The sequence below is a fragment of the Platichthys flesus genome, chromosome 3 (genome assembly GCF_949316205.1).
Source record: "Platichthys flesus chromosome 3, fPlaFle2.1, whole genome shotgun sequence".
Lineage (NCBI taxonomy): Eukaryota > Metazoa > Chordata > Actinopteri > Pleuronectiformes > Pleuronectidae > Platichthys > Platichthys flesus.
Genome location: NC_084947.1, coordinates 4,277,430 through 4,397,429, shown reverse-complemented (window position 1 = coordinate 4,397,429; position 120,000 = coordinate 4,277,430). Strand labels below are relative to the sequence as shown.

The 120,000-nt window shown below is 43.5% G+C and overlaps 1 protein-coding gene and 1 pseudogene across 1 annotated transcript; both read right to left on the bottom strand.

The window, feature by feature from the left end:
* The window catches only part of LOC133938032 (tripartite motif-containing protein 16-like), a 2,475-nt pseudogene extending 665 nt beyond the window's left edge, over positions 1–1,810 (bottom strand).
* A 50,404-nt stretch (positions 1,811–52,214) lies between these two features.
* On the bottom strand, positions 52,215–94,346 carry rtn4r (reticulon 4 receptor). Its single transcript, XM_062380090.1, has 2 exons — positions 93,822–94,346; positions 52,215–54,299 (listed from the first exon to the last, which is right to left on the bottom strand). Exons 1-2 carry the CDS (start codon positions 93,841–93,843, stop codon positions 52,918–52,920), a joined length of 1,404 nt encoding a protein of 467 aa, XP_062236074.1. The 5' UTR covers positions 93,844–94,346; the 3' UTR covers positions 52,215–52,917.
* Positions 94,347–120,000: the final 25,654 nt, after the last annotated feature.

Genomic DNA, 120,000 nt, shown 5'->3' with positions numbered 1-120,000 from the left:
GTGCGGAGCAGAAACGTCACCACGACGAACTTTGATCAACAAACATGGAGACAAAAGAAGTTAAAGATTTACACACAGTATCTAAATCATTGCTTTTAATGACTCAAGTCTATTTCAGTTTACAGAACTCAGCTGTGGTTCCAGAACAATTAAGCATAACTCCAGCATAGAGAGGCTGAGTGAATGTGGTCTGGACTCTGTGGAGCAGAGTCATGGTGTCAGAGACTCTGTAGAAGGACAGAACACCTGCACTGTGATCCAGGTACACTCCTACTCTGGAGGACACAGGCCCTGACACTGGAGTCTTGATTCTGTTATAACGAAAGTTATAACTGTTTCCTTCACAAGATAACGACCAAGATTTATCATTGAGTCCAAAACCACATTCAAGTAAGCCTCCTGCTCTGCTGATATTCTTGTATGTGACTGCTACATAAACTGCTCCTCTCACCTCCACCTCCACCTCCCAGTAACAATGCCAGTCAGACTCTCTCTACTCAGGACCTGAAAAAAATCAGTGAATCTGTCTGGATGATCAGAATAAGACTGTGCGTTACCTGTCCATGTTACTTTTCTGTTTCCATCAGATAACAACAGATATTTGTGTGCTGTGTTTGGATCCAGTGTGATTTCCTGTGAATATCTTAAGAAGTCAGCTCTGGTCTGTGGTTCTGGTTGTGGCAGTAAAACATCAACTTGAGACACAATCTGTAAAATCTCTGTCTCTGTCTCATTCAGAATGTCCTGTAGTCGACCTCTGACCTTTGACACAGCTGCTGTCACGTCCTCAAAGTCCCTCAGAGGACAGATCCTGATGCTGGATGAGTGTGTAGATTCACTGAGTGGTGACAGTGAGGGGTAGTTGTGTAGAAACTGGTTGTGGTCCTCTGTGTCTGAGAGCTGCTTCAGTTCATGGTCTTTCCTCTTCAGCTCAGTGATCTCCTGCTCCAGTCTCTCCTGAAGCTCTCTGACTCGACTCACTTCAGTTTGCTGCTGGGATCTGATCTGTTGCTTCACATCAGAGCTTCTTTTCTCCAGCAGACGGATCATCTCAGTGAAGATCTCCTCACTGTCCTTCACTGCTTTATCAGCAGAGCCATTGACGGCCTTCTCCTCCTGTTGAAGCAGCTTCACGTCTTTCTCTGTGTCCTGGACTCTCTGCTGGATGGTTTGTCTCCTCAGCCCGAGCTCTCTCTGCCTCTCAGTCCTTTCTGCTGCAGCTGACACTGTGTCGTGGTTTTTATGTTCCTCCACAGAGCAGAGATAACAGATACACTGCTGATCAGTGCGGCAGAACATCTTCATCACCTCGTCGTGACGAGAGCAGATGTTCTCCTGGAGCTTCTCCGAGGGCTCCACTAGCTTGTGCTTCTTCAATGGAGCTGACTGAAGATGAGGCTGGAGGTGGTTTTCACAATAAGAGGCCAAACAAACCAAACAGGACTTGAGAGCTTTCAGTTTTCTCCCAGTGCAGACATCACAGGCCACATCTCCAGGTCCAGCATAGCAGTGATCAGCAGGAGCAGCTAGGAGTCCAGTCTTCTTCAGCTCCTCCACTAAATCAGCTAACATGGTGCTTTTCACCAGGACAGGCCTCGGTGTGAAGGTCTGTCTACACTGAGGGCAGCTGTAGCTTCCTCTCTCCTCCCCTTTGTCCCAGTGGGTGTTAATACAGCTCTTACAGTAGCTGTGTCCACAGCCAGTAGTCACCGGATCCTTCAGTAGATCCAGACAGATCGAACAGCAGAATCTTTCTCTGTCCAGTTGATTTTCTTGTTGCGCCATTTCAGCTGCTGCCAGAGACTGCAGAACAGATTCACTTCCTCTGAATAGAACAGATCTCTGCTCCTCCCCCTCTCATTCACTCCCTGCAGTGACTCAGCTCCCACAGCTCACAGCTTGTTGTTCACTGGTTCTTACACTGACACACCTGTGAAGGGAGGAGACACAGACATATCCTGACTGGGAGGAGCTGGTTGTGAGTTTTTATCTGTGTTATCACATCTCAAGTGAATAGTTGCACTGGGAACTGTCACATTCAGCTCACAACAGCACAGGTTGTAAGATTCACATTCTTCAAAGTTTCCAGAAAAGTTAACAAATCTTTTCAACGGAATAAAAACCAACTTACAAAGGGCTTCACAAATTAAAAACACAAGTAAAAATACATTAAAGCACACGTAAGAAAACTTTGCTAATTTCTCTGCGATGAAGCTGTTTTAGTTCAGAAAAGCTGCAAAGACAGAGACTGAACATGAAAACTGAGGTTTGTGGAGTTTCAGGAAGGAACCGCCTCAGACATTCTCTCACAGGAGTTTCACTTTGTCTCCTTACAATCCTCACAATTTCAGTAGGGCCTACCACTGTCTCCTGCTGTTCAGTGCTTGGGCCCTAAAAAACATGACAGGGATTTTTAGAATTTATTACGTTTTCTTACGTGTGTTTTCTTTTCCCAATAATGACAGCAATTTTTATATGATTGATGGGAATAGAAGCCATCAAGCTATCACGAATCATGATGAATTATCTGTGCATGATTTAAGCTTCAATGAAAAGGAAAAGTTATAAAACACATTTGCTTAATTTGTGAAAGCACTGTATCCTCGAGCAAATTAATCAGTCCTTTGAAACTGACAGCATCTGTCAAAGCAGCGAGCCTCATCATCATCACATCAGGAGGAAGATGTGGAAGAAAACAAAAGGCAAAAAACAAGACAGAAACTTCTCTGTGTGCTCCGTCAGTCCAGGGTAATACTTTTTGGACAGTCACAGCTAATCCATTAAAAGGCAACCATCCCCTCAACCTCTCAGGAAGACCAATTCCCCCAGAAAGCCTTTGGGGGTGAAATGTGACGCAGTCTCAACACGGCTCCTCTGAGGGTCATCAGGGACCTGTACCCCCCCACCCCCCTTCCTTTCGTGAGAGGCTATTTGTCCCGGAGGGAGGCAGCCGTTACACCACAGCCAGGCCACGGGGGCCATTCAAGTGCAATCAGAACAAACAGACTCAGGATAAGCACTTAGATGGGAGTGCATCGGCCGGGACTATGAGCAGAAAGCAAGAAAGTCTGCAGACAGGACGGGGGTGTGGAGCTGGATTAGGGCCACGAGGCAAAAAAAAAGATGTCTAAAAATAAGGTTCAGATTTTGAGAGAATGACTTTGTGTGAGGGAAAGTTGCAGTTGATTGTTAGGTGCAGCCTGAATGTTATTATAGAGTCTTATTGCCAGCATTTTTATATTGACTTTCATTTGTATGAAAGGTGCTATATAAATACAGTTAGATTGATGAAGTATGATAAATGTGCTTTAAACTTTCATTCTTTATTTAACGTTACTCACAGAAATGTAACAGATAAAGAGATAATTAGTGCAGATTAACTCACATCAACACTGGTTATGAAGACTCCTGCTCATGTTTTACAATAACATGATATGTGTGGGTCATGCAAAGCGTCCACTCAGGCCCTACATGAGCCATGCTCCTGCAGGAGGTGGCTGAGTTATGCCAGTTCCACGGATTGAGCATCTTCCCCCCCGCACACAGTTTTTTGGTAAAGGCTGCAGTCTTTTGCCGTGACCCACTTCTGCAGAGGCTGATCAGCAGTGCACAGATGTGTAGTCGCCCCCCCCCCCCCCCCCCCCGCAGGCCAGGGAACCTCAGAAGAAGATTTGTTTTTCATTAGAAGCCTGAGCAAACAGGACAGTGGGAAAATAGCAGACCGGCTAAGATATATGGAGCCCATAGAGCCGGGGCCCCGTCGTTAGCCACTTGTAAATTATTGCCTTGTTTTGAGTTTGTTTCTTGTCCAGTGTTCACACACAAGAATTACAAACTAATATTAAACTGAATTATATCCCCCCCCTCCCTTCATGTCCCCTCATTGTAGGCAGTAAGCACCTTGAGCTATGGAAGCTGCTGAATAGGGCCTCTGCAGTTTGGAGACACACAAGCTTCTACGATATCTCCTGGACAGTAGTCCTGCTGTTCATTAGAAGAAGTCAGATAAGAGCAAGTTTCTATTGCAACAATTGAATGGATTTAAATTAAACGATTTGCAAGGTTTAGGTAAACGCATCTTTACCTGTGTTATCTGATGCCCAGGAACAAAGAGCTTTATTTATATAGACAGATACAGACCCCATGTTCCCAGGGCATCTCCGTTTTGTTCCCTATATGTTCTAATACCAAAGGCTGCATATGAAACATGTCACAATTTCCCTATGGTTCATAGTACACCTTTTTTTAAGTCAAAAACTTTGTGGTGTTTAGCCAGACTTGACTTGATTTTGTTGATGCATTCTTTTAAAGTAAAATGGCTCTTCTCAAAAAGAGGAAACGTGGAGACAGAGGCACTTTGGCATCATTTGTAGAAACTACTCTCCTGCCAAAAACGAATTCACAAAGAGAAACTAAACTAAATGGCACCAAATCAGACAGCAGTCACTTTTCCTTACAATAATTTTATTTTGATGAAAATACTTTTTCTGAAAACAACCATTTGAAAGGAACAGTGTGAGAGACATTTACTTCTCCCAATGTTCGGTATTAAATTAAGAATATCTTACTAATTTCCATGGGTCCATGACATGTTAGTGTCTTTGGAATGATTGAGTTCCCAGATAGCTGACGGATGTGGTACTTCTGGTGGCCTGGGCAAGTGAGCCTAAAGTGGCCCACTTGCAAAACATCAAATGTGGCCCAAATAGCCCAAAACAAAGGGTTCAGGAATGAGGACTGTAATTTAATTCAAATTGAAGTAGATACTGACTGTATTTTAAAATACAGAAGTTAAACCAATGGAAGATTTACTTCACATAGAGTCACGTTTGATAGACACGGCCCATATAAGTATATATTTCTTTCATTTTAAAGGTTTACGTATTCGTAAGGAACCATCGGGCTCGGAGATGAGTTCAAAACACTGGAAAACATCGAGACGTGGACTGACACACTTTTAGATTTGGTCCTTTCATCGGATCAGTTGAAAATAATAGAAATATTCTTAATTTCTTTCTGTTGAGAATAAATTTCACCCTCTCCACTTTCTACTTCTTGTCTCTTCTTCTTTTTGCACAAATGAACATGATGAAAGTTTTCTCCATCCGCCGGCTCACCAGCCACGGTTGGTTTCTCTGAAACTAATGTTATGTGACATTCTCGTCTCTGAAGTGGCTCAGGTTAATCCTCTTATTAGCATAGAGTTCATTGCATGGCAGCTGTGAATGTGTTCGCTTCTGTGGCCTGTGTGTTCAAACTGTGTGTTAGTGAAGTAATGTGACAGTAAACCAGTCCCTTTTTTTTATTTTCTTTTATTTTTCTAGTTTTTCTAGGGCTCATAAAGTCTTTTAAAGAATCTTTAGAGAACGCTGTTCATCCCTGATCAGATTGTGTTAGACAGCTGGACGCTGCTGGCTGCTTTACACTGTTTGGCTAATTATTGACCGTGTTGGGCCAAGGTTAAAATTAAAGCTGTGTTTTTTAGGGTTTCAGTCGCTGCCCACTAAAAACAGATGACAGAGGGCGAGGAAGAGCGAGCTGAGGGAGGACGTCTTTGTGAGGCTGAATTTTAAAAAACTGCAGCCACAGACCATCTCCTTGAATGAAGACTGAAGTGTTTATGACTCACGACTTTCAGTAAAATTCTACGTACGATTGTTTGTTAGGTCGTTAAAATGGATTATGTGTAGCAAAGCCCATATTGTCATCTCAGTGTAGCCTGAGATGTGGATCGTAAAGCGTGCGAACGGAAAAACTATAATCAAATTGACAGAGTGTGCCGACTTCAAGCTACAGCACAAGACAGTGATTTCCCCGCATGCTTTTATTCTGGCATTCTGAATTCATGCAGCCCTTCACTGCTGCAGGATCTTTATTTTTTTTTCGTGGAATGGTTATACTTTAGAGACAGACTATTACACTGTAATATAAAACTCATGCAACTACTTTCGGGTTTGCCCCTTGCAAAGGAAATACGGAGCAGCAAATGGATCCGAGATAATTCCTTTAGGGATGAGGCACAGAGCGTGGAGCGTGCAGTCAAATATTTTAAAGATGTAAGATCTGGACAGGTTTCAGAATACATTTGTCCTCCTCCATCTGCACTGGACATCTTACTGCTCCGATCTTTAAGCCCAAACCCGAGAGTGGAATAAGTATAAGAAAGTGGTGCTAAAAGTAAAAGTCCTGTTCCCTAAAAGACATTTTACTCCAGTGGAAGTAAAATGTGCTTTGACAGAGAGACGGAATAAAAGTTAAATGTACTGAACACAGTTTGACAACACTATTGAGTTAAGGCGTATTTTTTGTGCAACCATATGCCTTGGAATATATATATATATATATATATATATATATATATATATATATGGTATTCTCAGGTGAGACGTCTGGCACTTTGCAGCTTGTGCACAAAACTCCACAGCAGCTGCAACTGACAAACACAGACAGAATTGATTTTTAGGAAATGCATCGCAGTATTTATAGTGGTTACCTCCAAACAGTGACCTACAGCAATATTATGGCTGTTTCCAGTCGATCCCTCGAGGTCGACACACACCTGCAGGTGAGTCGAGGTGAACTTCTGTGCTTCTTATAGGTTATAGTTTCCAATTATCCATTGATTTATTCTATTATTACCCAATAACCTTTATGTCTTTACCATCTTCCCTGGTGCTGTGTGCATTAAGCCTAGTGTTAAGACTGGGTGGTGCGGTTATTTTGCTGAAAAAAATGAAAATAAAACAATAATAAGGATTATTACACTTTGTTTGCACTGTGGTTTTAACAATGTTCAGAGAAATTAGAGGATTACAATAAAACAAAGCAGATATAAATACAAATAACTATAGAAAACACACCATATGCACATTACAATACATCAAATATTAACATGTACAATCCTTTTACTCTATGATGACTTTAGATTCAGTAAAGTAAATTACATTGATGCTGTTAATGATCATATATATCTGAAAATACAAATATTCTAATTGTAGTTTCCCTTCACAGCACTATCATGTATCTTGTTGGATCATACCTCACGAGTACATCCTCCCATTAACCCATCTATTCCTAACACCTGAGTTATGCATATTATTCTGTAGGTGATCTGAGATCTGCAGTAAGCTGACATTATCCCCACAGAGTGAATCTGGTGTTAGATTATCATTAAAAGGAGGATCAGCCGCAGAGGAGAGCGATGGAGGGAGGGTTTCCCTTGTTAACTTATCATTATGCACTGTTGTGGAGCAAAGTCGCAGTCAGCTAATTCTGCTGCAGAACCAGGATCTCAGACGTGTTGTCGTGACTCAGATGGAAAAAAAGTGTTGAAAACCTGCTCCGGCGCTGTGGAGATGTGGGAAGCCGAGCACACCAGCCCTTGCCGGAGCAGTATATTGATCATCTCTCTGCAAAGTGTTGACACACGGTGGAACTCCACCGAGCGAGTTCACCTGCTCTGCACCAAACCGAATCATCGGAGGCGCTTCATGTTTACTGCCCCTCGGCAGCAAAACAATGAGACGGGGAAGAAGGGAGGCAAAAAGAACCCAGCTGCGTTTGAACAAGAAATGGGGAGACGGTGCATGTTTGGGAATATCACCAGGATTTATTTTAAATGAAGCACAATGGCTTAATCTCCCTTCACTCCCACCCTGTGAAACCGACATGTCTAGCCCTTTAGATTTTCTTCCCCATGCAAGTGCAGATGAAAGCAGGGCAGGAATCGTGCAGCTTCCAACATTCTCACTTGCAAATTCAGGGATGACAGGGTTCCTCCGCCAGCCTCAATTATGAATGACAGCCTTTTATCTCTTGCCTGCTAATTAGGTGAGAAGATGCTATGTGCTCCCTCCATGTTCCCTTCCCTCTCTCCTTCTCCTGGATACCTGGATCCGTGCTGCGTTGCTCGTGGAACAGATAAGGAGGGGGGGAAATAGGTTACAGAGATTCATCACGGAGTTCAAAAGAGTTAAAGTTGCACAATGGAGGAAACATGGTGGGAAAACCGTGAGCCGACTGTATATCAAAGAGGGGAACACGGCACGGCCCCTATGGATAGTTGGCAGATGATGGAACTTCCAAAGGAATGCATTTTAATAATTTGGCGTTATAGTGAATATATAAATATGGAACAAAGAGCTCCAGTGCCCTTGATTCTTCCTTCTCTTTGTCTTCTTGTGGACGTTGAACCACATGGACGTCCAGCGTCACAGTGGCTGATTTGGAACCAGTGTCCGTAAAGTCACTCTCAGTGTATAATATGGAGGCGTTGCATTTATACATGTCAAAAAGGGGGGACCAGTCGGAGGGATTAGGTCACAGCAACGATCGGGGGGGGAATGGATCTGGGGTCAATCCGACTGGATCCAATTAGCCGCCTCCGACGCCAGGCCGTGACAAACCCCCCCCCCCCCCCCCCCGCGACTCTGCAGCAACGTCTTACTCCCTGAGCCGGGGTCTGCGCTCGCCCAGGGACTGAAGGGATAGAGGACTCAGGGAATAATAGAAGAAAAAACAAGTCACGACTCCAGGAGAACACCCACCAGATAGTCATTAGAAGGAGAAGCTCTGCCTCCCCGCCCCCCCCTCCCCCTCGGCTCGCCAGCCCCCTCGCGTGCGCCTCTGATTGGACGAGATGAGAGGAAGAGTCTCTTTTTTCTTCCTGGGCTCTTGGACACTGACAGCAATTTTTCCCACTTTGCAGAATATACAGTGAGCGGTATTGACAGCACGTTTGATAGCATTCAATTAAAGTTTTTTTGAAACGCGCCCGAGGTGACAGCATTTCCTGTTTCAAAGGAATGCTATAAGACTGTTTTTTGGTTCTGTAGAAGAATCACTTCCTCTTTTTCTTTTTCTTTTTTAAAGCGATGTCAATTATTCAGTCTCACGTTTTTAAAAACTGCCTATTTGATGTAGGTCATTAAAAAAAAGGAAAAACAACCTGAATGTTTAATGAGTCTTCTCACCGTCGGCAAAGGGTTTAGCAGATTACATGAGTCAGAGTTAATCCAACTGTCGATTCTAAACAAGCTCACCTCAGGATGAGACGTGTCCGATTGCATCCAGACTCTCCTCATGGCGTCATCACACATGTACACACAATGACGCAGATTCCCTTCTAATGAAGACAGTAAGCGGCGTCCCAGCTCTAAACACAAACAGCTCATTTCAAATGCATGACATCGAACCCTCGGAGAGCAGGAAGGTGATCAGGAAACGCAGTGGTTTCAATATGGCATGTTCATTATTGAGTAAAAAAATAACAAAACACATTATTATTTTCACGGATAAAAGTAATTGCTCACGCAGAACACCGCTCTCAGGGACTAAACTCTTTTTAGTTGTCACGATAGTAAACAAGTGGTGGAAATGGGGCTGAGGGGGATCAGTGGTTCTTTGAAGTGTTCTCTCTTTGTTTGAAAAAGGCACAGTAGTCGATCTATTCCCGCCCCCCCCCACCCACCCCCTCAACCAGGGAAAAAGGCAGCAGCTTAGACAGGAAGCTCCTTGGCCTTGGCACCGCATTTCAGGGACCTTGGATAGTAGAATTCAAGCAGGAAGCACTGGGTGGAGGACTGAATCGTATTCAGGTCCCTGAACAAGTGGCTTCTAGGCCGACTCCTGCACAGCTGTGTGAGCCACTGAGCCGGCCCCAGCTGGGCTGAGCAGGCAGCACAGCGGAGGTTATACAAAGGGCAGGAGGAGAGCAGCGGAGGCCGGGGTCCAGATCCAGGGTTTCACACGGGGACATGCATGTGCTACAAAGCAAAGAGCATTAATCGTTGAATTCTCGATAAGGGTAACTGTCTAACACCTCTTGGATCTGCTGCGTCTGACGGGCGTCTGTTACGTAAGGTTTCTGTTACACAACGACTCTTTCCTGGAGTGTAAGAAGGTCTGTACTCAACACAACACCAGGACACTATAGTTTAAAGCCGAGCATCTTCCAGTCCTACAATGACAAGGACATAGATTCAGTCAACAGAAAGCATAGCCTGTATTAAGGTGCTTTTACTTTGAAACAGGAAGAGGAAGTGGTGCAAATGTTTGGGACATATGACATTGAAACTGTGGTGACAGCAAATTTTCATTCTTTATTTTTCTGTGAGCCACAGGCTGAGGAAACAGCTGTAACCTGAAAACGTGGGCAGCAAAACGGAAAGCAAGATGTTTCAGGTAAACTTGGTTTTAAACTTTGCACGGTGGACAGAAGTGGAAATGCGTACGTCCATCTTTATACACAGAGTTCGTTCTGCACATGAAGCCTCTACATGAAAACGGTAAATCACATGTATAGCCTGTACATTTCGTTATTCCAACATTAGTCATGCGTAGATAAGGTCACGTACGATGCAGATAAGGTCATGCACGAATCTGACCTCCCCCCACTTTCAACACACTACACAGGAAGTGTCACATTCAGTCTTTGCTAATAGGGATTTGCCATTCAGAGCCACTGCTGTCATTTTTACACAACATGGACGAAATGACACAGAGGCGTCAAGGTTTTTCCACTCTGGAGAATCAGATCAGGTAGTGGTCTCTGTACAAAGAGTTTCTTTATCTAAGAAGGTTCCAGTTATGGTGGATTGATCTAAATGCTAAAGACACATCAGTTGATAAGATAACAAGCGTTTGAATGGGCTTCTTTCAGGGTGTCCATACTTGTAACGTGTCTTGCTTCGAGAGGAAAACCTTTGGAAACAGAATATTTTGCCTTTGGGTTCAGCAAAGGAAGTGTCCGCACAAAGCAGTCCGGTGAATCCTCGACTGGCAGGTAAACATCACGGCCAGGGATGTTTGTGTAGCACTGCAGCGAGCACTTTAAGCACTGGAGATGGTCGCACCTACACCAACAAACAACAAAACACAAGTTTAACGTAACACACCTGGTTAAAATCTATCTGATGATAAAAGAGAAAACTTGATATTCTGGGTTCCCAGAGGGCGGAAGGAACATTTAGGATTCAACGGATGACTTCTCATCATGTTGTCCAACTTATCAGCCGACAGCAGACTTCCTTATACATGTCAGAGTGCTGAGAGAAGTAATTTGCAACTCACACTCACTTAGAGCAGCTCACAATTAGCCCTCAATGTCTGGATCTGAAAACGTTAATGACGTGCGATGAGAAAACGCTGCTGAGGCTCTGAACCAGATGCTAATCAGCTGTAGGAGTCAAACACACTTTAGATCAGGTGAGCGGAAGACGGAGGTGAAGGTTAATGAAGTAATTATGTTCTGGGTGTCAGGATGGGCCCTGTTATGAACTTATGATTTTCTTTGTGGTAATTTCCTGGAAACTGACAGGTCTTGTTTTGGGATTTTTTAACCTTAAATTTGCATTTCATTACTTGTTTCTTGTTATTTGTTTTTTTATATAAATTTGTACTTTTAATTCCTGTTTTACTTTGAATTTGCAAACCTTGTGTGTCCATCACTACTACAGCCCCCTGCAAGTGAAGCCAAAGCATCTTGATCGCCCTCCGGTGGATCGCTGCATCCTCCATGTTAGTGGACAGGACATGGACAAAACCAAAAAGTCAACATTCATGTCAAATACAATTTTCTCCAAGATCATTCCCAGGAGTTTAAGTTTCCGTTCCTTAGATTTGCCTCCTGAGTTTAGATGTTTGGATCATTCACGTGTCCCTCCTGCCATGTCAGTCTGAATTTTATGTTCCTCGATTTAATAAACATCCAAGCAACAGCATCAAACTTTGCTTCCTGTATCCAAGACTCTCCTCGTTGCACATTAGACACATGATCATTATTCGTGTAAGACAGTTGCTCTCTGAGGCCACGGTCAAAACACAGCAGTGGATTGAGATGTGTCTGCTTTACTGGTAAACGGTCTGTATTTTCTGTAGAGCTTTTCTAGCCTAGATGACCACTCAGAGCACTTCACAGCACAGAGTTTCCATCCATCCACGCACTCACACACACACACACAAGCTAACACACACACATTAACAGGAGAGGCGGTGGTCTAGTGGCAGAAAATTGGACAATGGGCAGAGAAGGTCTCTGGTTCGACTCCTTGGAGAGACAACAAAAGACGAACCTGGATTGATCTGTCCCAAAATCCAAGAGTCTCCCTACCCTGTCTAGTGCCCCTGAGCAAGGCACCTTGCTCCCCAATCGCCGTACATGGTCGCTCACTGCTCTGTGTGTCCTGCACCAAATGGGTTAAAAGCAGAGGTTAAATTTCCCTACCTGCATGATTGTGCCTTTGCATGTCTGTGAATGTGTTTGGGACTAAGAAATGCATCTTAATCTTAATCTTAATAAAGTGCTTCTGTGTGCAGCACGTTCTTTATCATACAGTTCATCACTCGCACACTGTCGGCACATTTGTGAATCGGTATCTTCAGTAACTTTGCCCAGGGACACTCAAAGCATGTGGGATGTGGGAGACGGATATCTGACATTTGGGTGTAAAGTGTAACAGATCAGTTTCAGGTTTGTAATACAACTATTGGATTGTTGGATTATAACAAACCAGTATCATGTTATTAGGTCCAGGATGATACTGGTTGGTCATTATAGTTGGTGCTACAATCCACAGAGAATTATATTTGCTCTGGTGCTCGCCTCCACCAAGGAGAATATGTTTTCACCCCGGTCTGTGTGTTTGTAAGCAGGATTACACAGAAACAACTGAGCGGATTAACCATTAACTTTAGTGGAAGGATGTGGTTTGGGTCAGGGAAGAAAACATTACATTTTTTGTGCAGAGCGGAAAGATCTGGGAATATTTGTTTATTTTCTTTAACATTTTACAGTTTTCCGACGGAACAATATCTGGACACTGATGAAAAACATCAGGCACGTTTACGGGACTGATATCAGTGAGTGAGTGAAATCTGATGCAGCTTGAATTGAATGGGACTGTTGGGCAGAGGAACTGAATTCTATTGAAGCTGTTTTATTTAACTGGCGCCATGGACGCCACAGGGAGAGTTATCCATCCAGCTAATTTGCATCTTCGGTCCCTGAGCAGGAAAATATATTTCTATCAATCATGTTTAAAATGATATATAATTTAAGAGTTATTTAACATTTGAGTATATATCAAACACTGATTGTGAGGCAGACAATTTCATCTCTGTGAAAAACAAACGTTAACATCCCTAAGTTTGTAATTAACACCGTCACTGTGGGTAACGAACACCGACAGTAACAGATTTAACATCACTGAGAAAATGAGCTGGACTCATGCTGTGCTAAGTTTAAGTCAGTGGAGCAGCTTCAACAAACAAACCATTGGATGTGAAGCTACAGTGGAGTCGTTTGCCATAATCCCACATTTAATGATACGAGCTCCAGACAGAAGCTTCGGTACGAACATGAAAAGATTGAAGGGAAAAGCACAGAGAGTCTGAAGTGAGTTGTAACCAGCTGCCAGGACAGCAGAACTTCTCCCCTTAACAAGGTTTCTTATTCTAATTAGATTTATATAGATATTTAAACATGTATATCTAAGTGGATATGTAGAGGTGGAGTTCAAGCCAGAGGTTGTCTGTGTGAAGTAGTTTTAAATCTTCAATATTCTCTGTCACATTCGTTGAATTGCAGTGTTTCTACATCAGAATCGCAAGCTGTGATATTTTCCAGTACAGATTACGTCCACATCTGGGCAACGGACCAATGTAAAAAATGAAACTTTAATTTGAGATGTTGGTGCTGGAGGGGGGGGGGGGGGGGGTCATCACTGACGGACTCCATTTTCTGTGTCCAGCCAGAGGATTGCAGAGCCTTCGGAGGAGGAGGAGGAGATTGGAATAGTGTTCTCATCATCCCCGAGCCACTGGGTCATGGTTTAAACACTAATCCTGAAGGATGAGCGAGGTAGAAACATCCACCACAGCATGCTCCGAAGATTGCACCCCCCTTCTGCCCCCCCCCCCCCCTCCGTCTGATCGCATGCTCCCAAAAGGAAAAAGGAAGAGCACGACTCACGGAAGGCAAAAGAGGGAAAAGGGCAGCGGCAGCTCTCAGGCACCTCGGCTCTGACATTCTCCGCTCTGACAAACATGTGACTGAGGTCGGGCAACACATTAAGTTCTGGACCCCGTTTCTCCATAATGCTTCATCACGGCGACTAATAACGCACACCCGTTGATTATATACATGACCAGAGGGCGTCGGCTTGACATTCAGCGAGCGTGTGACTGTTAGAAATGAGGCCGAAGCAGGTGTCAACAGGAAGTGAAACAACGACAGCAGCCACCAGGAGCTCCGCCTGCCCGGAGGCATCAGTGCCAGTCTAATTATTGTTTCTCCCTCACGGAGATAATTCATTCAAATTACAGAGGGGGAAACATTCAGCTTGTCTGGCCGGGCAGAACAAACATGTACAGTGCTGCTCTGATTCAAAGAAAGAGAAACCCTGCTGTTGACTAAAACCTTTCTTCTGTAGCGGCGCAGCCATTATTACCGGACTGAGCTGTAATTAATGGTTCAATTACAGAACCACCGCTGTCTTGGTGTTTAATTGCAGAAGAATCAATTAAGGTCCATTTCCCCTCTCAATGAAACCAAGGAGATCCTCGATAAAACCCTGGCCAATCTGAGATTCGGTTACTGGAGCATTAAAAACCTCAAGAACCTTTTAAAGAAGAAGTGAAACAAAAACAACTTTGTGAAGCAATTATACAGAGAAACCACGGAGCTCAAAACTAACTCAATATCGTATTCCTGACATGATTAAATATCTAAATCTGTTTAAAGATTATTGGGGATTCAAAGTGAGTCCATTTTAAGGTTGAAAGAGAAATAACAAACACAGTTTTAGATTATTTTACTGCATTAACTTGATTTCACATTTAAATATCAATACCCTCATTTTCTCATTATGTGGCGGAGGGTTGAGTTCTGCTGCATTAAACATCTGTTGTGATGCAAATATTCCCTTTTTATTAACGGACTCTTCCTATTAAAATGAACTAGAAACGTCCAATTCAGGGTCAATTAACTGGAAAATGTAATTCAACACAAACACAGGTTTGTTCTTTGAGATATGTGATTAAAGCTCAGTCATGTCTTTTCAATATATTCAGTTATAATGGATATGAGAATATTTACATGTGCTCGCTTTCTGCATGATTTCAACCTCTGTTCACTTCTACCTGTTGAGATGATAAAATGTCAATTTAAATTCATTTTTGATTTAATTATTTAAAGCTTGAAATGATGATGCTGCTCATGAATTCTTTATCCATGTATAATCAACTCAGAGAATTTATGTAACAGTATTTACCATAATATTTATACTTCTCCCTTAATTTGTGTTTCATCACCTAAAACTAAGAATTAAAGTTTTTTCATATTTTCATATCGTATATGTTGGTCTTCAAACCTTCGAGTTTACCTTTTTATTTTTTTTTAACCAGAACTTAAAATATTTGGAGAAGCAGTGGGTGGAGCCTGAGCTTGAGGACACCGCACGCCCACCTCCACCTGCAACCTGCTCCCATTGGACGGAACTAGCTGTCAATCACATGGTATCCTATTATATTCGACTCTAAGTAGAACCATAACTAGCTAAAGGAACATCATGGCGTTTTGGAGAGGACTTCAAACCTTCTACTCAGGATAATGTTTACTGACGTTCATGAAGAGAAAAGTTACGCCATTTTGTTCCGACTTCTATAGAAACAGACTTTTTTTGCAACCTGTGGCGTTGCCCTCTGCTGGTCATTTGAGAAAATACATAAGGCACTTCGGTAGTAGCTTCACTTTCAGAACCCAGAGTTTACGTCAGGCTCCACACACATGGTCCTTTTCCATGGGACCACAGTGTTTCTACAGTTGCGCTGAGTGGACAAACACAAGCTGGCTCCAGAGGGGGTTGTATTGATACCACATGAAAGTCATTGTAAGTTCTCCTGCCTGTTTGGAGATGGAGAGGTGAGGGAAGGTTGAAGCCACTAAATCTCACCCATTGGTCCTTTAAGTGCATGTCCTTGTATTTTGGTGTTGCTGTATCTATAGGACCCGAATGCACACTTCGGGAAACAGCGAGTATGGGCCTGGAATTGATTCCATTCTCCGCTGCTGTCTGCAAATAAAAGAAAAAGGGCAGTTACATCACACAGCAGCGAGCTTAACATAGCTGATGCATTGTGGGAAATATCCCCAGTTCTGATACACCTTGGACCTGTGAGATAGGGGTGACACCGCCGTCCGTCCCCAGAGGACCAATTATTGTCTGTTTGCCCCAATGTCTCACCATGAAACACAGGTGAGACAGAAAATATGGTTCCTACCATTGATAGCCATGCAGTTGCGTCAGCCTGAAGCCTACACCACTGAAGGGAAAAATGTCTTTGTAGCTGGTAAACAGATGAAATACAGTCGGTGTAACGGATGAAGCTGATGGTGTTATTTGTTTTTCTTACAGTTTAGAAATCCCACAAAAAGAATGAATCTCATGATGACTGAGACTAAGATTCAGACGATATGAGCCTCGGAAACCACGGGAATCAAAGTACCTTCACTTTCATCGTGTTCGAAATAACAAAGAGTGAAATCAACCTCTGGGTTCTTGGCCCATGAAAGCTGAATACATTCTGTTTACTCCACATGGACGAACTCCTAATTTCCTTCAAGCAGGTGTGTGCAGCCGTTCGGGGTGGAACGCTGTGGAGATCCTCTGGAGTCGAAGCCGTCTGGCACCTGGCAACCTCGCCGGCTTGAAGGTCAGGGCCCCTCAAAGGCAGCGGATACCTCTGACTGCAGCTCTTTTTGCTCATCATCCATTTTGGCAAATGACAAAGACCGGGCTGATCAATCAAGTGCCGTCAAAAGGCCAAATGGGGTAAAAAAAAAAAAAAGAGAAGGAAAGAAGGCTAAGCAGACGCCCTGATCCTGAGTATCGACTGCTTGGATTAGCAGGATCACCCTCCAGGCTGTGTGTGTGTGATTTGGCCATAACTCCGATATGATGATTAGTGTCAGTTCTTTTACTCTCTGCCAAACGGTCATGTGATCGATATGATTTCTCCATCTGTTCTGCATTGTGTTTGCAGAGAATACTGCAATAGGAGTGTGGTCTCAGACTTATATATATATATATATATACTGTATTTTTCAGTGATTTCCTCTGGCTCACAGATCCACAGCAGGGGCGCGTCATACGTTCGATACCAGCTCATCTCCTGGAGCTCCAATTTGAAATCAAATCGTGTTGCATGTGTCTGTTTGTGCATCGACCCTGTGGAGGCACGAGGATATCGATTCAGTGAACACATCGTGTGATTTTCTGATCACAGGATGATGATGAAGCTCAATGAGGCGGTGGCGGCATGTGAATGAAGTGCATTTACTCAAGTTTTATAACATTTCTCTGTTTCTGTTACTTTATAAGGTAATTGTATATTTCTGCCACACTATAGTTATTTGACAGTTTCATTACACTTTCAAATAGGAATTTCCAAAAATCTGATTGATTAATAAGGTAGAATGAGTTTTTTAACCTCTAGTGGAAATGAAGGTATTTGTATCTCGTGCTCTTCAAGGACCTTCAGCCTGGGTTGAGACGATGAGGTTCACGTGCTCAGCATTTTATTGGAGCTGAATCCAGTTCTGCATCTTCTCATTGATCTGAATTTCAATAGTATAATTATGATGATGAGGTCAAAATATTGATATGATATAGATGAGTTCCACTTCTACAGAGAAGTGACCTACGATTGATCTTGTGTTGTTGTTTTTTTTCTGGTTATTCACATTGCACATTTTCTGGATAAATGTCAACAGCTTATATTATTTGTTGCTGGTCGCGTTTTTAATTTTCCCACATTATTTTCCTCTTTGCTAATAAAAAAAAAAGGGAGGAAATATGAAAGCTAAAAAGTTTGTTAGCATTGGAGGTCACTAGCAGAGCCCAATCCCATTATGTGGGAGAATGTGGGTGATGCACAAATACACTCATTTCCATTGTAGAGTCCAATAATGCAAATGTAGAGTTCACACAGGCCACAGAACATGAAGAGAAGAGCTCAGTTTAATACTTTTCCACTTAAAAATACTAATATGACAAATCGAGCAGGGAAAGCAAATGATTTGAGGAAAAAAATACATTCACTGTCCTTAGGGCCTCGAGAATCAATATAATCCACTGGGAATCTTTAACGCTCCATTTCAGCACCATTCCATTATATATAGTATCAACTAGATAGATAGATAGATAGATAGATAGATAGATAGATAGATAGATAGATAGATAGATAGATAGATAGATAGATAGATAGATAGATAGATAGATAGAGAGATAGAGAGATAGATAAATAGATAGATAGATAGATAGATAGATAGATAGATAGATAGATAGATAGATAGATAGATAGATAGATAGATAGATAGATAGATAGATAGATAGATAGATAGATAGATAGTTAGAGAGAGAGATAGATGGAAAGATAAGTACATAGACACGTTATGATCTTGAGGTGCAATTTAGGATGATAAACAAAGGCTTGTATAGATGTGAAGTGGAAATTCACAGCTATAGGAGAATAGCAACATGTGCAAAGTCACAAACTGATATTACCCGCATTGCTCTGAGAAGTACTTTTTATTTCTTGTTTGTTCTCAATGTTCCTACAATTAATCCCAATGATAATTTCATGACAGTGTTCAACATCGAGCGATTTGATAATCTGGATATCAAAATAGTTGGAGACGAGTGCAAACAGGATTCCTGCAGCAGTTAGTCGCACACTTTGCAAATCTCCGAGATCAAACCTGGCGCCCGTCTCCTCCGGACCTTCAGCCGCGTCGTGTAAGAGCTTTGTGATCAACACCGTCAAGAATTCTCCTTGAAACTGAACAATTCTGTTTTAGTGAATAGATGTTTCACCAAATTACATCATGGATCAGACGACAACACGTCAAATGTTCTCGGAAAAGTTGCGGCGTTCGTTCTGAAGCCGCTTTATACAGCTGGTGGATTTTTCCAATTACACCTCAGTGTCAGGCCGCGGAATTGTAAATGCATATAGTTCCCAGTCATCCATTTTGTTTCTCCGAGGTTTAATGAAGTAATGAATCAACATAGGACTTCATTATTTCTCTGCCTACAGTAATTCCAGCAAGTAGCACATAGTCTGAGCTTTTGGCGAGTGCAGGTTTAAATTACCGGAGCTCACAGGCCGTAACTGTTCCTCTGAGGGATGTGACATAAACAAAACCAAATAAATATAAAAACGACAAACCTATTTACAGACAGTGGTTTGCTACACGTCAAATAAAAAGTGTTAATGTGCACAGCAACAAGTTAGAAAAAGGACATTTAATTAAACAAGAGTAGATGACAATATTTATATCATATTTAATACATGCTGCTCTTTCTGTTCTGGTATGAGGTCGCTTGCCTCGGCAGCGCCTGGGGAATTCGACGTGCAGTCTCTTTGGGTAACTTAAACCATGCATGAAATATTGAGTGTTGTACCCAGATATATACAGTACAAGAAATGCCTAAATGGGCTTCCGCGCATGCATGTATTGATGGGAAACATAAAAGCTACATATATAATATGCATGATGCCAAAAAAGGCAGTTGCAGAGCTATAAACATGGTGAGCATGTGTCAGACCTGTGCTGGTTCTCACATATAGACGTGCATTTCACTAAAAAGTCTGAATCTATCTCCTCTCGTCCTGTTTTTGAAGTATTATAAATACATACATTCAATTAGATTTGAGCACAAGCCTTGAAGGGTTAGAGTGCGTCATTATTAATCCAAGTTTAGCCTGGGTGCCTGGATATTTCCTGAGAATGATTCTGTGTTGAAATCGATCAAAATGTTGGATAACAACTGGACATTTGTGTAATGTTGGATAACACAACTCCAGCAGCTGACGTGCCATTTCCATCCATCACCTGGACAGCATCACACTAACCCCCCCGCGCAGCTCGGAGGATTCTTGGCATTCAAATCAATGTTTATCTCCGTGTCTCCTCTTTCTGATCCTCCCCAACTCGCTCCGATACAGTTTGGGGTCGGTACGCTGGCGCTGCTCGACGGGCTCTGCCCTATCAGGTGCAGCGAGGGATCGAATGCCGGCGCTGTCAGACGGCTAGTCTCCCCCCCCCCTCGTCTCTTATTAGCCCCTTCTTTTGACTCACATCGCAGTCTTACCTTTAATCTACACTCTGAAATCAGGGTTATTACACAAATCTACTTCCAAAGACTTAATCACGGATAAAAAAAAGCTCCTATTACATTAGTTCCTACTTATTATCAGATGAATACAATGGGATATTAGAGGCTTTAGCCCTTTTCATGACTGATCAAAAGCACTTTAGGCTGAACGCTTTACATCTGATACCTTTGAACAAATGTGTCCAATTTCACACGGATTAAAGTTATTAATTTTGACGGCTGCAGAGGAATATCTTACTTAGTCGCTTCTTAAGATTCTGCCACAGTGCCCAGCATCTGCTTTAGCATGGGCTGTGATAAGATATGATGAAGGGGCCTTTCCCAGTGGGGAGTCGGGCTGGGTGGAAGTCATACGCTGCAGTCGGAATAAATAAAGCTTCGTCAATCATCGGCAAGATGACACGTTGTAAAATGCCTCATTAATGGCTTAATGAATCACAAAAGGTGTTGCCACCTCCACCGCCCGGCTGTAGCTATATATGTGCATGTCACTTTTATCGATCCGGCCTGCACGTGTTGATATATGGTCTCAATTTAATTGCACTCAGCGAGGGGTTTTTATGGGTGTTTGCCAGCAAGGACATTTATATAGGGTTGCTTGAGCTCACCTCCCGTCATGTTTTCCATCATCTGGATTTTCCCGGGACAGAACTGGGCCTCTCCCTCACCAGTGATTAAAAATAATCACTGGTGAGGGAGAAAGTTGGAAAGAAATGAAAAGGCCAGTGAATTTTTTATTAATAAATCCTGCAACAATCGCTCCACGGCTGCAATAGGTAGCGGAGAGTACACCTGCAGAGCCGGAATACTGATGCGACCGCTCAGGAGTTTGGGGCCGACAAGTCCCAGACGAAAATCACTCTGATTAGGAGCATGATAAAAAGTCTGTCCTTCTGAAAGGGATAATCTGTATTTTTTTTTGTTTACCCCGGGAGTTTGGTGTAATGTAGAAGGATCAATACTTCATTCCGCGGGGAGAATAGCAAGAAATTGACGTAACAATGAAAGAGCATGTGGAACAGCCGTCCGGAGCAAACAAGGATGAGAAATAGCATCTGAAAGGTGCTGTCGCTAAACGTTACCTCACAAGGTCGTTCAGAGATACACACAGGAAACGTGATATCTGTGGGCTAAATGACAGAAAAGGTTAATTTCTCTACAGCCATCACTTCTCTGTCTGTCTCTGTCAGAAGTTTAACTGATAACAGCTGTTGAACTACATGTGTATTCAATTATTCTTTAGATCACAAGCTGCTCATTACGTTCGGTTATCAATAATCTAAAAACACAGAGATTAGCCCCCGTAAAACATTATGAACATTGTACCAACTTTCATGGCTTTGTAATTAGTCCAGAGGAGACTCAATTTTTTTTTATGTGTCAGATTTTAAAAATGATGACAGCCGGGGTTTATGTTCATCTTTGCTCCACTGGGAGACTGATGCAGTAAATTGATGTTGTGAAGGAATTATGGAGATTTAACTTTCAGGAATTTATTGTAAAAACCAACTAAGCAGGAGTTTCTATAGGTTCAGGTTTGTTTCCAATTTTCTTTGTATGAAGTTTTCAGGTTGGCACAAATGTTGCATTGAAACTTGGGCATACAGCTTTTCTGAAATGACAAAATCGCAATACTAAATGTAAATTTCCCAAATTAAAGATAAGTAACTAAGTATATGCTTTAATAAAATAATAATTAAATTAACAAAAGTGCAAAACATGTTATTGTTGTTGACACTAACTGTAATAATCGTTTGAATGTTGCCTCTTTGAGTGATATCAGTGAAATACTGGACAACATTGATTGAAGTCTAGCGGCCGGTGATGTTTGATTGATGTTCTTGTGAAGCAGGATCCATATTGCCTTCTCAACATAAATTTACGTCTTAAGTGATTATATAGTTTGATTTCTTTAACTCATTCTATTCTCGGTCTGCCTTCAGAACATCTCACCATCTTTACAACATGCAGTTCTTCTTCTGGCCCCAGACGCTCGACGTGACGACATGCAACATGCAACCGGGTTTCCAAGAGTTCCATCCACACGTGTGTGTGGGCGTGGATTTTGATTGACAACTTGGCAGGAAGTCATAACGATTGCCAGTCGGATGTTGTGAGTGATGAGTGGAGGAAGACAACCCAGGCTTCTTTCAATTCACGTGCGTTTTTTATCAGCTCCGTATTTTGGAATCATTTTCATCCGATTCCATATTTTTCAGTTATTTTATTTACCCTTGAGGCTACTTCCCTTCCAAAAGGTTGTGTACGAGATCAAAGAACATAGTACACAGAAGATGCACACCAGAGACATCATTTTTTCAGGATCGTATACTTTTCAGAATGTTTTGAATCCAGCTTTGAACATTGCTGTGTTTTAGGAGACATAAATCCAAAATGACAAATCCAACACTGGATGTGTTCTGTGATTATTTCATCCATTTCTGTGTGTTTTAAAAGAAAGTTACTGTTGTTTTTAGTTTGGTGGTTAGATGCCAACTGGCAATCCCACAATGCATTGAGCTGAGGCTGTCAACCAATCAGAGGCTGTGTTTCTGACTGTGTGTAGTCTGATTTCAAACAGATACTGCAATTGATTACCACAAGATTGAACACATCCTGGCATCTATGGAATAGTACTTGTAGTAGAAGTGTGATGTGGAATACTTTTTGATGTGTGTTGGTGAGAATATTAAATATGTTTTCTCCTGATTACCAAAACCTAAAGGAGCAATTTTCCAAAAGCCAGAAACCTTGTTCGTTATTGTTCTCTCTGTTGTTTGAGTGAATGTGAATGAGATTAAATATTCAGTTTTCTGTTATATGGTCATATAACTATATATTCATGGGGCATCACTGCAGTATACATGTTCTGACAGACCTGGCTGTTCAGGCTGATTGTGTATTACAAGGTTGACGTAACACAAGGACACCGGGAGAAACCAAAAATTGTTAAAACGATAAACGGCAGCTTTGTGTTGTGAAGGTTGAACGATGAATGTAAAGAAGCAGAAAAGGATGAGACGTGGTTTTGCATTTCATTACATCACAACCGCTTTAATCAAATCTGCTTTAAATTAGTCAAATCATTTGAGGATTCACTCAATTTTCTCATTTCACATCCATTTTTATAATCAGTTATTTCCACCCACTCATATGTGAGCAGATGGATCAAAAAACAGAAAACAACAGTCACTTCATTATAAAACAAAAGGAGCCGTCTCTCACCGGAGACCAACACTGTGTCTGTGTTCAGAGACTCCCATTAGAACAGTTAGATGCAGTATCTCATGATCTCACTGGTGCCAGTCCACAGGGAAATCCTGCTTCTGATCACATGGAGCTTTAGTTGCTGCCAACCAAAACATATCTATCGTCCATTTCACTGACTTCACCTAAAGTTAGTGTGCTTTCCCTTCCGTCATGTGGCCTAGATGAAACCATTGAAGCTGTAGAGATAATTGCATGAATTCACTTATGCACTCAAAGTAGCATGTGTCAGACTTGAAGAATGCAAATTGAGACACAGCACGAGATTTAAAAGTGCAGACATTAATATGTAACTCTGGCTTAAGAGAAGAGTTCTTTTTTTATATGCATACCCATTAGTAGTGTTGAGACATCACCACTTCACTTTTAAAAACCCTTTTCCAAACCGGGGCACCATTTGTCAGGCCTGCCTCTGAACCGTCACGCTGAACTAATGTACGTTTTAATTGCAGGCGGCTCATCCACTGTTTAACTTGCTGCAGCTGTGCATGTGTTTGGTTGGCGGCCAGATCACCCAACCGCTAAATCCTTCGGTAATCAGGCCTCGCTCGAGAAACGAGGTGGAGCTCGCACCGTGAGTGGGTTTCATCCGGTGCTGTACATTCAATCCCTGGTAGCCGAGCACATGCGGGGACACTTTAAATAGATCACAACATTATATCCAGTTTCAAGCATCCTCTCCTCGCGTCTCGGCCCATCTCTGCTTCCTCCAGGGACGAGTAGGAGGCCGCCTCTGCCCGACACGGAGCCAACACATGAAGCACTCTCCTTAATGTTGGTCCAACATTTCATAACATGTTGTGGAAGCAGAAGATGACAAATACTGACCGGGCGATAGAAAAAAAAAGGCACGAGCTCGGGCTCATGCGGCTTCCATCGCACGGGGAGGTGAAAACTTTGGCTCTTTTATGGTGTGGCTTTTTAAAAACAACATCCCCTCCTGTGTCGTCGGGTAATAGTGAGTAAACAAAGCCATACTGTTGTGTAATTGCACATGAATGGTGGGGTACAGTGAGCTTCATTAAAAAATGTCCCCGAGCTGTCACTGGTTTAACTGCCGTATCAAAGCAAAACGATCTGTGGCCAACTCCGAAGTTGTGAACAAACATCGGCAGCTGAATAATGAGCATCTCTTCCAGCTGCAGAGTAAATTAAGATGGACGACATGACAGCTCCCCAAAAGTGAATTGATTGCCCCCTGGTGGTTGGCTGCAATATAGTTCATGAATCCATGTTAGTGGAAGAGACCAAATTTAACAAGTCAACATGTCTGTCTGTCATTTTAGGTTGTTATCACACTAATATATGTGTGTTGGTATTTTTCTGGTAACTTTGATGCCAGTGTTTTGTTTCTGGGATATCCTGGGCTTGATTTCTGGATAGGGGCAGGAAGTGTTGACTCGTCCTCAGTATAAATATGTACAGTCTCTGCTTCCAACACACAACCATCAAAAGGTTTCTCTATCGATTGATTTCAACATCTTTATCTGCATCTACAAATATGACTTCATTTATAAAAAAATCCACGTATTTAAGCCATGTGACTTGTCTTGATACCTTGAAGGGGATTATTGGTATTACAGCATAAGGCCAAATGAAGACTAACATCAAACTGTGTGACTCAAGGTGACGCACTTGCTATTATATCCCTCGTCATCACTGTATAGCAGAGTCTCAAGATATTCCACAGCCGTTTTATAAACATAGTACATGCATCACTCGTGGGCAGTAAAAGATTAAAGGTGACCAGGCTTTTTGCCGTCAAGGCTCCATGGCTGATCGATGATCTGAGGCTTGCACGTGAATATTTGATCATTTAAACGTTTTATTTCAGTATTATTCCATTCCAGTTATAACCATGTAAAACAGATTGTAACTATGTTTTGCTAAGTGCTATAAAAAATAAAGTTAATTATCATGTATTAGCAATAAGGAGAATTGTTGTTGTTGTTTTTTTTTTGTCCACAAAGTTCAACTGGTCGACTTTTGAAAAGAATATTAATCTCAGGGAAGGAAGAGAGGCTTTTCCAGGCCTAACATTGTAAACCTGCTTCATAAATGGAACATAAATCAGAAGTTCCTGTTTGTTATTACAAACATCTTCCATTGTAAACACATCACAGCAGTTTGGTAACATATGTTTTACAGTAATTCTCTCTCCAGCCTATAAAATATGAAGACTTTTCAAAGGCTCATAAATTGCATAGGATGCCCCTAACATCTTGGAGTCGTGTCAAAGATGAGGTCGGCACTCATTGTGCACAAACATAAACATGCCTCACTAATTATACGGGCATATGCTTTGTGATTAGAACAGCTGCTTAGCTACAGTCGCAGGTCTGGCATCTACCTTCTCCTCTAATTTGATGAAAATTCAATTTAAAAAACGCAGGAGGAGAGGATCCACAGCGGCAGGAACCGGAATCCAGTTCAGCCTCGATTCAATCAGCTTCCAATCAGTGGCACTCGAGGTCGTAAATGTGCCAAGTGTGCACGTGCAGCCCTGAAATGCTAACAAGGTGCCGGAGCTGTTGTGTCTGTCACTGAAATATGCACATGTTGACATTTGATGCAATGAAAGTCGACTTTGCTTTGCAATCATCCAATTAATTTACACAAGAAAACAAAAGGTTCTCGAGCGGTCTGCTCATCAATCACTACTTTTCAAATAGAGCGATTAGGAAGCACAAGACCCCCCCCCCAGTCTGAGTTTGAAGAGTCTGACAAAACTTTCAAAATAAGTCCCGAACGTGTTCATGCCGAGCTAAATAAAACAGTGCACTTTTCAGAATACTTGTCACATCTCTGGAGCGTGTCGGGGGAATGATGTGTGACTCTGCTTGTCACATGTTTCTCCGACTTTATGAGGAGCGACGACAATGTGACAACACAACTCCTCAATCCCTCGGAGCATATTGAAGACACCCCAAAGTTGAACCTTTATATATAGAACCAAAGGCGAATGGCACATAGCCTCACAATGAACTGGGAGACGAGTCGCACTTTGCATGACGATGAAGCCAGAGACGTCGGCCTGGTATCAACTAAATAAAACAGAGGGTCACAACGTTAAAGATTAATCAATCACACTCTTCACTTTTTACTAGAGACTTATAAAGTCCCTTGCAATGCCCTATCTTGCCTGCAACACCTGTTTATGAGAGGTCCAAGTGCAGACTGGTCAGTTTCTTGACATCGAATCAAGGAGCTTTCCAGAAAGTCAAGTTATAATGTTGCCAGCAAGTGGTTTTCATAGAACACATCGAAATAATTTGAAATCTTGAAATGTACAATCTCAAAATTAAAGATGACTTAAAGAGTTTTTTGTGATTTTGGAACAACGTTTATGGAAATTCTCCAGGTTTCCCATAATTTACCATGATGTTACTTTGTGATATTATAAAATAAGATCAACCTAACTACCAACTGATATATAATTCCAAGTCTGACATATTGCTTGATAGACTCCAATCACCAAAACAACATGGTGGTGAAAACTCAACGCTATGGGGAAGCTTTCTGTTGAAGCTCCTAGAAGGCGGATGAAAAATGACTCCAGCAAACTACAGAACATTTCTGGAGAACAATCTGTATTGTCAGCAGGAGGAGTGAGAATTGGAGGAAGTTTTATTATCCAGCCAGCCAACAACCAGAATCATAACATCAGTGCTTCAAAAAACAGTGACAGTAATTCAGAAATGTTGGCAGAAGACTTTTTCCAGCCATGGCCTCTGGACAACTCAATTGAGAAAATACGAGGGGGAGAGAAAAAACCCAGACGGTGCAAGTTGCCAAAAGTTCTTCCAGTGAAAATATACTTAAAGAGGAGTGGATACTGAAGGAATCAATTTATACTTGCTTTTACGCCTCCTCCCTCAATTTATTTCACTTTGGCATAAACATTATCTTTATCTGTATCAGTGTGAAAAGCACCTGACGGAACCTGCTGTGAATTCCATGTTGTTAAAGAATAAACCAGCGGGTCCAGCAGAGATCAGGATTATTTACAGGCACCGCGGACCAATAAACAGAAGCATCACAGTTTTATACGGCGTGTAGAATTTATATGGGATGTAGAATCTGAAGAGTTGTCTCAAGAACGATCGGCCCCTGTAACACGTTTTCACTGTTTAAAACAGAGCTACTGACAGTACGTTGTACATCTGGGTCCATATATTGTTATTTTACGGTGTATTTTTACTGCGGTTAACTGGCCATGATACAATAATACAATGCTAATGAAGTTTTACCCCCCCAAAATATCTAATCCACTAATATAAAACGCTTCAGTCCCTTCATAGCCATGGAGTTGCAACACATTTGTTTAGATGAAACTGAAGAAGAGAACATTCATAAAAACAAGAGATATCAGCAAAAGTGAGAACATTTAAAAAAGGAAGATAATGTGTTAAATGTGATAATGAAGTTATTGAGATCAAATCATGATTAAAAGTATCAGCTGGAGGACAGACTCCTCCGAGGCCCAACAGGAGGAACTGGGAGCTTCAGACGTATTATCCAGGATGAACCTCTCACAGCTCCTCTGGTCCCTCTCACGTTAAAGCCAACCTCAGTCGACGACTTGTGTGATGTCTACGAGGGATTGAACATGAAAACTGAAATTAACAACGGGCACAAGGACTCAAAGAGATTCTACAGGAGATGGAATAAACTAGTCTAAATACTGACCCCCCACCCCCTTCAGGTCTGAGAGCATCATCAGGCTCCACTTACAGACCATGTGACTTCAGAGGCTTTAAAAGGCAACTCACAATCAGCATTGACCAATCAGAGGAAAGGAAGTGAGGAGCACATGACCTCATCAGCTACAGGTGAGATAAAAAGGCCCTGAACGACTTCTTAGACTCTTTCACTTTGCACACATATTAAACACAAGGAGAGTGTTTAGGGCCTTCAAGTCAAAATTCTTTTTAAACTGAACTTAGGGCAGTTGCTGTGAGTTTAAAACCAAACAAGCACATTTATTCAAGTTTCATCATCTTCCCTATAAGTATAATTTGCAAATGTTGTGTCTCTTTGTGTTAGGGTGCGAAAACAAACCTTTTAGCTGATTTAACATGCGTCTGCAGTTGAGCTTCTGTTCTACGAGTCTGATCTTGAATCAGTGTGTGACCACTGTGAAGATGCTGAAAATGACAGGGATCTCCGCCTCTACATGAAGTGGCCCTTGTGACATTTTCCTTAAAAAAGAAGACCACAAGTTTACTGGAACAACAAATAAAAACCAATTCCATGTCATATTAAGCTGAGACAATTGTTCATGGGCATGAAGATAGTGAGTCACAATCTGACAGGGGCAGAGATGCACATAATTACTATAATGACGCCTCAAGCTGACGACCATATCATCATCAATAGATCCACCACTTTAGAGCAAGGACCTGCATGAAGTCTCAATCCACACTGCAATGTGTTAAACGCTGGGAGAATTAAAGTTTCATGTACATAGTACTGTGGTAAACACACCCCAAAATAACTTATTACATTCATGAAAGTTAAATGTAGCTGAGAAAAAAGCCTGAATTGTGTCTTTCTTTCTGTTTTGCACTTTTGGTTGTTAGTCAACATGTCTGCTGTGTGGTTGTCATCACGAGGTCTCAAGTGGGTTCATCAAAGCTTTGAGCTAAACAACGCTGGCTGCTGGTTTTATGGAAGGAGAGTTTGGAGGCATGGAAAACCTGAAATGAAAAGATAAAATGAGATCTGATTGTTGGACTGATCATTTCATGGTACTTACCATCATTTGAGCCATTTTAAACATAACATAGTGATTATGCAAGATTGTCATAGGGATTAGGATTCAAACTATAGATTTATGGTCTTAAATTCCTTAAATAAATGAGGACATGTGTTAGGCAAGGTACAGTAGTGATTATGTCAAAATCATATTAAAAGACAAAGTTAGGTCAATGTCAGTTTGCCACTGAGTTATTTGCATTAAACTCAGAATCAAATCAAGAGAATACAGAAGATTACTCCTTAGTTTAGAGCACGACCCAAAACACAGGAGTCAAAAGAAAACAATTCCAGAGGCCAGAAGGTATATTTACACATCACAATAGGAGGAAACAATAGAGTTAAAAAACAGCATTGAAAACTTCTTCCATCACAGACAGGTTTCAAAATATAGATGCATAGATTGAAGAGATAACTCATAGACTTCTCACGGCCTCCTGACATCAACAGTTCTTGTTGTGGCATAAGAGACTCGACTGTATCGTAAATGAAAAGACTTTGTAATGCTTATCTCTGTTAAATTAGAATGACAAAAGATCACAATTTGCATTAGAAAGGAATTTCAATAGCGTGCACTCACTCTCCGGGTGCAGGACAATTTGCTGTGTAGGTATTTATACAGTTCATCTTGCAACAACCTCATTCTGTCACAGGGAACCGATCGGCTGGCTTAAACTTCTCTGCCTCCGTCCTCTCTGCTGTGACACTTATTTCTTTTTTACGCTGTGCTTCTCATTGCACTTTCCCTCCTTGTAACACGTTGGATTAAAGGCTGCTTTTTCAAATCCTGTGAAACCGCCGTTAATATAATGTCAAATTGATCTGTCAGCCAAAGTCCCCCCCCCCGAATCTGAGACACTTTCCTCAACCCAAAGGCAGGATTAATAATAATAACGCCATTTGTGTAGCACTTTTCAATATAAGTAACACTATTTACTGCAAACGTTATAAAAGTAAGAGTAAAAACTAATAAATGGAGATATAACAGGAAACTGATTCTGCTCGTCCAATCTCTACATTTTTGGATTTGGCTAGCAACGCCTTACCAGACGACTCGTGCTGGTCCTGGCTCACGGGGGGGGACAAAGGGTCTGAAATACAGGGAGGAGCCAGTCCATGCCTTAATCTTTAAGGTTCAGTGTGTAGAATTTAGTGACATCTAGTGGTGAAGTTACATGTTGCAGCTGAACACCCCACGCCTCACCCTCACGTTCCAAACATGACAGAGAACCAGTGGAAACCATCAATTGTCATTAAACTCAAAAGGTTTAGTTTGTCCAGTTTGGGCCACTGTAAAAAACATGGCGGCCTCCATAGAGAAGACCCACGTTGATGTTAATATAAAGTATTTAAATATAAAGGGCTCATTCTGGGATAAAGAAAACAATAATTTGTACAATTTAGGTGAAACACACTAGTGAAAACATCACTTATTTTATTTTATAATCATTTTCTGCAAAACGATCCCTTTCACCTAATCCTTACACACTGGACCTTTAAACTGGTGGTTTCTAAAAAACATTTTTTAATATATATTAAGGTTTTTCTGGCCAAAGCTGATCACTGGTCCCAACCATCCAACCCCTGGGCCGCTTCGGACCCTGAACTCAATCTGACCCTGTTCATCTGGAACCCAGCAGTTGAGCTGTAAACCTCCTCCACACATTTCAGAGTAAGTGCCACTGTGCCTTTTTAAAATGTATAACTCTGGCAACATCAGTGGATTTTAAATCTTTCTTCCTCTGGCTGTGACTGCACAACGTTTATCTTGTGTGGAGTAACGCACAGATGAAGCGTGTTTATCATTTTGATGTGGTGACTTGACAGAGAGGGGTATTGTGGTCTAAAGCCCGTGGCATGAATCTGACATGAATATGACTGTCAGAGGTAACACAACAATGTGTGTAGGCTCGACAAAGACGTGAATCAACCAGCGCCCTTTGAGTGTATCCCACAAGCTCTCTCACACCCTGGGATGCCAGGTATCTCTCCCCCCGTACAAAGGCCAGAGGAAGAGGGAGCGCCACAGAGTGGAGGGGTGATGGATTCTAAAGCATGTCTTGGCACATTTATTCACACGGGGAGCGTTGGCTAACGATCTGTGGCATATGGACAACTTCTCTTAGAGCATTGATCATTTCCTAATCAGAATAATGCCCCTCGAGGTTGGACGGCGTTCAACTGCTCGCAGAGATGTCAAGGGTAAGCAGCTCTAATCTGCGAAAACAGCTCCAGACCGATCAGTGGATATGAGTTCTCCTACTCTTCCTCACTTTCTTTTTTGTTGCAGTTTTTATTGACCAATAATTGTCAATAAAAGCAAATTATACTGGAAATTGATGCATGTCTAATTCTAAATTGCACTCAGACCTTCATAATCTCACCGAGGACAATTTACACTCGGCTATCTGCACGCATCAGCGGTTCCCTTCTACACAAAGCAAGCACATGAGAACACCTTCCTGTGACATTTCTTGCTGACATTCACATTATATACGGTGTGCACACGAAGAACTATGGGTAAAAAATGATCAATTAAAAAGGGACAAAACCATCATTTACCTCAATTATTGCAGAACTTTGTCAGTTTCCCTTCAAGGCAAAACACTGTCGCCTCATAAATCACAGATACAAAAGATTCCCTTATTCTCACGGGAGCGCCGCACTCTTAGAACAGGAAATGGATCTTCGGTGATATAAAGACGTGCCTGCGGCAGAGAGTGCACACAGCCACTGTACACCTCTCGTGAAGAAGAAAATGAAAGTTACATTTGTATTGATAATATATTTAATAGCCCCATGTCAGTGGAACGGATTATATATCAACAAAGAGAGCTCTGCATATTGCTAATGGTACAGATAAACAATGATATTATCTATTTTTTGATTTAAGTCCATAAGACTGGACACTTCTTTATAGAAAATTATAGAAAATATATGATACACCCTTTTATTGAAAATGTTCTAATCCCCCTGAGGCTATGGTTGGTTTTAAAGTCTCATTTGTCACCTAAATGTAAGGCCTAACATTAGCACGGTAGCCAAAACGGTAAATATACCATTTCACTGATGCAAAGGTTGCACTGGGGGGGTGGGACTCCTTTCCTCGGCTAAATCACTTCATTAGCTGGATAGTAAATAAAAGAGAAATCTTACATCAGGTTGCGCTCGGCTCTGTTGCAGATAAAGTAAGCAGCTTATCTGTCTGAGAATTACAGGGATTTGGTAGTTTTAGGTTGTTTTTTTTATTTGGCTGCGTCATTTGAAAACTTCGCTGTGCCGCTGGAGGAGTGATGAGCAGACATTCGAAAGTGCTCTTGTTGTGGTTGCAAAGCAGAAATGACTTTATTAGTGAGCCGGTCGTTGTGGTGGTGGTGGTGGTGGTGGTGGTGATAATGGGATTGGATTTCCAAAGGTCTCCTTCGAGTACTTAAGTGGTTTGATTCCACCCAGCTACCGGCTCCCAAACCTCCGTCCCCCCCCTGGATCAATATTAGTCTCATTCAACATGTTAAAGCCCCTGTTAAAGGATTTAGAGTGTCATGAAACAGGTAAGTCCTGGCAGCTCCTCGTGTGCTGGCCTATAATGAATCCTGGGAATACAGCAGAAGGGCAAGGTATTTACCCAGGGTGCCAGGTAGCGGCCGTCCATCCTGCGAACGGCTCTGCTGCCACACTGAAGCCCCGGTAATGAGCTGACAGGTGCAATGTTTACACGTCGATCGCCCCTCAAGTTTGAAGGGGCTGACTCTCGGTTTACTCTCTCTCCACGTTAATGATGCCGGCAGCGATGGCTCACCTTTCTATAGATTGTCACCGATTCTTGGAAGGAACCTTGCGCTTGTGGTCGCCTCTCTGCATGTTGTGTTTGATTCGGACAGAAAGAGCTTCCAAATGATGCTTTGTCCTGTGGTTTTGTTTGTAAAGAACAAAGTTGAAACCCATCTGTCCTGTTTGTGTTAATCTCAATGTGTCTGCAACAAACTGGGACTGAGATCTTGTGGCTATAGACCGTTTATTCTTATGTGAATGGTTTGAGGGTCTGTTCTTGCCCCACCTCTTTATTCTTTAACCACAAGGTGCTACATGTACATGCAGTACAAGATCCCTGCCTGTAAAAGTAAAAACAACATTTATCAATGATTCTCTGCAGATGAATGAGACCAAACGCTTGGTTTTGTCATTGAATCTTGTTTTTTATTTCTTAGGAAGAGAAAAGGACCTTCAATGGATATTCACATTCGGGCAACATGGAGGAGGGAGCCGAACATTTACCTTGAACAGAGTAGACATTAGGCCTGAGGAAGATAACTGCCTCTCAAAACCCGTCATTATCCATTTTGTTGCCTGTTCTGAGGTTGGCTCAGCCTATGGTTAACCCGCAGGTAGAAATCACCCGAACAAGCTGCCTTTCCACCGGCTCCGCACCCGCCAGCCACTGCTTGTTTCTGAGCCACAAAATGGTTCTGGGCCTGTCCGTGGCTGGTGAGAGGGCTAATGCTCCTCATTAGCAAGGTGACCTTTCCGGAAATTGCCGTGGTGCACTCCTCTCCACCCTCTGATTACCTCCGTGGCTGTGGCTAAAATCAAATACCCCGGTCGTTCTCACAAGTCAGGGAAACGCATTTCGTCGATGCCTCTCCTGACAGGATAACTGGAATGAAGGGGGGGGGGGGGGGGGGGGGGGGACTTGGGAATGGTCTGGGCGCTGTGATTGTGTGTTTTTGAAATAAACCCTGATAATAGTTGTATAGTGTGGGCAGGAGAATAAAGGACAGTTTGCCAGTATCTCAGGTTTATTCTGACTCTGACAGAAAATAATAATGTCCTGTCTCCTTTTCTCTGCATTTTAGAGTTAAGCTTGTTTCACCTTGGAAAAAATCCCGGTCGTGATTTGGCACAATATTCAAACAACTTGAAAAATTGACACAAGAGTCAGAATTATCACCATTTCTGATTATCATTACCATGTCAATTATTTTAACTTCACTCATGAAGTATCTTCAAACTTTCTTTTTATATTTTGATGCAGATCTGGATCCAGATGAAATGTGTTCTTCTATAATAATTTCCAGTTATTTAAAAAGTACATTATCGTAGAGCCTGAGTGGAAATATATCCTTCATAAAAAAATAAAAACGAAATAAAATGGTTATTTTCTAGTTATTTATTAATAGGTTCATCCCTTTATTTCTATCACTAAGTCTCTTTCTCTGTACATTTCAATGTGATGAAACTTGCCTGTCCATGGAGGATTTCAATCTATAAGGAGGGATCTTTATATATTCTTCACCTGCAGCTGTTGTTTACCTCTTTTCAAACAGCAGACACACAAAGACATGACAAAGGAGACGACACTAACATCCACGTTCGGCGTCATCTTTACAGGAACGTCTAAACTCTCGTGGATCCACTCATCAGTGGCCGGAGCTTCCATCCGGATTGAGATCTGTACTGAATCCTCGACTGCAGAGAGTAGCTGAGGTGAAATGAAGTCACGTTGTCATTGGCTGAGCAGAAAGTGCTCAGGAGTGCAGCACTGCTGGATTTCACTGTGTGGCGTTTGAAGAAGAGACTCTACAGGCGAAGACATTATTCTTTCATGGACGAGTCAACTTTGAGATTTTGTTGTATCTTGCTTACATAACGTGTCTTGTTTCAGACGAGTGCCTGAAATACACAGATTTTCTTTATTTAACTTTGTCAATTTCAATTGCAATATCTCTTCAAGGCAGTTAGCTAATGAGTTTTTTTTTTCAATGAGCCAAATGGCTTCACTTCAATAGGACTTCCATACATCAAACGTTCCAAATCCATATAATGAAGTGTGTTTACAGGAGATGTTCATATGTTATTTAATGGTCTAATACTTGTTTTATTCTTTAAAACATGGTGGAGAATGAATTCGAGATTTTTGACTTTGGAGTTTTTGTGATCATTGCTTCAAAGTATCATTTTTTTGTCTCTATTTTGTCAACAATAGTAGTTGTACTAGTAATAGTAGTAGTAATGGTGGTATCTTCAACTGATAGTGATTAATAAGATCAAAACCTGTATTAAACTTTAATCTGGTAATCTATCTTGTAAATGTGACCAGTGCACTAGTTGATTTCCTTATTCGTGATATATTTATATTTAATTCCTTGAAAATAAAAAATGTAACTTCATGCATTCTGATTATACAGGATGAAGTAATTACATTTATTCTCTCAACATACAGGAAAAGCTGCGACATTTCTATTTCCTGAACACACCTAGGAAATAGAAATGGAGGAAAAGTTTCAGCCGTGAACCAGTGAGCGAGAGGAGACGCTGCTGCTGAACAGGATGGAGACACTCCTTTTGAAGCAGCATAAAATAAGGTTTCATAACAATATGCTGCGGGAGACGCTTGCTGCAGTACCTGGCAGCTTCTCACGACTGTTTCCATAATCACACAAGCCTCCCTGTTCCAGGTGGCATTTCTGGCAACTCCCAGTGCATTCCTGGACGAGCCAAAGCAAAACGAGTTTAAGCACGATGGTAATCTTCACATTCTGCACTGACAACGCTTTTCACCGCACAAAAACAGTCACTCTGTGAGCGCGTGTAGCACAAAGAAGCGTGAAGCCATTGTCCCGGAGTAATTTTCCAATATGATAGCTCCCCTAATGACTTTTATCTGCATCCAGCCACAAGGAGATATCAGTATTCTGCTTGTCATCACTGGGAGTTTTTCTTCAAGACGCCATTTGGTGCGGTCGGTAAACACTGCCTCACCACACAACAGAAATCAGGATTCAGATCCTAAATGATGCAAAGAGGGGAGACGTGTGACGTGGTGGTTTTAAAAGCAGCAGAGATGATGTGATGATGAAACCACATTACACTGCCACTTTTTGCCATTTAGAGGTTGAATCATTTTTATGGAGAAACGTGACATAATTGTTAAATCCTCTGCAGTAAGATTTGTGTTTTGGGATATTTTATAGTCTATCCACTCCTGCAATGTTTTCACCTACATTAAAGCCATTTGGTGCCTTTCAGCTTACATTTTATATATGTTTCATGGATATTCATGGCTCTTTGCTAAATCAGTTTAATAACCTATTAATCCCCTTTTAATTAATGAGTGAAATTGACAATAAACAAAAAAACATCCTGGTGAATGTGTCCAAGGTCAGATGAGATTGAACCCCGCACCCCCCGGCTGCTGAAATGTTCAGCGTTCTAGATGATGAATGGATGGATGGAAATGAAGGTGAATGTGTTTGCAATTCAAAATATGCTTGTTTGGAGGCCAGCGACGTTTGTCCTCTCAGCCTGATGTTCAGAATATTATACTCACAAACAGACTTTAGCTTACGTCTAGGGACAAAAAGTAGATGCAGGCTTTTATGCTGTTGTAGTTGTCGTTAAATCGTACTAGAATTTGAATTTCCTCCCTGGTGTATTTCATTTAAGGAGGTGTGAAAGCAGTAATTGTACGTGCGTGCAGACCAAAACAACTGCATCGAGACCTGTAAAGGAGGTATTTTTTAGGCCCTAAAAGTACTCTGGAGTAGTTGGTCCATGATGTGAACATGATCCGGCCCAACTGCCAGTCCTACACCAGCAGTACTACCAGCATTCTGGACCCTGCCAGACTGTAGTAGTGGTGGTATTACTGCTAGTAGCAGAAGCTAGTGGACAGATTCCCTTTGACTATATGGGAAATTAAGCTCCTTCTTCCTCTTGCTCCTGCCCCAGATACTTCGGAACAAAAGTGCACATTCTTCATGATGCATTTAAGGTCACTTGGATTTTTCTTTAATGTGCAAAGAACCAAACCCCAAGTTTACAAACTCATCAGCTGATTCAGGTCAGAGCCGACAAACCAAATGGGAAAACATCCTTATTTGTTAAGATTTCTTTTGTCTCCTTTGGGTCAAACTGTGTCTGCATTTGTGCTGACATAAGGGTTTTCATATTCTGCTTCCAGCTGAAACAGCGAATCTCATCCCCTGAGTGGCAACTCATCGCTCTTTAATGTGTTCTACACCAGGAGAGGTTCTTAAGGTGAATGCCTCCATAGATGACCTTCCGAGGCTGATGAATTCCTCCTGAAAACCCCCTGTGGTGTTGTGACAGTGCTTCAAGCAATAATATCAAAAACTCATGTTCTGCCAGGTGCAAGTTAAGCTGCCATCCATTTGGTTTTCATAAAAACGCCTCTCTGTCCTCGGTTTAATGGGAATCTGGAGCAATAACATGATGCTCTCTCTGTCTGAAGATGTGTATTTCCTTCCTGTTCAATGTGAGTGGTATATAAGGGGCCACAGTCATTTAAACTCAGTCAATCATAAGCAGTGAGACACAAAATAGGAAAACTTTAACCCAAACTTTACATGAAACCTATGAGATGCAGCAAACACATCAGCTCATCAGGACTATACTTTTGCACGGTTGCAGATGAAAAGGAATTTTCCAGAGTGTGATATAAACACTGTTGGATGCTTCTGCAGGTAAATATGCTGCAGCAGGTAATTCATGAGGGAAACTTATCCCATCTCGAATGGCATGCATGGTGTTGATGTTGTGCATGGATCCACATGGTTTGTTTCCATCAGTGTACTGAGGTGGTAGATGTAGCTTGGCAAAGTGTGATGGAAGTCCCACTGTGCCCCTCGTCCCAGGGGTTGAGATCTGTCTGATGCTATTAATAATGACATTTTGTTCTCAAGCCCATTAATCAGCAGCTGCAGAAAATAGATGTACTTCAGTGAAGCACAGGGAGGAGGAGAGGACTCGCTTGTTTTTCACAACACACTCATAGATTCGATATAGAGCTGGCAGAGGAACTGAATAGAAGAGGAGTCCCACGCAACCATTGTAGGATGTTATAGCCAGAATAAGAAAATGTCCAAGGTAAGGAAATGCTCAAAAGGTTTGTAGGTGTAGGAAATGTTGTGGACGTCCATAAAGTTTTTGACTATTAATACAGAAGTGCAGCAAGTGAATGATAAAGATTGAACTCTGTCACACATCCATCACATTCCTATTGGTCTTTTGCTTCTTAACTGCATTTCTCTTTGCCAAAAAAGTCCTATTATAAGCAGTCATCATGGATTTACCAGGAACAACAGTGTCCCAATGCTTTTCACAATATTCCACCGATCTGGTGAACACACAGCAACGTGCTGACAGAGGCAGGGAACCAGAGGATGAGTAGATATGGATGAAAACGATGCACACTTCAAATTATATCTATAAGACGTGACGCAGCATCATCATCATAGATCCACACGTTTACAGAGAAACACTGAATCTTACTGTGTTTTAAAGGTTAAGTGGGTACGATAGATAATCCTATAATATTCATAATGTTTGTCTCTCTGCTAAATTAATTACCTGGAAGTAAAAACACAGTATTTAGTTTTTCCTTAGATTTAGACCTTCATAGACGTCCGATACTCCGAGTTCCCCATGTTGCACAGCCATGTGTCTACAGTAGCCCTGAACGGACAAACCAAACACATTTTTGCTGGACACTTAAATCAGCCACTACAGCTTCTCGTATTTGGAAGAGGAGGGTGAGGGGAAGGGTCAGTAGCTCTGCTTGATGCCACTATATCCTCTTCAGTAGTTTTTTAAAGTGATGCATCCACAGTTTAGGGAGAACTCAGTTCTCTCTCCTACTGCTAAAACATATTACTGATTTGTATTAAGCAACATTAAACCCAGCATTTTTGTAGCTTATCAATATTGGTCACAACGATTAGGTCACGTTTAGGTCTCGACTTAAACTCTGAAGCTCCTGAAGTTAAAACTTTACGGTTGGTTAGCCACAGAATTTCTAATTATTTTACCATCTGCTCACATGTAAAGATGCCTTTCGTTTACATTATCTTTTTCCGTGATGCAAAAATAAATTAATATAATCAAAAGTAAAAAAACAAGATTATTGAGTTGCTCGCCTGCAGCAGCTGTGGCTGCAGCTGTTTCTATGGTTACCACAAGTGGAGCTCTGTGGTAATCTTTTCATGGGAGGCAGTGAACACACACACTCTGGTCAGCATCACAGACACACAAAGTTTGCTCTAACCACTTTGCAATTTGCCAAGAGACACACACCTCGCTCGATATCCACGTTAGGTGATAGGAGAAAGTTCAACTTCCTCAAAGTCTTTACTTTTTTATTCATGGCCCAGCTCTAGATCTTTATTTGGGAACCACATTTAAAATTACAACAAACTCACAACATCAATATGATTTATCTCCTCCCACACGCGTCTCTGACAGGGAGTGCACCGACCTAGCAAATTATCCATAGTCGTCAGTAAATGCAACAGTGTATTAAAAAATGTGTGTGAAAGTATCGGAGTGCAGGAAAATCCAAAAGCATTATTTATTCCTAATTTTAAAGTCTTTGATCAACAAACCCATTCACAGAGTCTCCTTCAACTTACAGTTAGGAACATAAGGTGCTGAGACATGTCGTTTTTTAAAACATCTCTGATATGATGTTTTTGTAAAAATGAAGACCTGTGATGCATATTCAGTCTCAGTGCAAAGTCTGTGTACTAACTCGAACCCTTCATGTGAGCTAAGTTAGTTTCTTTGCCTCAGACATGCATGTATGTGGTGAAATGTTGTGCATTTTGCCTGGCAACACTCTCCCGCTCCAAGTCTCCCACACACTATAATTAAAAACGCTTTTTTTTCCCCCCTCTGTGAACTTTGAGGTCACTGAAACGAGGACAACTCTGATATTTTTAACATATTCTGAACATTTTCAGTATTTCAGTCGCATTCTGCTGTCGGCTCATGTCAATAATGTTCATGATGACAGAAAACAAGACAGCCCCTGAAAAACTATTCCATCATGCATATTGTTAGACCAGGACTCGAGTATTAACATCATATTTTACATGTTTCTAGTCTTTTTATTATTATTATTTGAAGCAATATCTCCCAATGCCTACTTCCCTTGCATAAAAAAATCCATTGATCTAGCCCTGTTTTATTTTTTTCTCTGCAAAATCCCTCTGATGTGAGTCGGGCTTATAGCACCATAGCTGTCTGTGTATAATAGCTTGGGCTAAAGTAGGGGAAATATATGCATGCCTCTGAAACAATCAGTCTTGTTTATCCAGAGCCCTTGAACCTCCAGGATCAGAAAGTTTTCGCAATGAATTCTGATTTCGCTAAATCCCTGTCCAATAAATTGCCTCGACTCTGCACAAACATCAAAACAAACTCTCTCTCTCTCTCCCTGTTTGTGCCACCAGCTGTTAGATCTGGGGCGAGAATAACAGAAGGAACGGTTTGGATGATAGAGACGTGGATGATTCACAATTTGTTTATTGTCTCGGCCTCGCCCACCCTTTGCTTTCCCCTCCCCTGGTTAAAGGCTGAGCATCTGCACCCCCAGTGTTTGCTAACTGCGAGGAAACGCTGGCATCTTGATAGAGACCTTGCAGGTGGAAAGTTTTCCTTCCTGCCGCACTCGAGTTATATTCTGGTGTTAGTGAAAATCGGTCTTCTATGAAGTTGTTATAATCTTTTTAATCTCAGGTGTTTATTGAAGTCCACTCGCTTCGATGGAGTCAAAGCTTTCTACACCCGGAGTGTAAAAAAATGGCAGTTTACGGTGCATCTGTCCTTTTAAAGCTGTGATGAAAGTGGACAGAAAATGGAATTAAACGAGTCAGATTTAGTGCTCGGGAAATGATTAATTGCTCAAAGCCACAGTTGCTGCTTGGACATCTGCTCGCTTGTCATTGTGTCTAATTAAAACGATAAACAATTAGTGATGCAAATCAACTTCCCTTTGGTCTTTTCGAGGCAATGAGAAAATATTTTGCTGGACATGGAGCCCGGAGTGTGATGTGAATATAATGTAACCGGAACAAAGTATTCCACACCCTGGAAATGTTTGTTTGACTCGTTGGAAGAAAAGAAACTTGGGGCTCCATCTTACATCGGGCATAGAGTGGTGCCAAGCGTGATGGAAGTGTCTTTGCTAGATTCAGATGGCGACTGTTTCCATTGTGCATCCAGTGTAATTCAATAGCAAATGCACTAGTGGCCTATTATCTGGAGGCAGCAGAAATTGACTGTACATTTCCCTGTTATTTTAAGGGTTTGTTATCAAGATGGTAATATGCAGGTCACACATGTTCAGCTTTTTGCACTTTGGTATGTGCTCGTGAGTGACAGCGTGAAAGCCTTTCCTCTTACTATCTGGTAAATCCTCCATGAAATTAGAGATCCTCTTTCTCTTTGCAGATGACACAGTGATTGCTCCATTGCCCAAACTTCACCCATGATAGTTAAATATCCCCCTTTTGGCACACAGACCCTTTTTCCCTCATTGTTAAACTGCCACAAACGGATTGTGACACGCCCTCAATGCACTTGGACCGTGAGCATGAGACTATGCACTTAACTCCTTGCAGCGCTCACATGATCAGAATAAATCATCCATTGATACTAAGCAGATGTAGTTTTTTTTTTTCACAAATACCATATTAACTTAAAGTGTTGGGATGCTAACATTTGCTAAACTAGAACTACACACAAAGTCAAGCTGAGACTGATGCAAATGTCATTAAGAGGTTTTTCATAATCCAAAATAAAATGTTGTCCCAGGCGATGGGACTGGATAAGTTAAGATAAGTGACTTTATAAGTTATTATAGTTGATTGATGGATGCCTGTGGCAGCATCTGTAAATCCACTTGAGGCAATGACCTAAAAACTGAGATTATTTTATTAGAATTGAAGTGAAAGGGATCTATCGGCAGATATTGAATATAAAATAATCCTAGTGATGTTTTCGCTAGTGTGTCTCATCTAAAATGTATAAGTTGTAGTTTTCTTTACCCTAGAATGGACGCTTTATATTTAAATACTTTATATTTACATCAGAGTGGGTCCTCTCAAGGAGGCAAGCATGTTTTTTTTACAGTAGCGCAGACTGGACATTCTAAACACTGTTTGAGTTTTTATGAAGAACTAAAGGTTTCAACATGTTCTCTTTCATATGTGTAAGGGTAGGGTGAGGTGAGGGGCATTCAGCTGCAACATGCAACTTCACCACTAGATGTCACTCAATTCTACACAGTGTACCTTTAAGGCCTATGGTGGGTTGAGGCAGGCAAGCGTTAAACAGCAGGGAGAGCCGTCCAGTGAGGCAAACAAATCCAAAGGCAGAAATCCAAACTCCAAGAGGGCTGTCTGAAAGTCCAAACACAGGTAAGCAAGCAGAGCACAGAGCGTTAAGAGAAGAAGCACACAGCAACAAACACAATGTGCTGGCAGATAAAAACAGGACAGGCAAAACTACAGATACACAACAATCTGGCTGGAAAACATACAGATACGCACAAAAACAGAAAATAAAACTAGAAACTCACCAAATTTCCCAGCCCTTCAGTCATGTCCCCAGCACGGCTGAAAACAAAACTGAATGTCCAGTCTAAGGGGGAAGTATTGAGATAGAAATTATAATATTTTGCACACAAGCTGTGATGTAAACTCTATTATTGGTCTCTGTAACTTTCAATAACAGCCCATCCCAAGAACTGTCTGAAAAACTTTTGGTGTCTGGTTTGATCTTTTGCCAGAACCCTGTGTGTCAGATGTGCTGGACGGGATTCAACAGCTGTTTGATCTGAAGAGGATATTGGCTCCATATAGACTAGAAACTTCAAGATTTGCATACAAGTCTCCCTATCAACACTAATCAATAGTTCTATTTTACAACCCTGAGGCAATTTTGGATCATTTTCTTTTCCTTTGTCACTTATGCCGTCCAGATCGAGCATTTGACACCCGAGTAGATTCAATAGCCCCGAAGAGAAACTGCAGCTCAGAGGAGAATCCACGGCTGTGATGTGATACCCTTCATATCCGTCAACACACAAACCTCTCTCCCTTTTTAATCACATCTCCACACCAGCACGGCATTAAGGTGCTGGATCTCAATGACGAAGCATTAGGACGTCAGGCGTGTGAGATATTCCAGCAGTAAATTTTCCCCGTCGCCGTCCAGAAGACCTAGTTTATCGCAACAGCTTGAGAGTAGATGACCCGCCAGATGTTTGTAATCTCACACTGCGAGGCTTGTGACTGCGGTCGCAATCAGATAAGGGAACATAGGAGGGGATTATAAATGGTGACAGTGGTGAAAAGGCTATAGATTCCACCGTAATCGCTGGTAGATGGCAAATGTCCTATTTTGGCAAATGCCCCCCGCCCCCATCACAGGCCAGTCAGTTTATACACCGACGCAATATCTGAATAAATATGCAAGTAGATTTGAAATAAACACCCTGATGTGTTGCTGTAACTGAGTTAGCTCATTCCGTCCTGCTGGTTTGCAAGGCCCCATTGAGAGCGTATGGTTGTGTGGGCAGGTTAATGACATCAGCTGCAGAGTGGTTTTTGATCAGGAACAGACCAATGAGATGAGGTTGAGCCGGAGTCACTCCGGAATAAAAGAAGGAAACAAAAAAAACAGAACGATATGTTCCCTCACTTCCACCCTCGATTTTTCTATTGTCTCTATTTTTCTTTCTGCTTTCTTCTGTGCAAACCAAAGAATGGAGACGTTTAGGAGAAACCGGAGCGAAGACTGAGCGCACAATGGTGCAGATTAAAAGGAATCAGTCACATTTACAGGATTGAACAGCAGGACAGATTCACCCTGCTGCGAGGTGCTGGGAGATTATTGGTAACGCTGGAGCAAAATTGAGAGCTAGCTCTGTTGATAAATGTATCAAAAAAAAAATAATATACAATTATAAAACGTGTCCTGACTCTTTTTTGAGGGACAGAGCTCTTTTGTTTACGTAGGAAATAAAGTAATGCTCATGATGACGTTAACCGGATTTCACAAAGCGCAAAATGAACTAAATTTAAAAAGAACATTGTCATTTATTCATAGACTTATTCATCGTTAATCAACAGGAGAAAAATCCATTGATATTTGCTATTCCACAGCCGTGCAGCGCTGCAGGAAATGGAAGCCCCCCCCCCCCCCCCCTTTTTTTTTTCTCCAACTCCTTAGTACTGAGGCATGTTTCACTCCATTAGAGAGTGAAAATTGGAGCCATGGAAGTGTAAAGAATTGGACATCACTACTCCTCGGCCCCTGAGGTACATCAGGAAATGTTGGCGAGCTCTCCCGGTAAAGAGCATGTTCTGCCCGAGAAGACGTCTCCGCTGTGGAGAGTACATTAACATGAGAGCCAGTGCCAACAGAGTCCTGTGGTTATATTGCATCCAGTAACTTACAGATTTGAATGGTGGCTGGTTTTCAGTGAAAAGACTCCCCTTTCCAATCCAGTGCTCCTATTTGAAGTGATAATGCGTGACATTTTCAGAGAAGTAACACATTTCCCTCGCTATTGGTAGCTGAGATAAGGCTCAGTCATACTCAACCAGTCTGCCCTTTATGAATACTAATGCTTGATGGTAAGAAATGCTGATTTTTACGATAAGTAGCAACGCCAAAAATGAATAGATCTCGATTTTCGGTAAAGACCACTTTCTGAGTGAACATGTTAGTCCATTGTCCTTCCACCTGGCCACCCTGAATGCAAAATATATATATGTCCCCAATTTTAATCTTTTGACAGAAGCTGAAAAAACAAATGGCTCCAGAGGTCACAGGACTATAGAGATTTTTTTTAAGGAAAAGAACCAATCATTTTAAAGTTGCGGTGAAAAGGAAACACTCAAATATCTTTGTGTAGATGAGTCCTAAACTTTAAAGTCTTGGGTTCAATCATGAAGTAACAAACTACATTTTGGGGTCCCAAACCTTTTGAAAACTCTGAAAGGCTTCAAAGTAATATTGGTAAAGTGTCTTTTTAACAACTTGCTTGAGGTTCGGGTATTATATTATAGTCTGAATTGTGAAGTCCAATGTAATTTGATTTAATTTAATTACATATCAGCACAAGCCTAACCCATTAGTTCCCGAAAGCAGCTTGGCCACAGTGGAGATGTTCAAAATCACATGTTCAAGAGAACCCAAATAATCAGATGTTCTAAGAAATACAGCTCGGAGGTGTCCGGCAGTAATGGCTCAGGATGTCAGAGGACTCGCTGGGACGTTGTGGGTAATTTGATCCTCTGGGAATTGACTTGGGGAAAGATTTGAGGACGTGGGTTCAATTCTTATGAGGCTCAGAGAATGCGAGTATTGAAAAACGCTCAGAGACGTCTACATTGTGATCGATAGCATGGAGGGTTTGTTTGGTGAAGGCTCCAAGGGTGCAGGTTTTCCAGTCTGGAGTATCTGAACCAATCCTACTCAGGCAGAGGTTCCATTCATGATAAGTGGGGAACTGACAAGTCCTCTCTTGACAGCATTTATAGGAAAATTACAGATGTATTTTTGCACATAAATTAGGAAACCAGACCTTGTTTTAGAGCCTTTTATGACTGGTGGTGTACACTGAGTTCAACAGTCCAATGATGGATCAGTGGGAATATGTGTGTGTGAGAGAGAGAGAGAAAGAAAGAGAGGGACACGTGTATATGGATTGCTTTATTCTTTTTAATCATATTAAGTTGGATCATTAGATGGACCCGTTTGCACGGTGAGGTGTACGCGACCAAATCCTATTGGATATCGGCCTAATCTACAGTGAAAGCTCTGCAGCCTCCAGTTGCAGCTTTAGTGGGAACTGCGTGTCCCTCTGTGCCGGCCTGGCCGCGGACATACGTGCCGCATTAATTTGGCTGAATTAGGATTGAGAACAAATTGCCACTCTACATTCCCAAATCCAGGGGTGATTCAGAAATAATGAGCGGCTCAGCTCACATAAATGGTTCACAAGATTATCCCCATCTGAATTAAACAGCTCACCTCCTGGCCAGGACACGCAGTAGTTTCATAACAAACTTATCGTGGACAAAAAAGAAGGAAATGACAAAGCCAGAGTGAGATGGGGCCGTCCTCATCAGGCAAAGGACGTCACAATGATGTCATTCTAACCAAAAATAAGTATTGATGTACTTTGAGGATGTTTTCAATTTACAAATCCTGCACATCACACATTGTAATAACCCTGAAACCTTCCTGATGCCATGAAAGCATTTTTTTCCCCGTGTCCACTTCCATCTAAAATGCTTTAAGATTATCTCTTAGCAGCGTTTCATGCTATGATAGCACTAATGGCAAAAATAGAATCATGATCCTCAGCGTTTAAAAGCGGATCAGGCAGGAAGGTCTTGCTGAAATGACCTTTGGATTGGGCCTCAGGGACTAAAACAAATACCGTCATGCTTCTTGTGCCAGCTCAACAGGCCACTGGTATTGGTGGAAGTCGTCAAGCCAAATGGGGCAGAAGGCTCAACACCAGGACCTTGAGCAGCTGAAAAGAAAATTCAGTCAACATCACTTTTTATACCTGTTTTTTATCTACACTGACTAGTTTAGCAAATCCATCAAATCCAAGGTTAGAAATGGTTTTGATGGCCAAGGTCAATGAAAAGATTCAAATCAAAGATGGAAATTAATTAGAGTTTGCAAACTGTTGAGCGAACATCACTTATTATATGGAACTTTTTAAAATTAGTTGATAAACAAATAAAATAATAATAATGAGATAAAGTGCATCAAACTGTGACTTTATATGAGTTACTAACCCACTCAACGTTGGTTCACAATGTCATCAGTCTTTTGTTATTGCCTTATTTTTAAAGTTTAATACGTACTTACCTCAATAGCTGCGTGGATGAAGCTAAGAAACAAAATTTCTAGATTTAATTGTATGTATAATTATTTCTATAGCCCACATTCACAAATCAAACATTTCTCAAAGGGCTTCACTGCACTTTTAAAAGTTTTTTTTTTGTCTCCTTGCATTATTTACCAAAGATGTAGATATTCCACGGCCTGAAAACACATCCAACACTTATTTGAGCGGCTGATCCTTTATTCAAAGAGACTTTCCGAGGACCAATCATGAATGTGTCGGTGGCAGAAGGTGAGTAAGATGGGGACCAAGCAGAGATTGACAGAGATAAATACAGAAAGATTGACAGCGGGTGGGGGGGGTAAAGTGAGATTTGATAGAGAAAGAGTGTGATAGCATTTGAGCGTTTAGTATGCAGAACGTAAGGCAAACACTTTCAGCCCCTCTGTCGAAGTCTGGGACTCCTCTGCAGTGAACGGTCTAAACTTTCTCTCATAAGCTTTCGCCTCGAGCCATGAACTCAAATATTTTAGTCACATTCGCTGAAGCTGTAAAAAAAAAAAAAGGGTGCCTCATTACTTATGATCAAAGGTTGGTGTTTTCTGGAGGAGACACGGAGCGTCTGCTAGAATTTGCATTAAGAATTGAAGGCGGGTCATTTTTCTACTGAATAGAAATGTTTGAGTTTGTTATTTCTGTGACATTTCGGCTTTCTCACCAATCTCCACAGACCCCCCCCCCCCCCCCCCCCCCCCCTTCACGGCCCTGTCAGCAGCCATCAGTGAGTTCACAGGAATAAGTGAAATGCCCATCCCTGTCTGGTTGCCTTTCTTGTTTTAATGAAATACTGAATAAATGACACTTCAACTGAGTTTGAATCTTTTATTTGTTTATTGAGTAATTTCATAATGTATTCATCAATTTATGAATCTAATTCATAGATTGTGGTTGTGAGTAGCCCTTATTGGGCGCAGAAGAACACAGTAAACAGGCCTGCAACGGGGGTTGAACTGATCATTTTATTTCTTGTTTTCCATGCCGGCTTTTGTAATTTCTTTTATACCTGTGTGCATGTCCCTGTTTGTAAGAGATGACGGTAATTTCAGGTGAACACATTGGGAACAGCTGTTTGACCCTCACAGTCTCTGAGCACATCGGACACACACCCTCCGTCTCCAACAACCGAGTGAACTCCGAGTAGAGAGCAGGGAATTCACAGCGAGGACACTGACCAGTCTTCCTTCAGCATGTGACGACACGTGGCGATGCAATAGGGCACGTTGTTCTTGCAGGAATAACACTGCAGCTCGTTCTGTGGGAGCTTGCAGCCACAGAATGGACATGGAGTCTTTTCCTCCTCCAGATCTGACGTATCTGTATCGGGACGTTGAACCAACCACTCAATCCATATCCGGTACTTCTTGTCGACCTTGTTTCGGTACTCTGGTCCATTATGTGGCCCAAGCTGTCCACGCATTTCACTGTCATCTGCAAACCTGACGAGCTGCGTGTCCTCCTAAAGGGACACGAACAAAGACAATGGATCTGCATGTTTCACTCGCATAGCATCTGGTGTCTGCGTAGGCGGACGTGTTCACACCGGTCGTCAACAGTTTGAGGAAACTTCAAACGACTGAGTGGGTTGAGTTAATAAGGGAGTTTAGTAGCATTGGCAGGGGTGAGGAGTTAAAGGGGGACACACCATCCAATCTAAGCAGGAACGAGGAAAACAGTTTTATCGAAACAATGTACAACAATGACTCCTTTTGAAATTCTTCAACTCAAAATGTCAATTAACGTATTGTCTTGATTTGAGGGCATCCAGAGCGCTAAAATATCTATTATCACTATGCCTGTTAGTCTGTGCTTCTGTACTTTTGGGATATTCATACATGTACATATGTTACCCATAGCCATGTTTGCACATTTGATTTGGACCACTACCTCACAGAGCCACGTTTCTGGAGTATTACCAAAGATATAAAGTGCTGTTAAAAGCAATCACACGGGAATATCCGCAGAGAGCTGCCCTTGAAAACCAGGAATGTGCCGAGAGTAAAGAGATAAGAGGACGCTGGAGAGGGACCATGAAATCAAATTATCATGTGTGAATGTAGTGGGAAAGTATGTACTCCAACGTGTGAATGAGTTATGATGTACTCGTGAAGGTGGATCCCTGTTTCTTTGCCAAATGCTCCAAATTGTATTCATGCTAGGAGGAACTGCAGCTTCCTCTCAGCGTGAGCCTCTTCTTCAAAGTCTCAGTTCCGCCAGCCTCGTGTTTTGCCACCGTGGAAGTGCTAAATATGATCAAGCTAATTTAAAAGTGTGCTCCTCGTGAAGTCAAGACACTTCATAATATTTTCCTTTTAAGTAGAAATCCAGGATAACGACTTGTATCACACAGCAAAATCGGTGAATCCTTCCAGTGCACTTGATTGGGTTCAATGTTTGCAGCAGCTATAAACTGTGATTTCCATTCAAACACAGCCGCAGTGATTCCTTCAAAATAAAGAGAAAAACGCACATTGCAAGGAAGAATGACACGTGGCATGACAAAATGTGTGCGTTGTTTTCCAAGGACACAACCTTCCACCAATACATATTTTTTATATTTAGAGCAGACCTGCGGAAACAGAGAAAACCGAACTCTAAAGCAGCAATTATGACCACAACCATTATTTTCCTACATTCCCCTATTAATAAATGTTTTATATAGCTGCATGACTGGAGAATAACGGGCTCACTTAAGGATCCATTACCAGCCGTTGACGGTGGTTTTGACTTTAAAGGCATAATGGATATCTCATCTGGGACATTTTAGTCCGGCTTTCATGTATTGTTTTATAATTTTATGGCAATTTTTGATTTTACAATTGTTTATCTATTATCATAAATTATTATTCATATTATAAATACATTTGACTATCTTACCAGTATTTATTCTGTCTTGTTTGACTTTTTAATTCCAATTTACTTTGTAATATTTTATAATGTATTAGTGCATTAGCCTCTGAACTGACTAATTTTAACTTTTATAACATTTTGTCAATGGCTTGTAGAGAACTTTAACTGCAATTGATTTGTCTGAAGGGTGCTAAATGAATAAAGTTTGATTGATTAAAAAACTGGGGTCAAGGAGTAGCATAGAAATAGAAAACTAACTACGTACAAACTTGTGATGGCAGTAATGGTTGTAATCTTTCTGCAAGGTTGTTGGTGTCTAAAGAAATGTGTAGTAAAGTAATAATGAAAATTAACGGATCTGTAGTGAAGCTATTTTTTATCTCAGTTTAAACAGATGTGCTGTATTCTCCTTCACATCCCTGGCCCGTATTAACACTGTTTTAACATCTGCATGGAGCTGTGCTATCTCATGATGCCAAGGTAAATCTATCGAAGAGGTTTTTCTGAATCAAACACATTCACTGACATCCTCTCAGCTCCCATTGGCTTGTGTAACAGGCCTCGGTTGGTTGAGGGGGGGCATCTTGTTGATTCCTAACCAAGATCAATATCTCCTCAGGTCCCTTTCTGTCCTCTTACTTTCCAGGGTTAATCGATGCCGATGCAAAGCTCCGAGGATTTGGAGACCCCGACTTCTAATCCTTTCACTTTGTGCAAGATAAACTGAGGGGATGCTGACAAGATCTGGACTTAATTTGCCGCAGAATATTATTATTATTCCGGCCCGTGGACTCGGCGCTGCTTAGACCTAACTCAGACATCTCTCCCTATGACAAGGTGACATTTTAAGGCTCCAATTATTTTAAATCCAAGGGGTTTAAACTGCATTTTTCATGCGGAGAAAGCAACACAGTGCTCAATATGATGCCTTGAGGGTCTTTCTAAAGCTCTCAATGTCAAGGTTGTGATGCGAGGAGTCAGTTTTTTGAATATTGCCCCAGCATTTTCATACATTGTTTAATAATTCACTCAAAAATGATGAGGGAGTGTGGCAGTGTTTGTAATATACATAACTAGGTCTAATGGTATGCTGAATGTTGTGGAGCTGCCTGGGGCACTTCATTTCAACGTCATCGTGCTGCCTGCGCAACAGTCGCTTAAATATGAAAATATAAATATAAACTGCGTGGCTGGTTGTTGATGTTGACCTTGTTTTAAATTGCATATTACCACATACTCATTGATTTTGTTTGATCTTCCACAAAGCCTGAGGAGGTTGTACAGAGAAAAGAGGCTGAAACTGCTGAAAATAAAACAGAGCCCGGTTCATTTAATTCCCATGTGAGTTCTTCTTAAACCCAACGGTTTCCTGACCAATTTAACATCAAAGTCGGAACAGGTGGCTGCAACTGTAGAAAGCTAAATGACATGTAATGTAATAATGTAAATTGAATGTAGAAAAGTCAGAGGGGAGAAGTTCAAAAATGTGTATCGATGGAAGGTTAATTTTCTTTCTGCTCCTTCTTTCACTCCCTCTGAGCTCACGCAGGTTTTCTCTGCAGTATCTCAAGCTTTGCGATGCCATCATCCTGAAGAGGCTGCGTGGAGAAAACAAACAGAACCTGAAAGCCTGAGGTTTGGACGGAGGCCAGATTTGACAAAACAGTCGGTCATCACTCTCCTAAGAATCCCCGAAAAAAATTAGCACGCCACAGTGGGTCCACCATCTGCTTAGGAGGAGGAATGTTATGTGGCCCTTTATGTGGTGAGAGGGACACAATATAATTAAACTCAGGTGCATGTTGGTAATTATTTAGAGCAATTTCGCAGTGTTAAAATTAAAAGTCTCCCTCAAATGCAGTTTTTCCTCACCTCATTAAAACAGTTCACCAGCAAAGGATGGATCCTGATGAGCTGCGGATATTAGCAGAACTAACTCAAGGTGTCGTTTTCATGAGGTTCTTAGGCAGCAACCAATTATTGTTTTCATTAATCAGTAATGTGATACTAACAGACATTTTTTAGGTGTGTAAAAAATGTAATGGTATATTATATATGGTACAATATATGGTACATTTTACATCTCTTCGGGTTTGTAATTCTAATATTTTGTGTTATGACAGAAAAAGGTTTACATGCTCTCAGCTTTCCTCCTACTGTCTGTCCATTGCTGCTGCTCCTCTTTGCAGCCTCTGTCTGAAACACTTGGTTTTAGCACCTGTCTCTTTAAGGCCCCCCCTTCCATTAAAACACGGCCAACACGGGAATTTCTACATACCCGAAATGAAAATAATAACTCACAAGAGGATAGAAAAACTGAAAAAGCAATATCCTTTATAACCCCAACCGTTAAATCTGCTGCAAAAATTCCCAACTGAGAAGCTGTTAAGTCCACGTCTTCCTCCAAAATATCACACAAAATCAACATGATCTACGAAATAAGAACTTTTATTCATAATATATTCATACTTGTACACAAGTAAAATAAAATGCATATCTATGGTTCCTTTTGCAATCTCCATAAACAAACCAACAGCATTTAATTCAGTAAATGCTCCCCATGTACCCTTTCTGTCATGAAAATAGAACTGAAACTGGGGGAGGTAAAACATTTGTTTTTATAAACATAAAAAACATAACATTACCCAACAAATGCATCACTTTGAATAAATAATGGGGAGGGGGGGAGATCGTTTATGTTCATTAAACCGACCCAACATTCTTTGTGTGCGCTCTGTTTTCCTATACTTGTATTTTTTTTGTTTCCTCTTTTTTTTTTTTTTTCCTCTTTTAGTCGTACGGTGTTCTGTCTAAGCAGCAAAAGCTTTTGGGAGGGAGAAAGGGAGGAGTCTCCGAAAAAGTGTAGCTTAGACACGGTACAGTAAAGTACATAGAGAACAAACAATTTTGGGCACCAATTCATTATATACATTGGATCTGTAGTGTTCTGTAAAGGCATCCATTTTGTTAAATGTACTCTAGCGTCTTTGTTATTCATTTGTCCTCACCCGCGACGGGCCATCAAGACTCCTTGCTTTTCAGTCACTGCCTGTTGTAGATGTCACTGCATCTTTCGTATCATTGTCATGAGCATCAACAATCTTGAGTCCTGTCTTCAGAGCGAGATCGGGAGTCCTAAGACATGGCTAGAGATATCCAGATCGCGGGAATGAAGAGAAAGTGAAGAACTTGTAAAGTGGCGCCCCGGCCCTTGATGCAGTGGGTGTCTGACTTTGGCTTTTTGGAACACTTCTTTTTCTTTTTATTCGACGCTGTAGATGATTCCGTATTGTCTATGAGCTCTGGGTTTAGATTTTCCAAGGACTCGTCCAGGGTGTTGGACAAGGTTCCCAGCGGACCATCATTCTGCTTGTTCTGGGTCTCATTTTTTGTTCGTTCTGGCTCTTTATATTTAGTCTTGGACATGTTCTCCTTTTCCTTCAGGGGGTTGTTAGTGATTTGGCGGCTCTTGCCAGACAGGATAGAGGACTTGTCGTTATCTCCGAGACAACACCTGGGAATGGTTTCTCCCAGAGGATTTTCAGTGGAGGGGAATTTCCCAGACTGTGCCTTGGAGCTGAAGAGACTGGTCTGGATTTGAGGCATTTCCACACACCCCTCCAAGTCCTCACTTTTCAGACGTTTCAAGTCTTTTCCTGCCAGGAAATCGGGAACGTTGCACTCCAACTCAGAGCTGGAACCTTTGAAACGTTTGAACCAGTCCCACAAGGTCCTCGCCCGGCAGTCGCAGATCCACTGGTTACCATTTAAACGCAAATACTGGAGGGACACCAGAGGGTCCATGGTCTCCCCTGACAGGATGGTAAGATTGTTAAAAAACAAGAACAGGGATTTCAGCTTACCAAGATCAGTAAAAGCCCTGGGTTGGACAAAGATAACCCGATTCTCATGTAGTAGTAGCCTATCCAGATTGATTAAGCCTCGTAACATGTTGTCCGTTACTATCTTGATCTTGTTATTGTGCAGGTAGAGATAAGTGAGGTTGGCAAGGTCCAGAAAAGTGTCATCGTGCAGGGTAAGAATGTTATTATCCTGCAGGTAAAGGTACTGTAGGGAGAACATTCCTCGGAAAACCCCAATAGGGAGCTCTGACAGGCCACACCTGTGCAGGTGGAGGGTGTGCAGCTTAGTTAAGCCCCGAAAGGCTGTAGGGCTGATGGTGCGGAGGTTGCTGTTGTCTCCTATGTCCAGTTCCTCCAGTTTTTCCAGGCCATAGAAGGCCCCAGCCTCAATGTAGCTGATGTTGTTGGAGTACATCCAGAGGACAGTGAGATTGTGGCAAGAGCTGAAGCTGGTGGATCGCACCACCGTTAGCTTGTTGGTCTGGAGGAATATCCGCTGGCTCCGGCCGGGGATCTCAGTGGGGATGGAAAACAGCCCTTGTTGCTGGCAGGCCACTGTGGGCCTGGGCTCACTGTAGCAAACACACTTGGCAGGGCAGCTGTCAGTTTGAGGCACAAGGTGCAGCCACATCACCAGAAACAGAAGTCGCCCCCCTGAAGAGACAGAAAACAAGAGAAGCTGGTAAGTTGGTGAATGCTGAGTCACAATTTGTATAGTTCTTACACACAAATGTGTAACAATATGTAAAATCACAATAGTTAGCCTGATATAAAGTATGTGGGAACAGCTATACAAATTGACACTGCACATATGCTAACATTCCCTTACATCAAGTGTAAATTTAAGAGCATTACAAAATAATATCTTCACAGTGATTCAGCATGTCTTTTAACAGAGATGTTTTTTGGGGGGGATTTGGGGATGTATCTCCTCCCCCAGCGTTCTCTGCTGACAGGAAGTCCAAAACAGCCAAGGAGAGCTCTGTAGAAGCAGACTCAATTAAAATTGGGTGGGTGGCTTTTATGTGGAATTAGCTTGCACTAATAGGGCGAACATAACTAATGGTGTTTCAGCGTTCCTGAGGTTGACATTTAGCCTGGCGCTGAGAGATAAGCTTTCATGCCAGGCTAAGAGATTGATGCCTGGGGCGGGGTGGAAAGAGGGCTACAGAGGCTCTGCTAGAGTTTCCACTGCACAGTCAAGACTGAAGCGTTTTTTCCTAAGTGCAGCATGAAGTTGAGATATACAAGAGGTGTGGTAGCACTCAGAGCAAGGCTTGTAGGATTCCTGCCCTCAAGGCGTCCATGTTTGAAATAAGGCGTATTCCGCATTTGCTCACATTAATTATTTCTCCCTGTCATCTGTCCATGGTTCATATCAGCTTTCTGATATCACAAGTGAAATGGGCTGGATCGCTACATGTGAAGTATCACTTCTGACATTACACTGCTGTGGGTGCAGCGGAATGAAGAGCAGCAACTTGGGCTCATTCCTTCACATAGAGATGCAAGTGTCAGTGTCACAGGAATGTCTGGTATCAGCATAAAACTGCAGGTACACCTCCAAATCTCCAAATCCTCTGCAGCTCTTGTCCTTGCTGAGGATTTCCAATCTCTGCTCTCATGCACATGTGAGGAATCCCAGACTCGCGGGCATGACAGGTACAGTGAGTGCCTGGAAAAATGCATGAGCCTTACTCAGCCCGTCCTCCATCCCAACTCTCCCTCCCCTCATTCCCCTGCAATATGTTTCGGTGCAGCTCATCTCTGGACCTTGTTAAACGGAGCACTGGTGTGGCCTGACAGCATCCCTCTGCTGCACTTTCCCTCCAATCTCCCTGCTCAGCCGTCAGACTGCCACCGGAAAGCTGTCAAGACTTTCCCCTCTTTCTGCATCGTAGCACTTTTCCCTCAGCACTGCCTAACAATAGCAATATTTTATCGCACAGCACGCTTGGCGTATCTCCTCTGCCATCTTCATTCTCCCCCTCCTCTGCTGTCTATTCATTAACAGGCTATTTCCATCCACGCGTTGCATGTCAAAGCCCGGTTTCCTCAGCTCTCGGCATAATAGGTCTTGTCTTTGTTAGCATCTGCTGAATGACACCACGAGACCCACAATGTCATCAGCTCTATCCCAATTATTTTCTGCTCTCTAACAGCAGCCTTCACATCTGCACCGGGCTGATTGCATTACCATACAGTGCGTTGCAAACATCAATCTGGATTCTCTCTACGATTCCACTCTGTCATTATCACATTTCTGAGTAACCTCTGCTTGGCTCCACAGTGAGACCTCTCACCTTCCACTCTGGAGACTCGTCCTGTATCTACAGCATATACAGCTGACGTGAGAATTGTGTTCACGCTATCGATTTGGCAGCAGACAACGCTGGGTCGTGCACTTTTATTTTCAGCGCTACTTTGTTGTCTTTGCTTTCAGATCTAAAGCACATAGCGAAGATTAAACCAAAAGCAACTCAGGTTTGGCCGTTTGTCCTAATAGCTGTTGACAGAAACTTTAATATCTTAAAGTACAAGGTTGTGAGGCGGGAGAAGAAAAAAAAAGAAATCCGTTCCTTATCGTCTTATGCCAGCTTTGGTTTCAGCACTTAATCTTCCGCTATCTGCTGTGTCAAAACATGGCTCCGAGCACTGCCTTCCAGTGTCAGACCCTGCCAGTGGCCTCTCCTTTGAGAGCTATATTATTGTACAATAGCAATCATCGCTCTGTTTAAGAGCAGACAAGCCTCTTTGTTTCCTCCTGACTGACACTGTGGCCCCTTCAGCTTTGAGTACAGCACATCATTTAACCCCCCCCTCTCTCCTCCAGGACAAGCCCTTCTATTTACATTGAGAGGCTGACAAAATGCAATACTGCAGCTTGGAGAATGGCATACGACCAATACTCTTTGGTGATGTAGCGTCCTTGCTTGTGTAATTAAATTGGCTGTCAAAACAAATCCTCCGAACTCGTATGATATAGCTGCGGACAGGCTGGTTAGGGCATTAAATTGGGCGTTATATTGGTACTCAACCAAAAATTGGATATTGGCCTCTTGGTGTCCCTTGCTGGTGCCATGAAGGTGAGGATATGATTTTTATTCATCCAGCTTCAGGCTTGACAATCTGCAAGACCTGCTGTGAAACCTGTTTAACAATCCACTGAAAGGAATTTCATTACAAGGGTGTTTCAGGAAAGTTTTGTCCCGTGGTCAAAAAAGGAAAATTAAAAAATCTAGAGACACCTGTTGGGACTGAAAGCGGTCCGTGTTGAAGATAACTGATATCAGCCAACTGCAGCTTATGTCCAGAAAAATTGGTATCGGTGCATTTTGTAATAACTGCAGGACACAGATGCACAAAACTGAGAGTGTTTTGAGTGGGTGCACATCGCTTTGTTCCGTTTATGTTTCCGCTCATCACTTGACCTGCCTCTGTGCTTGTTTGGACTTCAAAACAAAACTTTTGTGAAAACTCAACGTGCATTTAAACCCGTCCTCGTGCCCTGAAAGCCGAAGAGAACACAGAGGGCAAGTAGGGACAGCACATTCGAAGGACCTCCGATTCATCACGGTGGCTTTACTTTGAAGGGCTGGGGATCGGGCGGGGACGGCTAACATGACAGTCTCATCCCCTCGGCCCAGAGTGGTAGTGATGTCTCTGTCACAGATGAATCACGTTGTTTCTCCAGAGGGACCTCCTGGCCCCTTTCTGAAATCATGCATTATTGTGCTGCTCAGAGGCGGGCCTGCATTCAATGTAGCCATGATCCCCTCTCTGTAAGGTCGTGTCTCTGCTGTGAATCCATCCATGCATACGTAAATTGTTTTTATATCATGTTGAAATGAATAACTCAGACAAACTTTCCAGGACGTGACAGTGGTATGAATCCCTAAATTTCAGCTCATGCAGCTTTAAATGGCGTTGCATTCTGGGAGCAATAGTGGGCAATTATTCCATTTTGACAATAACGTGGTAGTTGCTGTGTACCTTTGCTGGACAGGCTGGTGAGGGCATTATATTGCAGTTTTTGGTTCATGTTGAATTTGTTTATTTGTTTCCTCTCTCAAGCCTATCATCAATTCCTGACTATTCTGCTCCCGTCTGCTCTCCCATCTGGTGCACATCACCATTCCCCACTAAAAAACAAATATGACATGTGGTCAATCTGGCTACCGAGCTACCGGCTAGCAGTGAAATGCCTAAACAGGCAGGTAGTGGCTCAGTTAAACGCTCCTCAATCACACTCAACCAGAATAGCCTCGCTCAGGCCCCAGGTTGGTGATTAGAATTGACAAAATTCTAAAAGCAATAAGTCAAAGCACAACAGTCCTCTTTTAAAACATCATATTATTCACTACATTCCGATTTTTATTTGGATCTGCACTCAATTTGAAAATGTTAAAAACTCGCTATCTCATAATGTTGAAGAAAGAAACAAATACAATTTCCTGGATGATCTCCCTGACCCGGAACTGCACCAAAGCGGACCCACCTTGTTTTGTGGTAATTAGTCCGGTAGATTTTGTCTGTAACCCTCTTAACTCCCAACAAACACTGATGAGACATAATCCATAATCATTTCTTTACCAAAGCCTTTCTCCCATAAGTACAACATATTACAAATGTCTCCAGAGATTTTATCAAAGGAAACTAACAGAGACAGTCAAGAGCTACAAAGTTTAAACAAAAGGGAAAATGGAAAGTAAGTTGATATTCTCAAATCCAGAGTGATTCATCGAGCCTTCTCTTTTGGCTTTAATGTAGTTTAATGCCGCGCTCCCCTGGATGTAAGCAACTAATTACATCTACTCATGTTACTCTTGATGAATCCCTTTCCCTGCGCTTTAACTTTTTGAAGTACTTCCTAAAATCATTACTTCTACTTTCACTTGTGTGTCGAGTGTATGAGAAACCGCAGAGTATCGGTTACCTTGTCGTGGCCGACCGGGAGAATATTCCATTTAAGTTTACTTTGAACCTCTTTTCCCCTTCCGAGCCTGGGGAGAAAGTTTTATTGTGAAGAGGAAATGGTCTTCACTTTCAAGAGCAGTCATTGAATTGCAGATGGAATTGGTCGGTGGGGAATATTCACACGGGAGAGGTTGTGATCAAAAAGCCACATTGGCCCTTTTATAGAAACATTATTTACCCTGACACAAAGAGCAAAGTGTTGAAAAGAGGTACTTTCCTCCCTTTACTTGGTTTTCAGCACAAATATTCTTACTTCTGGGTCAAGTAAGTTTATTTATTGGCTAATCAAAGTACTTTTCCAACCCTGAAGTAATTTCCTATTAGTGTCTCAGCTATATGATGTGATTCTGTTTGTTATGAATAAATACTAATCTACCATTGACTTAAGTAATAAGTGGATTTAAGGTTTATTATTGGAAATATATGTCTCTGCCATATTTTCAACCCACTTCCAAGAACGCCAAGAATAAGGCTCATACACACAAGCAAAACAAACACAACCACACACACACACACACACACACACACACACACACACATACGAGCAGGAGAAGGCAGATTCTTGCTCGTCCTTACAACATTGATGAACCAGATGCTATGGTCTTAAATAAAGATGCACACATCAGATCAAACAGGATATTTAGGACATGATGGACCAGCGACTCAAGCTGGAATCCCTCGGCTTTAAACCACGGAGAGTTGCGGGGGCGTCGGCTTCAGCATGTAGACGAAGACACAATTAGAAGACGAACAGGGGGACAGATGAGGTTGTGTTTCACGCGCATCTGACACAGCACCACTCCAAGCAGATGGCTCATGAATAACTGTCGGAACCAGCAGTCGACTGGCAGAAGTGAAAAACACAGGCAGTGAGGGAGAAGGACCATGTACAGAGGGCTAAATGCACGGAAGTCTCTCTTTGTCCCGGAGAGAAATTTGATCAATACCTGTAAATACACCTGACTCGGTGTATCAGCGGTAGGCAGATAGGCTGCCACGCCGCGCCCCTGAGCAGTGACAGCGGTAACAATAGGGCAAGAGGTTGGCAATACCCTGACAGTGAGGGAATGAGCTTGCAATCAGAGGGCTGTCGGATCGAATCCCCGCTCAACTGGCCAACGATTGGAGGAGAAAGTGGAAGTGAAGAGTTTCTCCTTTGCAACAACTGCCATCAAATTACCATCGACCCTTGACGGACGCCCTGGACTCCTGAACGCTTCGATCCCTGTGGTGCTCATCGACATCTTTGCTGCTTTCAGCCGTGAAAAGCCACTTGGCAAAGTAGATTAACGCCATTAATCAGCAATAAATACAATTTTTGAAGTACTCACACGGTCAGTTTAAGCAACTTCACATTCAGTTCTTTATTCTCCACTTTGACAGCTCCTTATACCTCCAAACTCTGTCATTAGCTTATAGAACATAATAGATTGTGAGATATTTAAATCACGTAATAGCAGAGATTAACGCTAATAGTTGATGATTAATGATTTCAGATAAAACTGACATTCTGCCAGTAAAATAGAAACTGCACTTTTGAAACTTTGAGTGTTATTAATACTTTTTAAGGGGGAATCATGTGGACTCACACTTAAAATGACATGTTTTACATTGAGAGAGGCCAGAGTCGATAATCTGACTGGTCCCACGCTGCACATACAAATGATGCTGCTTTTCCAAATCAATAATATCAATATCCACATCCATGAGTATCCATATCTTTCAAACCCGGTGCCAGTTTGTGCTACAGGTTTCCTGTTACAGATTTGTCGACTAAAAGCCAAGGTTGGTATTTTTCAGACGTGGAAAGCTCCTCCAGAGCCACAGAAAATATTATCTAACTGTTCAGGACTCCTCACGACTGTAAAACCCCCTCTGATGTGTACAACCCTTTTAAGTAGAGGATGGATGCTTCTAACACTGGGGACTGTGTATATGGGCAGGATTTCTGTGACCATCTATCAACCCTGCTGTAAATAATGACGATGCTTCTTTTCTCGTACGTTGAATTTAAAGATGGCTGAAATAGAGTTAGGTGTGCTTAAGTGCCAGCGCAGTGGATTAATGACGGCTCGGTGGCATGATGCCAGTGGATTAGGGGGCAGAAATGGCACATTCGTCACAATTCTATTGCGTAGTTGGCAGCGGACCAAGCGGCCCTCAGCGCTGCTCAGCTCACTGTGAAATGTTCCCCGGAAGGTCGTCGGGAGGCAACTCTACCCATGAGGTTTTTTTTTGCAGGATGGCTGAAATCCAGCTTTGTTCCCCGACTCCCCGTGTCACAGACATGGGCCATTTCCACATGTGAAACCACGAGTAATGTTTAATTCAAGCAGCTGAAATAATGCAGGCGTCCAACAGCATGTGTGTGTTGGGGGGGGGGGGGGGGGGGGGCGGGTTGTCCAGATGTTTTCCTTAAGCCACCGAAGAGAGAACATTTTGGAATGCTCTACTTTTGCTTTTGTGCCGTGCGGTGCTGCCAGTGGTGCAGCCGGGCGTTTTTTCTTTTTTGTTTTGTTCAACAGAGTGTATAAGTTTACATCTTATCGGAGAGCTGATAAATGAAGGTAGCCGCTGCAGGTACATGCCTCATGTGTCAAAGTGTGAGCTCAGCTCCCAGGCAGACTTTAGCTAAAGCGTTAACAGCGTTTTAGAAAGGCATCTTTTTTGTATTATAAATAGCATCGTTCTCTTCAGAGGATTGTGTGGAAATTTATGCATCGAGGATGAATCAAAATATCAGATATAAAATATCCATACTTACTGGTTTAAGTGAATTATGAATAGTTTTTCTTCCTTTTTTAATTCCACAGGCTTACAGTGTAGTCACATGTCTTATGGTAAATACAGGAGAGGTTTGGTTACTAGTGAATGGTAAAACTGATGTTTTAATAATTTCAAATTGATGGGATTGTTATTGATGTCTATCTAATGCATTTTATATGAATGAATAGAGGTTCAGAGTTCAAGGGAATATAACACTATGAAGATATTGAATTTATGAATACTACTGTATAATACTGCTAAATACTAATAATGTCCAACAATCACTTCTTTTGAAGAACAGGAGAAAATAGCGTTTGAGGTTTTTCATCATAGTCCCCATCCCCCTTTGGTTAAGACAAAAAGAAAGTTGTAGGAACTATGAGAATCCAACTCTGTGGTTAAACCTCAGCCTTGTTTTGTTTCTTGCTAATATTCAGATATTCTTCCAACCTAGTGTTCGGCACTAGTTACTCACATTTCTTATTTTCCCTCTAATCAGTGAATAAATTGAGTTAGAAATTAATTTTGAGCAACTCTGTCTCTCAAAAATTATGTTTATTTCCAACTCATTTGCAAAAGAAAATACGATTTGCAGAAAACACAAGTGTGACCAATTCAACCAATATAATAGGGACATGTTTTTACCAATGTTTGATGCTGAACATGTCAATAAAATGTTCAGATGATTTGTTGTGACTAAACTCTTTCTATGTACATGCTCAGATTCCCTTGGTAAAAGGATTTTGTGTATCATGAGCCCATCTTCCTATTTGAATGTGTTCACCGAAGGGCCAGCGTGTTGTGTATTTTTAATGAGATTCTTCCATTTCAGGTGTTAAAAAAACAAAAACATGATTCACCACTCCCAAAATTGAGTCATGGTCTCTCATGCAGTTCCGGGGCTCTCACATCAACAATGCGAAATTGCACTGGCATGAAGGGAAATGAGGCATAATGAATCACGGCGGTATTATCTAAAAAGGATGACAGCTCCAGTGAATATTGGATGATAGCTTCAGATAATGCAAACACCTCCTCATGTGAAGTGTCAGCTGGAGAGGGAGAGAGCGGAGCCCACAGGCAGCCCTCGTATATCTGGGCACGTGGAGATGAGAAAACACGGCGAGGTGGCCGGAGCAGAGAACAGGCTGTAATGGCTGGTTTCACAGTTTGCTGTTTTGATGTCACTGCAGCCTGTCGGTCCTGCAGAGCTCAGTTGAGCTCACACAGAATCGGCTGTTCTGTTGTTCTACACCTGGAAGCAGAGTCGATACAAACATTATCCACTCTGATAACTTCATTACGAGGAAAATTCACATGTGCGGCATCGGCTTCTCTCAGAGTGGCCCTCGTAGAGCAGCTCCAGCTCCGGATGGAATGTGATTGTGTGGGCTGTGAGAGAAATAACCTCAAATTCGGATCATCCTGTGCGGAATTAATTTAGTTGGATTAGAGAAAATTAGATTGCAAATTAAGAAAAACAAATTCATCAATTTGCCGACGCTTGCAAATACAGGAGCGCGCTGCAATTTGCAAAACACAACAACGGAAATGTTTCCAGGGGATCCCAAAAAAGTGCTGAACCTGCTGTAGTCAAAGGATCTGTGATGTTATTGAAGTCTGCTTCTCGTCAGTGTTTAACTGAACTTCACAAAGCGTTGAACTTTCTTAACTTGCACCGGTTGAGCTCCTTCAGCCCCAGTAGAGTTGTGTGTGAAGGAAAGAGAAGCTGTGGCCGGAGAAACCCAAAAATAATTCCTCTGCTGCTTTGTTCTTGACATGGAGGCTCGACTTAACCTTGCAAAGCCTTTGTGCCCGGGATAGAAGCAACTGCGAGCGCACACATTAGTCATTCCAAGGTTGTGCTTATAGGTGAGTGCACTGTACAGCACAGCCGGGTTATTTAGAGTGGGCAGTTGTTCTCATTCATGTGAAAATACACAGTGAACGATGCAGGTAGATCTGCAGCCTGAGGGCGAGATGAGCCTGAGAATACTTCACACAAGACAAACAGCTCTTGACGCCCTCTTCTACTGTAGTGACGTGTCATCCGCCCCCTATTGAACTGACTGGCTGCATCACCTTTAAAACCATGAGACCAGAGTGAGACCAGGCAAGAATATAAAAGACCAACTTCACTGATCTCGTCCTGACTGAAGTGGATGCAGTGAATACTAAGCCTGTATGTTAAGTCATGAGAACACACACGTATGCAGATAGTGCTCCTACCCCCCGGGTTCACATGTGCAAGTGGCCATGCATAATTCGAAGTTAATGCAGCGTTACCTTGAACAGGGAAACCAGATCTATTCCGCACTTTATTAAATTAAATAATGGTGTTGTAGGTTTTTTTAAACATTAAGACGATTTAAATATGTACTTAGTGAGTGAGAAACACGTTTGAGGTGAGACACTACATGCAAAAGCATTTTAGTCTTTTTCCATGCAGATGCATTTTTAGATTTGGGGGGTAATAATGTCTTCTAATGGAAAGAAAATATATATACACATTAAAGGGTTTATTACCTCCTCCACCAAGGAGGTTGTGTTTTCTGCATTCCTTTGTCTATTAGTAAATACATTTACACAAAACAAACTGGACGGATCTTTCTTTCTACATTTTCATACATTTCCCAGAGAATATTTAAGGGGACTGATTTCTATGTGAGATTGAATTACAGAGGGCTGCGCCATTCTGGTTTAAATATATCAATCAAAGCAAATGAGCATAACAATAACACAAAATTGCCTCTCTTGCACATTAAACCTAATATTTCAGAAAAACTGCAATATTAAAAAGAGAATTGCTGTAATGTAAATAACCTGTAAGCCCCCGGAAGCGCTTTGAACAAATAGGGACACTTCTGTTTATATAAGTAGGCGCTGCAGTTTTATTGCATGGTATAAATCCACACACACACACACAGGATGATGGAGCTCATGAGATGACATGTCATGCAACACGGTGCTCAGCAAGCTGTTATCTGTGCTGCTCGCCGCAGAGCGTTTCAGCTGCAGCGTGACATATGGCACTATACTCATTTGGAGGAGATGAAAAAAGAGGAATCACGTGGGACGTGCGGCCCTGAAAGAGCCGGGCATTTTTAATGACATGTGAAACAGGAAGCCACTGGATCCCTGACTGAGACACAGAAGAACACGGGATCTCACGTGGGAGAAGATGAACGATGGAGATAAACTGGGAAAAAGGAGGCGGCGCCCAGTTTGCAGTGAGTGACTGGCTGTTGTGTGGTTGTTATTTACTTGGCCTGTCTCATCATATCAGCACGGCGGCGTGTTTAATCTCTCAACTCATATTTACGGCGGATTCAATTACCTCATCTCGGGAGCTCATATGCTGTAAAGTGCCATCTCACAAGGTGGACATTACTTATCCATTACATCAAGCAATGGCTGTTTGGTCCTCTTTTTAGGTCCCTGTGCATGACTCACCGAGACACACGGTGGGGGACGGAGACAAAATGTGCCCACGAGGACGTGAAAGAAAGTCGCCAGAGGAGGAAGGACGAGAAGGAAAGAAGGACACCCTGAGACTGGCAGAAAATGAAAAGAATAAAATAAATTATTAAATCGGGCGGCTCATTGTGCGAGCGTTAACTACTTCTGGCCAGCTTTCTTGTAGATCCATCTATTTTGGATGTGTAGGCAGCCCTGGAGGCATGTTGACCTGAAAAAGACAAACCTCTCCCTCCCTTTCATCTTTTGAGTCAGTCCCTGCAAGCAAGTGAATTAGAGCCAATAAACCGAGGCCTACTTCTGCTGTTCTGCCCTGTAACAAGAGCTGTGTTCTCAGCACGTTGGAGATAACTATATATATTTTATAAGAGGCCTCTTTTCCAAAATAGTGCTGTCGGAGGGATACGTTGGGATTTGTTGTGCAATGAAAACCCGGTAAACATTTGTGGGGGCATGCAGCAGTCCTCCCCGGGAGCACATGTAGGTGGATTTCTGACATCAGTAGGGTATAGGATCTCATATCTTCCGCTCGCCTCCGCACTCATCTGATTCATTCTCTACCCTGGACCTTCCACTTACACCCAAAGCATGTGAGGACCGCAGCTCTGAAACTGAATTTAGCCAGCGCCTGTTGACTCAAACCGTATTTACTGCATATTCTAAAGCACAGAGGAGAATGGAGACCTTCAAGCCCACTGCAAGGTCTCTGTTCTCCGCCGTGCTTTCAAGAGAAATGACAGCCTTGCAGCCGTTTGACTGAAAATGAAACAGCGCTGCAAATTTAGTTGCAGAATTGGGTAAATAAGAGAAACCTTTTTCTTGCAAATGGAAATACATGGACCAGAAGTCAAATAAGTAAAAGGATGAATAAAGTATAATAAAAGATGAGAGCCGGCGGACAGTAGAAAATGACTAAAGCGCAACTTCCAGCTTGGATTCCATCAACCTTGAATCCTGTGCAAAGCGAAATATTATTATTATATTGTAAAATACCTGACTGCATTATCTCTGCGGCGCAGGATCTCCTCACTACAGCAGAGAGACACTTAGTGGTGTGGGGAGTTCACTGTTGGTCTTTTACTTTCATGGCTGAGGGTTAGATGCAACGGAGTAATGGACGCTTGCGGGAGACAGTTTTTTTTTTTCGTGGGGACATCCTCACGAGAAAAAAAAGGGAAAGAACCATCTGCGGCCTGGTTGTTTAATCAGCTCACTTTAGAAGAGGATCTTATAGTGAGCCCTCCCTCCTTTGGAAGAATGAAGGAGAATGACTTGTGCATTATTTACCACGCGCCTCGGTACTGCCGCACCCTGAGCAGACAAAGTGGGCTACTGCAGGAAAATGGATTTTTCTGCAGAGCAGCTCCGATAAGAAGGATGGAAGGAGGAAAGGACAGAAAACAGAAAATGAGGGGATGAATGCAGAGAGATATTAGTAACGTCGCCATCCAGCCGAGCTCGGAATCAGTTAAATTTCTTTGCAGCAGCCTCTCTGCTATCTGCTGCCCTCGCTCCCCGTTGGCCTGATAAGGGCACTTCTTTACATCAGAGGCCTCCACGGATCAGTCACCTTTTTCACTGGAAAGGTCGAGCACTGGCCCAGAGCTCGCTTCGTGCTGGGAAGTCATCATTCCTGCTCTTTATCTCCCAGGTGAGGCATGATCCGAGGCTGAGTGCCATGCCAGGCCGCCCCCAATACGCCCTCTCACCCCCTTAAACATCTCCCTCGCACCACCTTGGGTTGCGTCCAGAGAGATAGAGAGCTGGTGACGTATGAGCGGCGGTTTCGTGGCAAAGCAGCCATCAGATAAGCCTGGAGTAAAGATCCAGTAGTGGCAAGTTGGCACACGGCAGTATCTGAGCAATGGGTTCGGTCCAGCTATCTCCAAACCACCTTCACTTCAGAACAAGTGAGCCCCAGATTAGAGGGAGGGATAAACATGTCAGCATGTGGCCGCCACCTGAGACTTTCCCCTTTACATCGCAGAAACTAAAAGGGAAGAATAACAAAACATGCCCTTGGAATCCAGCGCAGGTGTGAGTGTGTGTATGCAAAGCCGTGTACAAATGGATGTGTGTACCGCTCTTGTGCTCCCTAGTCCCAGAACGACCGTGGCGCTGTAAGTGATGCGCTAACGCAATTTGCGTGGCACGATACTGTGGGACGACCCAACTGACAAGACTTCCTGCTTTGCTGCCTGGGTAATGAGTCATCCCAGCCCTGGAGAAAAACAATCTGGTATTTTTAAACTGCATCCTTCAGCTGTTCCTTTCTCCCTGGAGCTCCGGCTCGTGAGCTCGTGGTGGATTGGAATATGAATGCCGTTCCTAGTGCTTGTGCTAATGGGCCTGATATGTCTGGATAATACAAACGCATTACCGGGCTTTTAACGGTACTCCTGGTCCACCCATGCCCGGCTGATTAAGACTTAATGCTCGGCACCATGCATCAAAACTCACAAAATCTACGCCTGTTAAGAAACTAACCAGGAGTTTTAACACAGAGAGTCGTCAAGAAAGGGGGAAACAAATTAGTTTTACTGGAGTGTGAGAAACCATCTGCCCCATCAAGGGTTCTGATCCCAGGAGCGAAGGAGACTTGGACAAGAATGTACTGGTGCATATTACAATCAAGAAGCAGGTAAGTGGAAAAGGGGATTACCTGGCAGATGTAGCAGAAGCACATTGTTAAGATCCGGGTGTAACTTAAATCCTGAAGGTGATAGCACTGATGAGCTGATTTCCTTTAAGTCTCCAGGTTAGTCTGGTTTTCTTTGCAACATGTTAATTTGCATTTATTCCCAAAAATATCTGCTGATCCTTTATTCCTTCCGCAATAAAAAGTTTAAACTTTTTTTTCTACGTTGTCACTTATTACTTTATTAATGACATAGTGGTGGGGGGAAATGGAAAAGATCCACATCAAAGGGACCGGGTCAGAACCAAAGAACAACAGTTTTTGAACCTATTTATTTAATCTCATCTCGTTCTTAACCTGAAAACTTTGTGTGGCCGTGGTTAAAAAACTATGAATTACCATTTATATTTAGTACAGTGTTAATAGAGTGCTATTACAGTCCCCCTTAGCCAAGCAGCATATTACTGATGGGGTTAAAGTGGAGCCACTATTATTAACTAGTCACTACTAGTAACTAACTACACTGCAACTCCCTAAAGGAGTCTTTCTAAAATGTAAAGGAAAATAAGATGTAAATGAGAAATTGAGAAAATCCCTTTATGTATTATAATGTATTAAATGTACTTATCTGCTTTCACCCAGCGAAGGAATGAAATCATTAACTGCCTGAATAGAAGATAGTGATGCTTAAGTGAATGGGAGGAGAAATATTTGAACTCTTTGTTCTGGTTCCTTTATCAACTTCCTCTTTTTCAAGGCTTCTCGGTCCCAGTTATCTCAATCACCCTCAAAGTCCAGTCAGTGCTCATAACATATCGCTGACTCGGCACGTATGAAACTGTCTTTCAAATGAATCTTCCTCTCCGTGTTACATCCTTTTGATTTAGTTGTGGTCATATATACGACCGGATGTTCCATTCCCCTCTTGGTTTGCACATGTGCCTTTTCAAATTACGCGAACAGGATTTATTTTATGCTGCGTGCGACACGCGGCCCCGACGAGAACACAAGAAAGAAACGGACGGCACAGAAGCAAATCCCTCTTGATCCCCTCGCGTAGGAAAACATCTGAAGGCCTCTGCATTCTGCTTACACAGACGCCAGCATTGTGCCGCATCACCTGAGCAGCCATCACCTGACAGCAGGGATTTCAATCACTCTGCTGAGCTTGTAACCCTCGTCTCCACCTCCTCCTCCTCCCAGCGCCGCCGCCCACCACCGTCATGCTAATCTACTGGTGCACAGTGACGCAGGCGCTCACGCCTCAGAGCTCAGACGCCATCACGGCCCGGCAATTAAAGTTACGCAAGATATGAAGCCGGAGCACGACAGACGATGAATAACTCGTGCTGCTCTCCAGGGGGAAACCCGTTCACTCGCAGGTCATGAGACAACCTGTGCTCGGTTATACACACATGTTTTCCGGAGAGGAAAATAGCTCCGAGGCAGATAACACAAAGAGCAGGGAGAGTCACTGCAGCTTCACAGGTACACCCGTGCATTTCTACAGGGCATCTAGAAATAGCAGCTGTGCAGCAACAACAGTGGTTAACAATAGATTATGTGTGCTCTCCCACTTTTGTTGGCTGCATCTCCGGTGAAGCGCCTCTGGTAAAGTCGAGTAAACAAGAAAGTAGCAGGTCTGTGTCGGGCTGAAAGCAACAAAACCAGGCTCCCGCAGATTATCATTAGTCTCAGCATGCAGCCAGCAGGAAATAAGACAAGAGGCTTGTGCCGTAAATGAATTGAGCACAGATTTGGAAAGAAAAGCCGTAAATCAGCATGTGTCTGCATTACCTTTGTCCACGTTAACCAACAGAAGCCTCTTATAGGCTAATCTTAAAACGGTATCCATAAAGCTTCGGGAAAACAAAACCCTGTGCCGCGGCGTCGTGCTCACGGAGCCGCCGCACTTCCTCATGAACATGACATGACATTTATGATTAATGGCGTTACCGGCTGGCCCGAGATAAGGGCTCAATTAGCTGCGTGAGCAAGGACCTTGACTTTATCTCCAATGACTAATCCCATGGCTTTTGTCATGATCAGCAAGAGCGGAGTTCTAATCCTGGCTTGTGAGCGCCTGGCGTTTGGCTCAAACACAACTGATTCATTAGCAGTTAAAGATCCTGCTGCACAATTCATCGCAGAGTTATGGCGGCTGCGATGTTTATGTCAAACTGATCTTTGCCCTGCACGTGCCTCGGCAATATCATCAACAACAGTCATTGGCTCATAAATTGAATTAACTCTTTTAAGTGAAATTAATTCATCCACCTTGTTAATATTTTAGAAAGAGGGGCCTCTTGGGAGTTATCATCCATAACAAGCCCACTCATCCTCCCCGGGGACCGTGCTGCCTACATGCTTGCGCTGATGCTGGTTTCCTGCAAATACATTTCTTGCCACGGCAGCATTGCCCGGGGAGTTTTGCTGAACCTCGTGATCTCCACAGAACTGTCAAACGGCTGTGGATCTCAGGCAACTGTAGTACAAAGTGTCCCCTAACAAGGCGTTTAATATTTCACCAGTTATCCATTGGAAACAGTCAAGGACAATCCTTTCAGTCTTGCCGCTTTAATTTGGTGCAAAACACTTTTAGCGAGGCATTATGAGGGTCCTTGAGTAAATATTTAAAAAAAGGCGTGCAAGGAGAAATATTTTAGAACACAACAGGGAAGGCTTCAGTATGCAGGGAGGTATAGAGTCGGTATAAAGCAGCGTGGAGCATGATATAGTGGCATTTATAAGCGCTGATAAGGCTCACACAGCGGAGGGGATCTACTGTGGGAAGTCGGTTCTGCAGTAAAACCCATCCTGCATGATGCGGCACTTTGTAGCACTCACCCTCTGCAGGGAGAAGCGTAGAACACCATCTGTTCCCTGATCCCCAGCAACAACAACAGACAGACACACGCAGCAGCAGACAGACCAGCAGACACAGGCGGGTACCACTCCCGCACCAGCAAATCATTGTGGGTAAAACCCGGTGGGGGGGCAGTTACACGGATGCATGGCAGCTAAACGCGGGATGAAAGCAGTCATCAGCTGCTAGGATTTGATCAGGAGGCCTGAGCTGACACCACGCTCCCAGGAATGATGCAAATTGAGGCAGACACTGCAAAGGAGCCGCCGCGCAATGAGAGAGAGTCGATGGCAAAGCGGGCGGGATGAAGGGAGATGATGGGCTGGGGCGAGAGAGAGAGAGAGAGAGAGAAAGTGGCCACCACACACTGAGGGGGCCACAACATGGAGGATACAAGCGAGGGGGAATAAGGGGGGGAAAGAGAGCGGGCGTATCGAAAGAGACAGCGAGCACCATCAGAGACTTGACAGGGTGTGCAGGGGGCACAGGGAGCGGGGGGGGGGGGGGGGGGGGGGGGGGGGAGAGCGTGAACGATTTGGGGATGCAATCCATTTTTAATCCGAGATGCCAGACGTCTACACCACTCGCCTCAATCAGAATGCTAAGTAGCCCCGATGAATGTTATTTTTGGATTAAGATTAATGCGGGTGGCTCGGCACATGCAAGCCCACACCAAAACATTTGTGAGCAACGTGTGAGTGCAGGCGTGTGCCACTGCAGAGCAAACACGTACACACAATCTAAAGTGGAGGATGGAAGAGGGCAGTGATCTAATTGTCCAAATATGCTATGGACATGAGAGGAAGGCTGTAGCTTGCCCCCTAGTGTTCATCCCAGGCCCTGATGGCAGAGGAGCAGCCGAGTGCAAAGACGTCTCCATCTTAACGAGGCATTAGGTCTGTTATTACATCGTAAACTCAGATTTTCATAACACAAGCCCAGGAAAGTCCACAAATAGGGGGATGTCAGTATGTGACCTGTTTTCAGCAGATGCTCTTGAAATATTGATTCCTCAGTGCAGGTATCTGACTTTTCTACTCTCGTTTCTAGATAGTGATGCACAAAAGCAAGTTTGCATTGAAATCCATCAACGTCACTATTAAGATGAATATATTAATAGTTTCACTATACTTCAATGTATATTATACTTGATAATAATTGTAATATGATATGATTTCTGGGAAAGGGTACTTACAGGAGATAGATAGACACTTGAATCCATATCTATTTGATTTAATATGAAACAAGTATGTTGATGAATAAATAATATCCTGCAACAAAAGCCATTAAAAAACGATGTCCCACAGTGAGTAAAACAAATAGGTCGACATCTTCATGGCTCATGGTTAATGTGCCTGTGGATCAAAGTCAGCACCACATTAATAGAAAGATTCATTATTTGACAGATAAAAAAGGATGCGATGCATTCACGAAAACCTTTTTCCACAATTCTCCATTTTGTATTGCCAGCAGCAGATTTTATTAAATAATGAGCCGTGATTCAACTAAGATGATTAATCAGTTTATGAAAACAAGTTATTTGAAACGTACAAAACTTTAAACGAACAATATGAATATCATGGCACCAGAACCATCATCTCCCCCTAAACCCGAGCAAGAGGTCTTGTGCCTAAACCCTCGACCCGTTAACCAAACGTCAATCATCGTCACCATTACTACAAAGTTCTTGTTTCCCCACCGCCCCACATCATGGAGGACCAGTATGGCCCAGTTGTCATTCCCACTGAGCATAAAACCCTGGGGAGAAATGTCCGCAGTGCTCTTTGTCTCCATGCAGTTCATTTATATTTTGTTAACATTTTCCAGCTGCACACGCAGGCAATACCTGCCTGTGTGTGTCCATCCGTGTGTGTGTGTGTGTGTGTATAGCATATTCATGAGAGACGTTATCGCTGTGTCCGTGCAGTATTCACCAGAGAGACGCTCTTAACTGGTTTTGTCTCTTGCATCACTTTGTTTTGAGATAAGCTTTAGTGTCTGACAGCTCAAATCCCTCTAGTCGATGGTAGAAAAGGCAAATCATGGCAAAGTGACAGAAGCAGCTTAGCTGTCGGCTTAATGGTTATCACTGGTGTTTCTGTTTTTTTTATAGATATTAGTGAACGCTGTCAATAGTCCTAATTAAGGTAGATTCCAATAATCAAAACGTTGTCACGACAGGATTCCTCCTCCGGTGAGGTGATTATTTCAGCCGACGAGAGGAACTAAACGCTGATCGATAATCCATTTGTAAACAAAATGGTGACCTTAAACAGGAGCACAGCTATGATAAGATACCATGGATTTTATTTGTGGAATGACACGGATCGAAATGGACCAAAGTGCATGAACCCTTCCGTTAATATTTGTACTTGATAAATCACATCCTCCCAAGATGTCTTCAAAAATGTCTAAACACTAAGAACTGCACTTTAATACTGAGTTGAGAACGAGAATCACGCCTGATCGATAGAGGGAACCTGCATGTTCGGTGAAGTGATAAACGCGTCATGTAACAAAACTAGTTTAGCTTGAAATAAAGGCTTTTGTCTCCTGTTTTATTATAACTTTCATATATTATTCAACACCAGCACACATGGATCATTGTGACCACAGCACTAAACACAAACATCCTCAGATCCTTCCTGACGCATGCAAATGGTGCACACGCCCCGGGGCAGCCTCCACCCACGCAGCTTACATCACTATTATATTTGTTTGATATGTTAAGTTATTTCTATTTTAGGTCTTTTATCGACCTAATGTACAGCAACATATGTAGCCTAAAGGAGTTTGCGTAGAAAAACATTAAATATGCCACAGAGCCGTTTTACTGCAGTGAGAAAACATCCTGCGGCTTCTTAACCTCGGCCGTCTTCTGACCTTTCAGGCAAAGTCCCTCGTCCCATCGTTCAAAGTCGAACTAGCGCAGGACTTCTGACGCAGCGGCCGTGAGCGGCGGCGTGTTCTGTCGTCTTCTGGTGTTTAGTTCATTCAGTCCCGGACGTCTGCGGGAAGGACACTCTCCTTCACGGCTGCTGCAGGCTTCATGTTATATAGATGCAGCTGTGCATTGTGTCGGTCGTGTTGCATGATTCATCAGCTCATCTATAAATCATAAGAATAATCGTGCAACATTTTTCAAAAAATCTCATTGACTCCAATGTATTAATAAGAAAAGTAGTGAATAAATCTTAGCACCACTTTGCCCAGGATCGTGTTTGTCATCGTGGACATATGCACTGGGGCCGGGGTGGAGCAGTGTTATCACTGTGTTACTCGAAGTGTGTTTCTATTTCTTGTTTCCCACGTTTTGCCGTCTGGGAACCGAAACAATGGAAACCCAGAGAGTCGACCTCCCTGGCTCCCAGTCAGGGTTTTGTGTCCAATGAGCACGGTAACGCAGATCAGCCTTTGCTCTCACAGGTAGTGCTGGACAAAACCATCTTTCCCATCAGAAGTCCTGGAACCATTTCTGTCTCACTCCTTTTAGCTGTTTTGTCTCCGGTCTCCTCTTCTCGTTTATGATTTAACACCAACCCCCGATGACCCGCTGATATTTGGACCAGTTATTTCCACTTCCCTCGCTGGAAGGAACTGGTTGTTTTACACAAAGCTCCTCTACACAGTGAAGATACAGAAGGTGAAAGGGTCACGCATGATTCTCTCAAAGGAACGAGTCTCATATTCAATGAATTTCCTCTGGTGTCTCACCCGAGAGCTTGTTCCCACACTGGAGTCGGCCGGTCACTACACATCTGGACACGGAGGTTACGACCTCATGTCTCCGCTCCGGATCAGTGTGACCAGAGGATCCTATATGTACAAGATAAGCACCTGCCCTTTATTACTTAAGCAGCCTATTAACTGGGTGTTGTACAATCTCTTTTTTGTGACGGCTGCCCTCTGATACCGCCGGCAGAGCTCAGGAGTGAAAACGCAAAGCCGTCACTTTATTGCACGGAGAGACAGAGTTTATGGATTATAGTTTTCTTCTTCTATATTTCTCCTAAAATGAATATCACAGGACAAGACGGGGATAAGCAAACAACAGCAGGGAATCCACTTGGACTTTTCTAACGTCTTATCCGTCCTTTTGGGTTTGAAATAGGATTTTTTTTTTTTGGGGGGGGGGCATTTCCACGTGTGTTCATAGTCAAAGGGTTTTATTTCTGTGAGAAGCTTGAATGACCAGCTACACATCATTGGCAGCAGAAGGTTAATAGTCCGAGTGCATGGGGAAAAAAATGACTCAAACATCAATGCTCAGTGGTGTCACCTTCGCTAATTCCATTATTCAAACTCCAGTATTTCCTGCCCTGCCAATAGGATCTGGCACCGACAGTGTGCCGCTCTTCAAGACGAGTAACGACGAGCTGAACTTATCTGATGGGACCTCACACTGGAATCGACAGTTTGAAGATCAGGGCTCAGGTCGCCGCTGAGAGTCTATTCCCCCCGAAAAGAGCTTCTACTTCCCTGCGACACACTCCCCCAAAACGCAGTCAATAAAGTATCTGCTCACCAGGAGAGCGTGACAGCCGGAGAGATGAGACCCCATCAATCATGTGCACCCCCGATAGCCTCTCCGCAGCTCGGATCAAACAGGGAGCGCGGAGTGGCAGCTCTTTAAAACGCCGCCGAGCAGCCAACTGGAGACCTTCTCCATCCTTCTTATTCGGAGACGGGTCAAGAGGTCATTATCCCTCAAGAACTTTTTAGGTTTTTTCACTTCTGTGCCGAATGAGAACCACACGCTCTCTGAATTCCAAATTCGTTTCATGAACTCAAGCTCAATTTTCGTGGAGGCAATTTCTCTTTGCCCCTGGACCTTCAGAAGCAGAAGAAGAAATCACATGCTGTGTAGGTTTCTGACTTCAGGAAAAGGACGAGATTAAAAGAGCCCTTTAAAGACAGCTCCTCGCCCCCTCATCCCGAGGCAGCTTCCACTTCCCCTCCCGCCTTTTCGTTGTCACGTCCCATTTCTGCCATAACAAACTTTGCTGAAATGCAAAAGGAGGTGTGTGATGAGCCCAAACCCGTTCTGGCACCGGGCCCCCCAGGGCGGCTTCAGAGCAGCGGCAGCAGCTGTTGTGCTCCGGCGACTGTTTACTGTGGATGTCACCCGGAATAGGAACACGTGTCTGTGAGCCACGCTGCCGTCACGTTACCGGGGAATCATGGAACTCCTTTTGAGGCACTTTGTTGGTGGTGGTGTGAATGTGTTTAGACAGAAGCCCCACGCTGACTCCTGACCCACTTTCCCTCTCGGAGCCGTGTTTTGACGTTGGCTGTCCAACACGCTGCACGCTGCCATTTGGCATTTTGCGGCGGTCAAGTCCAATCTTTTCACATTTCAAATTTCACATTCAAATATCATCGTCTTGTGCCTCGTTCTCTCCGGTTTAAACTTACACCAGAGGGTTTTCAGAGGAGGACAAAACTCACTAGATGTGAACTCTGATGCTCAGTGGATCTTCTTCTTCTCATCAGTTAAAAGTAAACTTTTCTCTCCTGTGCTGCTCTTATTAATTAGTACAGTTATCTGCCTTCATGATAATATTCAGTCTGAGAACGGTGAAATAATGAATAATCTGTGATTCGTTCATCTCATCAGCTCCACGCGTGGCAGGTGTGTTCTTAGAGGCCTGAGGAAGTGCAGAGTCTAATGTATGAACAACAACTTGTCCAAAGACGTTGAATAAACAGGTGACCAGCACGGAGCAGCAAGGAAAAATGATTCTGCACTTCAGGGTTCTGAGTACAGCTTCACTGAACTTTGATAGGACCGGCACTTTGTGCAGCAGCGGGGGTGCAGCCTCAGGGTTCTGCAGCCTGAGTCCTGCCGCAGGTCTTCACTCGCTAACGCTCAATTACTGAAGGTCACTTTGACAGTTTCAGGCAGAAAACTACAACCAGCATCACAACTAGACCAAGTATACAGGTGTAGAAGAGGCTCTGCATCAGCAACACAACCAAACTTGATGATCCTAGCTTCACTTTTTCAAGTTTTTTCTCCTTTTCTTAGTTTTATATTATTGTCAACTTTTTGAATGATGTGCTGAAGCTTTTGCAGGAATATATATAGGGGATGTTTTTGTGTTTTTATATGTTTTTCAACCATTATTTATATGACTCACCGAGAACAAAAACAAGCAATTCATTCATTGGTTCAGTCGGTCAGAGCTGCCAACAGGACATGTCCATAATGATAATCCCTCAATGCACAGAAGAGTAACGTGTGGATGCAAACCAGGGTTTGAACAGCAGGAAGGATCAATTCTTCCTCTTGGCCTCACTTTGTGTTAACTCAGACTGCTCGTGTGTCTTGCTTCTTTTTCCAAGAACTCAGGACTTAACTCGGTGAGAGCCGCGTTATTAAAGAAGACAAGGTGACGGCCTGAGCTGCGTGAAATGAACTTTTTTTCCTCTTTGCAGTGAATCTCGACACATCACCGAGGCTGCGTCCAGCTGTGTGGGTCAGTGAAAACCCACCGACTCATCCATCTCTCCTCCCCCTCACGCTGAGAGACTGAAGGCATCGGCCACTTTCATCTGTTTTCATCACCTTCTCCCAGACAGAGAACCTGTCTCACCACCTCCTCGGGGGGTCACCGCCACAATGTGCAGTTACTGACACAAATATACCACATTCTCATTTATCTACATAATTCCCTCGTTTCTAAGTCGATACGCTGTCGGTTATCCCCCTCACTGTGCCGTCAATACTTCCATGCATACCACATGTGTCCATCTGGTTAACATGGAGGTGAATGGAGTCGGACGGGAGATTGAGGATTCTAAAGTCGGGATAAAGACCCTTATGTAAAGTAGCGTGAGGCAAACAAGGATTGCAGAGGACAGCATTAGGATGCACGCTTCCCCCTCGCCTCCTCAGTCGTTCTCCGATCCTGGAGTTCTCCCGCTGCAGTCTGATCTTCTGTTCCATCGCCAGCCCGGCAACATCATCCTCCAAGATTCCTTTATTCCCCCGTTTTATCTTCAACACGACGGCGGCGGCGGCTGAAATCTGCTCTTGAGAAGCTAAGGAAGATGTTGTGACACTCAGTCTCGAGGAGGAGGAGGAGGAGGAGGAGGTGGAGGAGGAGGTGGAGGTGGTACGTGCGCTCCTGCCGAGGGGACACGGTTAAATCTGTGTGACAAGTTTCAAGACACAAACACAGACGGCAGAGAAAGTTTCAAAGCTGCACAAGGCCGTCGAAATGTATACGGAGCTGGGGTGACACAACAGACAACCCTTGTGTTGTTTATGTTGTGCGGTGTCAGTCAATCCAGAGTCTCTGCCTTTCCCTGCTGATCTAAAAGAGAAAGCCTAAAAGAAGCCAGCTCGGACTTTTATGGTCTTTATTTAAAAACTCTCTTGGTATTCAGAACAAGCTGCACTCGGATTCTCTCAGTTTTAATTTCCACGTCGCATTCGGGAGCCGGCGTCGACTCATCAGAGGATCATATCTTATTTTTAAAAGAAAACAACCGGAGTGGGGGGGAGCAGCTGCAAGTCGTGAGTTTTTTGTTGTCGACCTGGAAACATTCATTAAAGTCGTTATTCGCGGTGTTTACCGAGACTATTCTGCGAACCGGGGAATTTGCATCGGCCACCTGGGAATCCTACAAATTCACAAAGCACCTCTCCCCGGTAAATATTGAGATTTTGTGTTATTAGTGTTATTAGTTTTTTTTCTCCCAACAAACACTCAAATAATAATTTCTCTCAACAGGCAGGAAAATAACAATACGGCTCGACAGGTTCCATTTCACACACGTCTCATTTTATCCAAGCTGAACGTTAACAAAGCTGACAGGACCAGGATTGAACCATTAAACCTGTAACTAATCTTTTTATTTTATCTACAACCAGTTATAATTAACATGAGTCTGCTAGAATTAGGGTTTTTATTGAGGTATCACATGGTTTGGATTGATCCAATAAAACGTGGCGAGGACCAGAATAGAGAAGCAGGTGCAGCGGCTGAGAGAGACGTTTGTTTTTCATGCCGATCAGCGTCTTCCTCTCCTTCCATTGTGTTTCTGATATTTGAGGTTCACCTCAGTTGCGTCCCGTTTTAATTTGGGCTGGCATCCTTGAAATTAAAGCGAGAGATAAAAGGGAAACTGCCGCTATGTTAATATCTCTTTGAAGATGGAGTCAATCTGGCAGCAGAATGGCTGGCCCCTTGTTTTCCTTCCGTTATCCAGCCCAGTGGATAAGAGTCGATATCTGCAGACTCAGCTCGGCAGCCGCTCACCTGAGGTGGAGCAGCTCTCAGAACCTGCTGCTTTCATCTTGCCCCTTGTGACAGAAACAAGGTTTTGTTTAGTCTGTATTTTCAAATCTACATCTGGACACTGAATATTTATCCACGTGATTTCTGCTCATTCCCGAGTACGTCCCAGCAGAGGGAGACGCACTGCACCTGGCTGCACCTCACCCCCACAGTGTGTTCGATGGGAATGTGTGTGTTTATCACGTTCTGCTCTCCTGCCTGTGGTCGTCCACTGTTTCCGAAATAATGGCTGCACAGTAATAACGGCTACGTGTGCGCAGTCGCAGCCATTATGGAAGCCCTTCATGCATTTAACCTGCTTAATCCTCCATTAGAATTTCAGATAATGAAAATGTTACAAAGTAGAAACAACCTGGTACATTACTGGCGCAAAACTCAGTTAATTGCCAGACACTTTATGCAAATTCTGATGATGTAACCTATAATTTCTCCCCAGAGTTACCGTTGAGAAAAGCTCCAACGCGAGGCAGCGTTTCACCAAACAGTGAAAGACAAATGAGTCTCAGGCTGCTGCTGCAAAACAGCCTTTCTCTTGACTTCTGCAAAATGCATTAGAGTTCTTCAACCTGTCAAAGTAAAAAAAAGTTAGTAGCCTTTGCATTCATGCAGGTGCTTAGAAGTTCGATTCCCCACTTAAGTTAAACAATGGAGCTCTTCTCATGTCATATTAACACCGGCACATCTTCTGCACCTCTTGTTTCATTGCTGACATTTTTTATCTTTTCCTCAAAGACAGCTTTTGAACTAAAAAGTGAAATCTGAGGTTTTGATCACACCCGTCTCGGCGCGCCGCACCCTGGCCTCCATTTTGTCTCAGAACTGGCGAACGCGTCACGCTGCGACTTTAATACCAAGTTAATTACTATCATCTTGACCTGCCGGTAAAATTAGACCGGCTGCCGCTGCCGCTGCCGCACGTGCTTCTGGTATCTGTGCAAAACTGCATTAGCGTGTGCCCCCTGTAATGGCTTTAATTAGTGGTAAACGGAGCTGATTCTCATGTTAAGTGGATGAGGATTCAATCCTGTAATACAGTCCCAATATGCACGGCTATCTGATTGAGAAGGAGGGGCGGTGAGGGGTGGTTTGCACAGCGAAGGCAGAGGGAGGGCTGCACACTCCCATCCAGTAAAAAATAAGGTATCACATATTCCAGAGGCAGCACTCGCTCACTGCTCTGATATGAAAAGTAGATAATTAGAGAGCTGCCGCGCCGACCCAGGAATCTTTCTAGACGAGTTGTTTCAATGTCAGTTGCGTAATGTTCAAGGAAAGTTTCCACTGGAGCGGATGAGACGTCAACAGGGTCTATTGTCTGCGCAGTGAGGGGGGAGTCTTCTTCCTGTCATCATAAAGTAAACATGTCCTTGGGATGAGTGGAAAGAAATATGGCTCCAGCGAAATTGGGGTAAAACAAATAACAAAAGGGAAAAAACATAGGCCTGTTATTCAGCAACCTCACGAGAATAAAAGAGGATTCCCACACAAACACATCACAGCTATCGATCACAATGTTTTCCCCAATAATCACTTCTCCAATAATGATCATAAAAACCTTGCAGACTCAGTAAATGAAGCTGCTTTGAGGAAGGCCCATAAAGTCAATGTCAGTAAACCATATCTGCTTCCGGCCGCTCATCTGCAATAAAGGGTCCAGTCTCCATTTGCTGAGTGATGCCGGGGCCGGTGGTGAGGTGCACTGCTCTCACACTGGAGGCTGTTTATGGTTTCTAATGCACCGTGGCTATGGCTTTTGAAAATAACAGGCCTCTGGATGACGACACTGTGTGCAGATCGACTCCGTTGACGGGAAACACTGTGATACCGCGGATGACCTCCCTGAGTTTCCGAATGTTTACGTCTTAAGGGTTCTTAATGGAGCCCAGCCTGTACATTAAGTTTCCGGCTGACCAGAAGATTTGCTCACGGATCGAAGTGAATTCTTTAAGAAGCAACAAAACAGGAATCCCGATCAGTTTCTCCTCTTCCCCCTGAAACTCCCAAATCAACCATCAGAGCAGGAACTTAACGGATCTATAAAAAAACTGCCGAGTGATAAAACAGGGACTACTTCAAAACACAGATTACAAACTACATCCATTCATTATCTCGACCACTTATTCTTCAATGGTCGGCTGGAAGGGGGCTGGAGCCAATCCCAGCTGATGAGAGGTAAACCCTGGACAGGTCTCCAGCCCAGTGACACACCTATGGCCTCGACCTGCATGTCTGTGGACTGTAGAAGTAGACGCCAAAAACAACTCAGCTGATTTGTCAGGCTCCTATCACATGACCTCATTCCAGAAGAAAACAACAGGCCTCGGTCTCGGCTAGAACGAAGCAATGGATAACCAATCACAGCTGACCCTGTTGTCTTTGCTATTTACAATCTAACGACGGCTTTCATGTGGAGGAAATGAACTATTGTCTGAAGAATCTGTGACAATTCCAATATAGCAGGACATCCATGTGTGGGACGTGAAATTCGTTTTTAAGTGTGTAAGTGTTTGAAATTAGCGTGTTTATGGTGTCTGCGGAGGGAGCACCGGAGCGTCCAGAGAAGAGCCCCTCTGACACATGGGGGAAAACATGCAAACTCCACCCAGGCTGCTCTGGGATGTGAACCAGGAACCTTCACACTGTGAGGTCACAGAGATATTTACAGATTACCAGGACAAAAAATATAAATATAGGACTAATTCTGTTGAGAATACTTGGGATACCTGACTTTTGTATTTTGAAAAAAGAAAAGCTGAATGAAAAATGAGAGGTTTTTGGATCACGCTTGATAACCGGAGTAACAAGGACATTTCTTCATATTTTTTTTTTTCTGGAAGGACACGTTTCTTTTCAGCTACAAGTGCTGGATTCTTTGAGCCCTGAGAATAGAATTCCTTTCCCCTCTGTGTTTTTGTGAAGGACAAAAAAACATCTCAGCAGCGAGAGATTCCAACCTTGACTCTGCAGCTTGAATACAAATGTCTAAATATTACCTGCACTTTAAATTGTATACAGATTTTTGTATTTATCTAAATCAAGGACTTATATTTATACATTTCACATTGGGTTTGTGATGTCCATGGTGATTGCCTCCTTCAATTCTCCTATTATTATTTTCTGAAATGTATTCATCCGTGTTTTTATATTGAATACTCTCTGTGTTGTGATTCTCTCTGCTTGTTCCCAAAATAGCCGTAATGTTGACATATGGATGTTTGAGGCCTTTATCCCGAGCTCTTTCTCTCTATTTTTATATGTTTGATTGCTCTGTGGTGTAATTGGTTTTAAAAAGCAGCCACTGTGGAATATACACTGCAGCGTCTCTGATGAAGTAGTTTAATGTGGAAGATGCCGATGTTTGCAGAAAGACATTTGATCACTGGAGCTGCATTTCCTTTCCTTCATCCTGCTGTTAATTTATATAAGTGAAAACCCTGAAATGTAAGGTTGCTCCTGCATCAACTCATAGAGGAAGCATTTCCCTGTGTTCCCAGTGGTCAGGTTCTTTCAGGGTGAAGAGTTTCTTGCTCTAATTTCCTCCGTCAGTCCGGAGCTAGTCAACAACACACGAGAGAAAAACCACGGGAGGGTGGACGTCTTCAGGCGAAAGGTTTATCTCGCTCCTGAGTTAACAATGGAAACATGTACTCGCCCCGACTGGAAATCAAGTCCACATCTTAAACATTGTGCGAGTCGGGAAGCAGTGGGGGGGCCCCATCAGCCAGTGTGTGTGTGTTGATGCACAAAATAAAAGACACTGCTTTCTCTCTCTCTCTCTCTCTCTCTCTCTCTCATATTTCTCCGCCTATTCATGCGATGCCTTTTAAAGGCATGGTGGGAATCGCTTCACAGTCGGGCACGAAACTCAATATGCTAATGCCCTCCAAGGGAGCGATGGAGGGGGAGAAAACATAACCTGTCAATTACCCGCGGCAAAACCACTGAAAGATTTATTGAAAACCCGCGAGAAATTTGCACTTGACAAAAGGCCTTAAACACACGATACATCAAAACACAGGCCGCCATTTGGTTTGACTAATTAACCTCCTCAGACTCAATAGCATCAAGTGGAATCACATTGAGAAGCACATGAGGCTGTAGATTCTTTAATTACTCCCTGAGAGTCCCGGGTGGACTTTGTTCGATCCATACGTCTTAGTTTTGAAACAGCATTTTAAATTCAGAATTACGTTTGATTCAGAATTACGTTGTTTTATCTAACGCAATGACTATGTGTGCTTTTTATTTCATTTTCAAAACTAAATGGATCTCCGTCCACACGAACGTTTAAGTCAAGTCATCAAGTCGGAACTGAATAAACAGAAGCCAACGTGTGAGATTGCGTCTTTGTTTACATCAAAGTTTTGTACGACAACAGACAAAAGACTGTACACAATTTATTCTATTCTATTGTATGATATAAGAACTATGACCAAGATAAATATATGAAACTATAAAAATATGAATATACTATAGGTGGGATAATACAGTAGTAAAAAAAGTAACAGTGTAGTGCAAATGTTCAAATGTTATAATTTTCAGTGGTTGGAGGAGGGTGGGTGGCAGTCCAAGCCAGGGTGGAGGGGGGAAGTAAAGTCACTGGAGAAGGTGTGTGGGGGTTGGGGGGGGGGGGGGGGGGGGGGGGGGGGGGGGGCTGCTGCTATCACTGTGATATCACTAAGCGTGTAAGTTTCCTTAGAAGTTTATGTAAAAATGTAAACCACCAACATGATTGGAGTTAATTGTCTCAATCTTTAGTTTCAAGTCTTTTTCAACACAGAATGGAGTTGATTTTCTCATTGTGGTCCATTTAGGGTCAGATAAACTTTTAAAGGGGAGTATGCACCATATGATTGACAGCTTGTACCATCCAATTGGTAAAGGTCGCAGGTGGAGGTGGGCAGGTCTCCAGATACGGCTTATTGTGGTTCAGAAAACCAAGATGGAGCAAAATTACTTTTTGAAGAATCAAAAATCAACACGCATACTCTCTACAAGACACCTGGAAGGGACCGCTCGTCCCGGTGGTGCCACCCCCCCCCCCCCCCCCCCCCCCCCCCCCCCGGCTGAGGAGCTAAACGCGGCACAGCGGTACCATCAGGATTGGGATCAGACTATTTCATTTCTCACACAGACATCATCGAGATCCCCTCGGTGTAATTTGTTTACAGCTCGGAGATGGAGCGTTGGCAGCGCTCGTCTCCCTCCCTGGAATAATCGCTGTGATGATCGGCTTTGGCGGGAACACGTACAGGCATGTGAAAAAATCACAAGCACCATTTCTGATCAGAGGTTGTGGAAACGCAGCCAAGTCGAGGACGATCGTCTCGCTCATCAGATGAGTGTGCGTTCACGTCTTCCATCGACTCTAATGCACTTAGAGCTGCACTGCAGGATCTGGATTCTCCTGCTTCCATCCTGCACTGCTCCCTCAAATAACCATGGGCGATATTTTTCAAACAGATAAATTTCCATCCTGAGAGTCTGTTGTTGCTACAAATCAGAAGAGGAGAAGGAATGGGATCTATATTTTCTGCTTTTAACTGTAGGATTTGCACAGGAAGTGATGCTTGTTGGGATTCGAGCAGCATTGATGGGAATAAATAACAAATAACAGGAGGTTGTCATGATTGTTTTCTTATGACTGAGTGTTAGGCTCGTTTCAAGGTAAAAATATATATTAATTTTAAGAGAGAAAGTCAATTATAATACAAGAATAATCTGGTCATCAGGAAAACTTATTTTGAATGAGAAATAATTAAATATATAGAGGATGATGCCGATCCCCACTTCAACATTAAACATAGCCTAAAATGATTACATTATTTTATTGTTACGACTTTAGTCTTGTGAAATTAAAATTTTTTCTCACAGTAGCACGACTTCTTCTAGATTACAACTGGACTTATGTGATATAAAGACTTGTTTCCCCTGTGGTTTGCCCCTCAAGGATTATTATACACTACACACTGGAACTGACGCTTCCAAAACCAAAATTAAAAAAGTGAAGACGTCAAACAAACATAACTTTTAGTTTAAAAACCAACAACAGCTCACTGTACATTTTGTTTAACCTAAAAAAAGGTTCATGACCCGAGCTCTGGGTACGATTATGACTCGGATGGTTTTTCTGGTTCGTGGATTTAAATCCACGGGCGACATATGGTCCAGCTGTCCATGTGAACCTCATCAGGAGGAGGAAAATCCACATCGGCTTGTCTCCTGCTGGCCACGACGACTCACCCTCCAGCATCACCCCCCCCCCCCCTCCTCCTCACCACTTCCCCTGAGCCAGCAGATTACAGATATCATTATAAAGACGTCCTGGCAGGCTGGCTGCGGTCACATTTAATTTGCCGGGGTCTGATATGTACACAAGATATTCAGCATTTACACCTGAGAGTGAAGACAGAGAGATGAGCGACAGTTTGTGTGTCTGTCTGTCTGTGTGTCTGTGTGTGTGTGCATGTGCGTGTGTGTGTGTGTGAGAGAGTGTGAGTAACAGAATTAGTGGCCGACACAATGCAAGGGGAGCGAGAGAAAGTAAAAAGTGAAAGGAAGGATTGTAAAGAATCAGAGGGAATGAGCACGAAGAAAAGAAGAGAAGCAGCGAAACACACACTTGACAGATTTGCATTTTAATAAGAATAACCCACTTCGGGGCCCCTGAGACGACGGAGGCCTGATTCACACGGACGGTAACAACATCATAGAGAGAGAGCTGCCTCTTTCCTTCATACTGTATTTTGGCCTTATTCAGTTACAAGCAGATAAACAATAGTGTTGCTCTTTCAAAGTGCCGGTTAGAGGCGGCTGGTGCTGCTGCAGACACGTGGGATCGCCCATTGATTCCACTTCTTATGCTGCCGAGCGTCTGCAGAAAGTCTCACTCTGCTCCTGCAGCGGTGGCAGGATTATGCCACCCCCCCCCCCCCTCCCGCAATTGAGGACATTGATTTTTGTATGAAAGGAAGTTATATCTGCCACCTGAAATTTGTGCGATTCTTGTATGAAAAGACCAGCGGAAAACGGTTTAGGTGTTATATATATATATATATATATGTTTAGCACCTATGGAACGAGCCTTTCACATCTACAAGGGATCACTTTTCCCCCCGTGCCTGCGAGTGACAGACGGTTTCTCTTTGAAGGAGCCCCCCCCCCTGTATATATCTCAGCTGAACTGGTGCCCGAGAGAGAGATGCTGTTGTGGATGTACTGCAACTTGTCTGAGGGGCTCAGTTCCTCCTCAAACTTTGATGGGAGTATGGCAAAATGTAAAATGCAGGATTCTGTCTGATTAAGATTAAGATGCATTTATTCGTCCCAAACACATGCACAGACATGCAAAGGCACACTCATGCAGGTAGGGATATTTAACCTCTGCTTTTAACCCATCTGGTGCAGGACACACAGAGCAGTGAGCGACCATGTACGGCGCTCGGGGAGCAGATGTTGCGGGAGTAAGGTGCCTTGCTCAGGGGCACTAGACAGGGTAGGGAGACTCTTGGATTTTTGGACAGATCAATCCAGGTTCATCTTTATGTTGTCTCTCCTTGGATTCGAACCAGAGACCAACCAGAGACCTTCTCTGCCCAAAGTCCAAGTTTCTGCCACTAGACCACGGCCTGTACTAATGAATATTTGTTATAGTATATTGACTAATATAATATTGACTCACATCTCACGTATTTCACAGCCGTCGCCTCCTGCCAAAGAAATCTGATAATTCCACTTGATGTTTTACATATTAAAAAAAAAAAAAAAAATAATAATTTGTCTGAGATGTTTCTTTTCCTCCACAAATCTTCAATTATCTCATTAGTTATTCTTAAAAAATCACATCTGCTCCTGCCGGATAATAGATGTTTTCCCACTTTGATGAGAAGGTCTGATCTCGGTGGACGCACGCTCTCCGGAGCTTTCAGGTTTCCACATCACGCTCGTGTAAGATCCTGATCGTCCTCCAAAAACTGTGAGTCACAACTTGACTGTGTGTGTGTGCAGAGACGACTCGAGCAGATAAACGTCCCATCGAAGGTCGGTGATCCAAGTGAACCAGGAAAAAACTCAGACGACCTGATTTGTGTTGGGGACAATCTGTCAAAATGAAACCTCCCGATATGGACTTTTTATTTCTCTTTTTATTTCTTTTAACTTATTTATTGTTTAAGTAGATTTGAGGATGCGATAGTGCAGAGTCCCGGCACTGGAGGGACGGATAGATACAATAGCAATTCAGCTTTCTATCCATCTAATTTATGGTTTGTCTAGCCTCTCGCTCTGAGTGAGCCGCCCTCCCTGTCATTAAACGGGATCCTTACTCCATCATCTCAAGGTGCCTCTTTTCCTTTCACCCCCGCACTGTGCAGCTCTCCTTTGAAGGCTCGCTGCAATATGCACCGTGTGACTTCAGCCCACTGTATTTGTCCTTCACACGGAGGAAACAACAACAACAATATAAGCAGCTACTTATGCAAGTCACAGAGGCCCTGTGAAGTGGCTCTTTAGAATGTGGCCATTAGTGGAGATAAATAATGAGAAGAGTATAGCATCCAACAATTCATACCGTATAGAAAGTTGCCCCCCCCCCCCCCCCCCCAGTGGCTTAAGAGCCTCCGTGATGTGTTGCCAGGGTTTTGACGCAGCATCAAAAAACACCGACTCCCATCTGTCGAGTTTGCAAACTAGTCAGGCAGCCTCACACAGGATGATCAGAAGAATTGGTGGGGAGTCCATTTTGCATCACTAACACTAATGAGATCAACATGGCTAAAAATACCAGAGAATATTAATTCATCCACGGGGGGGAAGCCAAAAAGTAAATAAATAAAAAATCAGTGCTTCCTCCTCAGGATATCCTCCTGCCCCGAAAAAAAAAGAACATTCAGATGAGGATTTCACAGGCCTGCAGATGGAAGCAGATGAGTGTAGCTATCTATCTATTGGATCGGTCGGTCACTCCATCCACCTGAGGGGCCCTGCAGCCGGCAGACTAGAGGAGCGGCGTGCGGGGGGGGCCCTGACTTATAAGGAACGACAACGACTCCATCCATGCGTCTAATTTAAGAGCGGCTTCTGCTCCGTCTAATTAATAATTTACTGGGCCATCAGTCAACCTCCCCTTTGTGGTATAATCAGCGTCTTCATCGCTCAGGCACAACCCGGCGCACACACACTCTCTCACGTCCGCGGTGGGATTAGAGCGAGCATGCAACTTTCATGGGCACACGGTCGGAGGAGGAGAGGGGGGGCATGGCGAGTTTCCGAGAGAGCGACCGAGAGAGAGACAACACTGTTTTTTTGGGGGGGAGGACAAATTAGCAGGCTCTGTTTGTGCATGCAGTCGTGTAATGTTATTGCCGTGTCACAGGAATCAACAGATGAATATTCACCTCCCCTGGGGGGGGGGGGGTTGGGGCATCCGGGCTGGCTCAGCCGGTCGCTGTGTGTCACGACTCTGGTGTGAACGCAGCCCTGGTGGAAGGGGCTGGGCATCCGCTTCCTCTGCTGTGGCATGTGTTGGCATCACGATTATGATACAGTCACAAGGGATTTGGGTAAAAAACACGGTGAATAAATCCCCCCCCCCCCCCAATAAAGACTCCACCCACTTCACTGCCCGAACGTTGCGTAACAACAATTAATCTGGCCTCGCCTCCTCTCCCACGCCCTCCTTAAGAACTCTTACTCTAACTCTTACTGACATCTCATATTCTTCTTTAAGAGGAGAGGGGGTGCAGGGGGGGGCGGTGGTTCTCTTCTTCAGTGGGATTCTGCTCGTTGTCCCTCCGAATATTCTGACAGTACAATAATGATAACCCACAAAGAGGATTAAGGACTGGTAATCTGGGGGAATGGTGGATTCCATTTCTGCTTCTTTCTCTATTTTTTTCCCCCCTTAGCTTCTCTGTGTAAACAAATAGAATTTTACTCGTTTATCCACTTAGTCCCTCTGTCTTGCTGATTAGCAGTGAAGGGCTGGGAGACTGGGATAACCTACAGCGGATGGTTCCAAGGATATCTGAGGCCAGCACGCCTCTGTGGGTATCAGTGGGGATCGCTCTGTGTGTGTGTGTGTGTGTGGGCAAGGATGTCTTTGCATGCACCGTATAAACAATTGCAGTTGCTGCTTGAGGGGCGCGGCCAATTAAAAGAAGCCCCCCCGAAGGAGCTCGCTCATCAGGATGCAGGGAACACAGCAGATCCGCTCTCAGATAGCCTCCTGCAGTCTGTCACTGTAACTAAAGCATTAACACCAGCTCAGCTCTGTGCCATAAAGCACTGACATCTTCATGCTTTAGACTTTGAGCAGTCAATCAGCTCACAGCAGAACACGACACGACACACACACACACACACACACACACAGACACACACACACACACACACACGTTCTATCTGATCCACTGTAACAAACACTTATTCAGAGCAGCATTACAGAATAACATTCCATTCAAATTACAAACCAACGTCCATAAAATGGGTCATAAAACTGTAATAAAATGTAAACCACTGTGATATTTTGCATTGATAATGTACAGTGTAACTAAGCCGCCATCCACAAACCCAATAATGATCAGTCCTCCGGTTGTGCACAACGCTGTGGATCCATTTCCGAGGATTGAAAATCTCTTTCTGCGACGTTTTAAACACCGTTATCAAAGAGTTACGATCTGCTGCTAAGAAGCTTTGATTATCAATCTGAGCGAACACGTAAACGTGTAATTGGATGGGGGATGTCATCGACTCGCGAGGTAAACAAACAGATTCTGCTGTTAGGGAACAAGGAATTCAGTGTCGAGCAGATAACACAAAGACGAGTGGAGGTCTGAAGAGCACCGGGCCGCCGACAGTGTGATGCTGGTGTGCAGCAGGTCACAGCAGAATGGGTTCACCTCCATGTGACGTGTTCTCAGGTCGCATTCAAACCTTGTTGAATGCGACAGCTGGGAGATAACCCCCGATGACCCTGAGACCCTCATCGACCTCTAGTGGCAGAGGTGAGACATGTCACAAGCAGGTAAATGCTCTGTATTTACATATTGGGCCTTTAGTCTTGATGTACACTCAAGGTTTTGCCATTTACCCATTCATACACACATTCATACACTGCTGGCACGGCCATCAGGGTCAATGTGGGATCCAGTATCTTGCCCAAGGACACTAGGGCATGCGGAATGAAGGAGACGGGGATCGAACCGTCAGCTTAGAGGTCGACCTGCTCTATCTCCTGAGCCCCAGGAGTGTGAGGCTCAAGCAGGGAAGTTATTCAATATGCTGATGATTGACACCTGTTCATAAATAAAATGAGGATTTGAACCTGTTTTCAAACTTGTTTACACATTATTGATGATAAATAATAAACTTTCATTAACCGCTATCTCTATCATTGCTGCTGTTTTCATAAGAGACCTGCTCATAGCTCTCTGTTCTTACTAATCCCACAGTTGTTTGCACGCTATTCAGATCTGCTAGTTACTTAAGCTTAGCAGCTTTCCTCCCTCTCTTTCTCTCCCTGTAACTCTCCTCTGCTAACTCGCCCTCCTTTAGCAATAATGCTAGCCTACGTGTAAACGATGTAGCAATGGAGGCAGGGCTCAGTGAATTAGAGGCGTGACTCTGCACAATGGAAAGCTTTGTCAAAAAGACGCATTCACACAAATGTGTCATGTCCCTGTGGCTGGGGACATGTCCCCCCACCTCTTGAAATGGACGGTTTAGTCCTCATTTCTTTTTTAAATTCGGAGGAAATGTGCAAATTTATAAAAACAAATAACAAATGGTGGCTTCAGTTGAATTCATTAGCAGTCCATTTGGAGTACAGTGGCCTTTTGGGGGACCTGCGTGGGTTTAGTTAATTCAGTCCTTGTCGAGTGTTTGAGCGAACAGCACCTGTGTGTTACTGCTGCTACTCAGAGTTACACACATGCTACAGGTATGTGAGTCCTTGTTCAAGTGTCCCGATGAGCTCAGCTTTGCAGTATTGGGTTAGAAAGCAGGGTCCTTTGACTCCTCCTTCTGATATAGAAGCCAATACTGCATCACTGCTACTTCAAAGCAGAACAAAAGGAGGAAAACACGATGCCTCACGTCGAGCAGAAAGTCGTGAACACCAAATTCAAGTCAACTCAAGTATTTCATCAACTTTAGTCAAGGAACTCTAAAGTCCTTCAGTTTGAGACTTGAGCCAAACGACTTGACTCGGGTCCCCAGCCTCTGTGCCGGTGACCAGGAGGAACGGCGAGGACATTAGCGGGATTTATTACGTCCTCTCCTTGGAGCGGCAAAGGTAATGAGGCTTATTAGTCTTCATAGTTGAAAGGTCTTGCTCATACATCCTCGATTGTTAAAGACTTGAATAAATGAGACCGGAGGGACTGGAAGGGTCTTGAGATTCAGGCCGAGAACCAGAAATGTGTTTGCCCGGTGGAGTAATCAGTGAGTATTGATCAAGGAATGTTCCCAGCTACAGATGATAGTGATTTAAATAAAAGGAGGAATTTAGAAATGTTACATTCAAGTTGTGCTTCTTATCCAAATCACTATCTTTAGCCAATTAAGATGAAACAAACCTCAACTGGAGATCACAAGAATGAAAACTAATTTCCTCACTGGCTGAATTTCAGGAGCTGCTAATTCTTTTTTCTCCACATTTCCGCAGCTCCCATGCAGTTTCCCTGCTGTCGAGATGAGAGACGCTGAGGGGAAGCCCCTGGTGGCGAGTCAGACGCATGGCAGGCGCGAAAAAATTGCATAACCTTCGCACTCTTGAATATTACATGCGTTCCTTCTTCCTCTCTCAACGTCTCCCTTTTCCCTTCACTGCCTCTCCTTTCCCCAGACCTCCACATACACACTCACAGAGCCACCACACGCACATTATCCCTCACACACACTGTGCAGCCATACAAACACACAGATGGATCAATTTCACCATGTTGTATCAGTAATTCTGCCATTGTTATCATCTGACTGCATGCCAATTTTATATTCATGGCTTTACATGTTCCAAATAATTATCTCACGTCTTCAGCTGCTGCATCTTGTGCCCTATTTTTTGAAACACGGGGCAGAGTTCTTTGGCAAAACAATGACAAAGTTAACTAATTGACGAAAAAAAAAAAAAAAAAAAGCCCGCCCTCGTTATGTAGTGGTTTAAAACATCCAAGGAGAAAACTTTCAGTTCCATCATAATGGTTGTATCCATTCATTTGGGCTTTATTGGCTTTGCTTGGCAGCCGACTGGGAGCAACAGCCCCCCCCCCCCCGAGCAACAACTTTCCCACAGAGGCATTTGATCATATGCTGACTGGCTGGAAAACAGTGTAAATTAAAGTCCCACCTCTCTCTGACACTTTAAACACAAGACACGACAGGTCATATTTTCTCCCGCCAAATCAGGAGCCTGAGAGAAGGATCCCAATTATAATTTCAACAAGGGGAGGGGGGAGGGGGGGGTTACTGTAGGTGTAAGTCAGTTGATCGGTGATAAATCACACCAGCAGTTGGATGATGAGAACCTTCCTGAAGGGACCCAGAGTCTTTCTGTGCCAATGGAGGGGTGTGCACTGGAATTTGCATCACCCCCTGACATATCAAAGAGAATGCACGAGTGGATGTGCCTCTTCGCATCTCACAACTAGGAAAAAAATCTAAATTAATCTGGAGCTGTGTGACCATAATCCCATGGTTTCAGCCGAGTAATGAACAATGTGAGGAAGAGGGAGTGTGCATGTTGCGTAAGGATTGTGTGTGTTTATGTGTGTGTGTGTGTGTGTGTGTGTGTGGGTGGGTGGGTGTGTGTCTGTGTGTATTTGTATGTGTATGCATTTTGTTGGCTCTTGGGGACCTTTTCCAGTGAAGGCGCTGACCTTGTCTGGAGCAGTTTTCCTCACGAGGACTAATGAGGCAAAGTGTCATTTGTGAGATGGAAACTGGTTAAGATCAGGGGTTGAGTTACAAATTGAACTGTCCACTGGAAGACATTGACCTAACAAGGATAGCTTTGCAAATGTGTGTGTGTGTGTGTGTGTGTGTGTGTGTGTGCGTGTGTGTGTGTGTGTGTGTGTGTGTGTTTGTGTGTGTGTTGTGAGGCAGTGCCTGCAGGGGTGGGGCAGGGTGGAGATGAAGGTTTTCCACCAACTCATGATGGAACAAATTGGATGTTGTGCACATGCACTTATCTCATATGGTTTTTACTAAACAACGCACGCAACATATCACTGTACCCCCCCCCCCCCCCCCTCACACACTGCATTAGACACGGTAACACAACCAGGCCTGCAGAAACACACGCACTGACACGCCAGGTGCTACTTCCTCCCCTGCCCTCGCATGCACACACAGCCTGAAGCAGCCGCTGCTGCCAAGAAACGAAGTTCTTAGCCATTTCCGGCGGGGGATGAAGACGAGCCTGTGATTATGAGAGAATCAGGTCCGGTCGGTGGAAGCTGTGGAGGCCCGGCTTCCTCTCACGCACCCTGAGTGGGACGATGCCACAAACAACAACAGTTATGAGCCAAGAAGCTGGTTGGTTATTACTGAGCCGCCAAGCGCGCCATCTGCAGACTTCTTCACAAAAAAGCTCAGGCTACAGCTTCCACAGGGGCTGGAGCGGATACCCCGGGTTAAGTTGCTATATCACGCACAGCATATTGACCACCACTGTCGCGCACGGGCACGCGCATGGCACAAGAGGAGGGAGGAGGAGGAGAAGGAGGAGGAGGAGGAGGAGGAGGAATAAAGGGACGTGCACAAAAATCTGCCCTGAATTATGACTCAATTAAGAGCCACTGAGTCAAGGTCGTTTACAGCCGCAACATCCATAACTGGCATCGACTGGGCTTGTTAGTCCGCAGCAAAAAACACAAGGTTCACTTGTTACTGTGCAGATTAGGTGTATGTGTGTGTGTGTGTGTGTGTGTGTGTGTGTGTGTGTGTGTGTGTATGTGTTTCTCATATTGCGCACATTATCAGTGATGCACCAGATCAGCCAAACCCTGGAGGAGCAGGAGAGTAACTCCAATTAGGACGTGTGATTTATCTCCTGCTGCCCGATGTGGGCTTCATCAGTGCGCATTAACCCGTGTGCTTCAAACTTTACAGAGAGGTGAACCTATTGTCCGATGTGCAGCCGTACTCACCATCAATAATAACGGTCTTCATGATTAAAATGGGGCTGAAAATCCAGAAGCTGTAAAATCCAAGGCGAGTGAATCCCAGCGTGCGCAGAGACCGAAAGGGTATCCGACGTTTATTGCAATGTTGTGGGTGATTGCAAATCCAGTGCACGGCGGGAGACGGACAGGCTGAAGCACCCCGGCACCCTTCAAACTTTACCCGTAGGTCTTCCCGAGTGGGGAGACGCGGCTCCGGCTGCACCCGAGCTCAGTCATTTGGGCGAGGGGTTCAGAAACAGGATAGTCAGCAATAAACATCCAACTTGGGATCGCACCAGTCGACACCTCCCCAAAAAAAGATAAAGGACGCGCAAACAGCTCCCGGAGAAGGGGAGCTCGAAGTGTGGAGAGGAGGAGAAGTGGAGAATCAGCGGCGCAGGCGAAGACGCACAATTTGATCCATCTTTTCAAATCGCAGCAGCAAATCCAGTCCGATCACTTGCCCCGTGGTATATTTCCCAAGTACACAGAGAAAAGTGTTCGTTGGATGCGCACTGGTGCGCGTTAGTGTGCGTTTACCACAGGAAGATGGGAAAGGGAGGGCGGGGCAGCGAGGTGAGAGAGGGAGAAAGAGAGAAAGAGAGAGAGGGAGAGGGGAGAGAGAGGGGGGGGTGTGAGAGATAGAGAGAGAATTCAAAGATGAATGTTTTATTGATCTGTATCACGCTGCAAAAGATATTTCTTTTAACTCTCGAAGTGGAATTTGAAATCTTCCCAGTCGAAGGAGATGTGATTAATTAATTTCCTCTGCCTGGTTCCAGATATCTGCTGTTGTTTCCAGACGATCCCCTGACGCGAGTGAACACACACACACACACACACACACACACGCACATCTTGGAAGATGCGCAGTTTTTACATAACTGATGGACTTTCGGGATTTGGAGGGATGGAGCAGAGACCGGGTGATTCATCCACTCAGACATTTCTTGCAGCGCAGGGGCTGCACTCTGATGAATGTTTTATGTGCACGGGGTGGTGGGTTGATGGTGGTGGTGATGGTGGGAGGGTAGGAAGGTGACGTGAGGCGAATCTATTTGGATCGGACACGGCCAGGCACGCACATGCATACGAAACCCCCCCCCCCCACACACACCCTCCCGGGGAGTGGACGATTTGGCTGCTCCGATGTGCAAGGAGGAGTTGTTAAAAACCGACAGAGAGAAAACAAACAACACTCACACACGCATACACACACACACACAAACACACACACACACACACACACACACAAACACACACGTACACACATACACACACACGCCTCTGCTTGGTTATTAAACTGACAAAATAACCTGGGACTGTTTCTAAAAGGTTCTCATGCTGTCAGCTGGTAAAATAGTTTCTGATTTCCTTACTATCATTTATTGGGATTATCTTGAAATAACTTTTTTATATTATTTGTATTGTTGATGTTTTTTGTCCACATTAGAAATCAAAGTACCCGCGAGCACAGCTTGTTCTCCAACATAACACATTCTTTTTTTAAATGCATTTGACGTGTTAACAGTTGCTGATCGGACCACTGAGCAGTAAGAACACACTGTGGTGATGTGGGCATCGAACCCACCGCAGATGTGCTGGTTCTGCCCGAAGCTGACTAGGTTCAGTGCAGCGTGGGTTTATCTTTAGGTACAACACGCCCCCTACCGGTGAACGCGGACGCCTTTCAGCACCATGGACAGAGACGCCTCGTGTATAAGACGAGTCCCTGAGAGACAAGAGGAAATCTCACTGTGTGTTTCTGCTGCAGATAAATCATTGACTTTACTACCTCCCCTATAAGGAGACCTGGTAGATTTCCATCTGCTGGCCTGCACATCCATAATGAAATGTGGGAAAGTTTCCAAATCACACAGTAAATCTTTCACAATTGGAATCGAAGCAGCTTCCTCTTCCAGCTTGTGTGCATGGGGGGGAGGGGGAGGGGTGCACTGGCACAGGATCAAATACGTGCGTTAATTACATTACAGTACATTCACTGACGACAGAACAAGGAGACAAGAGATTATCACCGGGAGCAGGTGAAATGTATAAACCGCAGCCAGGTGGGTGGTTGAGCCGAGTGCAGTGGAGGTATGTGCAGCAGGCTAATCCCAAGCTTACAACTACCACCAGTACAGAATCACATAATCAGAATATGTCGGTGAGCCACTCGGCTTTTATAAACGCGCTCGCGGTGGCGACCGGCCGGCGGGGCCAGATGGTTGGTGGAGGCACGGTCCAAAGCCGCCGAGAACAAGGTCATCCCGGGAGAAAAGGAAATGCTGTCACCTCTCGCAGTGTAGCCTCTGTCTGTCGTATTTTATCTGAACCCATCACACACATGTGTTGATCCTGTGGTTGGCTTCGTGTGGTGTTTTGAACGTGTGTGACCTGGAGTGCACTGAGATGGGCAAAGCAACATTCTACTAGAGCTGTATTCTGGTCCCTTTCCACAACCTCTATTAACAAGAGTGGATGGCTACAGACAGCAAATGCATGTACATTTAGTAGCTGTCATAGAGAATTATACACTAAATAAAATATAAAATGAAGTAACCCAGTGCTGCAGAAACATTCTCCTCCTAAAACAGACAAGGACGTTAGTTGCATGTAAAAAAAATTATCTTGTTTAAGTGACATAATCACACACACAAAAAAACATTTCCCACTGTATTACCCGCTCTACATTTATCTCCAGCTCGAAAAGCACTAATTTGGCTCAGTGGTTTGGACGTCTCCTTGTGCCAGGGAATGAAGGGTGCTCTGTAGCTTATTACTCCCTCCCCCACCTCATTACACAACATGCCTACTCACTCCTGAGTCCTCGGCTCCTTCCATTATTGTATATCACAATGATATGCGCCAGCGAGTGAAAAGGACACAGGTAAATTGTCATGGGAGCTTTGAGGCTGGCGGCCTCACACAACGAGCAACTGTAAATTAACCGAGAGCAGATCATTGCTATGTGAACGGGGTGGGGGGGGGAAGAGGAGATCGGGGGGGGATCTTCAATTCATGACAGTAATGAAATGAGTCAAGCTGTTGAGTCTCAAAGGAGCCGGATCCCTGGGCTGAGGCTCTGCTCTGCTTTTAATCCCGAGACGAGAATGAGGGCACGAATGACTTCCTTTGGCAAAGGGGAAGCTCGGTGTGCCACCACCAGAGGAGCTGCAGCAGGATCAATCAGAGATTATGCATGAACGTTATGTCATACGTGTTTTAAAAGGTCAGTGGGGTTCCTTTGGGCCACTTGTCAAAAGGGAGTTCATCACGAATCTGGAAATCCCACATAGCAAAACTGTCTTAGCCTAGATGTGGCCGACACTGTCACACATCCCGTTTCCGGCCTACATACCGAGGGGAAAGATGTTCCTGGGTGGTCTGCTCCTGTTTGCCATATATGGGCTTCATTTGATATTTAGCAAATGGAAACTTCTGGCTCACATACATTTTTTTCAGGCCACAAGGAGCCAGAACTGCTGCATCATTCCCCCAAGTGGCCCACACCTGTATTTGTCCTCCTGAGAAGTCATTGTCATCTGTATTTATAGTTCATTACTGAGCCAGAGTAGCACATTTGTCATATGGACAATATGCCAATATTGCAGTATTGGGTGGTTAGGATAAACATAAATAAATGACTGAACAAATAGTGTAATGGAAAGAGAGAGAGAAATGTAAATCCTCCTCAGGAAGTGGACCCCTGCTGAGTGAGATCCACGTGAAACCAGTTCAGTGCAGTCATGTTATGTATTTTACAGTAATCGCTGGAATACGAGTCGGTTTATTGGTTTTGTAACTGCAAAAAGGAATTGGTGAATTGTCACATTAAAACACACACATACACATACACACACACAAAATAATAATAAAATGCATCATAAAAAAAACAGAAAACAAAAACCCATTGATAGAAACGCTTTGTGAGGAGTGAGCTCCCTCACTTGTTCTTCTTCCTCTCATTTTGTCCTCATTAGAACCTAATTGCAGCGAGTTATTCGAGTGATTATCGTTTTGTTTTGGCTCAAACTGGCCTGTTACAGCGGATGAAGGTGACCAAAAAGATAAAAGAGATCTCTGTTCTCTTGGATCTGTGCGATGTCTTCGCTCAGTGAACAGTGAAAACACTGCACGGATCTAAGTGGGTGGAGATCTTTTATGGTTTTGGACTCATTGATGCTTCCAGCTCTGCTCCACCGGCCGGATGGAGCGGCCTTCATCAAGGGGTTTAATGAAGGTGACACATTTTTATTCAGGCTAAGCATGAACATTTCTCCATATATATATTTTGTTGTGCTAAGAGGTGAAAAGATGTCCAGTAGGTTATCTCACATTATGACCTTACATATCTGTGGGGGGTCAGTTAGATTCTAGGGAGTTTTAATTTTCTTTTATAACTCATAATAAAAGATAAAATGAAGATCTCCCATCGCGCTGCGTAAAAGCTACTGTCAACAAACCACAGGCTCACAGGTAAATAATTACAAATAATAAAACATAATTATTTCTGCATCTCGCTTGTGAAACGTGTAGCGAGTTTAACAAGTCTCTTTATTTGCAGTTATCGTTAAATTATCAGAGTGGAAAACAACTACGTAAAGTAAAGAGAAAACAAACTTTAAGACACATTGAAAACCATCGATGTTTGTATTCTCCTGCCTGATAAAAATACTCTGGTTGTTAAATATATACAGTAAACACATGAAATGGAGGAGACGAGTGTGTACATACATATTCACAGATATATATATATATACAGTACCAGCTGCTCTATGCACTCAGCAGCTGTCTAACGACACCACTTAAAAACCCATATGCAATGGAAACATGTGAGTAAACAACTTTTTTCCAACGCTTCCCATCCACCCAGGGCTTTGATACAAGCACCCACCAGCCTGCATGGATAACGTCACTGTGAACATGAGGTTAGGAGATACAGTATATCACACCCTGGCAGAAGGACAGCAGGTGTGGGCGCCGGGGACCTTCAGCTTTATTACTACGACTCCCTAATTATGTCCGTGTGTATAATTTCGCAGTGTTAAGTAAAAGAAAGAACGATGGTCCCGCTGATACATCGACTTCATCCAACTCGCCCTTGAGGAGCAGAATCCCGTCAGAGAGATGGATTCCCCCGCGAGAGCCACAACTCTCTGCACCCTCCGATTCTTTCCTTTATTCCATTTATTTATCAAGGCTGTAATTCTTTTCTCTCTCTTTTGTTTGCTTCCCTCTTTCTTTTTTTTTGGAAAAAAAAACGTGCAGCACAAAGGAGGCTCCGCTCCACTCGCCCAGCTCCTCCTCATTAGAGCTGCGAGTCAGATATTAATTCGGGGCCCGGGTGAAAACCCTGTTGCCATTAAGATCTGGTGACAGCTCATTTTCCTTGGTGGCCTGTGGAAGACAATAGCAGTGATGGAATTGTCCACCCCCCCCCCCCGCCCCAGTCTGTAACCTCATTAACTCATTGGAATAAAGACACTGTTGTTTGCATTAAGATGTAATTCTGCTGAGTCACTCCCTCCACCCTCTCTGTCCATTTGCTGTTTTAATGAGATTCTCCTCTTTCCTAAACGCTGACGACGTGGACTGGATTTTGACTCATGAATACAGCCCCGGCATATCCACCACCTCCCTGTATGGATATGAGTATCGTGTGTGAGAGGGAGAGCGGGGGGGGGAGGGGGGGGGGGGGTAAGGAAGGTTGAGGGTGATGGAGCTCCACATGCAAACACGCCATACGTCTTCACTAGACATGTATTACCTGGCTTGACAAGGGTACATTCCCTCAGACTGTCGGGGGGGGGGGGGGGGGGGGGGGGGGGGTCGTCATAGAGGACACACGGCATGTGAAAATTTACTCTGTAACTTTATGTGCTTGACCTGACCTTGATTTTCTTTCTCTCCTCTTTTCTTTTCTAGTGAGAGGCAGAGATGGAAACATGAGCGAGAGAGAGAGAGAGAGAGAGAGATAGAGAGAGAGAGAGAGAGGCGCTCGGATGAACACAGGCTTTGTGCATCCATCTCTCATGTGCTTTTGATTTGAGTGTATTTACTGTGCATGTGTATCAGTGTAATTATACATAATTTACCCTCGTGAAATTATTATAATTATCAAACAATGACACAAAGGAAACACCCAACTCAGTTCATGAACATGTGATCATATTATTCCGGGGAAATGATCTCACCCTTACCTGATACCACTTCTCATGACCCACACCAAAAATATCACAATGATAATCAAACAATCTGATAAAAACACACACACACACACACTGTTCAACAAATTACAACTTTGGACACACCTGGACATTTAATCACATTTCTTAATCTCATACATCTGTGAAACAATCTTTTGAATCCAAATAGAGCATAGCTACATGTTAAGACAGTAACAGGACACCAATTTCCATTTTAAATCAAATCTCCCATAAATCAGTTCAGGACTTACATGTCTCTCTCTAGACCACATACGCCATTAACCACATAAATCACATAGATAAAAGTGAAGGCCCCCTTGATTTGTCTCGGGACAAATAGTGAAAATGTCCCAAAATATTGCATAATTCAAAGAAAGTGATAAAAAGCATTCTTGATTGTCCCCTTTTTCTCCCTCCAATATATATTGATATGTTTCTGTCTCTAGTGGGGCTTTAACATTATAATAAGTACTATAAATATGGACTCTTTGTGTTCCTGAGTATAACTTTTTGGTATTCATGTGAACTTGTTGCTGAGTAAACCCACACCTTCACATTTTTTATTAGATTAAAAACAGCAGCTCCCAGAGGAAGCATTATTTTTTACAGCCCACATGAAAGCGCTGGGAGGTCGGAGCAACACTCTCGTAATTTAACAATTCTTACTTGCTTTGCCCTGGAGCTAGATAAATGGTTTTTCTTTCCGGAGGTTGCCAATGGAGGGGGATGGGGGGGGGGGGGGGGATTTGGGTCATTAAGACCCCGGAGTTTGTTCCCTGGGGAGCAGGGACGTGGTCGGTAAGTTGCATGACAAGATCTTGGGCATGTAATAGAACAAGACTAATGGATGCGAGCTGCATGACAAACTGAGTTCTGACTACGTGTCGAGTGTGTTCACACTGGAAAAGTGACAAAATGAAGAGTACTCAGAATAAGCTGTAAGAATTCTAATGATGATAAAAAATAAATAAAGTCAGTGGTATGTGCATTATGTTCCCATTATACATTGCACAAAAGAAACGGGAGAGATGCTCCAAACTGGGAAAAGCTTTTAGGAAATTGTGTGCTTTGGTGAGACGTCTCCAGACGAATCAGAGGAACTTAAACATAAAAGGAGGCTAAGGAATCTTTCTCTATTCACTTTTTTACATAACATCTTCTTAAAGAATGTACTGTGATTATTAGTATGTACTATATACTGTATTATTAATATGTGGAAGGAATCTGGGACAAGCCATACGAGTCAATAGCCATTCGAGCAGCTCTGTGAGGCTGTAATTAGCAACAGCAGTGTCTACAGTAAGCTATCATGCTAACATGCTAATGATGTGTAGCTAAAATAATGTTGAACGTGTTAATCATCTTTGTTTAGCATTCACATTTGCTAATTGGCTCTTACCACTAAAGTGTGGCTGAGACACATGTGGATGGCCCTATCAACATCTGGTCTTCTTCTTCTACTATAATTCTGTTGTTACTTTATACATGAGGGAGATGTAACAATCAATCCTTTCAAGATACAATCTGGAAGTATTGGAAACATATTAACATAACGTTTTTAAATGCAGTTAAAGAGATCAAGGTTCATCCTCTGGGGATTATGAATATTTACTAATTTTCATAACAATCCATCAGAAACATTTGACTCAAAACCGCACATCTCAACAAATGTTGATGATCATGTGAGGACCATGAATATCTGGACAAACATATCCACTTTAATCTTTGTGCTATAATGATGACTGGACCTTTTAGCACGTATTCTAGCATACATTCTGAAATGTTGATCCGTGACATCCTTTGAAAGAACATCTCATAGTGTCCAAACCAGAGCTGTCTTGGTCTTTACCGAATGAGACGTGTTATACATTCCTAGTATCATCCGTCCCCTGGTGTTTCAGGACAGTCTTCTAAGGGCCACAGCTCTCTTCGACTTTGCACATATCTCTGTCCGCCTCCATCTGAGAACCGTGTCTATCCAAAGGCTCCTTATTTATTCATCAAGGAAAAAGATTTATTGTTTTTTATTTAGGGGTATTGAATTTTTTAAAGAAGCAGCTCAAGCCCTCGTCTTCCATGTGGACTACTTTGCGGTAATGTGCGAGAGCCCTACATCAGGACAAATTGTCCTAACTTGCCCTGAACAAAGTAACTACTCAGAACAATGGGGTCTTACATAAAGAGGCCATACTGGGCTCGCTCTGAATCCAGGTCGATGCGAGTCGAAGCGCCATCTGAGACGCCGCTCTCCTGGTTCCTTATTTCTTAAATCCTTCTCATTCCAGATTATTTAGGAGTCCAATACCATCGCCGCAGTAGATAAAGCCGATTACACACCGTCTCTAAATGGAATTAGGTAATTTGCCTCACTTCATTCAGTGTAATCTCCAGCACCAACCTCACTTCACCTGCTGCCTCACTTGACTCGATCTGTTTGTCCTGTTTTTCAACCTGAAACCTGACAGTTCGGGGGTAATGCTGCGTGTGTGAGCGGCTTCTCTCTTTTAAAGAAGTCACTATAAATGCAAAATGTTTCAAACACAACCTGAGCTCCTCCCATCGACTGGTTCAGGGTGAACTAAGCTTTACCAGCAGAAGCCAGGCTGTTCCGGGGACTTCTGTTGTTCACGAGCTGAGTGAAGGCAGATCTCATTGTCGTTTTAAATCAGATTGGATTATGGGCTTAGTCTATTTTTCTCCCATTGTATTATTCTTGCGAAAAAGCATCATAAGCAGTGACAATGATGCGATGCTTGTTTTCAGATTTGTTGAATCCTCATGATAATTATCATTTAAAGTCATTTCTTTACACTGAATGTTGCCGGAGACGCCACAAACTTATTTCAGAGCCGTATCGCTCGATCATCTTACAATCCGCTGGAGTTCAATATTAATATTCAAATTCAAACCCTGGCCGTAGTGACTGAGTTTATGATGTGAAATCATATAATGAGATCTTCGTCCTCCCTCGATATATAGATGGTATCATGCTGCATCATCAGTAACGTGCGGGACACAAAGCGACGGACTCAGATTGATACGGTCTGATGACACGGCCATGTTCAGATTTAAACACGGTCTGCTGTTAAATCTTTCAGAATGAACATGGCTTCCTGTTAGATTTTGCGATTGTGCGAACGTGTTATCAATCTTACATACAATCTCAATCTTTTTCCCTCTAAGCTCACAAAAGACGATAAGACGCCGGCATCAAGATTGCCGCCCCTTGGCCCCTGAAAGAATGACCCTCGCTCCACGATTAACAACGAAAAAAGAACACAATATATTTCTCAGATTGTCGGTAATCTGCCAGACCCGCTTGCACAACCACTCATTTCCATTGCCGGAAAAACCCCAAAGTCCGCTTTGTGGAGCTCATGAATATACACATTTTTCCTAGAAAAATGGTGTAAATATTCCAAATCCATTTCACAGGTACTAGTCCTTCTGATTCAGAGAAGTTGCTCGTGTGAACAGGGGCTTGGAAGTGGCCCTGAGCAGGAGGAGGAGGAGAGAGGATGCTGCAGAGTGCATCTGCTCACTCTGCCTATGAAATTGATGGAAAAATCACAAGGGGCTTAGCCAAAGGATTCTCTTTTTAGATATTCAAGAAACAGCACGATGGCAAATCCATGGTCCTTTTCTTTTTCTTTTTTTTTATTTCAGTTTAAAGTAGGAGCTTACTAATGTTGGTGCCTTCAGTTTGCATCTCACAGCAGGCGGCGTTAATGTCTTTCCCAGTGGCTGTAAAGCATCTGTCTTACTGCTCGTATCGCTGTGACCTTAAAAAAAACGTGAAGCTACTCGGGGGGGTCCACAGGCTCAGCTGCAGAGCCCCCCCCCCCCCGGCTGGGAATGTATAGGATGGATGTCACCTAATTAATCATCGGTGGTTTTGAGGCTGCTAAGAACCAATTACTTCAGGTTCTAATTAAAACCTCAGCCATTTAGACTAATATGTAACACTATGTTCACAGTACATTCACTGGTGTAGTGTGTGAATCACAGCAGGGAAGGATTGAACTGTCAAACGTGAAACTTTCACCCACATCTGCTTCCTGCTTCCTGCTCGCCTGGTGTTCTTTTCTAAGTCCGTTCCTCTGCAGCCGTTTTCATGAATTTGAAAATGTGTCCGAGGTCCCTTCCATAGATCCGTAGCCAAGATGGAGTGTCCATCGTTTAACACTCAACATTTGTTCAGTGCAACATGCAGATACTCAGAGGGGATCTGCATGTTGGTTTTATATGTCGGGTTTATTGCAGCTGTATGATCCAGCGCCTCGTTTCTCTCCAAAATAAAGAGCGTATGGATGCGTTTGCCCTTTGGGATGTTGAATGGTTCTCTGACCTGGACCTGCTTGACCAGTCCAACCAGAAAGAAGACAGAAAAGCCAGTATAGCTTTGTGTTTCTCAGTTGCCTCCCCCAGACTCGGGTCCGGCTGCGGGGCAGGTTGTGCTGCTCGGTCTGATCCTCGGTTGCAGCTCAACAGCAAAATCAGTAAAGTCATATTTTATGAGAAACTCGAGGTCCCCATCTGCCTCCATTTGAATAACTCACTAACTGCCAGCTGGCAGGCTGCTGCTGCGTGTCATTGGCTCGCTGGTTGGAGATCAGTGCAGGCGGTTTTCCTCATGATCATGATCGTGATTTGATTAGTGAGAAGCCAGACTCCAACAGCCATCACTTGGTGTTATTTTTAGTGATGAATTGACCGTTCAATGTCGAGCTCTGTCAAGCTTGGCCCCAACACGATTGGCTGGAAGTTGTTTTTCTACTCGAGGGGGGAGCCGAGCCAAGATGGCCTCCTGTGACCGGTGGATGTATTTTACTGAACCAAACAGATCAGTGACCCATTCTAATGCCCCGTGCAAACACTGACAGAGGGGAACGGCTTCGCTCGCCACACCAACTTAAAAAGAAGAATATGAGGGTGGAATGTTTTGATAAGAAGGGAAAATGACAATTAAGAATCCACAGCTGTAGGAGCCACACATTTGTTTTCTTTATCAGAACATCTTCATTAAGATCCAGGCTTCATTGACCTCAGAGAGAAATCGCCATCGAACGATTCTCACTCTGTCCCCCAGCACGTGTTCGGCCCCGGGCTACCGGCTACCTCCGCAAAAGGTCAACACGAGCCCTATAGTCTCATAAAGACAGGCCAATTAACGCGTCCACACTCGGAAACCTGCATTATTTATTCAAGATTTCTCCCCAGGACGGGAACAGGAATGAGGGCAGAGGCAGGGAGGATGTAGGAAGGGATGAGGGGGATCAATGGAAATGTGGAGTTTAATTACCGTCAGCCGGGCCGTCTTCACAGAACTAAATCCTTGGCAGAGGCGGGTGGAGCCCGGCAACACCCGCAGCGAATGGAGCAATTGTGTTTCTGACAAGTTTCACTATTCACAGTGGTGGTGTGTTTAACAGATCCTGGATCAGGGCGAGAGCGGTCCTGCTTGACAGGGCCGACACGCTTTCTGATGAATAATGAAAGAAGTGTTTTCATCAAAAGCCCTTAATTAGCTTAAAGGGGAAAAGCATTTTGAAAAGCCCTCCCTTCTTGTCAGCACGTAATTGAACGTCCTCTGCAGATAACTTTCCAGTCATGATGCACTTATAGCATCGCTAAACACAAATGTGCTCGCCGGGCTCAAGGATAAACACTTAGCTTCACACCAAGAGAAGGAAATGTGATTAAGTCCCTATATCTACACATCAGGCGATAAACATCATTAGATGGAAACCGCCCCGTCTAATTTGTTGTGATGTGTCTGTGATGTCATGATTGGATGTGCTTCTCTAAATGAGAGAGCGTGAGAGAGAGAGAGAGGCAATTCCAGCCGGTTTGGAAAAACACTTTGATTAATCATGCTATGCTGTTGCCTGCAATCAAGCTGTGAACGGGTAATTTCAGCCGTGATTCACTCCGGCTTAACAAAAGAAATATACGACTTAGATGTGCCCACACTTAAAATGACATAACACCGATGCTTGTGTGGAAAGCACCGAAACAGACTCACAGGGCAACTACTCACTGCACGTCACGGTCGCCCTTTCATCTTCCTGATGTTTTGGCGCATTTCGGACGTCATACGGGAGAGCCTGTAACTGCATACATCTTTCATGGTGTTTACTTGATATTCATGGTAGCAACACTGTGCAAACTCGCTTCTCACGCCACCTTTGAACCAAATGTCTGTGTTGTTATGGCTTGTCAACGGCAGTCTTTGCTTTGTGATCTATTTGCATTGAATGTTACCAGAAGCAGAGATGAACACAGGTAGCCTAGAGGACGTCTAGAGCATCTTTAATGTCTGAACACAGGAAATTACATTCATTGAGAATCACACGTCTGTGATAGCGTTTAATTTGTGCGACATGAATCAACAGAGAATGATCCGCCATTGTGTTTTCATCCGTTTGTTTGTCTGCAGGATTACGCAGAAACTACACAAGTGATTTCTACAAAACTTGGAAGGATGAGCCCAGAAAGAACCCGTTACATTTGGGTTTGGTTCCAGACAAGAGGGCATATCTGGGCTGTTCAGGTCTTGCCATGTTTCATATTGATATTTTCACTAATTTCCCCACGGAGCAGGAATGAATCTGGCGTATTAAAACTAGGGCTTGGTAAGATCGGGCTACATCTTAATACCGATACATCCAACCCCCTCCCACACCTCATTTAAGTCGGGTTCTGTTCTTGAAATAGAGGTTTGTATCTTGTAATTAATCAATCGTAAGTAATGAATGCTCATTTGTTTAATTAGTTTTAATTGGAACACTTGTCTCCGCCTCAAAAGACACAGCAGATGGATAATGTTACTTTTCTCATTGATTAACCTTTTACAAAATACTGTTGTACTGAAACGGTTAAATTCACAATGAAAGAGTAAATTGGTTGAATCTGTTTCGAGTCGTATGTTGGATCAAACTGGTTTTCTACCATTTAACACTGGGTCGGACGAGCAAATGCATCTTGTTCTCTCGCCATCACATGTAAGTGCATCGCTGGGTCACAGCTTAACGTGACCGAGCGTCTGGTGAACGTCCACCAAGAAAACTCACTCCTCTCTGTTCCTCTGCTGGAGATGGACGGACTCACCTCTGACCGGAGAGCAGGAGAACATGAAGCCGAGGATGTGGGCGGGGGGGCGGGTCGTCTCGCCTTTTGACCACCACCCACGGTGTATCGACCGCTCGTAACGCAGGCACTGGTCAATACACTCAGACCCAATTAGAGGCTCCTTCCTGAACACAGTGAGCAGTGTAATTTACAACATGGGATTAGGGCCATTGTAGGTACGAAACAATAAATCCAAATTAATACAGAGCCAGAGGGAGGGGGGGTTGAACATCCATAAAAAGCTCTGAATTTCCGACATTAAAGTTTTATATTTTGTAAGAATAATGTGGTAAATTAAAAACGGAAAAAGGAATATTCTCTGAAATTATTAAATCATAAATTGTACTGGGCAAAAACTCTTTGGCCTCAGGAGCTACGATGCAATGAAGTGATTGAGTTTCTTGCTTCTATTAGTAATTTAAATGAGCATTCTGGTAGAAATATGACAAAATACTTCATCTCATTCAATTCACTGTTATTAATGGGGACAATTCACGGAAGCGTCTTGTCAAATTATGGATGCTAATGATTATATTGATTTACTCTTGTTTGTTCCTTGTGTTTTTGATGTTTGTTTGTTACTTTAAATATATTTTTAGGATCTACGGCCTTTATTTACAGAATCTAAGCGTAAAAGGGAGAAAGAGAGAGAGCGTGGAAGACGTGCACCAAAGGGCGAGTCTGAGCCGACAGCTGCACAGGACTCCAGCCTCAGTCTGAACGCTCACCTGGTATCAGGAGTTTTTTAAGGTGCTTCATTCCAGACTTTCTCCAGAGGCAGATACCTATTAAAACAGTTTTGCTCTAACCTTGGAAACCTTTTCAAAAAGCATCAGAAACCGTTGGTTAGTTTCCATCGAAGAGAATCCGCAGCGCTGCTCACGATAAATCCAATTAACAAAATATTCATGAGTGCTATAGATTCTTAGATCTTCCGAGTTGCGGGGCTGATGTTAAACATTTGAATTCACGAGGCACACAGCAAACTTTTTTCATATTTGAATAATGTGGTGCCAGTTTCTCAGGGCAGCCACTGTACTCTTTAAATGTTTTCTCATCTTTTCTTTCATGAAAGAATAAAGACGCTTTTCCAAACACTTTCTTCTGTAAAACATGTATTTATTCAGAGCAGCCTCACTGGCAGCTGGGCTTTGTTCCGCAGAAACGTCTTGATCCCAATTAGTTTCTCATGTTCACGTCTGGACACAACACAACACAACACCGCAATATAACACCCAGTCTGAGCTACTGGTGGGTGCCCAGTGCTACAGTGGAGTAGTCAGAGGTTGAAGGTAAGGATCCAGTGGACCTTGGTGGGGGTAATGACAAAGTGGATGGAGGGTAGATTTGTGTAATCACAAGGACTGACTGGTCCAGGATTCAAACCAAGACTCACAATGGAAACACTAACACTGATGGTCTGAATTATTTCTTGGAGGATGGAGGAGGTTCTTCTCCATGAGGGATGATGACTTCAGACACAGGAAACAATGAATCCTCAGCTGAGAGACTTGTTATTGTCAGTGTGCATTCCAGAAGAAATCAACACAGACATAGAAATGCTCAGAGTTTAATGATCTCCATCGATGTGATTCCACAAAGACTCATAACTCTTGAGGCACCGTATCTTGTTTCTTCCCCAACATGGACAAAGAATGCATGAGAAGTATTGAGGTTCTGCAGGAGGAGTTATCCTGAGGTTTAAATGTCCAATGACTGGGTCTTGTGTTAGTTCTTCTCCCATGACACAGATCATGACAGTAATGATTTATGTGAAACAACGTGGCCATGAACATGAAAGTCAGCAAAAATATCAATAAGCAATCCAATTAAAAAACTACCCATATGGAAGATTTAGGTATTTTCCCTTTGTATTATTAAAAACCACAAATAATGTGCGTTTTAAAAACTGTGGATCAGATGGAGCAGATTATATCGTTCAACGAGGTCAGGGGTTTGATTCCCTGGCTTCGGGCAGTGTACATGTTCAAGGGTCCACTTGGCAATGAACACTGGAACGCTCCCAGTGCTTGTGTGTGCTCTGGTCAAGGACACCAGCCAAATAAAATCAATGTAACGGTAAAAAAAACGCCCAGCACTGCCTCCGGAATGGATGATAAGGAGTGAGTGGTTAGGTCCCAGTTAACAACCAGCTCCTGCACCTGTTTGACCATAAAAGGTAATCTCCCACTCTGGTTTTGTATTTTTTGTTATTTTTGCTTTTCAATTGATGTATTTTATATAAAAACACGTTCTGGCCCAAGTGCTCTCTGGATTATTTCCCAGTGCGGATGCCTGTCACACATTCCCAGTGCACTACATCGCAATGTGCATTAGTGCACCTTATTCACCGAGCTGAAGTGGCTCCTGTGTTCTTTAGACCAAGCATGTGGGTGTGAGTCATTAGTCACTGCTGGGGCGGCTGTTGATTTTCTCTCCGTGTGGGTCGGGGATGTATATTATGAGACTACTGAGCCGATCCTCGCAGTTAAATTAGTACAGGAGAGCAGGTTTTTGCTGATTTTCAGTCCATTAAATCTCTCTAATGTACAAGATTCTCTATCATGTTGATTTTTTTGATTAGCCTCCTGAAGGTTTGTAATTGGCTGTCTCAAAAGAAATATAGTGGACCTCGATGTCTAATGTGGTGTAACAGAAGCTGCGCACCGGTCCCGGGCGGCATCAATCTCAGAGCACAACTTGCTTCTCGGCACAAAGGCGAGTATTTCGGTTTCTCAATGTACACGGTGGACATCCGGGCCGAGACTCCATGTTCTGTTCGACACAGTTTACAGACGACTAATAACGTTGTGATGCGTGAATGGAGTTGGAGTTGACGGGGCAACAAATGAGATTGAGGAAACCAGAATTTCCAAATGAAGTATTATTCTACTCAAACTGGTTTTCCGATCGATGAAATCCAAGAATAGTGGAAGTTTGGCTGGAAGGACCAGTACAGCTGCTCTCTCCCTAGCCACAATCGTACATCATGATTTTGCTGGACTTTTCTGAATAAAAATGTTTACACCAAAGTTCTCAGAGTTTTGAGAACATGGATTTACATAAAAACCAGACCAGACACAGAGCACAAGGTGTCAAACAGCCCGACAGACTGTCTGAGAACATCTCGTTCTGTGACTTACCAATCGTCTTCACTTGTGACCCTTACACACAACACCACGTCTGACTTGTGATCCCTCACTGCAGAAGTGTATCGGATTAAAACTGCAGTTTTCTTTTTCTACTGTGTGAGGACAGGACCCTGTTTTTATAAAAATCTACCGAGATCAAGAAACGTCCAAATGTTATCAGGTTTTCTTAGAATCCACCTCTGAGCCCAGACTCCGGAGCTGCAGCTGCCGCTTGGTTATAACTTTCACAATGGCTCCCACCTCTTTATTACTTTTCCTCAGCTTCAGCCCTGCCTGGTAAGTACGGTCCAAAAACAAACAATACACATAAATTTCACAGGAGAGCTCCGCATGAGACACCTGAAAAGGCAACAGACTCACATCCTGTTCAGGGTGACCTTGTCCATCAAAGTGACACGTGTGCCACGCGGTCATATAAATGCTTAATGGTCTGAGCAACATTCCAGTCATGCGGCTCCACTGCCTCGACTTTGATGATTTTTCAAAGTTGAGCCATACAGGCATTTCACTCCCTCGCTGTATTTTTATTTATCATAATACTTTTTTTCATTTTTTTTTTCACTTGTGGGTGTATTTGTTTATTTTGAGGTGTAGAATTTTTATAACTCCCCTCAGGTTGTTGTTTTTATCTTCCCTGCATAATGTGTGCTTTTATTTATTTTCTATTTTACCTTGTTTTTGTGCACATGAATAAAAAGTTCAATTCTCCACATAGCTGGAGATCTGGGTAAAGAAGCTAAATTGGAGCCGAGTTGACCGGGATGGCGACGAACCGGTCACGATTTCTCGGGGGGGGGGGGGGGGGGCTCAACAGTCAGTCTCAGCTCCAAAGGGACAAACTCTGGAAGTTGGAGAATAACTTTCTGTCCTCTGAAAAGCAGATACTACAGTCAAAGGAAATTTTGGACCGAATATAATTTCAATATATATATACGAACCTGGCCCTGGCTGCTGATTGGCCCAGCTCAGGAATCCACACTCTGATATTGAGCCCTCATCTCTACTGCTCAGTACGGATGGTTATACATTTCGTGAAAGTAAACTTAAACCAGTTACTGTACTCAGGAGAACTGCAAGGACCACTAATGAATTGATGATGTTGCATGATGGGAAGAGGAAAGTATTTCGAGGTAACACAACATGTATTGTGAGTCTAATTCAAATGTAAGCATTTGCTTGCATTCGTGTTTTATTTTAATTAGGATTTATCTATTATTAGGTTAATAGTCAGGCTGTAAAATATCAGGCCTTGGTTCCATTCCTTTGATTTCATAAGGGTTAGAGCCTGGTTCTTGGAGTTAGATGTCTATAAAAGCGTAATTAGAGTTTTATTAATGTCATCTGGATCGTGCTGAGTGACAGTAGAAGTTGTATTTTCAAGTTTCCATCTCAGCCCCAGTCAAGAAGTGTAAATAACACAAAAAAAAGCAAACACACATATTCAATGTGCTGCTAATTTGTTACAGTAAAGTCTCTATGATTGACATGTGATATGAGCCGGGATGTAAACAACAAAAAATAGCGTTGGATTGTTATTGGATTTTTCACAGAGAGAAAAGTTCTCTGTTCTCTATTAAATGATGATGAGTGAGAGACGAGCATCAAAGGCAATTTCTCTGCTCGCTAATATTTACTCTGCGGTGAATCAGAGCTGAATCCACATGCAGACAGACGCCGGTGGGGTGAGTTCTTTATTACAGCTCAGTCAGGGATGACGAGGCGGTGGATAGACGTGACGAGGAGGAAACCAAAGGGAGGCTAAGCGGGGGGGAGGGGTCCCGGGAATGGGAGCTGGTTGGTGGGCTTGGCAAAGACCAGCGATCCCGGAGACAAGGAGAACCGATGTAAGGTAAAGCCGGCAGGGGGGGGCAAACAAACTACCAGATGGGAAAGCCCGGTGGATTTACTGGTGTAAGAGCTGGGAGCACATTGACAAACCGCGGTGAGCTCAGACATCCGGCGGGGAAGGGCTGTCACTGCAGAACTCTGGTTGGGAGGTGCGGTGATGGCTCGATGACTGGCAGCTGATTCCTGATGATGGGCAGGTGTATAGGGAGAAAGAGAGAGAGAGAGAGATAGAGACAGAGGGCAAAGAGGGAAGAGAAACAAGCAGACCCACAAAACAGGACCTCACACAAACAGACAACAGAACATAATGAAAATACACCTGCAACAAGCAGGAGGAGGAGGAGGGGTCATAGTCTGACTCACCAGATGTCGACTGTGGATATAAACCTGCTGTCGCTCGTGTGTCTCACGTCGTTTCCTCCTTCCTCTTCCACTTCCTGCCTGGTAACTGTTTCCTGAATTCCCTTCACTCCTGCAACCATCACGTCGCCCACATGCTTACAAACACAGACTGAACAAGGATGGGCGACATGATGGCTTCCCAATAGCGAAGCCAGACTACTTAATAACTACAGGTCATAATTCCTGTTTCCTCCATGTTTGTGGATGGGATAATATACGCATCAAGTGGTATAGAAACATCATGATTGACAGCTAAGTCCACAGAGAGATGCAGACAATGAGACATCTGCATTTACTTTTAAATCATTCTCTTATGCATTGCATTATTTTTGACGTTTTCAACAATTTCCCGGGATATAATTCATGGATCTTGATAAAAAAACAATCTGGCATATTTAGGCTACTGGTATCTATATTTGTAAAATTAGTTTGATTAATGTATAACACAGTCAACATCTTCTACTATGTATGTGGCATTTTCTGTACAGGGAACATTCACATTAAACCATTGACATCATTCTGCAGGGGCACTGTCTCTGCATCCTGGACTTTGTGCCACCCGGGAAGATTGTGATTTGTTTAAAGGAACACAACCCATGCAGAGTGTTTTTCCTCCTATAGCAGAATGATAATGAGCCCAGCACGGCTGTTCCTCCACCGCGCTGCAGATACGTCTGGTTACGCAAGACCCCCGGCTTCGTGACAACGAGCAGAATACGGCATCTGATGAAATGACAAATCAATAGTGAGAAATAGCACCGACGTCACCTAACCACGACACATTAGCGCATTTTAATATTCTTTTTGGGAACATAAGAGGTGTAAAAACATGCTTACAGTGATGATGCATCCATCCCCAGCTGTCTTTACTCTCACCCAGCCCCTCCAGCTGCTGTATTCTAATATCTAATTTGTCCACTGCTCCTGTCTGTGCCGCTGCCGTCTTGTCAGGGAAAGGTCACTCTGGCCCTCAAAGCAGAGTGCACACTTTCTCCTGGGAAATTAATGGAGCCTTCACTTGCGGCCGCTCTCTTCCTTTGTAATTTGCCGGCATTGACTCAGAGGATGCCTTGAAAAGGTAAACGTACACTTAGCCAGGTACGGAGACTGGAAACAGATGGATTGTGCGCTAATGAATTCAGAAAACGGAGAGGAGGCTTCTCGGTGTCTGTCTTTTTTCCGGAAACGAGCAGGTGGAAAGGAGCAGATTGTGTGTGTGTAAACATTGTCGTTCTACAATCTAGTGTGTATGTGTGCGTGTGTGGGTGTGTGTGATAGACAGAGAGAGACTGTGCATCAGCATCAAGGCAAAGTTATTCCTTTTGATTCGATTTAATTTTACTGCATCCAGCGGAGGGGTGTCAGTGGGAGGCTCGTGTAGCCGTTGCGACAGCCACCCACCCACCCACCCGCTTTCTAACGTTACGTTATTGATGATGCTCTCATCCTCCCAGACAATCGCCGGGGATCCACGGGCAGACGAGGGAAATATGTCTTCATTCTCCTGTCAGGAAGGTTTATGGGCAGTTGATGTTCAAACGCCCAGCACTGCCTCCGGAATGGATGATCAGTGGGGGAGAGCAGAGTTGTGGGAGTTTGCGGTTGAGGCAGCTCCGACGGTCACTCAGGCTAGAATCTGGAGCATTAAGTTCATTAGGATTGTGATAGATTGGTGCACAAAATATCAAGGTGACACTTAAACCTACCAACTTTGTTCACGCAACAATTCCTCCTGTTTATAACTATCTATTATTGACCGACGGATGAAAAGCGTTGTTCATCCTGCAGCACAGTGTATAAACAACTTGACATGAATAAGCTATTTCTCTTGAAGGACACCGTCTTCTTCTTTAGCATTTTTTAATCAGTGGGTGTTCGGCAGACCACTGACTGCTGTTATCCATTATATCGGAGCTAAATACGTCCTCGACTGTCCACTTGTTACAGCGGAAGTCTGGACGAGCTCGATAAATCACACATGCAGAAACTAATGGATGTCTGCGAAAACCATTTATAAGAAAAAGTCCTCTGTTCAGGAGGAGAGGATTGGGTTCTGTTCGGGGAAAACTTGTTTTCAGAACCCCGAAAAGAGAGTTTAATTCAATTGAGAGCAAACTGGTCGGCTGGGCATCGCTCAGGGAGAACTGGGATTCTGCCAAGAGCAAAGTTTTAAGCAGGAAGGATTCAGTCTCGATACGGCTCTTTGTTTTCCTGCAGTGCAGAAAGAGAGCGGTGTCATTGTCGGAGGCTCGTAAGAGATAAACGAGTGGATATGATTCTGTGGCATTCCAACTCTGTGTTAGCAAATCTGGCCTCAACATATCAAACAGGGAATAATTCAATGGTTTGTTTATATATGAGGTTGTATCGTGTAAATCTGGTATTTAAAAAATACATATTTTAGTGTGGTTATGGTTTATTTATTCATGAACTTAGAAACAACCTGAAAAAACACATGTATGGCTTCATAAAACGATTTAGTTAAATTGTTAAATGTCACCTAATGTTGACGATAGCCTACATGTTTTATTCATTAATGCCAAGATTCTTCCCTTACAAGTCTCAGCCTCCATAATCAATTTCCATAATTGATAAATGCTGCTTTTTTTTCCCGTGTGGCCAAACAACGATTTCTTCTGAAGCGGTGTCACGTCGTCTTTTTTGTCCCCACGGTGAAGCGTGTGACATCAACCCGAGAAGCACCGGGGTTCACCGGCCCCTCCGAAAGGATCGATACCTGTGATGTGTGTTAGTGTGCAGCGAATCTAACTGGGCGGGGGGAGCCTCTCTCTCTTCATAGCTGCGGGCGTGATATGATGGAGTGGAGGCCAAAACCGCAGGCCCTCTCAGGTGTCTGCTGGGTGCCTGGGGCGTCCACAGTTCAAAGTCCACGGCGCGAAGACATTTTGAAGAAGCATCAACGCCGGGATGAGTGAGAGCCTATCTGGTGTTTGTGAAAGAATCCACAGGGATACGGGGGGGGGGGGGGGGATGGAGGGCGTGAAATAACAATAGAGTGAGAGATAAGGGAGGATGAACAGACAGGATCCCGAGGACTCAGGAAAAAAAAATCGTGTTTCATCTTTTCATGAAGGTGTCCTGAAGAAACAGGATTTTAGAAAACCTTCCCAAGTGCAGATCTGCAAAAACTTTTGTGTATGAAGCTGAAACCACAACAACAATGGCAGCTAAGTGCTGGTTTCTCTACATTTGTCTAGCGCTGCTTGGTCAAGTGTAACATCACTGACATTCACAGGGAACTTTGTTCTTCTCTGGTATTAGCTGGAACATTGATGTAGACTTTATCGCCACCTACTGGCTCGGAATGTCTGTACGAGAGTTCGTATGCAGGTTTGCATTCTTGTTTGGACATATTTTGAAATAGGAAGGTCGTGTGGAACAAAGAGGATCATTTCTGTTTTAAAGATTATTGCCTCGGAAAACACATTGAGGAATAAGACCCTCATTTACAATGGTGCCAAGTAGTGTAGACAAGGCCTGAGTATACAAAGATATTCACACTTATTTCTATACACTTAAAATGAGTAGAAACTATATACTAGAGAAAAATGAAATCTGTTTTGCAGAGGAAGCCATTTTCCTGCCTGTGGCTGTTCTTATGGAGGTGTACACCCAGTGTAGCAGTGGCCAACCAGGACAAATGTGGACCACTGCATCACTGGCCTAGTGGACTGTTAAAGAAATCGATATTGCACCGGCCCTGCCTGTGTCTCTGTACTGGCCTCTCTGGGTGTGCCTGTCAGTCAGAGGGCACATGAGAACACGCCGCATACGTGTTCAGGGACTGTGTTGTTCACAGAGTACATGTGTAATCAACCAACAACCCAAGCCACCCCCCCATCCCCCCCTGCTCCTCACACTCATCCTCAGATAAGTCTGAGAACACCCTCTGCAAGACTGCCGGGCAAACATTGTTCTTACACAACATGTACTGTACATTTGAAAGAACATGGGGCCTGTGGGATTATGCTTTGCTCGGCTGTGATTATATGGCGGAGAATTCCTGCTAAAGTGTCCCACTTCTGGGCTATGTGTGTGTGTGTGTGTGTAGGGGGGGGGGGATTAGGGATCTGTAAATGGAGAAAATGTGAGTGAAGCCTGCTGGTCAGATGTGAAGCAGTGGGAGAGCCGTGTACCTTGCTGCTCTGCCCCCGGTGTTGATCTGCTCCTAAGGGGATTTAAAACATCAACCTTGCCATTCCATCCTTGTCCCTTTGCACACGCCAACACACAAGCCAACACACGCACACACACACGCCACCGTGCAGAGTTAATGCAGATGTTGTGTGTCATGTCCCACGAGGTTTTAACCCCTTTCATGGTAAACGGTGCTTTGCGGTAATCTCACTTTCCCTAATCTGCCTCTTTGCAGGTTGTGGAAGCCACAGCCAGCTATAACCAATATGTTCCCACAATCCCCTTTAGCTTTCTGCAATTAGAAAGCTATGATGTGATTGATATTGCCTTAATGTGCCGCTATGTGACAGTGACATGTTTCCCTCTTCCCTGTGCACCGGTGCCGTGTACACAACAGTTCTCTCCCACCCACGCCAACCTGTAGCGCTCGGCCTGTATCATGTCAGTATTCCTATCATTCCCTGACTGAGAGGCACTAAGCTCATAATCTAACTTGCAGCCGGCAAATCCCATTGTTTTCATACCGATGAGCGGGACACGAGTGAACCGGCAGTGACAAGTGACCTCTGTGTGCAGTGTTTTGGTCGTCGCGCGGGCATCGGTGATCAATAGCCGGCTAATCGCGAGCTCGCTGCCTGTCTTTGTTATTGACTGTCTGCTGGAAATAATAAAAAAAAAAGAAATAGCTGCTCTTGACCTCATTTCTGCTGCACTGCAGTACATTTTGAAAGCTGACGTGAAAATTGAAAATGTATATTTAGATGCAGAATGTTGTGGAAAAGTCTTTCCACATGCACCTCACCCCCCGGAACGTTCACCAGTCGATGCCTGTATCAGCTTGTTTCCACTCTGTATATTCTTTAGCACAAGGGAGCAGCATGCAGCATTTGTCACCGAGCTGTTTAACAAGCCGTGCTCGCTAGAAACCCCCCCCCCCCCCCGTTCTCAAAGTCTATCTGGGTTAAAACGTGTCCCGCACTTGTCGTCCTCGAAACAACAATTCTAATCTCTTTCAATGGAGTTGCTTGACGTGTCTCATGGAGGGTACACACAGGGGTGGGTCTGTGCTTTTGCGTGACTTTTGCTGAGGCAGGCAAAAGTGTGGACCATTCGGAGGGTGCAGACATTTGTTATTCTTTTTTTTTTCATAATATAATTTAGTTGAAAAGAGAAGGTGCACCGCTGATCAATAGCAGGTCAGCCAATGATGGATGGCGCCACGATTACTAATTTCACTGTGAGACAAATAACTCTGCGCTGAGCCCTCACAGCTGAGAAATGGAGGGGGGGCAGACGGAGCTACAAGGGGGGGGGGGGGGGGAGCCTCTGCGCCCCTATCCACTTCCCTATTCACACCACCATTCATCTCCATTGCTTCTGCACTGCCAGGTCTCACTCCCCCCCCCCCCCCCCCCCCCCCTCTCCCAGGTATCATAATGACTGCTCGGTTAATCACATGTGGGAACCAGTGCGCCACTAACTTTGGAATAAATCAGGTCACGGCGGGAGTATAGCGATCGATCTCCACGGTTCTATGTGTGTTATTGATGCACGGTAATAGTAATGGTTAACAATGAGGTACCTGAGATGAGCGGCAGCCTTAACTATCGATCTCAGATCGGGAACCAATAATCCATTCCAAGTTGTTGCACTGTTTATCATTTCAAATGTTTCTGTTTAGCTCGACGATTCAAAAATATAAAACAAAAGATGATCTTCATTTGCCTTCCAACGTGATGGATGGATGCCGACGGGCAGGAGAGGTCACGGAGAGAGACACAGAGAGAGAGAGAGAGAGAGAGAGAGAGAGAGAGAGAGAGAGAGAGAGAGAGAGAGAGGGAATGATGGGACGTGTCCAACTTTCTGTGTCTCTCAACGCTCAGATGAACTCATTAGAAGTTAATTAATCACAGGAATCGATCTGTTGTCACTCTTCCCCCACACAAGGCTCCACTGGATTCCGGGTCTCGGGTTCTGCTCAGCCAGTGGAAATACTCAGCTCTGTCTCTCTGTCTCTCTGTCTCTCTCTCTCTCTGTCTCTCATCTCCCGTCCCCGTCCACCGGGCTGTGGCGTCCGTCCTGGCGCCACTGTGTGTGTCAGCTTGTAGCATGAGATGGCAGATCCGTGTCTGGGACGTGGGACGACCAATAGGACAAAGGTTGCTGAGAAGGATGAGACTCTAATTGAGTGTTAATGCAGTATGGATTTTCATACTGTATCAAATGATTTCACACCAAGCAAGAAGGCGGTGAATTTCAATAAACAAACACATTTTTTATTCATTTAACAAAACTGAAGATTGTGTCTGAGAAACTGTTGCATTTTCAGCTTCGACCTCATGTTCCTCTTATGCTCCTAATTAAATACAAACCAGTGACCATTTAAAGGTCCAGTGTGATATAGTGATCAACCATCAGCAGAACTTGGATATAATAGTGTTTATATATTATAAATGATCATACATTGGAGGAAAAACTATGAAATGTCCTCTTCCACGTAATCGGCCAAGTCGTACAGTAGTACCGAATGGAAAAATGAAGCTCTCGCTCTAGAGAGGACCACTAACTTTTGTTACTGATTATAACCCATAATAAATAAGCAACCTCACTGCTCGATGAGAGTCGATCCTGCAAACTGAAACTTTAAATGGAAAATGAAATCCATCGACCATGGTATCGCTCCCATGAACCTTTTAAAGACGGAACCGTGTGGTCGAGTCTGGAAAAAGTCCCTCAACTCAATAATAGCCGGAGAGCTGAGATCGTGTGAGTCTAAACTGAACCGAGTCAACGGCACATAATTCACCACATTATTCAGATAAATGAATCATCGGCTCAACTCTCAAGTGCAGCAAACACTTGACCAGAGATCCAGCTGCTGCTTAAAATAAAAGGGCAGGAACTGCATGAATAATCAAGTGCTTACGAGAGAAATGATGCAAAATAATGAAGAGGTCCAGCGAGTGGCAGCTCTGAGGAGGGAATCGCCTTGTTGTTGAAGAATGGGGGGGGGGGGGTGCTCAGAACCTCCTGGCTCTTGGAAGTGAAGACAACACGCTCATTATTACATCTCCAGTAGCACTCTGAGGGAACTTTCTTTAAATTTGGTACAAACCTTAACTTGAATTCAAAGTATAACAGATTAGCTGGTTGGTGGTCAAAGGTCAAAGGTCACATGTTTCTGGCCTCTTGGACGGGATATTTCAAATCTGCTTTCAAGGATTCTCCTCAGATTGTGACCAGTCGTCACTTGGAATCAAAGAT

Excerpts from the sequence above, each read along its gene's own strand:
- rtn4r (XM_062380090.1), bottom strand. The coding sequence starts at position 93,843 with ATGAAGACCGTTATTATTGATG. Across the intron at positions 54,300-93,821 it reads GAAGACCGTTATTATTGATG|GGGGGCGACTTCTGTTTCTG; the intron begins GTGAGTACGGCT and ends CTGTCTCTTCAG.